This window comes from Chrysemys picta, chromosome 2, assembly GCF_011386835.1.
Source record: "Chrysemys picta bellii isolate R12L10 chromosome 2, ASM1138683v2, whole genome shotgun sequence".
Lineage (NCBI taxonomy): Eukaryota > Metazoa > Chordata > Testudines > Emydidae > Chrysemys > Chrysemys picta.
Genome location: NC_088792.1, coordinates 87,400,836 through 87,522,731, shown reverse-complemented (window position 1 = coordinate 87,522,731; position 121,896 = coordinate 87,400,836). Strand labels below are relative to the sequence as shown.

The window sequence follows — 121,896 nt, the reverse complement described above, 5'->3', positions numbered from 1 at the left end:
TCATTCCTGAGCGGCCCTAGCCCGTTAGTCTGGGCCCTGCATAGCTGGCTGAGGTACTTCTATCTTGATCTGCAGCCCTCACCCCAACCTCCGCTCCAGACCTGGGATTCCACACCGCTCAGCCAATGCACCTGGCTCCTGACCTGCACTCGCCTCTCTGCTCTGCCCTTTCCGTCCTGGGTTCCCACACAATCTAGTCAGTTCACCTCAGCCTGACCTGCAGCATCCCTCCTGCTAGTCCAGCCCTGGGAATCCACACCGTTCAGCCCATGCACTCAGCCCTGACAACTGCACCCCTTGCTATCCCAGATCTGGACCTCTTCTGAGCGGAGACTGCCAAACTACGTGGTGAGGAGTATGTGGTGCGCAGACCACACAATCTCCACACATTCGAACCCAAATCTCCAGAGGTGAAAGGCCCCTCCGTGAACTCACCACTTGCAGCACCACCCTCTATCTAACTCCCCTTCTTTCAGGCAGGGATTTCGCCTTCTTGATGCTTGCAGCTTCCCCCTTTCTCTCCCTCTGGGCTTTTACATTTCTTCCACTCTGACCCATTAGGTATTTACTGACAGCGCAATGTGACTTTTAACACCGGTTCTCCATGTGCACTGCCCTGCAGAATTGGGCCAGATAAAACCGCTTCCCAAACCCAGGGGCTGGACATTTTCCTCCCTCTCTACCCTCTCACTGTAGCAGCCAAGCGAAGGATTCCGCTTTCTTTCTCTCTTTCTTTTTCCATCCCTCCCTCCGTTAGTGCAAGACGCAAGATCCTGCCGAGGGAAAGTGCTCATTGAAATCATCACCACCACCGATCCTGCGCCTGAGGCTCAGAGGAAATAAAACCCCTTTATAGCCAACCTCCTGCGGCTGAGGACTTAATAGCATGGCAATGGCTCCAGGCTCTAAGAGAGTCACACTCACCTTTGTCCAGTACATGGGATCTGTCTGTTTCCTCCTCCAGATCGTCTCTGTTGAGGCTGATGGTGAGTTCAATGCAGTTCGGGCTGAGTTAGTATTAGTGGAATCAGATTTGTATGTTGTTATTGCAAAATAAAAATAAATAAACTTAAATATACGCCCCATTCCGGGTTAAGGAACGCCTGATTCGGAGTTTTTGAAACTCTATAAATATCCTGGGGTTAAACAGAGAAAAGAATTAAGATCTCATAAGGTTGAGATTATGTTATTAGAACAAAATTATGTGACTGGGAACTTGTCCAGGGGAAATAATAACAAAAAGGCAGGATAAGAAGAAGAAAAAGAATTAGTTAAATTTTACAGAGTTTCTCCCACAATCAGTATGTCTCCCCAAATATCGAACCTGACATCTCCTCAGTACAGGTCCCTCTGGTTTTTAAGCATCAGGTACCTGAAAAACAGGAAGACAAAAGTCAAAGACTTTTCCCAGTAACGTCTTCTCGCCGGTACTACACACGCTCAAGACATCTGCCAACGTTACTGCATGAGCGTAAATTTCTTCATTTCACTGCGAGGTGATTTCAATGGAACATGAATTTGGCTGAAAGCACCAGCCACTAGCTACCATGAAATGATCCTTTTTGCTCTCTGACAATAATCTGAATGGACTGTATGCTTTTCCTTCCTAGAAGCCTGTACAGTTTTAACGATTTCACCTTAATTAATGGTGATCAAACTGCCTTAACAAGAACATGATTTATTTTAAAAACAACAGTCTGTTTTCCTGGGAGAGAGCATGCTGAATGGCCACGCTTGTTTCTTCATTCTCACAATCCGGGTAGAGTTATGCCTGATTTCAGTTTTTTAAGTACACTAACCTCATTCCGTTGATGTTTGCTATGTGATTACAGAAGATGGTAAGACAAACACTATTGAATAACAAGAATGTTTTCATTATGCTCCGAGAATATTTCGTCTCAGTTTTTTGTCTTCGATTTTCATTTAATAATTGAAATAAGAGACGGAAGAAAAAACGGAGACAAACTTTCCTTGCATCTGTATGTTTATTGCATGCTGTGTATAATAATGGTTTATGCAGCAGAATCCACTGTCATGAATTTGGTGACAATGAAACTGAGTTAAGAATGAAGACGAAGGAAAGGTCACATCCTTTCAAAGCACTGTAACTTGCAAAACTGCAATTCCAGTTTTAGTGAAGGATCCTCATATAGCAAAACTGCTTTGTGGGGAGAAAAAATACTTCACTATATTTAGAAACAGGGAGACAGAGAAAGGAATAATTATTTTGCTTGGTTAAGAAAGCTTTTCCTTAAGTATCAGTGGTAGCTATCAGAGACCTTACTGCATGTCTGGAATGACTGGCTTCTGGTTCCATCCTAAACTGACCTCCTCTGAGATAGCCAAGAGAAAAGGTGGGTGAGATAATATCTTGTATTGTACCAACTTTTGCTGGTGTGAGAGAGAGAGAAACAAGCTTAGGAAATTTTATACAGAGAGGAAAAAATGTTGTTGAATAGTATTTCAGTGACCATTTTTAGAGGCTTACTTAAGGGAGTTCATGATATATTTTAATGGGCATTCAGTAGTTTGTCACATTCATCTTATACATGAAATATACACAGATATGGTAAAATAATTAAGAATTACAGGAAAGAAGATGTACAGTACAATATAAGTGCAAAGCATTATTATAAAATGATAAATAGTCTCCATTTTTATTTAACTTCTTCTAAGTGACATTCTGGAAAACTTGCTATTAGCTACCATGAAATGATTCTTTTTGCTCTCTGACAATAATCTGAACCTGTTGGTTCATTATTACCAAGCTATTCAATGTGTTTTCTTTATATCGTGATTTAAGCCAACTCCTGTAATGCTGAGAAATCACTTTTTGTGACGTTATGTCAGTATGTAGAATTGCCAGATTTAAACAGATCTGAGAGTATAAACCAGGAACAATATTTCCTTTCATAATAGATTCTGAACTGGCCTGAACAGGAAACCATCTTCTCATTTGTGAAAATTATAGATGAAAATTTAATTTTACAGACAATTTCTGCTCTGTAAGGTCTGGAGATGTGAGTGGTGAAATGACAAGGAACAATTCTGGATAATATATATATTTGTTACTTTTAACAAAAAAGAACAATGTTTTGCAAACTCCTGAGGGGATTTAGAGTATACTTGTAAAAACCTCATGAAACCAAGCCGGGCCTCTATATAGGCAAACCTCAGAAATTGGTTACAATATATTTCCCTAAGGGAGACTCTGGCTTTATTCTCTGACATGCAAGTAATGACATAGTGTAGACAATATAACTAGAGATCATACAAACCTGGTGGAGGTGTAAAGCCTCAAGGATTATTTAATCTCTTTTGACTAATAGTTCACCACAATACACATGGACGTGGTGTAGCTAGAATCCATGAAGATGTAGGTAGAAGCTAAAATAAAATATAGTTTAGAATTGCTGTGTGACTTATATAAGTTAAGGCTATGTCTACACTGGCAATTGAACAACAAAACTTTTGTCTTTCAGAGGTGTTAATCCCTCCGCCTCCCCGCCCCCATAAAGACAAAAAGTTTTGCTGACGACAAGCACCAGTGTGAACAGCTCTTTGTCGGCAGGAGAGCGACAAACAGCTACACTGTGTGCCTTTTAGCAACACGGCTATAGTGACACAGCCCTGTCGCTAAAAGCTGCGTAGTGTAGACATAGCTTAAATGTGTCTGCTAATGGCACCTGGACTGAGGTCAGTCAGATAGAAGCTTCCCTAAGACCCTGTTTCTCCTTTAATTTACACTGGTGTAAATCAGGAGTATTTTAACTCCATTAGAGTCAGTGGAATTACTACAGAATAAAACAAGGGTAAGTAGAGAACTAAGTCCTAAGGCTGTTCATGACAATCACAGGTAGATTCCAGATTTGTACATGGAGGGAATGTATAGTCACAAGGATTTACATGGATAGCTTGAATTAGTACACTACGTGCACATCAAAATAAACTCTAACCCTCACCCTTGTAAAGACGGAGATTTTAGCTATGTCATTATGGTCATGACTGGCCTCAACTATACCAGTGTAAATGTGGAGTAACTGGAGTTTACATTTACACTGGGTTAAATGAATCAGGCCCAGTAAAAGTTGTATAAGAATTTAAACTTTTACCCTCTGTTTTACCTTTTTCACAGCTGCCAAAATATCCATATATACCAACAGTAGTTTTCCATAGAACATTTGGTCAGATGAACAAAATGTTGTAACAGTGTGACAGTAATTAATCAGTATAATATAATATTGAAGTGAACACCAGTAGTTTACTTTTGGCAAAAGCTTGCAAAATTGCTCCAGCAAGAAGTAATTTTATTTTTTAGGTTTTGTGTTACATGCAAAACATTTTGCCTGCTCCACTAATTGGGTCAGTACATAGATTGCAAGTGGAAGAAATTCCAGGAATTCTGAATCCATAAAGTTAGACACAATTAGACACTGGCCTGAGCTACAAAATTCTGACCTCAAACCATATCTAATGTTTCTAAAATTAGGCTGTTGTGGGACTCAAATATGGGGTTTTGGTTCATTTCTCAAATACAATCGAGAGTATTCTCATCTCAATATGTGCTTACAAAAATGCCATTAACGTTCACACACACACACAGAATGCAGGCTAAACCCCCATTATTTCAAATGTGAGGTTTCTTCTTATGGAACCATCAGTAAACAAAAAAGTCAGAGGAACTAATGGACAGATGAAAAACTGATACATTTAAAAGAATAAGGGAAAAGTAATAAGAAGCAACTTCCTGTACTGAAAATGGATTAAGAAAGCTGTGACAAAGTCCCAGTTCCCTCCTGAGCACTTGGTTCCTGTTGCTTTTATGTATTTAGATGGAAGGGAAAATAATTAAAAAAAAAAGTAAAATAAAAAAAAAAAACCATATTATACTGATTCTTTACATTAAGGGTGTAAATCAAACCCAAGAGAATGAATGGGAATTTTCCTTTATCCTATTCTAGATGATTTGGTGGTCTCTTCTGGCCTCAAACTCTATGATTCTATTTTTGTTTTATTATCTCTAGGAATTTGTGCATGAGCAGCAGGTGAAAGCAATTCAGGTTTCCATTTACACAGCGCAGAAAATAAATTTGTCAGCTGCACCAATAAATAAATAAAAATCCAGCCCTTATTATGGTAAAACAGAAGGTAAAACTGAATTTACCTGAGTAAGGAGTGCAGAGTTGGTCTCCCACTTTGCTATTTCTCCGATTATGCAATATTTTAAGCAGTTTCAATTAAATAAGAAGCAATCGTTCCTTTTAGATCCTTACAGAAATAAACTCTCCATTCATGAACAAGCACAGCTGATAATTGCCAAAATCCTGCTGTCTGTAATTGAACACTCCACCCTTGCTATTACAGCCAAGGCCATTGCACTCTATAGCCATAGAAACAGCAATAAAATTGCTTTCTCACTACAGAATGGTATAATGACCCCACAAAATGTACCTCTCCCTATTTCCAAACGGTCACCACCTCTGGTTTGATGTGACTCGTCAGGTTATATAACTTCAGAGGACCAGCCTGCTGGCATCAGGTCATGGGGTCAGTAGACTAGGTGGGCATTTTTGGGGAGTCAGCAGGTCTGTGTTGGATGTGCACAGACTGGGGGTGGGATTGGAGGAATCCATACCATTGGCCTACTGGTTTTTGGAGATTAAGCAGGAAAGGGGCTGTATTATTGTTCAATGGAACTGCTCCATGGTTGGGAACCCCCTATAAAAATGAGCTGCAAATAGGGTGACCAGATGTCCCGATTTTATAGGGACAGTCCCGATTTTTGGGTCTTTTTCTTATATAGGCTCCTATTACCCCCCACCCCCATCCCGATTTTTCACATTTGCTGTCTGGTCACCCTAGCTGCAAACGATTTTTTGAACGCTAAGTTTATGGCTTTTCTTGCTTTGCTTTTCTCTAATGCATAAAGAAAGCCTGAAAAGTGTTGGTCAAAGAAACAGGGTTTTTTATTGTTGTTGTTGTTTTACTTTTGGCTTGCTTTTTATCTTAGAAATGTTTCGAATGTAAAGTCTGTTCTGGCCTTAAGTCATACCCAAAAGAGCTCAATCTTATTAGCTCACCAAAGGGAAGGTAAGGGCAATTTGATTACGTCTATAATCACTGGTTGAGGGAGAAGATGTCTGGAAGTAGAGAGCTCTTTAATCTATCAGACAAAGGCATAAAAAGGTTCAGCGGCTAGAAGTTAAAGTCAGCAAATTTCAAATGGAAATAAGGTACAGTGCATGTAAGGACCATTGAAACAGATTACTAAGGAATGAGGTGTAAATTCTCCATTTCTTGGAGTCTTTGAAACAAGATTGGATGTCTTTCTAGCTGACATATTCTAGTTCAGCCACAAATTATTGGTCTGGAGACAGGAGTCACAATGTGAAATCTAAGGGCTTGGCTACACTTTCGAGTTACAGTGCATTAAAGGAGCCCCGGCAGCACTAGCTCACTACCCGTCCACACTGGCAAGGCACGTAGAGCGCTCTGACTCCGTGGCTAGAGCACTCCTGGTACTCCACCTCAGTGAGTAGAATAATGTTTGATGTGCCCCCATTGGTGGAGAGCCCCAGCGTCAGTGTGAATGAGGTGTTGCATTACTGAGCTCTGATCCGTCTCCGGAAACGTCCCATAATCCCCTTAAGTCAAGTGGCCACTCTTGTCATTGTTTTGGATATGCCCTTTGAAAGCTCCGTTTGACAGCCGGCATGCTTATCGGCTCCAAGACAAAGCAACCATTACTGTGGAATACTGTGTGTGAGAGAGAGAGGCTGGGGGGGAAGGGAAGGGGAGGTCTGCTGCTGTCTGAACTTACAAGACAGCATGCTAACATGCTCTCAGCCCCCCCAAAACCCACTCTCTCTCCCCTCACATACACACAACACACTCCCTGTCACACTCCAGCCCCCTCCCCCCCGCCAATTTGAAAAGCACATTGCAGCCACTTGCATGCTGGGATAGCTACCACAATGCACTGCTCTCTGTGGCCGTTGCAAGAGCTGCTAATGTGGCCCTGCCAGTGCACTGGCAGATGTCAGTGTGGACAGACTACAGCCCTTTCCCTACTGCGCTCTACAAAGGATGGTTTAACTCAAAGTGCTCTACATCTGCAAGTGTAGCCATGCCCTAAGTTTTGTTACACAGGAGGACAAATTAGATGATCATAATGGTCTCTTCTGGCCTTAAAATCTATATATTTCTGGATACTCCAAGGCATCTTGTCTTCTATATATCAGAATGCATTATTTTTAAGGTAAACTATTTAGGGCAGAAACTATCTTTACTTTTGTGTTACAGGGTGTTGAATATATTGTTCATGCTAATCAAATAATAAATAATAACTTTCATAAGAACATACATAAGAATGGCCATACTAGATCAGAACAATGGTCCATCTAGCCCAGTATCCTGTTTTCTGATAGTGGCCAGTGCCAAATGCTTCAGAGGGAATGAACAGGGCAATTTTGAGCGATCCTCCATCCCCCGTCATCCAGTCCCAGCTTCTGGCAAAGCTTTTCTTTTTCCAACAGATCAAAAGCTAAAAACAGAATAGTGTAATAATATCAGTACATTTAGAGGCTAAAAAGCAATGCAGTGATTGTGAAAACCACTCACTGACCTTTGCTTTATAAGATGCAAACTGCAGCAAATTAATCAAGCATCAAGAACACTACAGTACAATTGTCAAAAACAAAGGCCATTTAAAATACTTAATAATGTTGATACATATACTAGTGTTTTTGTGAACTGTGTTGTCTTATGCATTAGGACAGAGAAAACAAAAAATCAGCAGCAGAAATCAACATCTACTACAGTGGAATTTGTTATGATAATGTTTTACATATACAAAGAGAGACATACATCACAGAATCCAACAATACCTGCTATCAGGATAGACCTTTACGTGCTGTGAAATTCTAAAGGTCCTGGACATAACACTTCTTCTTATAAAATGCTCCCAACTATATCTAACTGGCTGCTCTTACTATAGAAAAACATTGCCTGTAAATGGAATGTCATTAAATATTAATGTCTTGCACTGTTTACTAAGGCTAGACTCCTATTGGCTTCAAGAAGTAATCTTGCCTGAGTATTAAAGCATTGAGCCCATTACTATTGATTAGTGATTGGAAGAAGAGACCCAAATTTTTGCCCAAAACTTGAAATGAGCTTTCTGAGGTTAGAAAAAGGTTGGTTTATGTCTCTACTCTTCCTGGTTTCAGCTGGAACCTGAAGAGGAAATACCAAAATACTGCAAGGAAGACTATTCTCACGGTACCTCTGAACTTGCCAGAACCAAGAAGTGCATGAAATCTCTTGAGAAAGTCTCACAAGAATTCCAGATCAATTTCTAGGCCAAAGAGGCGTGACTAGTTTGAACAGGCTAAAAATAAGCATGCAAAATTTAGGGAGGGATTCTGTTTCCACACTAGTCCCCCTGGCCAGCCCTGGTGTGGGAGCATGGTGGGACAGAGATCAGGTGTGAGGAAGCATGTTAGGGGTAAGAGAGAGGGGGGGAATAGCACCAGAGCGTTAAGAGGAGTTCTGGGCTGCTCTGAGTGCAAAGAACACCCTGTGGCTAACTAACTGATGCCAGGCCCCCACTGATGGCTTAAAGCCACCTTTGCCGCCCCAGCCCATGGGCTATGCCTTTTGTGCTGTATCTCCAGGAGGCTATCTAAAGCAGAATGAACCTGAGAACCTCCTGAGGTTATCAATTCAAAAGGATTAACTCCATCTATCTAGTACTTCCGTTACAATATGTTAAGCTCTCAGCCCTAATGTCAGTATATGTGCCCCCAGATCATTAATGTTTTCCTCATTTACATTTTGTGTGCATATGAATTTGCCCCTGATAAAAGTGAAGGGCTCATAAGCCGTTATACACTGGTGTAAAAATCCCCAATGTAGATAAGCCTTTTCAACCAGCAACCTGAAAATCAAAATTTTATTAATTATTTATTATTTATTATTATTATTATTATTATTATTATTACTCTAGTGCCCAGTGGCCAGAGCCCCATGGTGCTAGGTGCTGTATAAACACATAACAAAAAGGCAGGCCATGTCTCAAAGAGCTTGCAATTTCAATAGGCGAAGATGCACTTGAAATTCTATTCGTATATATTTTGCAAGCCTTCCATTAGAAATGTTTCCAGGCCAAATTCTGTCTTGGGATATGTGCACAAAACATCCACTGATTTAAAAGCTGCAACTTTGTATATGAGGGCTGAATTTGACCAAAAGCTACTTTTACCATTTTGATTACTCATTTCAGTTATCAAATGATGAGGCTCCCAAGAATGCCCGCCTATAAATAAAATTATACGTTAATAGCTCCAAAAACTCCTGTAACACCATTATAAGATGTGGAATTCAAAATCAATATTGTAGTTTTGATTTATATAAGGGAACTTACCAAGTAGGTGTACTAGTATATTTTTCCTTTCATTCCCCAAAGCACTGCTTCAATGTGACACTACTGCAAATGACGTAGACACATTGGAAATGCCAACTGTCTTGCAAGTCAAATACCAGAGGATTAAAGTTTATTCGTTTTATTTCATTTTAAATGAGAAAGCAAATAAAACTGAGAACACATGTTACAAACCAGGCAGATAGCCATAATGTTCTTGAAAACTTTAGAAAAAGTATATAGGTCAATCTGGTATCCAGGTCAGTCTTGTTTATTTGTACCTCACCTAACCAAAACTTCCTAGTAACTTTTCCCAACACACTGGATCAGTCTCATGTTCCCCTAAAATCTATTTATCCAAATATTTTGTACATCCACAAAACCTTTCAGACAGGTAGGTCTGTACTATATTTAAAAAACCCCAACTAAATAGGTTGTCGGAATCTTCTGAATTTTCAATAAAGCCTCATTGAAGAGCAGTGCTTGATTTGCCATAATTACCTGCACACTAACAATAAATAAGGAAAGTTGTCCCTTAGCTCTCAGTCGGTTGGCTGGAAAAGGAAACAAGCTTTGGTGCAATCCTGCAAAGCTGCAATTGATATGGACTGCTGGTAAAAAAATTAATGATGAGCTGCACTGCCTCAGATTACATTTTGATGGAGCTTGATCACTTACCAACTTAGTTTTCTCTTACATTCTTTTAATTACAATGTTTGTGGATGAAAGTAGTGCTTAGTAAGGTGAAGGACTAACATATACTGCTCAAGTCAGATGTTGCATATGGTTGCCCCAGACAACTCTGCTGGTGCACCTCAGTCCTGAACAGAGACCTTCAACTGTGCTGACCTGTGTGATGGCTTAGTAATGTAGACAAATTCCCTGCTGGAGAGATCCCAAATGGTGGTGGTGAAAACATGCTCTTCTTTCCTTTGGGGGTCTCACTGGATACATTATCACTCCTAGATTTTTAGGTGGCAGTTGTGGCACCTTTTTTTCAGGCTATAGTTGGTCCCAGGTCTGCCAACATCTCCTCTGATGAAGACCTTGACACAGTCATCTGCATATTTTTGATCATCAGGCTACATTACTGCCATGCATTCTATTTGTTGCCTTTGAAAAGTATTCAGAAGTTTTAGTAGTAGAAAATGTAGAGTCTTGTTGCCTTCTCTGCTCTGCAGTGGCTCCAGCTCATTTCGGATGGGAATTCAAGGTGTATATACAGTGCCTACCACATTAGAGACCTAATCTTTGATTGGGGTCTCTGTGTGTTACCTGAAACATAAGTCAACATTTCTCATTGCAGGAATAGTGATCCTCTTGATTGATCTCATTGTCAATTACTGGGGTTAAAATCTCTGCTGCTGTTGGCAGGATGTTGTCAGTCATAGGGCCACATCTCTGGAAGTTATTCCCTCCAGCAGTCTGCTAGAGCCAAAGTTTAGTTAGATCAAAGGTGGGGGTTATCTGTTTGCTAAAGCCAGAAGTGCTTGAGGAAGGTGATGGGCCTGGCATACAACGTAGGATGGATCGCCTGAAGGGTTTCTGAGCTAGTTTAGTCAGGGCCCATGTAATCTGGGATGAGGGAATTTGCTACCTAATGCCCCAATTGCTGTCGAATTGTGCTGCAGAATCTAAGATTTTATTTAAATAAAATGTTACTTATGATAACAAAGAAGCCCTTCCTGACATAAACTGTTGTAATCTGATGTACTGCTGTCTTCCTGGGTCTGCAGACATCCAAAAACAAATGCTCTGAGACTTGCGTTAGCTCAGTGGGGTGTTAACTTGAAAACCGAATTATGAAAATGTAAATGTCAACATTGTTAATTATTTTGCTGCTTATCATTTTTTGTGGAATCATCTAGCAAATATGCTTATTCTACAAATCAATCATGTCCTAAGCTGCCTTTGATGCAAAATCCTACCTGCCCTCTGCCCAGCTGCTAAAACCTCCAGCTTCTACCCCGATAAAGTCCACAATGCAGGAATGCGTTGTAAGAACAAAAATCTGCAGTGCATTGAAAATTTAAAGTCAGGGTAAAATAAACTGAGTTTAAAACAAAATCAAACAATAAGGAATACTCTGCTGATTCTATTAGTCATTTTCATATTTCATTAAATAAAAGCCTTCCACTTTTTAAAAATTTACTTGAAAGTGCTGCATATTTTCCTGTCTGCAGCTCCAGTATGATATGAAAACCATGGTGATTTGCGGCAGAATTTCGGTCCAGGTTATTGCAAAGTATATGAAGCCTTTCCTTTCCTAGCAGAGACTGGGAATTAATTTGTTGCTGATATGGAAGAGCAAGTTACATTGCTAGCTTTTTAAACTGGTATTTGTTATTTTATAAATTAAATTAAGTGTAAGACATGCATTACCAGTTCCTACGGGATAGATTCTGACTCTCACTATGCACCCATATGAGGGAGTAAGAACCCCTATTTACACTCCAAGACTTTGGATCCAGGCATGTAAGAACCCCTATTTACGCTCCAAGACTTTGGATCCAGGCATGTAGGAGTAAGGGTCAGAAATATATGGAAACTTAGCCCCACTTCTCTAATTACTGACCAAAGGAGCTAAACCACATAGCTAAACATATGTGTATGTGTGTGTGTGCATGCACATGCTTGTATACAGGAGTAGTAATTTACTAGTGGTATAGGTCAGAAGCAAGGACCAGATCCTTAAAGGCGTTTGGATGCTCAATTCCCATTGATTTCAATAGAAATGGCACTTAAATATCTTTGAAGATCGAGGCTTAAGTTACTAGCTCTCAAGGAGCTCAGTTAAAATTAAACTGAGATCATAAAAGAAAATAAGTTTAATTTTTCAGTTGATAGGTTTGTCACAATCCACAATATATTTGTGTATTTATTTAATACAACACTGTGACATGTGACACGTTTTGTTGTGTGTGTCTGTCTTTGGTGCTGCAGGGAAGTTGTTCACAGTTGAATCCAGAAACAGCTCTCAGGATCTGGACCTAACCGCAGCTCAGAAATTGTGTACTGACCTGGGCGCTCGCTTAGCCACTGCAGAGGAATTGAGACGGGCTGTAGTGGACTGTTCTTTTGCCGCATGCACCAGAGGTTGGCTGGCCGACGGTACCATTAGGTAAGGAGAATGGAAACAGCAAAATCCACCCTAACCAGCATGAATGATTGCTCTCAAACAAGCTTTCCCCCTTTGGCTAATATTATTACTGAGGAATACTGGCCACAAAGAAATCCTTATGTAACCAAGTCTCAAGTGTTTCATTCAGATACTCTGTTACCTTGCACAAAATCAGTCATGTACAGCTGATGCTGCAGAGATGTGAGTGTACATAGATCACCTAATACACAGTTCTAAAATATATTTGTCTTCCTTTTAATCTTAGAAATATGTTGTTTCAACCAAATTCCCTCTGGCCCACACAATATCTTGTTTAAATCCAGAAAATATTGAGTAGTTAGCTGTCAATATCTTGGATGTTGTCATTCACTATTATTTGTTGAATACCAACAGTGTATCAAGCCCTAAAGGAATGTAGGCCCAGATCTTCAAATTTAACTCCCATTCTGAGAGTTAAGTTAGGCACCTAAATACTTTAGAGGATATGAGCCTTACACCTTACAGGCCCAATCCTGCGGCCACTGAAGTCAATGGCAAAGCTCTCATTGACTTCAATAGTGTAGGGTTGTGCACTCTGTGGACAAAATAAATAACAAACACAGGGTCTGATCCAAAGCCCATTGAAGTCAATGGGGCCATGCAGCATAAATGTATTAGTTATTATAATTTTTATAGTGCCCAAAGGAGTGCTAGGTTCTTCACAAAAACAAATTGAAAGACGTGCTCCTGTCATAGGGAACTTACACTTAGATCTGACGTGATGAGTGCAGATAACAAACAGGAGGGGATTGGATGAAAAAGGACATTGCTTCAGCTATATGATCACACAATGACTCAGTTTAGGCACGAGCACACCTTGATGGTTAGATAACGCTGACAACTGATGGACTTCTTGTGGGCACTGGGAAGAACTACACAATTTTTGGTCAGTGGACTAAAATGTATAGGTGTAATTTATCTAGATTGTAAAATTGTTGGGGCAAGGGTGCCAAACTATTGGGCCTAACACAACGGGGCCTTTACCTTGCTTGAGGTCTCTAGGTGCTCATGTCTAAATGGAGTCACTGTGTGATCATATTGCTGAAGCAATGTTCTTTCTCATCCTATCCCCTCCTGTTTGTTACCCTCACTGGTCACATGATATCTAACTGTAAGTTCCCTATGACAGGACCATGTCTTTTTATTCGTTTCTGTGAGAAACCTAGTACACCTTTGGGCACTATAAAAATAACAAAACAAATAATAAATATTAAGAAGGGGTATTAGGGAGAGACCCTCAGAAGAATAGTGAACGCTTGGTGGATCAAGTCAGGTAGCTGGTCCCAGACATGGGAAAGCCATATGGAAAAAAAAGCACAAAGACAAAAATGGAAGAAGGGGAAATAATAGATAGTTATGTCAGAGACAGGCAAGCTGATAAGAATAAAATAGAGTTCTTATCTGTCAGATAAGTTTCTTCAGAAAACAAGAGAGCAGTAAGTAACACTTCAACGCCTTTGAATTTCAAGGTGCTTTGCAAACATTCAGGAACCTTCCCAACACATGATGTGAGGTAAGGAAATATAGTTACCCGCATTTTATAGCTATGAAAACTGAGACATAGAGACTTATTTAATGGTACATAGATAGTCATTAGCGACATGGGAACAGAGGCCAGATTTTTTGGCTCCAAGTCATGTGCGTTAACCACAAAGCCATTCTTTCCTCCCCTCATATAGTAAACATTTGGCCTTAATTTCAGAGGTCCTGAGCACGCACAGTTCCCCTGGACTTCAACAGGAGTTTGTAGGTGCTCAGCACTTCTGAAAGCTAGGCCTTGAGTGTTTGCCAACTTCACAACAAGCTAAAAAGTGTATTTTCCTGTATGATGTATGGATTGGGACACTTTAAATTAGGTCTGGTTTAATCTAGATTTTTTACTACAGTTCTATTGTATACAAAAATAACTAAAATTGACACATGGGAACACGGGCTGATGTGCCTGACTGAATAAGACGGGCTAGTGTGCAGGCAAGGTCTGCATGGTGGAGGCTCCCTAACAATCCCTCCATGCCCCAAAATACCCGTGATCCATACTTCTCTCACCTACACCCAACAACTTCCAAGTTCACACCCAGGCTCTTTCCCAGCAATTACGGTACTTCCCTCTCCCTCAGCTCCTCCATGACCCCATCTCCCCTAAGCCTTTGCACTGCTTCTGAGGGGTACTGGAAACATATTTCTGTATTGTAGTTTAAATGAATTATTACTCAAAGTTCTGTATTAATATGCCTAGTACAGAATCTATTTGTCAAAAAAATATTTCCTGAATCTTTTTTGTTGTCTGTATTGTTACAGTCATAGTTGCTGACAGGTATTTTGAAATAAATCACCAAAATAATTGAAACTGGAATAATTATATTGTATTATTTTGGCAGATGAAATATACAGTATTTTAAAATATTGTGCACAGAATTTTTAATGTTTTGGTGCAGAATTCCCCCAGGAGAAGATATAGGTTGGTCTTATCCCTATTGTACAGATGCAGAAACTAAGGACAGCAACATCAACATGATAATCCCACTTAAGAAAATGGAGCAGTGCAAAATTCTGTCCACCTGGACAGAAACATAGCCACATTTATTTTTGCATGTGGCACATATCAGTAGATATGATACTATGGCCAGCAGTGCATTATAACAACATAGGAAAGAAACAGTGGCTTGGTCAAAGTCACACAGCAATTCCACAGCAATTCCATAGCAAATCCAGGAACAGAATCCAGGTTTTGAGAGTTAACCACAAGAACATCTTTCGAACTTGTAAACAACTCTGCCTTCAGCTGGTTTCTCACCTCTTTAACCTTGTTCTACTCGACTGCTTCCTTCAATTTATATTTCCAAAATTCTCCTGAGTAAACTACATTAGCTCATTTACTGTCAGTGTCCAGTGTTGACAAAGTTATGTTTTTCCACAGAATACTGTTCCCAGGTTCTTAAACTTTAGGGAATTATTAGCTTTGGTGACTGTTATTAGTTATTTTAGATAGCATTGGGCTACATGTACTTTTTAATGATAAAATATAGTTTCCAATTATTTTTTCCAATGGGCAGAAAATTTTACTATAAATGAAAAAAACTTCAAATGAAAGCTATTATTTCCGGCATTCTTTTTTAAAAGTGTTTAAAACTAATTTTAAAGTACTTTTGGAATTTAAAAAAAAAATCCAATTAAAAAAAAAAAAGGAATAAGATAGCTTCCTTCACTCAAACTTTTTCTTTTTTTCTCTTACCAACCCAGTCCCTGAAATAGGTTGCAGGCCTGAAAGCCAAGAAAACTATTTTCATCCCTACAATGTACATGGCAGGATTATTAAACAGGTCCTTTTATACAACTTTTCAGTAGTATTAAATGAGGAAGTAGGGTAGGTGGAGTGGGTGAGACAAGAAGTGTCCCCATTCTTCCCTCTCTAAGCACTGCCAGCATTTTAAAGGTGCAAGAAGACAAAAATATTCTCTATTTTCTGAGCCACAATAGGCTGACGGGCCAATCTCAACTGCTCATTGAAGTCAATGGTGCTATGACAATTTACACCAGTTGAGGATTTGCCCTGAGTACCGTGATTATGATGAATGCTAAACTAGTCATAATTAACAGCAGTCTGCTGTAGCACATCCGAATGCAATAGCTCTGTAGGATTGAATACCAGCAGCTCCCATTAAAATTACTAGGAACTGCTGGATTCTCAGCACTTTTGAAAAATTGGGCCACCTGTTTAGATGTTTAAATAATGTAGGTACCAAACCTTGGGCTCACTATGTAAAATATTAAGAAGAATACAAAGAACCCCAAAACAACACAAGTGTGTCTTGAAGCATATGGAATACATGTAATTCTTATTATTTTACGAGGGAAAATAGGACACTAGGGTCATATTGCAAACAATGATAGAAAAGTACAATTAAGATGTGTTCCTTAAGGATTAGTGAATATAAAAGAAAATGCAAGTCCCAATGAAGTAAATGGTCACTCTTAAAACCGTTACTCTGCTGTATACTTGAGGGGGGCTCTCTCTTGGTGGGGACTCCCACTGTGTTAGACACTGTATAAAGACATAGTAAGAGACAGCCCCTACCTCAAAGAGCTGAAAAGAAAGGGGAAAGAGAGATCCAAGCTCACCCAGCTAGTCAGTGGTAGAGCCAAGAACAGAACAGTGGTCTCCTGCATAGGGCTAGGTGGAGTGGAAAGGGTCTCATTCTCTTCAAGAAGACAATGAAAATTAGGGAAGGAGATGACAGCTCTGGTGGAGATGAAAGGCAGCTGTGAAGAGGGGCTGGGAATGGTATATTTGCCCTGAGAACTTCAGTACAGAACACTGAGAATGATTATAGGGTTTTCACTATAAATAATAGCTATTTTATAATATACTGTATGTGAGCCCCCATTACCCTTGATCATGAGAGATTCCAGAAAGACAGAATAATCTGTGGGATGTTCATTTTCCAACTTTCAGAAACCTAATAAACACAAAGAAGAGGCTGGAATGAAAACCTAAAGAACATACTGTACCATGCTGGAGGGCTTCACACAGGGCTTTCAGATTTAATGTTTAAATTAAAAAAGTACCGGTAGTTGCAAAAGACCATCATGTCTTCACAAAGCATTCCACCTCTTTCTTCCTTTCATTCACTGGCAGCTCACTTACTGGTTTTATTGAGTTATTAATCTGACAGGCAAGTATGTCACAAGAGTGTCATTTTGTTGCAAATAGCTATTAGCACTTAGTCCAAGCTGACAAATGAGAATTACAGCAGGCAGGCTGGTAAACTTAATACTACTTCACTGCCTAAAATATAACAATTTATACAACCTTATCTCCAGAAGGTGCTAAATATTTTAGAATTCATTTTAGAAAGGTTTGTGCAGCTTTTCCTTTGAACCCACCAAACACCACTCCAAATCTTCACATGTGAAAAATGGATTTTCAAAAATTAAACTGATAGTAACCTGAAAAGCCATCGTCCTGATCTCTCTTAAAACCAAAGTCCTCTATTTATCCACACAACAGGTAAAAATAAGGCAATGACAGTGCAAGCTCCTCCAGGCTGCCCTACTGATGTGCCCCAGTCCTAAAAAGAGCCAATTTTGCGAGTGAGAGGGTCTCTGTGGACTTTGAGTCCTTTACACATGTCTGCTGAAATTAATACCAACACTGATATCATGGTCAGTTGTGGACATCTATTTACTAGGGACTGGATTGTGACCACCCACTCAGACTGTAGCATTGCTATCAGATGGTAACAACTTTTGCTCACTACAGACCTGGGCTAAAGTTGAAATAGTGATATAGAGATGAAAGGATCCAAATAATATTGCTTGATGTAATGTTCCGGTATGTGTGCGTGTGATAGAAGGAAAGAAGGATGTGTCACGAAATCAGTGACTTTTTTATTTAAAATGAAATCAGTCATTCAGGCTGTTTCTTTTCTGCCCTGGCTGCCAATATCTAATCTAAGTATTTCCCAAAGGAGCACTAAGCACCAAATAAATATGTAAAAATATTTTATTTCCAAAAATAGGACCTAGACTTTTCACTCTGCCCTCACATCATGTTGGTTGTTGTTGTCTAGGAGGCTAAACCATTTTTCTAGCTCCACTACTGGAAGGCTTGACTATACAGAAGGGTCTTACATTGTGTCCTAAAAGTAGTAAGGTTTGGGATCATGCGGATCTTCGTTGGCTGGGAATACTGTAGCTCGCCACCCCCACTCCGCTGAGAACACCCTGCCTCCAGCACTTGAATTTCACCTCTGGGACTCCCAGCCACAGTATCCTTTGTGATCAGAGTTATCCCCTGTGTCACAGAATCAGTGCTGATCTCTGAGACAGATCAGGCCTAGACCCGTCAGGGATTTAAAGATTAGGACAACGCCTTGAATAGAATATTGAACTGGCAGTTAAGCGGGCAGAATGTGTGAAGTAGAAGACCCTCCCGAGGCAGGATTTGACAAAGTTGGCCAGCAATGGACTGAGGTGTTCCCTGCTGGCTTTCACTATCAAGAAGGACATGGCTCTTTTTGACCATGATGGCACAGTTTGTCAGGAAATTCACATCACCCAGGTGCCCTGCTCCCACACCCCACCACCAGGGAATTCAGTCTTCTTTTATTTATTTTTTTAATCTGTGGTGAAGGGATCATGGTTGTTGACACTTCTCTCTAGTTGAATTTCCCAATTTGGAGTGGTCTGTGGGAGAAATGGGACAGTCAATGTGGTGCTCCTTGTCTGACAAATCAAGGAGTGTTCTGTCAAAAGTTTGAACAGGATCAGCCATCACAATTTCTGAGGTCAGGGTCAAGTCAGCAGGTGGTACATGCTGCATCCTCTGACTAGCAAATGAGGATGTCTCCATTCAGATATCCTCCTTCTGTCCCCATCTTGGATGGAGCTATCCTGGATGTCAAGAAATGTATTTCTCAATATAAGAGTGAGCAGGGGGTTGGACTAGATGACCTCCTGAAGTCCCTTCCAACCCTGATATTCTATGATTCTATGAGAGCATAATAGGAACAACTGGCAAATAGGTAGTACTCCATCTGATAACCTGCCTTTCAACATCGTCAAAACTCTTCATGGCATCCTACATATAGAAGTCCTCCTCTTGCAACAGGCTCATGCCTGTTCATGTTAGGGTATGTCTACACTGCAATTAAAAACCCATGGCTGGCCCATGCCAGCTGACTCATATTCACAGGATTCGGGCAAAGGGGCTGGAGCCCGGGCTCTAGGACACTGCAAGATGGGAGAGTCCCAGAGCTAGGGCTGCAGCCCAAGCCCGAACATCTGCACTGCAATTAAACAGCCCCTTAGCTCGAGCCCTGCAAGCTCCTGTCAGATGGCACGGGCCAGTTGCGGCTTTTTAATTGCAGTGTAGACATACCCTTAGAGTCTCAGACCTACCCATTGCTAAACCCTAGCCTCCTCCAGTAAAAACTGCAAGATTAAATGGGCGTTATTTGGCTACAGATAATCTTGTTTCAAGGTTAAACCCACTTCCACAGGCTTCCTTCTACAATCATTGCTATTACAATACTGTATCTTGTATATTACATACAACTTAAAAGATTAGATTTCTTTAAATATATAATAAAACAAAGTTGAAGTAGCATTATACTGAAATATAACATTAAAATAATCACGTTAATCAAACATTCTTAACTATTCTTAGACAAAAAGCTAAGTTAAGACAGAATGAAGCTTGAGGGTAGTTTGAAGGTAAAAAGATCACCACAGGAAGTTTTCAATTATCCCAAAAGCAAGCATTACTAATCCAGTGAATTCAAAGGTAAGGTTAAACTATCAAAGATTCCAAACATGTTAAGGTATGAAAATACAAAGTTAAGGTCCTCAAACAATTTTGATTCTCCCCTATAGTGATACTATGAAGGGAAAATGTTGTGAAAAAAATCTATATTATCTTTAAAAATAAGTTGTGTCTAATTTGAGGCCACAAACACTAAAATGTCTTAATCATAATTGTATGATTATTGAATGGCATCAAAACTTACTAGCATTCCTCTTGGGACATTAATTCCATCAGGTTGATCATTTGATACTTTTATGGTATACACTAAAACACGGACCTCAATAAAGTTAACATTTAACAAGTAAAACAGGAATAGAAAATACATATGTGCAATTTAGCTGAGTTAATACAGCAGAAGCAGCCTTAACTTTTCAATGTCTTGACTTGGGTGTGCTTGATTTCTCAAGCTTAACATTGCAGTATTTTTATATTTAGTTATCTTGTTTCTTTAAAGGAAAAATAAAAAAAGAAATCCGGAGCTATTTGGCATGGGGATATTACAAGCTGCACTTGATTCACTTCAACATTCCTTGAATAGGTCAAGAATTATAGTTGGCACCACTGCCACTAAAAAGCCTTCATCTCATATGCATGTCTCAGCTAAGCTCTCAGTTTAAGGGCACCACTAAAGCTGAAGGGCTGATTTGCAGAACCAACATTTTAAAAGCTCCATGAAAAACCTTAAATAAAAATTCTAATGGCTATGTGCGAATCTGGCATCTCTAAATGCTCGTAACTGTAAAACCACGGAACCATTTTTTCTCTTCAAATTTGGCTTGCTTTTTTTACTTTAATTGAGACGTACAAGACAACCACAGAATGAACCTTCTTCTCGAAACTATTTTGTTATTTATGTAAGTGAATTAATTGTAACATATAGGAAAAGTATATTTTTCACATGCAGGTAACTAAGGAACAATTAAAGCAACTTTCCTTTGCAATCCAAAAAAGAATTTGTTTGAGAGAGTTCTGAGCAATGGAAGAAAGTGGAATGTACATATGGATTCTGGATTTCATCCAATGTGTTATTAGTGCCCTCTATATAATAACTGTATGGGTGTTTTTTTTCTCCTAATCATGATTGGCGGAACAGTTTTCTGTATTCATGGAATTATAAGAGGTTTTCAGAAATAGCTGACATCTAGGTCAGATGTTTACCAGAACACATAATTATTATGACTGATCAGTATTCTGACTCATTCGTTCCTTCTATGTATATCTAAGTGTTGCATAGACCTCTGCAGAAAGAAAAAAAATTGTACCTACTTGTGAAATAACAGTAGGTACAAATCACACACCAGACTGGACTAAGCAATAGACTAAAGGACGTGCTAAAAAGATGTAGAATTCCACATACATCTGGGCTCAAATCAGAACTGAAATCATCCACTCAAATTCAAATCCCACAGGGTATGTCTACGCTGCAATAAAACACCTGTGTCTGGCCTTGGTCAGCTGACTCGGGCTCATGGGGCTCAGGCTGAGAGGCTATAAAATTGCAAGGTAGACTTTCAGGCTTGGGCTGGATGCTGGCCTCTGGGACCCGCCCCCCCCGCACGAGGTCTCAGAACCTGGGCTCCAGTACGAAGCCAGATGTCTACGCTGCAATTTTATAGCCCCCTGCAAGCTGGAGTCAGCTGACCCGGGCCAGCCGGGTTTTATTGCAGTGTAGACATATGCAGAGTGACCCCCCTCTTCCATTCTATTTGGTATTCAGAGTGTGGTATCCTCTTAACCATAGTGACTCCTAAGCAGCAATAGGTCTAGGACTGAGAATGGTAAATAAAAAACATGTGCAGCTTTTGTTAACAGCTCTGCTACATGCTTCATCAATAACAGTTTCTATAGCAGTTGGCACTTTACAGACATGTAGAAAGACATATACCCATCCCAAAGAATTTACAGAAAAGGGCAGTCAACACCTCACAGGAAATGCTCAGCACCTTGCAGGATTGGGCTGTAGGCATGAAGCATACAGACAGAGAATGTGTGGTTGGAAGAATCAAATAGGCTTTTGTTATTTCCCTATTTACATGAGAGAGGATTTCTTCATTCTCAGAGAAATTGTATCTGGATGTTTTCAATTTTAATCAAAACAAATTCACAATTCTAAATTGTATAATATACAGTACCAAGTTAAACTCTTAAGTGCAGTGTCATTTAAAACCTTGTTTGAAGCAGGAATGAATTAATCTACAGGAAGAGCATTTCATTTTTTAAACTTAATGAAGGAACATGGTTTAGCTATAAATCCAACAGTTTGGATCTTTTTGTAAGGGATTCAAAAGGTCAAACACACTGGAGTCTTACTTTGTGTATAATGGTAAAAATTACTTACTTCATAGCCTTTTATTAAGTCTTATTTCTATCAACAGTAACTAATAAATGCTATTCTAAGGATTAACAAGTCAATGTAGTATATTAGATTTCCATCAGCTATATACTTGCAATAGCAAACCACACAGGAACTTTATATGGCATCTGAAAAAAATTAAAAAGCACTTCGTTCTTCAAACACACAATCCTATATATGATTCACAGTATCCTATTTTGGACATGATAGCAAAATTCCAAGGATCCGTCAGCCAAAGATAAATTTTTAGTCTACCCCAGAAATAGCACACTGAGTAGTGGTGCTTTGGGCTGCAGTAGTGGATAATAGCTAGAAAAGAAGACTAAAAGTCAGAAAATGCAGGCTCAAAAGTTCAGAACTGGATGCCGAAGATCAGGCATTGAGTCCTTACTTAGGCACACACAGCGTATGCCTACACTGGAGATGTAAGGTGTAATTTCCAACTGGAGCAGACATATCCGTGCTAACCAGAGTGGTGCAAGTGGTGCTAGCTGCCTGAATATGTATCTAGGGTCTTAGATGAGACTGTATTCCAGACAGTGCCAATCCTGCCACTTGCACCACCACACTTACACTTCTGTTTTTAATGCTCTAGCTTGATCAGAGCCAGCGCAGATATGTCCCCTTGAGCTGGAAATTACACCTTCCAGCTCCAGTGTAGTCATATCCAAAGGGACATGGATTGATTTTCAGAGATCATGACTGACCAAAATTCCCACTGAATTTATTGTGGGGCAAATTTTCACTCTCTGATTCAGAGTGCCTCGGATTTTGGGTACTAAACTTTAGACACATAGATCCAGACTTTTAAAGATTTAGATGTTTCGCTGCTCAGCATTGCAAAGCCTAAGTGATTTAGGCAGTTAAATCTCATTTTCTGAAGTGATTTAGGCTTGTAAGTCTACGTCCCATTGACTTTCAGTGAGACTTTGTTTGCATATAAAATGATGCAAACAAATTGTTACGGTTGAAAGGATTAAACAGCTAGAACGCACTTAGGCACAGACACTGCAAGAATTTATTACCATGAGTAATTCCATTTATTTCAATAGTAAAGTTAAACATGTGCATAAGTCTTGGCAGGACCACATCCTTATGCAGTAGGAGGGAAAATCTAAAGATTTACTTCCTACTCACACATGCATGTGTGAATGAACGTGCATGCACATGAACGCTTTTTATGTGAAATGAGCCCATCAAGTGCAGTGTTGTTTTTCCAGGAGGAAAAAATGCATCAGAGGGGTGCGGTTTGGGAGGGAGGGGTGTTAAGGGGGACTTTCTGATGAGGTTTTCCAAGTTTTCATTTTTTTGAACTTCTGTATCACTGAAATATTTACATGAACATAACTTGTAGTGTGTTTATGGTGCCAGAAATTAGATTCTGGTATCAACTAGTGAATGACATCTTTAACTATTCTAGAAAGTTAAAAAGGAAGTAATGAGACCATCAATTTTTATGATGTAGTATATTTTAATAGTTCATTAATATTGTTTTAACTTTGTAAGCCTTCAAAACAATTTTTAAGAATAACAATATTTTGAACACATATATGTATGATATGAAGAGTTATCAGGTCTCCCCTCAGTCTTCCTTTCTCAAGAATAAATATAACCAGTTTTCTTTTTAATCTATCCTCATAGGTCAGGTTTTCAAAACCTTTTATCATTTTTGTTGCTCTCCTCTGGACTTTCTCTAATTTATCCACATTTTTCTTAAAGTGTTGTGCCTAAAACTGGACACAATATTCCAGCTGAGGCCTTACCAGTGCCAAGTAGAGTGGTACAATTGCGTAGTCCCTGCATCCCTGGGATGGAGCATGCTCAGTGAAGATGGAATCTTGGAAGAATTTAGCTGCCAAAGTCTAACAAGTCTCTGCTAAGCATATGGGAACAGATTTTTCAAAGGCTTTCAACTTGGCAATTCAGAAATTCAAGCAGATTTTCAAAAGAACAGCAAAAAATAAACAAAAATAAAAATAAAAAATACCCCACCCTTGCCATCAAGTGCATCCCTGCCAAAATGTCATGTCCCTGCTCTAAAGCATGGAGGTGCTATAGTTTCTCAATGAAACATTCATAAGAATTTTTTTTTTAGCATGGGCAAAACAGTGTATTTTTCCCTAATCTAATCCTTGGAAATGTCTGAACCATTTTTTGCTGAAACTTTCCCAAAAAAATTCAGCCTAAGGTAGATGCCAGCATGGGAAGTTTCAGCCAGTGTTAATCAAAATTATAAGCAACTCAAAATAGGATCTTATAGTGGTAAGTTTGGGTAGCCATAAGTATAGGCAGTGCTAACAGCTTCATCTATAATATACTACTGTTTGCTCCTCTTAGTTCTGTAGAGACACCATAGCTGAGATGGAGAGAGATAGATTCTATGCCTTTTTTTGTTTAACATCAACAGAATTGTATACTTAGTTCGAATTTGTCACCTGTGTAAAAACTCATTGAATGCAATAGGATGGCATAGGTGTTACTGAGGGCCTAACTAGAAGACGGTGGGATTGCATAAGTGCCAGTGAGAACATAATTTGTTCTACAGAACCTTAATTGTAGGTGAGGAAGATGTATAAGGAAAAAAGAGACTATCTTGACTCCAGGGTCTCGAGCTGAGTTTTCAGGGCTTGCAGGTAGGGAAAAACAAAACACGTATTTTGCTTGTAAATGGAGCATATTTTATCTGAAATCACAGACACAAAAAATGTGGGTGTCAGTTTCAAGAGTCACTTTTCACAGTAGTGTCATCAGACGCTACCGGTGTGATGCTCTGCTCTGTTCAATGTTGATATCAGTTGGCTACGTGCGTATGTTCCCTCTGTGTGCTGCCCCGGCTCTGCGCAGATAGCTGACACAGCAGACCCCGAGAGAACCCCCAAAGACCACAGACTCTGATAAGGTACGAAGGCACCCGGCCAGGTTTATTGTCAAACGAAGCACAGTAATAGTTCCCCGCAGATTCTACAGGACATACTACGAATATCTGCCCCTGACAATGGACCGGCTTAGTCAGTGGCGGGACTCTCCACTACCCCCTAGGCCAGACAAAGACACCACCCCAGGGATGCATTCTTATAAACAGATACAAACAAGTATCACTCCTGACGTATTGAGGTGCAACCCCTCTATGAAGCAAGGTACAACCAGGGCCGGCTCCAGGTTTTTTGCTGCCCCAAGCAAAAAAGGGGCCGGAGTGCTGCCGCCGAAGCAAAAAAACAAAACGGAGTGCTGCCCCTTGAAAATGGCCACCCCAAGCACATGCTTGGAACGCTGGTGCCTAGAGCCGGTCCTGGGTACAACCCATCTAAGCAGTAAGGTGCTTCCTCTCACCTTGTACATGTTGTTTCGAACAAAACAACTCTATCCATCATATTACCCTTTTGACCCTATCGTTAGGATGGGTCAGCCTGTTCCTTGTTATCTGAGTGGAATGCGCCAGTATCAGAGTGTTCTGATACCATATGTTTATATCTGTAGTATCCAATACATTGTAGGTATATGTTTGTGCAACCTCAACCCTTTCCTTGCCAGCTTCTGTGAGCAGGCCCTGCCTCTGGCTCACAGCTTAACTTTGCTTTATATTAGCAAAGTCTTGACCGCTACTTTAGCTCAGGCCTTAGGCCTCATACCAGGCCTCTGATACCAAGGGTTTATGTGTCAGGGCCTCATCTTACTACAAGTAGTAGTGCACTTTGTGCCATTTTTGTGCCTATCCACTCACCCAGTAATGGCCCTAAGCACATCTTGTATCAGTCTTAGAAAGGTTTATATTGTTTACCAGATTCACAGCTGCAGTAGAATAACAACTATTCGGCTTTACTTTTAAGACTCTCCATGGACTATTTCACTCTATTTATCATTTTTCATATTCTATCAGACGTATATTCCCACCTCCACTGTCAGCGATGCCAGACTTCATTGTCTAATTGTCTAATTTTCCATTAAGCAACTTCATGCTCTTCTCCTGTCCCCCATTATGCTTAGAAAGAGCACCCTGTACAAATCTGCAAAACTACCACGTTGCGTCCTTCAGATTGCTTCCTAAAACTCACCTCTGCTTCAACACCTACAGAAAACTCGACACTGGTTAGCTGGTGTGCTCTGACTGCTGCTTATCACACAGATCATAATTTTCTCATTGTTACCTTTTATTCCTCTATTTGTTTGCTTTATCCCCCTACTGTAGGATAGTCCAATAGTTAAAGCATTGCTCTAGGACTCAGGAGATGTGGGTTTAATTCTCTACTCTACCACAGACTTATTGTGTGACCTTGGGCAAGTCACTTAGCCTCTCCGTACTTCAGTTCCTCTTCTATAAAATGGGGATAATGGCACTGCCCTACCTCACAGGGGAGTTGTGAGGCGGTCAGATACTACAGTGAGGAAGGCCAGATCTACTTAAGATAGATTTTGACCATTAGCTTTTTGGGGCAGAGATCACATTTTTGTTATGGAGCTGATGCCTTTTCCACATTACTACCCCAGTGCAAGCTCCTCAGAAGTTCAGTCCTGACAATATAAGACTGATGCAATGCTGTTCCCTGACTGTATGATGGAATAGCCTAATTCTGGCAATTAATTGATCTTTGACTATTAGCGGTAAATATGCCCAATGGCCTATGATGGGACACTAGATAGGCTGGGATCTGAGTTACTACAGAGAATTCTTTCCTGGGTGTCTGGCTGGTGAGTTTTGCCCACATGTTCAGGCCTTAGCTGATCACCATATTTGGGGTCGGGAGGGAATTTTCCTCCAAGGCAGATTGGCAGAGGCCCTGGGGGTTTTTCGCCTTCCTTTGCAGCGTGGGGCACGGGGCACGGGGCACTTGCTGGAGGATTCTCTGCACCTTGAAGTCTTTAAACCACAAGTTGAGGACTTCAATAGCTCAGACATAGGTCAGGGGTTTGTTACAGGAGTGGGTGGGTCAGATTCTGTGGCCTGCATTGTGCAGGAGGTCAGACTAGAAGATCATAATGGTCCCTTCTGACCTCGAAGTCTATGAGTCTATGAAGTGATATAAGGCCAACCAATTTCACCTATATGTGCAGTACAGTTCCTGCAGAACTTCTGATTTTGTTCTCCTTCTTCTCTATTTTAGGACAATGGTGTGCAGTAAGACAGGCAGCAACCAGCAGAGTGTGAAAGCTATCGATGTTAACATTGAAAATGATCCCTCTCCAAGTGGCAGATACAATGCATTTTGTGTAAAAGATGAAGGTCAGCATTGATATGTCATTGAAACAATGTAACATTGTCTTGCCTACAAAAAAGGACTTTTTTCTTACATTTTCCTACTAGTGGGAGCAATGATGGGAAATTTTGCAAAATAAATCCTTACAGTGTGTCTCCATTAAGTGAGGAATCTGTTGCAAGGACATGAGTTGCATGACATGGTGGTCCAACTTATTCTTGCAAGAGTTTAGCAAGTTCACACAGCAACAAGGCTACTGATAGAACCATTTTGGTGTTCACAAAACACATCTTACAACCTGAGCTGGGCTAATTTTTTTTGTCCAAAACTTTTTTCTGCAAAAAAATTCAGATTCAGTAACCAAACACTTCACAAAGTAGTTTGCTAAATTGTTCATGTCAAAAAATAAACAAAAACAAAAAAATCTCAAGAGTCAGAACATTTAATTACATTTGCAAAATTAAATGTTTTGATTTTTTGGTTCCTTTAGAAATTTCCTTCCAACTTATTTTTAAAACACTCAAAATTGAAATAACATGTTTCTTTTCAGAATGAACAAAATCTCTCTCCCCACCCTTTTCTTTCTTTCTTTTTGATTTACTGAAAATTTCAAAAAAAAAAAAAAAAATTCAGTTTGACCCAAAATGATTCCCCCAGACACATTTTTTTGGAATTACCCATGAACAAAAAAAAATCATTATTCACACAGCTCTACTTACAACCATGGTTGTACCAATACATTCTGGGATTTATGAAGCACTGGTAGTGCTCAGCTATGTTGTTGGGAACAGGGGTTTTTGGATAATTTCCCAACACAAAACATTGTATTGTTGGTGAAGTTACTCTAGGAAGAAATCATCTAATACTACACAGCTAAAGACCTCATCTCAGATTAGGGTAACCAGATCACCCAGGTCAAATATCGGGACGCAGGGGAGGCGGAGCAAAAAAAAAAAAAAAAAAAAAAACAGCGGCAGAGCAAAAAAAACCAACTCCCCCCATTCCTCCACAAGCGCTGGAGGGAGGCCCCGGAGACGCAGCGGGAGCGCGGGGCTGGGGTGAGTGAGAGTCCGGCCTGGCCCCGAAAGCAGGCAGGACTCAGTCGGGTGGTACCTGGAGGGAGAGTAGGCTGTTCTCCCCACCTGGGCAGCGGGACTCGGGAGCAGCTACTGCTGCAGCTCCCACTGCCACGGGGGGAGGAAGCGGCCGAGCACGTGGCGCTCGGCGGCTGCGGCTCTGGCACCCGGGCCCGAACCCCCCGAGCCCGGGCCTGCTGCGGGGACCGAGCAGCGAGCACGCTGCGCCCAGGATCGGCTCTAGGCACCAGCAAAGCAAGCAGATGCTTGGGGCAGCACATTTGCAGGGGCAGCATTCGGGCCATGCTTTTTTTTTTGCTTGGGGGCCAGCTGTAGAGCCCCATGACACTCACTCCCTCACCTCTCACAACGCTGCAGAAGCAGAGAACCCACAGGACCCTGGGAGCTGTAGTTCCTTGGCTAGCTCCCTGCCTATAGAGCTAGCTCTGGAGCAGGGAAAGAACTACATTTCCCAGCAATCCCTTGGCAGCTATCAACAGGAAAGGGACGGGGATGGAGTGAGGTAGGTGAGCCATGTTGCAGCTTGCTGTGAGTCGAGAGCTGGCTGCTAGAAGGGGGTGGCACTGTGAACGGGGAACAAGTGTGCCCAAGTAGTAGAAGGCTTTGGCCCAGATATCCCCTTCAGAAGACTTCCCCAGACTGGATTAGGGATACTGGTGTGACCTCACCTTGCAGCCCCCAAAGAAAGAATTGGGTGGATTAAATGGACAGTGCACCTCTCTATCTGAAGCCTAGCAAGGGAGGTACGAGGATCCTACTAGAATTTAAAATGAAAAGTAAGAGAGGGAAGGCTCCGCTGGAGGACCTGGGCAGCTTTAGAGACAGTACCAGGCACTTAGGAGGATTTCCACTTCTGAGCCATGGAAGCAGAAATTGACTCTTCCTTTCCTGATTTAGCTAATATTCAGAAAGGGAATCTAGCACCTGCCTTCCAGATTGGAACATCCTCAAAATTCAGGAGTGCTCAAGCTCATTTTGGGCAGCTGTTACTTCATTTCTCCCAAATCAAATATACTGATCCACTGTAACTTGCTGTAGAAAAAGTAGGATAAAAATTGAGCAAGAAATGCTTCCCAGTGGTTTTTAGGACTGGAATTGCTATTTTCAACAGCCATTGCCTTTTTTTTGTTTTGTTTTATTTGTTTAAAAGGAAGACAGTGATATTGCATTGGCAAATTCCCCATAGAAACAAAGAGTGGAACAAAAGAATAATAAAGGCACCTCAACTTTTCCTCATTTATGTAGGACAGTCTTATAATATGCATCCAGATATCCTCCAATCACACAAGCTGAAAATAGTTCCACTTTACCGCAGTTCTGTAACCATATGGGAACCAATCCTGTCTATGTTCTGTGCACATCTAAAATTCCTGCTGAATGACCCGCCCTGGGAGCAAGTTACCAGTGACTCAAAACTGGGACAGCAGGAGGGTGCAGGTTGGGGGGGGAGAGCCCAGGGCTGGGGCGGCAGGGGGTGTGGGTGGGGGGAGGGCACTGGTGGGGGGAAAAGGGGGAAGCCCAGCACTGAGGTGGCAGTGGGTGCGGGGGGAAGCCCAGAGCTGGGGTGGGGGGCAGCCAAAACATTTTTTGCTTGGGGCAGCAAAAAACCTAGAGCCAGCCCTGGCTGCGCCCAGCTCCTGGCCAGTTGCGTCTGGGCTCCTGCCCAGCTGGTGCAATCCCGCGGGCGGCCCTGGAGTGGGGGCAGCAGGCCCCGGAGTGGGGGCAGCAGGCCCCAGCCCCGCCATCCCACTCGGGTCCCGCAGGGGAACGAACGGGGCTGGGCTGCCGATGCCTCCGCCCCGGGGCTGCCGCGGGATTGCACCAGCTGGGCAGCCAGCCCAGATGCGACTGGCCAGGGGCTGGGCGCAGCGTGTGCGCTGCTGGGTCCCCGCAGCAGGCCCGGGCTCGGGGGGTTCAGGCCCAGGCGCCAGAGCCACAGCCGCCGAGCGCCATGGCCGCTTCCTCCGGCTGCGGCAGTGGGAGCTGCAGCAGCGGCTGCTCCTGAGTCCGGCTGCCCAGGTGGGGAGAACAGTCACTGCCTGGCCCCGCGGGCCGCCCCCCTACTCTCCCTCCAGGTACCGCCCGACTGAGTCCTGCCTGCTCTCGGGGCCAGGCCGGACTCTCACTCACCCCGGCCCCGCACTCCCCCTGCATCTCCGGGGCCTCCCTCCAGCGCTTGTGGAGGGAGGAGGAATGGCGTGCTTGGGGAAGAGGTGGGGATTTGGGGAGGGAGCCAATGGGGGAAGGAAGGGGTGGAGTCGGGGTGGGGGGGCACTAGCCCTTCCGGGCTCCGGAGCCTTTGCTTGTTTGTCCAGTGTCCCGACCTAACATTGGTCGGGACGTGGGACAAACAAGCAAATATCGGGACAGTCCCGATAAAATCGGGACGTCTGGTCACCCTATCTCAGATATTGCAACAAACCAGTGCAACTAATATTTGTGAAACACTTAAGAAGGCTATTATGTGTTGGCATGAGGTGCTGCACGCATATTATGATTACAAGGTATACCAGTCAGTTGGTATAGACCAGGCCTGCTTTGGGGACTCTGGATGTCACGGTTCATCCTGAATGTGAAACTAAAGTACTGTGCTAGAGGTTAACCTCAGTTGTAGATACTCAGATATCATGGCCCACCAGTAAAGATGTATTATGAGAAAAATATTGTTATTGATAGTAAATTTATCATACTTTTAAAAGCCACTTTCCAGTATGGAAATTCAATCTCATTTTCAGCATTATACGGAACTGGCTAAATTTAGGCATTCAAATTCTGTGCAGTTGAGAGTCACACTGGAAGACTTTGGCAGCTAGGGAGTCAGTATTCTGAACTCAGCATGTGGAATTAAATCTAGAATCTGTGTTCCTCATTCAGATAAAAAAACTGAGGGACAAATTGTGCTCTCAGATACACCCTGTACATCCAAACTAACTCCATGAATAGCCGTGGATTTTCTCTAGATACATGTTTGTGTAACAGAATAATTTGGACCTGAGAATTTTTATATAAAATATAGACTGTACAGTTGAGATAATGGAATAGTGGGGATGACCTGTTAAGCCCACAATGTGGTTTTGTGTGCCACTTCAAAGAAGGACAGAGATAGGCAGATGGCATTAACTGACACAGTACTTGAAAAACAGTAAACTCACACAGCACTTAGGGTGTTTTAACAGATCTTTAGTAGGGCTGTTGATTAATTGCAGTTAACTTACACAATTAACTCCAAAAAATTAATTGTGATTAATTGCACTCAAACAATAGAATACCAATTGAAATGTATTAAATATTTTGGATGTTTTTCTACATTTTCAAATATATTGATTTCTATTACAACACAGAATACAAAGTATACAGTGCTCACTTTATATTATTATTTTTATTACAAATATTTGCACTATAAAAATGATAAAAGAAATAGTATTTTTCAATTCACCTCATGCAAATACCATAAGGCAATCTCTATGGTGAAAGTGCAACTTACAAATGTAGATTTTTTTTATTACATAACTGCTCTCAAAAACAAAACAATGTAAAACTTTAGAGCCCACAAGTCCACTCAGTCCTACTTCTTGTTCAGCCAATTGCTAAGACAGACAAGTTTGTTTACATTTATGGGAGATAATGCTGCTTGCTTCTTAATTACAATGTCACCTAAAAGTGAGAACAGGCGTTCACATGGCACTTTTGTAGCTAGCGTTGCAAAGAATTTACGTGCCAGATATGCTAAACATTCATATGCCTCTTCATGCATCGGCCACCATTCCAGAGGACATGCTTCCATGCTGATGATGCTCCTTAAAATTCAATTAAATTTGTGACTGAACTCCTTGTGGAAGAATTGTATGTCTCCTGTTTTGTCTTACCCACATTTCATGTTATAGCAGTCTTGGATGATGACCCAGCACATGTTCGTTTTAAAAACATTTTCAAAGCCGATTTGACAAAATGCAAAGAAGGTACCAATGTGAGATTACAGCACTTGACTCAAGTTTTAAGAATCTGAAGTGCCTTCCAAAATCTGAGAGGGACAAGGTGTGGAGCATGCTTTTAGAAGTCTTAAAAGAGCAACACTCCAATGCGGAAACTACAGAACCCAAACCACCGAAAAAGAAAATCAACCTTTTCTTGGTGGAATCTGACTCAGATGATGAAAATGAACATGCGTTGGTCCGCTCCGCTTTGGATCGTTATTGAGCAGAACCCATCATCAGCATGGACGCATGTCCTCTGAAATGGTGGTAGAAGCATGAAGGGACATATGAATCTTTAGCACATCTGGCATGTAAATATCTTGCGATGCCGGCTACAACAGTGCCATGTGACTGCCCATTCTCACTTTCAGGTGACGTTGTAAACAAGAACCGAGCAGCATTATCTCCTGCAAATTGTAACCAAACTTGTTTGGTTTGACTGAGTGGACTTGTAGGCTCTAAAGTTTTACATTGTTTTGTTTTTGAATGCAGTTTTTTTTGTACATAATTCTACATTTGTAAGTTCAACTTTCATGATAAAGAGATTGTACTACAGTACTTGTATGAGGTGAATTGAAAAATACTATTTTTTTGTTTTTTACAGTGCAAATATTTGTAATAAAAAATAAATATAAAGTGAGCACTTTACTCTTTGTATTCTATGTTGTAATTGAAATAAAAATATTTGAAAATGTAGAAAACATCCAAAAATATTTAAATAAATGGAATTCTATTATTGTTTAACAGCGCGATTAATCACGATTAATTTTTTTAATCGCTTGAGCCCTAATCTTTAGTCAAGCCTGTGAATATAATGACATGACAATATCATGCTGAAGTGACAAAAGGTGTGCAGCATATCTGATCTATTGTTAGACAATCAAATATTGCAACATTTGACTTGAAAAGGTCCAGTTTTCTATCTATTCAATAACTTCTGCAAAGATCATTGTGCTACTTTGTCACTTTGACCATGTCATCCCTGTCTTTGAATCCTTCCACTGGCTCCCCCCTTCTCAATGGCACCAAACACAAACTACATGTCTTCACTTTCAAGGCCCTTCACAGCCTATGCCCAACCTTCCCTATTGTTTGTCATGGATTATCATGTCAACTTTCACCTACTGCTCATTGATGTCATTTTCCTCACCCAATTGTTGCATTTTGAACAAGCACCTTTCTCCCAGGCTGCCTGTCACATGAGAGAAGCTCCCATAAATATCCACCCAACCATCTCATCTTCCTTCTTCAAATCCCTCCATAAAACTCTCCCTTGCTGTGTGGCCTATAAAACCTGGGCAATGGTTAAGTAGTTAGGGTACTTATACCACTGCCTATCATGCTGGCCAGTATTGTCTTACTGTTTCATTGTGCTCTGCCTGCCTGTCTCCACCTGTTGTCCCTTGTCTTATTCTTAAATAGTAAGGTCTGTGGGGCAGGGAGGGACCCTATTTGTTTTGTGTTTGTAGAGTGCCTAGCATAATGGGGCCTGTAACTGGGGCTCCTAGGCCTTTATTGCAATACAAATACATCATAAAAACCATTTTTCAAAACATGGAAGAAATTGTTTTAGGACACTGTGGAATTGCACAATGAAAACTGAGGGAAATGAAATACGGATACAGAAGAGACCATTTCTGAGCAGCTCATTTGTGTGGGGCAGGGAGGCCCCTGATGAGAGAAAAGATGACTATACCAACACACTCATCTAACAGTGTTTAATTCAGCAATATTTCCAGATGACCACAAGGTGCCCTCATGCTTGAATATTCAACAGATATTGGATAAACAGTTTATGTTTTAACAAGAACTCTTAAGTAAAGGTTGGCTGGTCTGAGACCTGCGCCTCTTCATGACAAATTGTTCCACTTGGCTGGCTGCCTGTGAAGATCTTTTCAAAAAGCTGCAGCCTTTTCACACATAATACCCTTTGTGAAGTATATTAATTATCATAAAACATGGCTCACTGTATTTCTGAATGACAGCTGTATTGAGTAATCACTGTTACAGTCTGTGGCTAATTCTCTGGAATGTAATATCAACATTCTAATGCTTATATGATTTTTCCCTCTTTTTGAAAAAAAATGATTTTAATATATGTTTGCTATGGGAAAGTTACAAAAAAATACTAAAAGACAAATCCTGATCCTATTAAATTAGGGCAAAAGCCCATTGACTTCAATGGGTTTAATATTAAGCTCTAACCTGTCGATCTCTCTCTTTAATCTCCTATCCTGAATACACTAGCTACACAGAGTTGCCCATAGCTGGGTTTAGTGTTTGTATAGTTTTTTGTGGATTGACCTCCATTAATCCTCATCCCTGTGCTATTTCGTGTTTTATCTAACCCTAGGCCCAAATGTATATAGTCCGATTCTTTTATCACTTATGCTGGTGTAACTCAGAAGTAACGCCACTGAATTCACTGGAGTTAGAATGGTGTGTAATTGGTGTAAACTGAGAGAAGAATGAAGCCTGTAGGGTACAGGACCTCAGTACTTTCTGTCCTCCCAGGAGGCACTCAGCACTTTGCAGGACTGGACACCTACAGTGTAAGATGGGACTGTATCTTTTATTTGCATGTAAAGCATTATGCACATCTGTGACATTGTATAAATAATAATGATAGTAGTATTAAGTAATTGAATTATTGCTGAAAGAATATCCTAGATTTCAGAAGCAGCAGTTTCACCCCAGGCGAGTAATAACACTATATTAATTACACTGCTCTACAGCCAAAATGCTTCTGAAATAAATGTAGTCAAACTTTACTAATTCTGGGTCACTGAGAACGAAAATGCTGCTTAAAATTGTTGATTGGCTCTAGTTTTCAAGATATGCTATTGGGTCAGTATATACGACCCCTGACTTGGGAATGGCGGAGGATAAGTGAGTTATAAAGGGAAGGGATCTCAATTTAAACCAGAAATGACTAAAATACATCTTTGACTGGATCTATGAATAAATCTATGACTGGGTTTGGACAGTACTTGCTTTTTAGGCAAAACAATAAATGATGCAATCTGAAGTTGGTATTGCGTCATACATGATATGAATTGCATCATGTTATTCCTAGAAGTCATGGATGATGCAATCCTAACAAAGCTTACATCACTCTGCTGAACAAATTGCCCTATATCAGCTCTAGAAATCATACAGTGTCGTGCTTACTGGTCAGTGTTTGATTTTGCAAAGGGACACATTTCTGTTTAGCCAAAGTGAGCAGAGATGCCTCGTACTTGTGTGAATAGTGCAGATAACTTCTGCTATGCTTGTGGTGAAGTGACTTTTGCATCACAAAAGCGCAGTATAAGCACTATGGTTAAGAAAGCCTATCACCTTTATTTTGGCTGCAAAATTGGAGATCAGGACAAGAGGTGGGCCCCACACATATGCTGCAACACTTGTGCAACAAATCTTCGCCAGTAGTTGAACAGGAAAAGGAAATCTATGCCTTTTGCAGTGCCAATGATTTGGAGAGAGCCAACAGATCATACCAGCAATTGTTACTTCTGCATGGTGCCTCCAGTTGGGAAAGGTGTGTCAAAGAAGAAAAAGTGGACTGTGCATTATCCAAACATTTCATCAGCTATACGCCCAGTACCCCACGGAGAAGGACTGCCGGTTCCTGATGCACCAGAATCATTCTCACTTGAGTCAGACGAGGAAGAGGAAGAGGATGAAACTTCTGGTCCTGAACCATCAATGTCACAGGATCCACATTTTCTCCCATCCTCCTCCTCTGAACCACACCTCATAACACAAGGTGAACTGAATGACCTTGTCAGGGATTTGGAACTCCCCAAGAGTAAGGCAGAGCTGTTGGGCTCCAGACTACAGCAGTGGAATCTCCTGGCAGGTGATGTTAGGGTTTCCATGTTCCGTGACCGTCAAAAGGATCTTGTCCCATTCTTCTTCATGGAAGGTGATATTGTAGCCTGCAACAACATCGATGGTGTGATGGCAGCCCTCAACATCGTTCACAATCCAGATGAGTGGAGACTGTTCATTGATTCATCGAAGATGAGTCTTAAAGTTGTTTTACTGCATAATGGCAATGTTTTGCCATCAATTCCAGTTGGTCATGCAGTCCATATGAAGGAAACCTATGACAACATGAAACAACTTTTGAGGTGCATAAACTATGACCAACATCAGTGGCAGCTTTGTGGCGATTTGAAGGTTGTTGCTCTCTTGCTTGGTCTGCAAACTGGATACACAAAGTACTGCTGTTTTCTCTGCGAATGGGATAGTCGTGCAAGAGATTCCCACTACATCAAGAAAGATTGGCCACTCCGACAGTCATTGGAGCCTGGGAGGAAAGGTGTTCAGCATCCACCACTTGTTGAATCAAGGAAGATTTTGTTACCACCCTTACACATCAAGCTGGGTCTGATGAAGAACTTTGTCAAGGCCATTGACAAAACACAAGCAGCTTTCAAGTACCTCCGTGGAAAATTTCCAAGGTTAAGTGAAGCTAAGATAAAGGAAGGTGTCTTTGTTGGTCCTCAGATTCGTGAACTTCTTCGAGATGATGCATTTGACCATGCACTGCGTGGCAAGGAAAAGACGGCATGGAAAGCCTTCCAGTTAGTGGCAATACATTTTCTCGGAAACAACAAGGCAGACAACTACAGGTTGTTGGTGGAAAACCTTCTCAAGGCATACAAAAGCCTTGGTTGCAACATGTCACTAAAGATAAATTTTTTGCACTCTCATCTAGATTTTTTTCCACCGAACTGCGGAGCAGTGAGCGACAAGCACAGCGAGCGATTTCACCAGGACATTGCAACAATGGAGAAACGCTATCAGGGCAAATGGAGCCCATCAATGCTTGCAGACTATTGCTGGACAGTGACAAGAGATGCTCCATTTAATGAATACAAGAGACAAGCCAAGAAGCGCTGAGTAGACACTGAATAGGACTAAACTATGTACATAATTTTGTTTCATAATAAATTTTATTTATATAACCCTGCTGATTTTTAAAGTGTTACATAAACAGGACAGGTGAAATATTATCATGTAAAGCAACCATAAACACATGAAAAGACCTAGGTTTACAATTTATGATTAAAACTCTACTATCTACACAATATACATAGACATAAAATGTAAAAACTTAAATATCTTAGAAACAGTAGCCAATCAGTTGTTTTAATTGTCATATTTGAATTCAGCACATCAAAATACATAATAAATAGCACATTTTATCTCTGAAGCAGACGACTTCTCAAAAATTGTAGACCAGTGTTATTATTATTAAGCGCCTACAAATATGCTAGGTACCTCACAGTAACAACTACAGACATGGCCCAAGACCAATCTGTTTTGCAGTTTTGTCAAAAAGACTAATTACAGGTCTAAATCTTTCAATTAGTTTACTTTTCAATGAAACCAATTAACTCAGGCTTTGTCTACCCTAGCACTTTTGTCGGTAAAACTTCCGTCGGTCAGGGATGTGAAAAAAACCATACCACTGACTGACAAAAGTTTCACCAACAAAAGCACTGGTGTGGATAGCACTATGTCAGTGGGAGACGCTTTCCTGCAGACATAGCTACCGCCCCTCGCTGGGAGTGGTTTAATTATGCTGACAGGAGAGCTCTCTCCTCCTGGCGTAGAGCGGCTACATGGGAGACCTTACAGCGGTGTAGCTGCATCAGTACAACTGTGCTGCTGTAAGGTCTGTAGTATAGACATAGCCTCACTTGTTAGAGAAATATCATCATCACCTTTAATCAACAGGATTTTAACAGTGTTGAGGCAATATAACCATTAATGTTAAATGAATAAATCTGGCAGAATGTTAAGCAGAGCTCAACCTTTATGGAGTAAAATAAAATCTTTAAAAATAAGGCATTTTCCAACCTTTAATGCTATACAAAGTGCATTTGAGAGAGTCACAGCAGATTCCAGTGTAAACTATTCCAAAATTTTCTTCTAAGACCCTGATTCTGCATTCACTTATACATGTGCTTAATTTTAAACACGTGAGTAAGTTCAATAGGACTGCTCACATGCATGCAGTTTGGCCCATGTACAAGTACATATTTGCAGGATTGAGGCCTACGGACCATAATGCTACATTCTTTGCACACTCAAGGCTCTTAATGAACTCAATAGTAACAGTGTTCTCTAAAATCGAAGAGGAGTTTTGAGTGTAGAAGGAATGCAGAATCAGTCACTTAAAGTTAAAATTTTCTGAATCAGCACCTTTCCCTCTGCACTTTAGAATTCAGATCTATTAAATTGCACAAAGTCAGATGGCAGTCTTTGACACTAAAGGTTATGTTTTACCAGTGAGAGATGCAGCTGAAATATTTTAAGAATGCTGGTTTCACAGTACAGAGAGGTATATCTCATCATTGTGGCATTTGCTGTCAAAAAGACCCCTGTATGGAATGAAAAATATGAACGCTGTGATAGTTTGAGATTTACTGCAGCTCTGAACACAAAATATATTTATGTGTATCTGCAGGCAGCCCCAAAAGTAAATTTTAAATAAGTACAAAAAATAGATGTTAGTGCAAGAAAAAATAAGATATTGTAATGGCTGGAATGGGAAAGAAAAGAAAAGCCAAGAAGAGACAGAAGAGGAAAAAATTACCACCCTCATTGTGTTATATTTCTTTACATGTACTTAGGTCTTGTCTTCACTGGCAAGTTTCTGTGCAGTAAAGCAGCTTTCTGTGGTGTAACTCCCGAGGTGTACACACTGCCAAGCCACGTAGTGCACAGAAACTGCGCAGTTGCAGCACTGTAAAAAAAACACCCCAACGAGAGGCGTACAGCTTTCTGCGCTGGGGCTACAGTGCCGCGATGCCAATGTAGACACCCTGGTCGATTACAGTGCTGCAATTGGCCTCTGGGAGGTATCCCACAATGCCTGTTCTCGCCTCTCTGGTCATCAGTTAGAACTCTACTGCTCTGTCCTCAGGTAACCAACCGTGAGCCCCACCCCTTAAATTCTTTGTAAATTTTAAAAGTCCCCTTCCTGTTTGCTCGGTGATGTGTGCAGTGGTCTCAGCGCATCTTTCCAGGTGACCATGCCTGCTCCACACACCAGGTGATCCCCCGCTTGGAGCAATGCCGAGCTGCTGGACCTCATCAGCATTTGGGGAGAGGAGGCAGTGCAGTCCCAGCTGCGCTCCAGCCGTAGGAATTATGATACCTATGGACAGATTTCACGATACACGACAGAAAGGGGCCATGACCAGGGCACATTGCAGTGCAGAGTCAAAGTGAAGGAGCTGCGGAACACCTACCACAAGGCGTGGGAGGCAAACCACCTCTCCGGTGCTGCATCCACGAGCTGCCAGTTCTACTAAGAGCTGGACGCAATATTCGGTGGCAACCCCACCTCCATTGCAAAGGCCACTGTGGATACTTCGGTGGCTCACGGGCCAGTCAAGAGTGGTCCGAGTCAGGAGGAGGAAATCTTGGACAAGGATATGGAGTGGGAGGGGGACCAAGAGGCAGAGGACGACTTAGAGGTCAGAGATGCATGCAACGAGGAGTTCTTCTCTACCCCGAAGGGGTAGCCAGTCACAGCTGTCGGAGTTTGGTGAAGCACAAACAGGAGAGGAGGCCCCTGGTAAGTGGCTTTGATTTTGGGAATCGCTGAACTGAGTTGTTGAGGGCAGGAGGGTTGCAGAAAGCAGGCTTGTGTCTGTATGATGCGTGTACACCACATGCCTAGTCTGAGTGGCGGAACAGGGTGTTGATTGATTCTGTCACTTCATGGGAATCTGCCTCAGAGCTCTCCACGAAACTCTCAAGGAGATACTGGGCAATCCACTGCCACAGGTTCTTTGGCAGAATTGATTTGTTTCTTGCCCCATTAAGGGTAACTTTCCCACACCATTCTGCCGTCACTGTGGGGAGGACCATTGCTGCACATAGGCGAGCCATATAAGGGCCAGGGCAGAAGCCGCAGTCTTGGAGAAGACCCTTCGTTGATTTCCTGCTCATCCTCATAATGAACACAGCCTGTGGAAAATGTGGGGACAGTAATGATTATAAGGCCCCCCCCTACAGTGCTAGCTCTCTCCAAGAGCGAGGTGCCCAGTGTACAGTACGGTCCTAGAACACTGATTTCCCCTGCCCCTGCGTTACTCACCATTTTGGGGATCTTGTGGCTCATGTATGCTTGCCTGGGGTTAGCCAGTTAGTGACAGGTGAGTGAATAATGGCTGTGTTTTAAATCACTGAATCAGTGGCCTGTGTGTTGCAAACAATACTGCTTCTATAAAATGTTGCATTTTGGCTTCACAGATATGACCTTGAGATCCCAGCCTCACTCCTTGTTATCTCCAGCTGAATGGCTACGCAGAATTAGAAAGTGGCCATGAAGAACTAAAGAGGACTTTCTGCATGATGTCATGATGCACTCCGCGGCCGAAAAAACAAGAATTGAAGGAGTGGCAGGACAGTGAGAAGAGGGCCCGAAAGGAGAACGTGGCATGCCAGAATGAAGCCACAGAGCGGCTCTTAAACGTTATGGAGTGCCAAGCGGACATGCTGCAGGTGCTACTAGCACTGCAAACCAAGCAGCTCCGCACCCGCCTTCTCCTGCAGCCGCAAAACTCTTTCCCAGGCAGCCCCCAGAAGCCAACACACTCTTATCAACCTCCTGGATCCAGTCTGAACCATCTGCATTCCGCTCCTGCCCAATCACAGTCCAGCCCTGCGGACTCCCAGTACCCACTGCACTCAATACCCATCCGTCTGCAGTTAGGCCCGGCTGAAGTACAGTACCCGCTGCACTGTACTCCATAGGACAAGGTTGCATATGATACCTGGACATACACAAATCTTTAACCATCCCAGGACTCCACCTCTGCCTGGGACCCTCCCTCCCCCACAGTGCTGATGTGATTTTTTGTTTGTCTCTCTCCTCCGGTTGTTGTTTTTTAATAAAATAATTGTTTTGGTTTGAAAGCAATCTTTATTCCATTAATTGAAAGCAAACAGAGACCTGCAAAACAACAGGCAATTTTCTTAAACCTTCATAGTGCATCGTCTGCACCAATCACAATCACCTCCTAGTATTACAAGCTGTCAAGGCTGTATCCCCACTTTGAACTTTAGGGTACAAATGTGGGGGCCTGCATGAAGACTTCTAAGCTTAACTACCAGCTTAGTTCTGGTCCGCTGCCACCATCCCAAAGCTAATTCCCTTCCCTGGGAAGTCTTGAGAAACCTTTCACCAATTCCCTGGTGAATACAGATCCAAACCCCTTGGATCTTAAAACAAGGAGAAATTAACCATTCCCCTCCTTCCTCCCACCAACTCCTGGTGAATACAGATCCAACCCCCTTGGATCTAAAAACAAGGAAAAATCAATCAGGTTCTTAAAAAGAAGGCTTTTAATTAAAGAAAAAGGTAAAAATCATCTCTGTAAAATCAGTATGGAAAATAACTTTACAGGGTAATCAAACTTAAAGAGCTCAGAGGACCTCCCTCTAGCCTCAGGTTCAAAGTATAGCAAACAAAGATAAACACTTTAGTAAAAGGTACATTTACAAGTTGAGAAAAACAAAGTAAAACTAAGATGCCTTGCCTGGCTTTTTACTTACAAGTTTGAAATATCAGAGACTTGTTTAGAAAGATGGGGAGAACCTGGATTGATGTCTGGTCCCTCTCAGTCCCAAGAGCGAACGAACTCCCAAACAAAGAGCACAAACAAAAGCCCCCCCCCCAAAGATTTGAAAGTATCTTGTCCCCTTATTGGTCCTTTGGGTCAGATGCCAGCCAGGTTACCTGAGCTTCTTAACCCTTTACAGGGAAAAGGATTTTGGAGTCTCTGGCCAGGAGGGATTTTATAGTACTGTACACAGGACAGCTGTTACCCTTCCCTTTATAGTTATGACACAAGCACTTCACTCCTGAGCATAGCAACAAATATTAGTGGCTTTCAGCTTCAAATTGCTGCCTCAAGGCATCCCTGATCCTTATGGCCCTGTGCTGCGCCCCTGTAATAGCCCTGGTCTCTGGCTGCTCAAATTCAGCCTCCAGGCACTGAGCCTCAGTGGTCCAGCCCTGAGTGAAGCTTTAATCCTTCCCTTCACAAATATTATGGAGTGTACAGCATGCGCCTATAAGCATAGGTATATTGTCATCGGCCAGGTCCAGCCTCCCATAAAGACAGCACCAGCGGGCCTTTAAACGGCCAAAAACACATTCAAAAGTCATTCTGCACTTGGCTCAGCCTGTTGTTGAAGCGCTCCTTGCTGCTGTCAAGGTTCCCCGTGTACGGCTTCATAAGCCATGGCATTAAGGGGTAGGCAGGGTCTCCCAGGATCACAATGGGCATTTCAACTTCCCCTATGATGATCTTCTGGTCTGGGAAGAAGTCCCTGCTTGCAGCTTCCTGAACAGGCCAGTGTTCCGAAAGATGCATGCATCATGCACCTTTCTGGACCAGCCTGCGTTAATGTCCATGAAACGCCCATGGTGATTCACAAGCACCTGGAGAACCATAGAGAAATACGCCTTCCGATTAATGTACTCGTGGCTAGGTGGTCTGGCGCCAGAATTGGAATATGCCTCCCATCTATCGCCCCTCCGCAGTTAGGGAAGCCCATTTGTGCAAAGCCATCCACAATGTCACTCACATTGCCCAGAGTCACAGTTTTTTGGAGCAGGATGTGATTAATGGCCCTGCACACTTCCATCAACATGAGTCCAACGGTCGACTTTCCCACTCTAAACTGGTTAGCGACCGATCGGTAGCAGTCTGGAGTAGCCAGCTTCCACAGTGCTATTGCCACGCGCTTCTCCAACGACAGGACAACTCTCATTCTCGTTCCTTGCGCTGTGGGTCTGGGGCGAGCTCATCACAGAGTCCCTTGAATGTGGCTTTCCTTATCCGAAAGTTCTGCAGCCACTGCTCATCATTCCAGACATGCATGACGATATGATCCCACCACTCAGTGCTTTTTTTCCGAGCAGAAAAGCGGAGTTCCACTGTGGTCAGCACCTCCATGAATGCCACAAGCAATCTCGTGTCGTAGCTACTACGTGTGGCGAGATCAATGTCGAACTCCTCCCTTGCCTTTGTAGTTTAAGGAATAACTCCACTGCCACATGTGACGTGTTAGTGAGAGCGAGCAGCATATTGGTCAACAGTGCGGGATCCATTCCTGCAGATCAAAGAGGCAGGGCGCGCAGTACGCAAACCATTGAAAGATGGCGCCAAATGCGGATGGAAGCACAGGGGTTGCTGGGATGCAAAGCAATGCATCACAGGGCATTGGGACAGGACCCAGGATGTCCCACAACTCCCCCTGCCTTCCCACAACTCTTAGCGGTAGAAGAGGAAGAGATGCTCTGTGGGATAGCTGCCCACAGCACCGCTCCAAATACCGCCGCAAGTGCCGCAAGTGTGAACACATTATTGCGCAGGCAGCCGACAGTGTGAACACACAACAGTGGTTTCCCTTCAGCACTCTCTGAGCAGTGATGTAACTGCCAGCGATGTAACTCTGCCAGTGTAGACATACCCTTAGAGTACTATTCAGGTGCTTAGTTTAGTAAGGGTATCTGAATTACATTATTTACATCACTGCAGGTTGCTGGTATTTTTATAGCTTCAAGGGTCAAATCAAGCTCACACTTCAATCACTGTTTCACGCTGTCTGTAGACTCAGGATGGCAGCTCGTTGATTTATATTCAATCCACATTTGAAAGGTTATCTTCTCAACACTTAGGGATAGAAACTTTCTTCATTTTAAAAAAAAGAGATTACATTCTGCAGGTTCCAAATATGCCATATGAGCCTCATGCAGGACAGATCTGGCCCAAAGGCTGTATGTTAACACAATCTGTTTTAAACCATTCCACAGCAAAGTTCACAAGAATACACGTAAAAACAGAAGAAATAAATAAAACAGGAATAATCATCCTAGGGTTCTGCTATCAAGCAGACTTTCCCCCAGGGAAACATAACATACATTTTCAACCTCATATTTAAATACTAGTTTTGGTTCACTCTAATTTTCCTGTGTAATTAAAAACAAACAAACAAACAAACAAACAAACAAACACAATAGAAAAACACCACCATTACCTCCTATCAATAGTTCCTGAGCGTTACTGGTTCCTTCCTTGTTTGAACCATTCATTTTATAGGCAACAAATGAGATCTTTGTAGTGTTCCACTGCAGACATGCAAATCAAATTTTGTTAGGCATAACCTCTGACTCCAAATATTCATCAAAAGTTGATGGATTATGTAGTTATTTCAATTTGCTTTTTCTTTGGCAATAAAGGGAAAATCAAGTTTTGGTTGGAATTTTCTAAGGCAAACATTTTTAAGTTTACTTTAAAAGAGTAAACTATAGATTTCTGTGTGTTTATGCTGTTTCTTTTTATTTGCTATGCTTTACCATGGATATGGAAGTTTTTCAATTTCTGTAGTTTTCTTTTCCAAAGCTTTGCATTTAGCTGCCAGTGAATTTCAAGCTACCTGGTGATGTCATTTAAACTAATAAATGAAGTTATTTTTACCAGCCATTTTCTGATGAGGTATTGGCATCCCAACAGCAGTAGCTTACAAGGAACACTTATATTGGTTGTGTTTTGGTTCTTTGCATTTCATTTCATCTCAGTGTTTATCTGGAAAAAGGAAAATTCTCCATGCTTAAGTATCTCCAAGATCAAAAAGGAAAGTAAAGCAGCTACCCTCATCTTTCAGAGATTTGGCATCAAGAGTGAGCTCATCTAAACTCTTAATGATAGGACTACTCATCACAAACCCCAGAGATCGCTCTGGGAAAATTCTCCTGGCTGACCTTCAAAGAAACTAGAAGGCAGATGTTTCATGGTAACCTCCAGAATCTGGGAGTCAGTGAAACATATGGAATGGTAACTGGAAAGATTACTAATCCTGCCAAAAGGAGATTTACCTGTACGAGGAAACTGAGGTTTGTGTCTTTATTGAGTTATTTGTTTGTTTATTTCAGATTGTCCTTTATTTGCATATTTAAGTTAATTCAAGATATCTCAGAAAACCTTTGCAGATTCAACAGTTGCATCTAATTTAAGTAAAGAAAGTTTCTTTACTGGAAACTGGGGATTTCTTTTCCCCTATAGAGACTTACATCAACGCTACTGAAAAATCACCTGCCACTAACTTTCTTCAGATGGTCATTACTCCTGAAGTCCAAGTCAAGACTGAATATACAGTCTGAAGTGATTCAGGTCTCTTAAATCCCCTTGTAAAGAAAAGGCTACTGAATCTATTGCCGTTCTGTAACCAGAGCTATCACTGGCCTCAACTGATCTGTTGGTGCCAAACAAACACTCTTAGGCCTTGTCTTTGCTGCACAGTTGACTCGAGTTGACACTTGACTGGTGCCTCTGACCCAAGTCCTGTCCATACACAAAAACCTCTTGTTCAAGCATGGTAGTGCTTTTCATTGAATGTCAGCTGGCCCAAGAGGGAGTATAGGCTCTAGTATTGCTAACACTTGAGCTATGAACATAACGACTCTGCAGTGTGAACACGGGCCTAAGGCACTCAAGTGCTGTTAATTCTCCATCTTCTCACAATTCCACCTGAGCTTAGGGTTGCCAATTTTGGTTGGACATATTCCTGGAGATTTAATCACATGACATAATCTTTAATTAAAGATTAATCTTTAATTCCTGGAGACTCCAGACCAATCCTGGAAACTTGGCGACCCTATCTGAGCTGCATTTTCTTGCCAGATATTCACTCCCTACTTGTGCACCAGAAGTCACCTACCAACGTAAATAGCCTGGTTTGGCGTTTGACCCCACGTTCACAGGCAGCTCACTGCACCAGTACCATTGCTTGTACAGGAAATCGTATCTAGGAGGTTGTCTTCCAGCATGCTGCCAGCTGGCCAGATGGTGACATGGCGGTTCTTGTGGATCTCTAGTGGGAGGCCCGCAAAGGCGATGATTTCAGAACCAGTACTTGAAATTCACAGTTTGATTATGTGCTCTCTAGGAAGCTGGCAGAGCAAGGGATCCACTGGACAGGATCTCAGGCAGAAGGGAAAAAAATATCAAGTCCATAAAGATCACATACGGGAAGACCAGGGACTGCAGTGCTCTGTAAGTCACTGAGAACAGGCCAGTTCTATGAGGAGATGGACTAGGTGATCAGCAATGTCCCAAGCACACAGTCCTGTTTCAGAACTGCCAGTCAGCATAGGGAGAGTCATCAGCTATTAAAATCTGCATCAGCTGTCCCCAGTCCTCTATTTCTACATCCATTTAACATGATCTCCTTAGTGAGCCGTATTTCTGCTTTCTCCTGGTGACCCCCATTCTCTCATAGAGACAAGCTGCTGCAGAAACACCCTCCACCAGCTTTCATGCCCTATACCTGCGTCCTCTTCCCAAAATGAAATTTGCATTAATGCCAACATTTGGTACAGACCATTGCTCCAAGTTGGACCCAGGCCTTCCCACCTGCTGGAACAGTGGCCACAGGCAGAAGTCTGAAGCATGCCAAGCTGCAAGTGGTTTACTTTAATGAGTTGCTAGCCAAGACCACTTCTGCACAGATGTCCAGAAAGGACAGATAAGTTCTCTGACAATACAATGAAAGAATTCAGAGAATGCAGCTCAGATTAGTGGAGCTAAGAACCATGGCTATGCCCCCAGAATTCCTGCCACCTCACACAAATGAATGCAGCACCTTTATGGATGCAGTAATTCAAGTTTGGCTTTGCAGCATTGGCTCTCTGACTCAAGCTAGGCGAATTTGAGTGGTCACACTCAGATCCTGTCACTCGAGTGAACTGTGCAGTGAAGGCAAGACCATGGAGAACAGTCTCATGCTAAGGGTTCACATATTACACATCCAGGGTTTGTGCATCAACATCACCAAGATCTTCCCCTTTTCTTTCCATTCCTACAGCCAATTCTTTCATGCAGGCTCTCATTATATTCCACTTTGACTACTGCCACCTCCTTTGAGGTCTGGAAACCTTGCTTTACAATGAGAGATTAAGAAGCTCAATTGATTTAGTTTAACAAAGAGAAGATTAAGAGGTAACTTGATCATGGTCTCTAAGTACCCACACAAGGAGAAAATTTCTTATAGCAGAGGGATCTTTAACTAGCAGACAAAGACATAGCAAGATCCAATGGCTAGAAACTGAAGCTAGACAAATTCAAACTAAAAATAAGGCACAATGTTTCACAGTAAGGGTAATTAACTGTTGGAATTACTAACCTAGGGATGTGCTGGATTCTCCCTCACTTGAAATCTTTAAATCATGATTGATGTCTTTCTAAAACATATGCTCTGACACAAATCAGAAATCATGTACTTGATGCAGGAACTACTTGGTGAAATTCTACGGGTTTTTTTTTATGCCATGGGTCAGACTAGGTAATCATAAGGGTCCCTTCTGACTGTAAGATCTTGAATCTATTAACCTTGATCCCCCGTTCTTAAACAAAGAAAGTGTTTTTGCTGGTGCTAATGTGCTTTAATATCTTGAAAGGCTGGTAGAACTCTCTCTAACTTTACTCTTCAGGAGCAAGGTAAAGTACAGAAAATTTCCCCATAATAAGAGTTACTGAGCTGTATTTAAAAGGGTCTTCTAAAGTTATGAATGATTTCTGGATGCACACTCACTTGCACTATCCTTTTCTTTGGGAGTTGGTTACCAACTGCTGAAGGTAGGATGTAGATGGACATCTCAGTGCATCTATCTTAGGTATTTCTAGGGCACCCATCACTATAGTAATTTACATTTACATAGCATTGTACTTGGACAATATCACAGCTGACTGTGTTCTTCAAGAACCTTGCCCAGGTTCAGTTCTTGAAAATTCTCTCCTCTTTTTTTCCCTTTTAAATTAAGTGTCAGTAATTCTTTGTTTATGGTGGACAGGTTATGGGAAACAGGCAGACTTTGCAGCATGCTCTGAAGAAGGACAGGCTCCATTTTATCTCCTCCATTAGGTTGTTTTGTAGCTAGGGCCCTTCATAGGGTTGCCAACCCTCCAGGATTGGCCTGGAGTCTCCAGGAATTAAATTAAAGATTAATCTTTAATTAAAGATTATGTCATGTGATGAAATTTCCAGGAATACATCCAACCAAAATTGGCAACCCTAGCCCTTCAACTCTGTCTCCTGGAAGGATATAGTGTGCATATCAAATGTGTTAATCATAAGGTATATTTAAAGTTTGGAGATGCTAATTTCCCCCACCATGCCCCATAATTAAGCAGCACGACTGTAGGTTAGGATACCATCAAATAAGTAACTCTATTACTAGAATGCTTTGGGATCAATTCTCTCTTCAGTGCAAACACCTAACTCTTTTCAACATTAATTAATGTAACTACACAAATAGAGTACACCTATTCCAGTGGTCTGTAGCTTTCCCATGTGGCAGCCAAATCTTTTTCATTCCTTTCATCCATGTCAATCTAATCACTCTTATCAATTCACAGGAAACACATTAGCTGCTAATTGCTCCTCACTTACTCAGGTGCCCATGCCAAGCCTAAATGAGACAGAGCATAGACTGAGCCTTGTGTGGCTCAGAGAGGTGTGTTCTCCTATCAATGGATGTATATATCATTCCCACTAACTTCTGAAACTTGGATGCTGTATGTGTGTATTAAAGGGAGAATAAATTCCAAAGCTTTAACATTGCTCATGTCTCCTCTAAATTAGCGGCTGATGGTCTTGCAGCACCCCTGGTTCAGAAACCTTCAGTGAGGGCCATAAAGCATCCCCATACTGAGAGGAAATGCTGACAAAGGAGTATCCCTCCACCAAATGCACCTTCATTTAGCAATAGTATTTTCTGTATGACAATAAGTTCCACAATAAGGCTAATAATTCTCAACATAAAAATCATATATCATTAATAACAATGTATTTCCCTATAGCCTGGATCATAACCTGGATAGCCAGTAGAAATACCCATGGGAGTGGATCTAGGGGCAGGAAAACTCAACGGGGATCTTGTGGGATTTTCCTAGGATTGTTGAGGTGTCTCCTCCTGCAGGATAACCAGTGGTCCTGGCCCCACAAGCTACAGGTCCCATAAGATCTGCAAGAACAGTGCCATCTGCACCAGCTCTTTGACAATGTGGCTTTGTTGAAGCTATGCTGTCAGCAGTATCCCCCAAGCCATCAATGCCTCTGGAGTGAGCGAAGGGAAGTGTGGAAGGGGCTATGAAAGAGTTAATATGTCCTGTGGCTGTATTCACTGTCCATTGTGGTTTTGGTAGGGTGTGGCCCCTGACACCCTTGGCCTTCCAAGGGGGCCTATGGAATCTGAAGCAAGAAGGGATGGGGACATGGTTGTATCTAATCCTTCTCTCACAGGATGTTCATGAGGAGGGGAGAATCTGCAAGGAGAGGACACTCTGTGCTCTTATTACTACCTGAATAGTCTGGCCCTATGCTATTGACACCTCCTTAGATTATTAAAACTGTATAAATTTTTAAAATGAAGTTTGCTTTTCACTATGGCTGTTATTTATTTACTGTTTGCATTTCTCTCAGGTAGAAAAAAGAAATTCAATTAAGTCAATTTCACGTATGTTTATACTGTATTCATTTTCACTTTCAGGTTCTCAGCGCTGCATACACAAGTACTGTCAAATGAGTTATTCAATTAAATGCATTTTATATTTTATTTCCTGACAAACATGTTGATTTAGCATCTCAGTTTTCTCACAGGAGCATTCAGAGCTTTATTTACCCTAACTCTCTTTGTGAATTTGAGAACATGGGTCAGTGCTTCACAGATTAGGTTTCCTCTTTGGAAGCTAATTTGAGATTGTAAGTGAGTTCCCGTTAGGAGAAGGAAAAGGTTAATGAGAATCCTGTAGATTAGATATGCTGTTTGGTAGGGGACTGGATGGCTCAGAGGATTGAAAGTGGCCTAGTGAGCCTGTCATTACAGGTTTTAACTTGTCTCGAGTTAGATCTCACCAACTGACAACTCTTTAGAGGACTCCATAGAACGAGCTGGAAGTCTCCGTCCATTTCCAAGGCTTTGTCTTGACTCAGAAAAAAATGGCTGAGTTTATGTCAGGCTTAGCTAACATGCTATCTAAGCCTGACCAAAATTAGGCATGGATACAGGATAAGACATTGTAACCTTGATTTAGCGAGTTGATTTATAATGTAGGCAAAAGCCCTACTAGATATGGGTCCACACACATCGCCATCCCAACAGGTACTGACACCTCCCCAACAAAGAATCCAAAATTGCATGGGCATGAAGCTCAAACTACTCTTTTAACTCTACCTATGCCTGTCCAGGGCATGACTGAAGCATAATTATGAAGTACTCTGGGGACCGTGTACCGTATGTGGTGAATAGTGTATGTGTTCTGTGGATATACAGGCGATTGTATCTAGACTTACCAGTCTAACACCATGCTTAGCAATATACTTCAACATATTACATTTTCTCCTAACGATTCTTGTTTCTTTTTCTTCTCAGACAAACCATGTGGGGACCCCCCATCCTTCCCTCACACGATCCTGCATGGTCACACTGGGTTTGAAATGGGGGATGAGCTGCTATATGTTTGTGCTCAGGGCTACATCATGGGCAACAAAGAGACTGCTTTTACGCTGCTCTGTGACAGCTGTGGGGAATGGTACGGGCAAGTTCAGGCCTGTGTCAAAGGTAAGCTTATCTAGCCTACACAGCAAGATTCCTACCAACCATAGCTGTCAGGAAGTCCTGATCTGGCTGATAGTGTCCCAATGGTACCAGATATTTTCAGTCCCCAGGACTTGACTGCAACTGTGTACAGTTGAAGGTGTCTATAGCAGTGCTGTGTAACAGTGCTTCTCTAGCCGCTTATGCACCAGATGATCCTCCACAACTTGCTCTCCCAATGGTCCTCAGAGCTCTTAACTATACAATAAAACCTCAGAGTTACAAACACCAGAGTTACAAACTGACCAGTCAACCACACACCTCATTTGGAACCAGACATACACAAATCAGGCAGCAGCAGAGACCAAAAAAGCAAATACAGTACAGTATCGTATTAAATGTAAACTAGTAAAAAATAAAGGGAAAGTTTAAAAAGAAGATTTGACAAGGCAAGGAAACTGTTTCTATGCTTGTTTCAGTTAAATAAAGATGGCTAAAAGCAGCATTTTTCTTCTGCATAGTAAAGTTTCAAAGCTGCATTAAGTCAATGTTCAGTTGTAAACTTTTGAAAGAACAACCATAACATTTTGTTCAGAGTTACAAACATTTCAGAGTTATGAACAACCTCCATTTCCAAGGTGTTTGTAATTTTGAGGTTCTACTGTACCAAGCCAGTCACCTCTTAGATATTTTCAGGGGGAGCTCAAGACAACTGCTTCCACTGAAGCTGTGCAGCATAATGTAGGTGTTGGGCTGGAGTGGGGAATACATTCTCTATACTGGTAACCAGAAGGCTGGGCTGGGAGGATCCTACATTAGGCAGCAATAGGATACTTCTCCAGAGAGGAAACAAGGATGTGGGCTAGAGAGAAAACAAATTGAACACAGAAGGGGTGCTGTGTGGAGGGGAGCACAGAGGAGTGCTGTGAGGGAAAGTATGGGGAAGCATTTGAAATAATCAAGGGACAGTTTGTCAAATAAGCTGGTGGTCTGGAAGGTCACCTGAGCATTCTACAATACATTGGTTGTTTCCTCTGCCACTATCACCCCTATACAAGGAATAATGAGGAAAAACAACATAAAATTCAGCAGGATGCGCACAAAGGTCTACAGCAACTCCCAGACCCTACCTACCTACCTACCTAACTCAAGACCTCCATCGTATCACTTTATCATCAGACCATAATAAAATGCATCATATCAGCAAGATAAATGGAAAAATGGACTAGTGGATGCATTCAAACTTAACAACATAAAGTATAAGCAGTTAAATAACTTCATTTTCCAAGGCAACACTTTAAACACAGAGTTCCATATCATTTTCTAATATGGCAAAAGTTCCAGGGTTACCATGTCTTCCAGTGTTTGTTCAACAGCCAGGCACTGTGGGGCCCCCACTCTTTATTAGGGCCTTTGGGAACTACTGTTACACAATTAATAGATAATAACAGTAACAAGGCAGAGTGATAAATATACTAGTAACAGTATGCTCTGTCCACACCGGCGCTTTTGTCGGTGAAACTTATGTCAGTCAGAGGTGTATTTTTTCACACCTCTGACTGACAAAAGTTTTATTGATAAAAGTGCTAGTGTAGACAAAGCCTTAGTTGGTTCAGACATTCTGTCTTCTTAGCCTACTGACCTATTTATTTACTTTATTTTGCACAAACATTCTGTTTTCAACCTGATGATTTATTTCCTTCCTTAATTCTCTCTTCCAAAAAATGAGGCCTCGCTCCATGTGTTAATTACGCATGTCAAGCCAGGCCATGTCAGGCTATGACAATATGTGCATTCCTTTAATAAACCCAGTATCTTTTGAAAATATCTTTTGTAGTTGGATAGCCAAAGGGAGGGATACAATTATTTGAGCAACTAATTATACTGTTTTATCACTTACGGTTTCCTCATTTTATGGAATCTTAAGCCTTTTACACTGGAATTCAATGTATCAGTAGTCTCTGGCAATGAAAAAGATACCACTAACTGCTGTTAAGGGCATCTTTTAAGGGTTAGTTGCTTCTGATATCCATCATGTCACTTTCTCTGGATATAACTTTGACCCCAAAAACTTGGGCACCAGTTACTGGCTATTTGTTCATGCAGGCATAGCAGCTGAATCTGCTGACTCATAGTGTTCCACCCAAACAACTCTCTGATTAGCACTTTGACAAAAGGTTTACTGTCTCCTATTTTCTTTGTTTCCTCTGGTTTGTGGGGGCTGACCAGCCAGATTTGTCCCAGGAGTCTCTCCCAGTCTCTTTGGGGTCATAGGAGACATGATCATTCTTTCTGGTGAGCCAGATCAGGAAAAAGGCAATTGATTTAGGGGGAGAAGGAAGGGAGTGGCACTGAGAGGAGATGTAAACAACTTGAATGGGGTTGCATGCAAGGAAGGGAGGGCTGGATTTGGTTATTAGTAGGGTTACCATCTGTCCGGGTTTCCCCGGACATGTCCGGCTTTTTCAGTGTTAATTGGCCGTCCGGGGGGGATTTCTAATTAAGTAGAAATGTCCGGGATTTCTCTCTTCCCCTTGTGCGGTGCGGCTGATTGGACGCCTGGCCTGATTGAAAGCTGCTCGCAGCCACTAGGGCCTCTAGCAGCCAGAGTCCCTCCCCCTCCCCCGCTCTCTCCTCCCCCACGGAGCAGCGGGGCTGTGTTTAATTCCACGTGGAGCTTGCAGTTCTCCCTCTGCTGGGTGAGCGGGGGGAGCAGGGCAGGCGGCGGGGTGTGTGTGTGTAGAGGCTGCAGGGGCGGGGGGGTGCAGAGGCTGCAGGGCGAGTGGGGAGCAGGGGGCACAGAGGCTGCAGGGGCGGGGGGGTGCAGAGGCTGCAGGGTGAGTGGGGAGCAGGGCAGGCAAGGGCATAGGGGCTGCGGGGCGAGTGGGGAGCAGGGAAGCACTTAGCAACCCCCAACCAAGATCAGAGCGGGAGGGAGGAGGGGGAATGCAGGGTGCTCAGAGGAGGGGGCAGAGTTTGGGGCAGGGACTTTGGGGAAGGGGTTGGAATGGGGGCGGAGAAGGGGTGGGGTTGGGGCGGGGCCGGGGTTGGGGAAGGGACAGAGTTGGGGCGGGGGCGGGGCCGGGGCCCCGTGGAGTGTCCTCTTTTTTAAATGTTTGAATATGGTAACCCTATTATTAGCATATATAGAAGTGTGGACACCATTCCCAGCATACTAGATTTTCAAGCCCTGGGGCAAAGTGGTACCTGCAATTCAAGTTGTAGACCATCCACTTTTAAAGTGCACCGATGATGGTCATCTCTGTGGATTTATGAGACTTCATCACGTCATGTAGGATGATGTTGCATCATGGTGCCACACTGCTGTTGTGCTTTTGCTGGGAGGGTATTCAATATATTTTACTAGAGTTCATCCTCAGTTTAATAACCCTGCCTTATACTCACTATCTTTCTCCTCATTCTCACAAACCCTCTTTCTGTACAGTATTGGGCACAATTCCCATTTAAGCTCTGGGCATGTGCCTCCAGCTATGATGTTAGAACCAGCCCCTTAGCAGTGATCTGCTGTTTATTATTTTGTATTTGCTAATTCTGATGTGGGGCGTGACTCATAGGTCTTTAACATACCATACTTGTTTTATTTACTTACGGAAGGGAATTAACTGCTGATGTTACAACAAAATTAGAGGTTCATTTTTCAAAGCAGTTCAAGGTAGTTAAGCCCAGAGACTGTTAGTGAGCCAAATACATTGTTTACCAGAGAGAGTGCACAAGATGAATGCAGGTTTTGTATGTCTTGTGCTGTGTTTATTTTCCACACAGCACCAGAGTTGCTACAGCCTGGGCTACTGGAATGAAAAACTGGATTTTGCACTTGCCTTTGGATACTTAAAGGTAGTATACAGTACAGATCTGAAAACCCTGTGTCCTTTCAGAGTAAAGTTGCAAGAGCTGCATATATAAAACATGATTCTTTCAAGTATAGATATCGCTGTGTTATCCATACCATTATTATGTTGTCACTGTTCTAATGTGACTCCATCTTAAAGCCTGTCAGAAACTGAAATTTGTGCAGAATGCACCTGCCTGCTAATTTTTTGGCCCAATCCTGCAAAGTGTTCAGTTTCTTCTATAAAGAGCTGAGTGCCTTAGCTCCCATTAATTTTAGGGAGAGTTGGGGCCTAACCCTGTGAAGTGTTCATTACCTTCTTATTGCTCTCTAGAAAGACCTAGGCAAATTGGAGGGAAATCAGAGATGCTCAGAATTAAATCCCATAGTCTAGGTTTGGAATCATCAAAGTTGAGCAGATTCTGTCTTTGAATACATCCCAAAACCACATCCATCACATTCGTGGTGTTAAATTTACATTGCAAGCTTATTTTAAATTTGTTGTCCACTATCACCTCTAGGTTTCTTTTAGCATTACTGATTTCCAAGTATCAACCTTCTAATAAATCTGTATTCCATATTATTTTTTTCAAGATTAGCTAGGTAATCTTGTTAGCTAAGTTAAATCTCATTTTGTTATTTCTTTCCTGTACTTTTCACTCCTCTGTTACACTTCACATAATTTCTCTGTCCTCATCATCCAAATGAGTCTTCTCTGCAAACCCAATTAACACACTTTACTCCCTCTTCCAGTGCATTAATGAAGATGCTAAATAAGACCAGACCTAAAACTGATGCATATCACCCCTCTTTAGACATCTTTCCTGCAAAAACGAAGAGCTCACAGTTAGACCTGGTCTACACTAGGATATTTTATCTAAAGTTTCTCAGGCTTTGTCTACACTGGCAACTGAACAACAAAACTTTTGTCTTTCAGAGGTGTTAAAAAAAATCCCCCTGAAAGATAAAAGTTTTGCTGACAACAAGCCCGGGTCTGAACAGCACTGTGTCAGCAGGAGCGCTCTCCTGCCGACAAAGCTAATGCCTCTCAGTGGGGGTGGAATTGTTTTGTTGGCAGGAGAGATGACAAACAGCAGCTATACTGTGCACTTTTTAGTGGCATGGCTGTAGCAACACAGCCGTGTCGCTAAAAGCTGTGTAGCGTAGACATAGTCTCAGTTATTCAGCTCCACCAATAGTTATTCAGCTCCACCAATGATAGGAGCACTAGTGTAGACAATGCACCATTGACATCTTAAACATTTTGTCACATATTTCTGCTCCCAGCAGGCTTAGACAACACAGTTCTTAAAATGCTTGCAGCCCTTTCTACTCTAATGCTTTCATTATTGCCATCACCAGTGGGAAATTTTGGGGCAATATACACACCTGTAGACAGCCAACCAAAGCAGGGGAAAATGAAGGAGTGTTTGGGAAGGCTGAGAAAAAAAAAGGGGGTAGGGGGGCAGAGAGAGAGGGACCAGGCATCTTCCACCAATAGATTTTGAATAAAGTTTGCACAATTTTCTGAATTTTAGAAAATTTACAAAAACTTTAAAACTTGGAACCAAAAAAAAGTAAGCATATCTATATCTGTACTTCAATAAATTGTCACATGGCCAAAATTTGTTCCTTTAAAATGCCAATTTTCCTGCACCAAAACTAGCACACCCAAGGGCTCTTAATACTCTCATACATTTCTCATCAGATGCACACAGAAACATAGAAAAATATACTGAAGAAGTCAGGATCATTAACAACAAAACAAAGCATGTTACCCCCATCCAATACGCAGGACACCGGGGCTCTAATACCCATAGAACCAGACCAGCCAAACACCCCTGCTTCTGTACAATCATTTCACGTGAGGGTTCCTGCTATATAAAAATCAAAGTGTTTTCAGGTAATCTTCTGGCACTAAGCTTTCTGTAAACTTAAAGTAATAAATCCAAACAAAATGTCAATTGTATTGGTTTTGGTCACTACTTATTTTCCTTCATTTATACATTGCCTGTGTAGTCTGTAAGGTCTTTAGGGCAGGCACCTTGAATTTATACCAGTCTGTAAAGTGCCTTGCAAGTATTGGTGCTAGCCAGATAAGAATAGTAACTTACTGTGTCTTCCATGATTTATCTTCTATTCCTTGTCAGCTGTCACTCAACATTTTTATTTTCTTCTATCTCTTCATCTGTCTCTCTCTGTTATTTTCAGCATTTGTTTTTCTGATGATTAATTTTTCTGTCCTTCCCTCCATCCCTCCACTCTCCTCTCTCTTGCGGCCCTATTTTCTTTCCTCCCACTAAGTTGCATCACTGTGTCTCGCTCCATCTCTTTCCTCCTGGAATCTCTCTCTTTACTGACACCCTCTTTCACTGGAGTGTCTCCTCTTCTAGGGGTCTGCCCTAAGTCCCCTTCCCCCCACCCACTCGGGTTCATTCCTCTCTCCCTCCTTGGGTACTTTTCACTATTTGATTATCTGCTTCACTGCCTCATCCTTGTGGGTCTCTCCACTTCCCTCTCCTGTTGGGTGGTGGCTCTCACCTCTCTTTTCCCCCTTGGGACTCTTTTTGCCGTTGTTCTCTCCTTCCTTTTGTAAGTGTCTCTCCTAAGGCCTGATTGGAAGCTCCTATCCTTCTCTGGGGTCTCGCTCCACTGTCTTCAGACTTGGCTCTCCTCATGGCATTCCCCATTGGGGGCTGGGGTCTCTCTTTTCTTCAGTGGAATCTTTTCCCACCCCATTCCACACACTTGGGGGTCTCCGTTTCCCTCTCCTGGCCCCCTATTCCCCTTAGAAATTTGTTTCATTTATTAGCAGTCTCGTGACTCATTCACAGGTGGGGGAGGGGCTCTATTCCCCTTTCTTTTGCTCCTGAGAGAGGTGTCTTATTCCCCTTCACTGCCCCCACTTGAGAGGCACTAATGCCCCATCAGAGGGTACCCAGCTTCACCTCCAGCCCATGGGGCATGTTTCTCAGCTGCTCCTTGTTGGAGGAGATGGAGAGAATTTCTGCATTTTTTCTCCCTATTCTCCCTTGCCTCTGGCACTCCCCTACATTTACTGTGGGATAGGGAGCCTCCCTCAGTCCCTTATTGCTGGGGGTGGACTCTCAGGTTTACCCAAGCCTGTCTCTTTTGCTGGGGGTGGGGTCACTAGGTCCCTTCCCCCATTCTTCTCTAGCTGGGAGCGGGTGGTCCCCTTGTGGTGCTGGTTGCCCCTCTTTGCTTTTCACTGACAGGAAGCAGAGGGAAGAGTCCAGGAAGGAGGAGCACCCCCCCCTTGTTGCTAGGAGGCCAGAGGAGCCGCATGCTCAGTGCTATCTGCAGGACCAAGGCAGCTAAGTGGGGTTACAAAGCGAAGCAGCAATGGCAAGACTACACCCCTAGAGCTTCTGTCATAGGCACAACCGTGCACCCACCTCAGTTTTCCCTCTTAGGTAACCCAAGGATTCTACACCAGGCTCTCTTGCCTCCATCCATCACACCAGTCCATGTAGTCATTAAAATCCCAATTTTAGGTTTCAGAGTAGCAGCCGTGTTAGTCTGTATCCGCAAAAAGAACAGGAGTCCTTGTGGCACCTTAGAGACTAACAAATTTATTAGAGCATAAGCTTTCGTGGGCTACAGCCCACTTCTTCAGATGCATATAGAGTGGAACATATATTGAGGAGATATATATACACACCATACAGAGAGCATGAACAGGTGGGAGTTGTCTTACCAACTCTGAGAGGCCAATTAAGTAAGAGAAAAAAACTTTTGAAGTGATAATCAAGATAGCCCAGTACAGACAGTTTGATAAGAAGTGTGAGAATACTTACAAGGGGAGATAGATTCAATGTTTGTAATGGCTCAGCCATTCCCAGTCCTTATTCAATCCTGAGTTGATTGTATCTAGTTTGCATATCAATTCCAGCTCAGCAGTCTCTGGTTGGAGTCTGTTTTTGAAGTTTTTCTGTTGTAAGATAGCCACCTGCACTTCTGTCATTGAATGGCCAGACAGGTTAAAGTGTTCTCCCACTGGTTTTTGAGTATTATGATTCCTGATGTCAGATTTGTGTCCATTAATTCTTTTGTGTAGAGACTGTCCGGTTTGGCCAATGTACATGGCAGAGGGGCATTGCTGGCACATGATGGCATATATCACATTGGTAGATGTGCAGGTGAATGAGCCCCTGATGGTATGGCTGATGTGATTAGGTCCTATGATGATGTCACTTGAATAGATATGTGGACAGAGTTGACATCGGGCTTTGTTACAAGGATAGGTTCCTGGGTCAGTGTTTTTGTTCAGTGATGTGTGGTTGCTGGTGAGTATTTGCTTTAGGTTGGGGGGTTGTCTATAAGCGAGGACAGGTCTGTCTTCCAAGATGTGAGAGTAAAGGATCATCTTTCAGGATAGGTTGTAAATCTCTGATGATGCACTGGAGAGGTTTTAGTTGGGGGCTGAAGGTGACAGCTAGTGGTGTTCTGTTATTTTCTTGGGTGGGCCTGTCTTGTAGGAGGTGACTTCTGGGTACTCGTCTGGCTCTGTCAATCTGTTTTTCACTTCAGCAGGTGGGTATTGTAGTTTTAAGAATGCTTGATAGAGATCTTGTAGGTGCTTGTCTCTATCTGAGGGATTGGAGCAAATGCGGTTATATCTTAGAGCTTGGCTGTAGACAATGGATCGTGTGGTGTGTCCTGGATGGAAGCTGGAGACATTTAGGTAAGTGTAGCGGTCAGTAGGTCTCTGGTATAGGGTGGTATTTATGTGACCATCGCTTATTAGCACAGTAGTGTCCAGGAAATGGACCGCTTGTGTGGATTGATCTAAGCTGAGGTTGATGGTGGGATGGAAATTATTGAAATCATGGTGGAATTCCTCAAGGGCTTCTTTTCCATGGGTCCAGATGATGAAGATGTCATCAATGTAGCATAAGTAGAGTAGGGGCGTTAGGGGATGAGAGCTAAGGAAGCGTTGTTCTAAGTCAGTCATAAAAATGTTGGCATATTGTGGGGCCATGCGGGTACCCATAGCAGTGCCGCTGACTTGAAGGTATATATTGTCCCCAGATGTGAAATAGTTGTGGGTGAGGACAAAATCCCAATACATTTCACCCTTTGATATCTCACATACCACACATCAGTGCCTCCTACAACACCTGGAGTCTCTTTCAGTCCTCTTCTGTCTTTCAGCTAGGGTAGCCTCCCCCCCCCCCCCAGCCCTTCCAAATGGAGCACAACCCCACTCTTCCCAGTGGGAACCACCACAGCCTGTCTGCTGGGAGATCATCCTAACCAGGGGAGCATCCCCCTCTCCTCCAGCCCTCTTACCGTTCCCCTGGGCCCAGCTCTCTGGTGTGAGACATCAGCAGGTAAGCCCCTCCACTGCCCCTCTGCGTTCAGTCCTTTCTGGCCCTCTCCTTCAGTGTTGGTATATACAGTAGCTACGCTTAAAATGCTACAGTGCCACAGCTGTAGCACTTCAGTGTAGGAACTTACTACAGTGACGGGAGGGACTCTCCCATTGTTGAAGGTAATCCTCCTCCTCCTCCCTAAGAAGTGGTAGCTGGGTCAACGGAATGGCTGTACTGGGGGTTAGGTCATCTTAATGATCTCTCTCAGGGGAGTTTCTCAAAATAAATAAGTTTTCAAATAATAATTTGCAATTATTTAGCACCTTAGATTGGAGGAGCTCAAGTATTAGTCATGCTAAATATCCCTGTGGATAGGCTTTATTCCAATTTTACAGGTTGGGAAAGTTAAGGCACAGATAGGTTAAGTTATCTGCGCAGGTCACACGGGAAGTCTGGGGCAGAATCTACAATAAAACCATTCCTATAACACCAGGCCTAAAAAAAAGAGGGGAAAGGGGTGAAGAAACCCTACAGCCACCTCCTCCCAGGCCTGGGAAAGGGGAGAAAAGCACCTGCAGCTCCTTCCCCCTCCCTGGGCTGGGAAGGGGGTGAAGGACCCCAGAACTGGTGTGGGGCCTGGGGGGCGACAGGCAGATGTGGGGACATGTGAGGGCTGGGAGTGTGTAATTAATTGCTGGGGGACAGATGTGGAGATGGGGGGGCCACAGACTTAACTAGAATGTTGGGGTTTGAGGAGAAGCTGGAAGCTCTGCACCATCAGGCAGATAGTGATTGCTCCTGCAGTCAGACCCAAAATCACTTTACTCAATACATTTGGGAGTGGGCAACACTAATTCTCTCTCTCATATATAGTGGGTATGGGTAGGGGGAGTTCAGAAATCAATAGACACCCCCCCAATATAGACAATAAAGTCTTTTTTTTTAAGTCTTGTGATTTTTGGGGTCTGTCTCATGATGTTTTAACTTTTAGAGTTGGCAATGCTGCACTAGTAAAACTCTTGTTGTCTTAAGTGGGAGCAGAATTAGGCCAACACGCATCCCTCTTGGAAATCCCATCCTACACATTCTGGCTCCCAATCTTAGGGTGAAATCCTTACCCCATTAAAGTCATTAGGAGATATGCCATTTACTAGAATGGAGCCAAGATTGCACTGTTGGCTTTTAACCTTTAGAAAATGTATCGTGTCTAGTAACTAATACTTTCAACTAGGTCTACATAGTATCTTACCTCAACTTCTCCACCATTCCAACATGAAGTTAAGTTTGTTAACCTCTCCCCCTCCCCGCAAAAAAATCATGAAACTGGCTTAAAAATCATGGAGTTTTTTTTAATTGGGATTCTTTTTATTTTCCTATTTTTTAAAAAACATTTAGGATAGATTTGGGGCATGTTTTCAAAGCTTTTATCTGCAACCACAAAGGCTAGATATTTCCTTTTTTTTTCCAGAGTGAAAGCTGAGATTCTCACTAAATGACATTACTCCAGGAATTGGTGCTTTAAGAAAACAAACCAAACATTGTAAAACTCATGATAAATTTGTAAGACGTGCCACTGACTTAATTTACACTAGCTGAGGATCTGTCCCTGCAACCAGCTTTATTTCTAATTTAGATAAAAATAACTCAGCCAAAGTGGCCCATTGCATACAGTTTCTAACATAATTTTCAAACGAGTTCCTTTGCTTTTTTCTCTCTCTCTCTTTTTGTACATAATTCCATTCAATAACGAAAGCCCGGGACTGGAACAACATTCAGAATTTCCTTGTCAACATTTCACTGCTTGTTCAGAGAAGTATCAAACCTCTAAGAAGTTATTTCTGGCAGAACTTTCCACTTTTTAAAAAAAGGATTGGGCAGTCATGACACAACTGGGACTGGACAAGTAAAACAGAAAGAGACTCTCAAAATTCCAAATGGAATGAAAATGGTCTACACTGATTGGTGTTACTGTCTCCATTTCAGAATACACATGCCTGGAATGTTTGGGATCTGCTCAGTTATTTCATGTCATGAACAGACACCAGCAGATACTGGGTAGAAAGGAGGAAAAATCAAAGCAGTTCTCAGTAAAAGTGAGTCATCACTAGTACTCCAGCTGTTACATTTTCAAAAGTGCCCAAGACCCTGTTTACATGGGGAAGCTTTCGTGAAATAAATAGGATGTGAATGTAAAGTGCAATAGCTATTCCTCACTAGCTCTGCAGTCTTATTCTGGATTAAGTGCTTTCTTGTGGATTAATTTAATCCACAAAGGCACTTTTACTGTGGAATAAGAGTGTCCACATGAGGAGATAGTGAGGAACAGCTATTGTGCTTTACATTCACATACTGCCTTATTTCACAATAGCTTCCTGTGTAGACAAGCCCTTAGGCTCCTATATGCATAAATCACTTTTGAAATGTGATTTAGGCTCCTGGGAGACCTGTTTTGCAACCTTAGAGTTAACTATGAAAACATTGAGAATGAATCAAAATAATTGAATTAGAATTAAAAGGAAGTTGGGTTATATTTGGTTGTTGATATTTTCTGGTACAGCAGAGAAAAATAATCACTAAATGTTTTGGGGGAAAATGTTCCAGCAGAGGCCCATGAACAGAGCTTTTCAGATGCTTTGATCCTGGAAAGTGATTCTATTTCAGTGAAGGTTTACTTTTGGGAACACGTATCAACTTTTATTGCAGCTGATTCCTGTCAGAAACAAGGGACAACAAAAAAGATACTGTAATGCATATCTAATGCCTGTGTGGAAAAACTGTTACATTAAAATGACATTTCCCAAACAACTGGCTTGATTCTGTAAAAAGCAACAGAGAGTCCTGTGGCACCTTTAAGACTAACAGATGTGTTGGAGCATAAGCTTTCGTGGGTGAATGCCCACTTCGTCGGATGCATTCACCCACGAAAGCTTATGCTCCAATACATCTGTTAGTCTTAAAGGTGCCACAGGACTCTCTGTTGCTTTTTACAGATCCAGACTAACACGCTACCCCTCTGATACTTGGCTTGATTCTGAAACTGCTCTGAGGGAGTAGATACATAATCAGACTCGATGCTTTTACAGATAGAGGCCACATAGACCAATAGGGAGGACACAGGTCTGGGAGTCAAAAAAACAGGTTGCTAGTCCCAAGTCTGCCAATGACTCACTCTGTGAGTTTGGGTAAATGGCTTCACCTCATTGTGCCCTTTTTTGTCTCCATCTGTAAAATGAGAATAATTATTCTCACCCAGCTTTGTAAAACATTTTGAGATTTCTAGATGAAAAGTGCCATGTAAGAGCTACATAATATTATGATTACTCTACAAGCTTTGTTTGTCATATATTACTATTGCCCAGCTTAAAAATAATTCATTAATAAGGGTACAATCTGAAAGATTTTGAAAGAATTAGCATAAGGACATTGAACAAAATAATCTTAAAGTCTGACATTTGGTTGTAGTCAATGGATTGTGAATACAATGAAGTAAATCAAAAATTAATAAAGGAATATGCTGCAAGAGGCCTAAAATGTTTTACACACTTGAGGTAATGCACTATACTTTTTAATCAAGATATTCTTGAGGGAAAAATGGTTCTATATAGTTACTGTTTCTTGCCATTTCCCACTATGAAAGGGCACTGTATTAAAACTGAAAACACAGGGATTTCAACCCAAACAAAGCAACCTTAGGCAGAGAACAGGAAAATACATTTTTGCAGTTTATTATTTTTTCTGCTGCAGTGAAGAGAATGTATTTGTTTCAGAAAATATATCCTGAAGCTTGGGATTGTAATAAGGATCTGAAAGCTAGTATTGTGTGACATACTCTCGCTGTCTTAAAGGGCGAAAAGGAAACTACCACTTGCTAAGTGACAATGTTCCTTTTTTTTGCCCTAAATCACTGGTTCATTATAGACCAATGGTTCTCAAACTGAGAGTCGGGACCCCAAAGTGGGTCAAGACCCTGTTTTAATGGGGTTGCCAGGGTTGGCATTCGACTTGCTGGGGCCCAGGGCCAAAGCCCGAGCCCCAATACTGGGCATCAAAGCCAAAGCCCGAGGGCTTCAGCCCTGGGTGGGAAGGCTTAGGTTACAGGTCCCCTGCTGGAGGCTGAAGCCCCAGGCTTTGGCCACCCACGCCAAGGCAAGTGGGGCTCGGGCTTTGCCCCCCACCCCCCGCCCGGAGCAGCGGGAACTCAGGCGGGCTCAGGCTTTAGTTACTCCCGCTTGGGTCATGTAGTATTTTTTGTTGTCATAAGGGGGTCGCGGTGCAATGAAGTTTGAGAACCCCTGTATATAGACAAAACTAATGCGAGCATTAACATTTACATTGTGAAAGCTCCTAGAGACCTCATTGTATCTGGCAGTGCTCAGACAGAATAAATACCCCCAAAAGCTTATGTTCTAAAAAACAAGTCATAACAGATATATGAGAAATCATATCAATTCCCTGTCCACAAATTTGAACTAAAATGATGCTTGCCAGCCTTTACTTTTATCCTTTTGCTTATATATTTTATTGCTTTCCCCCGGTCTGTTTTTTGTCCTTTTAGATTGTTAGCTCGTGAGAGCTGAGATCACATCACCTCTGCTTGAAAAGGACCCATGCTGGGCACTAAAAGAAACATACAGGGTGGGGTTTTCAAAAGCATTCATCATTGACCTGGCTTTGTTCCCATTGGAGTAAATTTTACCATCGACTTCAGTGGAAGCTGAATGAGGCCAACACTAAGTGTTTTTGAAAATTCCACTCATAATAAATATCTGTAGCACCTTTCATCCCAAAGCACTATGGGCCAAATTCTACAACCTCACCCTTTCTATCATAGTCCCACTACAATCATTTTTAAAAACTGAGATTGTTATCAATTCACATTAAGGCAGAATGGGATGATGAATAAAAGTCATTTTATTTTTTTATTACTATTATTTTGGGACATGTTGGGACAAAAGTCTATTGCTCTGTGTGCGGTGTGTGTGTGTGTGGGGGGGGAACAGGGTGGTATTATCTCACAGGCAAAATATTTCACAGGCCTGTCAAAAAATAATGCTGTCCTTGGTTCCTGTTTTCAGCTCTGCACTGACTCGCTTTCTGACCTTAGACAAATCACTTCACAGCTCTATACCACAGCATGATCACCTGTCAAATAGATATTACTGTACCCATTTCAGAAGGATTGTAAGAGACTTAATTAATTTGTTAATGTTTGGAAAGCAATTTGAGATTTAGATGAAAGGTACAGTATAAAAATGGAAGCTATTAATTATTATGATTTCCATAGGGTGAGATTCTGCTATCCTTACTCACATTAAGTGGTCCCTTACTCTAATTAGTCCCTGAGTCCCCAGCAGTAATGCGGGGTGTGTGTTTGGGACTCTGGACGAATATAGAAAGACTTGGATCTTGGTCCAATGCTTTTCAATATAAGCAGTTTTAAAGCCAAGCCTGCCTAAAAGGAAAGGTACAACCACTTTAAAACCAGCTGGTAATTGGTTTAAATGCATGTAAATAAAGGCTACAGCTGTTTAAATTGGCGATGGATATAGTGACACTTTGGTTGGTAGTCTTCAGTTATGATCCTATAACCTGGGAGGTAGAAAGCTCCAAAAAGTGCTTAGGTAGTGAGCAAAACTGAGTATAAAAAGTCAGCTACCAGTGCCTGGAATATAGGGTCCACAGCTGCTAAAAAGGCTGTCCTCATAACATTAACTTGCTAAATACCAAATGTAGGCCTCATCTGGAGGTCTAAAACCAAGAAGAAAGAATGGGCTACTACTACTACTACGAGAAGCAATCCAGGACTATGTGAAGCCAAAGCTTCAGGGCAATGCTTCCTTTGATGTTTAAAGAGATTAATAGATCCTTTCATTCTGGCATCCCTTAAGCTAACATTAGTTATGTATATAGTCTTCTTTGCTATAAACTGTACAAACAGCAGACATTGCGTATGAGAATATGCTATAGCAGCTTTACAACCTGGACCACAATGATTATCTAAGGGCTTGTCTACACTGGCAATTTATAGCGCTGCAACGTTCTTGCTCAGGGGTGTGAAAAAACACCCCCCGGAGCGCAGCAAGTTTCAGCGCTGTAAAGAGCCAGTGTAGACTGCACCAGCAGTGGGAGCTATAAATTGCTGTGCTCCCAGTGCTGGCAGCTTCGCCCCTCGTGGAGGTGGGTTTTATGTCAAACGTCAAATGTGACCACACAAGCCACATTAAAGCACTGCCGCGGCAGCGCTTTAGCATTGCCAGTGTAGACTAGCTCTAAAGGAATGAGACTTAAGTATGCATGGGCAGTAGATACTGTACAGCAAGGTTAGGAGCTCCTAATAAAAAATAAAAATTTGCTTGTTCTTGTTTCCAGTTAAGTAATTGGTAAAACGCCAATTGATTTTTGAGCAGGATTGGGCCCAAAGAGAACAAATTCTGGGTACTTGATTGGAGACTAACATTTTATCAAGAGCTTTTGCTATTACTTGACTTAGATATTTCAGTAGGAAAATCCTTCTAAACAAAAGAAAATGTATTTCAAGAGAGATTCTGAAAAGAAAGTATTTCACTTTATATAGCAAGGCCATTTATTACTATTATTTAACATTGACAAAGTGATCTGTGCTGTTCAATACAGATGTCTCCCGGGGTGACGCAAACGCAACTTACGCAAATCCGCACTTAAGGAAAAAGTTCCGTAAGCTAGAAATAGGAGTGGTTTTTTTTGTTTTTTTTAGGGGTTTTTTTTTTTTTTTGCTTAATGGTCGGAGATAGTTTCCGACTTACGCAAGACGTTCCGGAATGGAATGGTTGCGTAAGTCGGGGAGCATCTGTACACAAAATAAAGCACCTGGCCTGAAGAACTTCCTATCTGAAAAACAGATAAGGAGGCTACACCACACATAGGGAAAGAGAAGAGAGAAAGAGTTATGGAGGGGTGGCGGAGGGGTTGGCTAAACACCAACGTATAAAATCAATGTTACACCCTCACCTCACCTGGATTAGTGTGGTCACCCTATCTCAAAAAGGATATTTTAGAAGTAGAAGGCTTTCAGAGCCAGGTGTGAAGACTGATTAGAGACATGTAAAAATTTCCATATCAAGAGAGATTGGGACTGTTTAGAGAAGAGATGAGTAAGAGGGAATATAGGCTTACAAAATAATTAATGGCAGACAAGGTAAACTGTGTGCTCCTATTTGCCCTGTTTCATAACACAAGAACAGTCCCTGGAAAAATCATGGAGCAGGTCCTTAAGGAATCAATTTTGAAGTACTTCGAGGAGAGGAAAGTGATCAGGAACAGTCAGCATGGATTCACCAGGGGCAAGTCATGCCTGACTAACCTAATTGCCTTCTATGATGAGATGACTTGTTCTGTGCATGAGGGGAAAGCAGTGGACATGTTATTCCTTGACTTTAGCAAAGCTTTTGATACGGTCTCCCACAGTATTCTTGCCAGCAAGTTAAAGAGGTATGGGCTGGATGAATGGACTATAAGATGGATAGAAAGCTGGCTAGATCGTCGGGCTCAACGGGTAGTGATCAATGGCTCCATGTCTAGTTGGCAACCAGTATCAAGCGGAGTGCCCCAAGGGTCGGTCCTGGGGCCAGTTTTGTTCAATATCTTTATTAATGATCTGGAGGATGGCTTGGATTGCACCCTCAGAAAGTTTGCAGATGACACTAAACTGGGAGGAGTGGTAGATACGCTGGAGGGTAGGGATAGGATACAGAGGGACCTAGACAAATTAGAGGATCGGGCCAAAAGAAATCTGATGAGGTTCAACAAGGACAAGTGCAGAGTCCTGCACTTAAGAAGGAAGAATCCCATGCACTGCTACAAACTAGGGACTGAGTGGCTAGGCAGCAGTTCTGCAGAAAAGGACGTAGGGGTTACTGTGGATGAGAAGCTGGATATGAGTCAACAGTGTGTCCTTGTTGCCAAGAAGGCTAACGGCACTTTGGGCTGTATAAGTAGGAGCATTGCCAGCAGATCGAGGGACATGATCATTCCCCTCTATTTGACATTGGGCCTCATCTGGAGTACTGTGTCCAGTTTTGGGCCCCACACTACAAGAAGGATGTGGAAAAATTGGGAAGAGTCCAGCAGAGAGCAACAAAAACGATTAGGGGGGCTGGAGCATATGACTTATGAGGAGAGGCTGAGGGAACTGGGATTATTTAGTCTGCAGAAGAGAAGAATGAGGTGGGATTTGATAGCTGCTTTCAACTACCTGAAAGGGGGTTCCAAAGAGGATGGATCTAGACCAGGGCCGCCCAGAGGGGGAGGGGGCAAGTGGGGCAATTTGCCCCAGGCCCCGCAGGGGCCCCCACGAGAGTTTTCAGGGCCCCCCACAAGAGTTTTTGGCAGCAATTCGGCAGCGGGTCCTTCACTCGCTCCGGGACCTGCCGCCGAAGACCCCAGGCCCCGTGAATCCTCTGGGCGGCCCTGATCTAGACTGTTCTCAGTGGTACCAGATGATAGAACAAAGAGTAATGTTCTCAAATTGCAGTAGGGGAGGTTTAGATTGGATATTAGGAAAAACTTTTTCACTAGGAGGGTGGTGAAGCACTGGAAGGGGTTACCTAGGGAGGTGGTGGAATCTCCTTCCTTAGAAGTTTTTAAGGTCAGGCCTGACAAAGCCCTGGCTGGGATGATTTAGTTGGGGATTAGGTCCTGCTTTGAGCAAGGGGTTGGACTAGATGACCTCCTGAGGTCCCTTCCAACCCTATGATTCTAACATGAGGACATAAAATGATCAAGCATGCCAGAGGAGCACATTGCAAAAAGAGACAGATTGTGTTGAAGTGCTTCTCTGTGAATCAGAGCCATCCATCTCCATGTGCAAGCAGATTGGGCTGGAAAGAGAGAAAGAAGGCAGGAAGGACTCTGCCTAGCCTGAAACACTGACAAGACCAGCTCTACCTCACAGAATGGGTGAGAGCAGACAGGGGCGGAGCAGGAGCTGCATCTCAGGATTTTTATTTTGCAAAAATCTGTTAATCTCTAGTGCTTTTTATGAGCAGGTTAAGAAATTCCCTTATAAACCCTGTGTTCCTTGCCTTCCTACCACGTTTTCCCCAAAATAATTAAACTAGAAGTCAGAGTGGATCTCTGGGGTGGAGGGGGAGCATGTGTAAGCAAAAAGGAGGATGTCTCTATAACAGCAGTTCGGAGCCCCTGGGAGCAAATCTGAGAACCCACATTGCCAGACTCAGGTGAGTGGGCCTCTAAAAGCAGCTGCATAGACAAAGTTTTGAAGTTTAGTGTTAGGGTGGAGCTTGGGCTCTAAAGCCCACACCCTTCCCTATGCTTTAGGGTTGCCAACCCTCCAGGATTGTCCTGGACTCTCCAGGAATTAAAGATTATGTCATGTGATGAAATCTCCTGGAATACATCCAACCAAAACTGATAACCCTACTAGGCTTCAGAACTCCATCCCGACCTGCAACTTCAAAGCGCTGTCTATGCAACTACTTTTAGAGCACCCAGCATGAGTCTGTTGACCTGGGCTAGGAGGCTCTCTCCCACATGCTCCAAAACGCTGTGAAGACAGGCCTAGGCGGCTCAGAAGGTCTGAGGTCCTGGTTCCAGGGCAGTTGTAGGGTTGCCAACTTTCTGACTGAACAAAACCAAACACCCTTGCCCCGCCCCTTCTCCGAGGCCTCAGCCCACTCACTCCATCTTCCTGCCTCCCTCTGTCACTTGCTGTCCCCCATCCTCATGCGCAGTTGGATTGTGGAGTCCACAGTGGCTTAGAAGCATGTTGGGTCTACTTACAGAGGGTGACTAGGCCAGGTTGTAACAGGCATCACACAGGTATTTTTTAGGAGGGATTTGAATAAGTAGGAGGTGGTGGCTTGCAAGCTGGTGTGAGGCATTCTTTCCAGAGGGCACTGTGGAAAAATTCATGAGTGGGAGAAGGGAATTAAGGTATCGAGGCTGGCATGTTGTAACTGTTTTATGTTTTGTTGACAATTTGTATATGATTTTATTTTACAAACCTGTTGATTTAATATTCTGGTAATCTTCCAAATACCAGTTAGGATATGAAAGACTGCATGAGCACATTTTATGAACCGTTAGAAGAATTTGTGTCCTACCAGAAATGTTTGTGCTTTAAAGGGCTGAATTCTCCCGTCTGCTAAATCCACTCTCCATCGCATGGAAGTTTTCCCATGTTTTTAAACTGACCAGAGAGGGCCAGCGGAGAAGTTTCTCTGTGTGGGGAAAATTCTCTGCTGGTGTATCTGCTTCCTACACCAGACATATCCTAACCCCTTGTTATGAGGGGAAGCAGGGAGTGTGTTGGGGGAAGCGGTTGGGGAGAGTGAAGCTATACATTATCCTTCATAGTGTAAGTCAGCACAAGGGCACAGCTCTCTTACATGCTTTGGGACCAGGGATGGAGAATCTGAGACAGGCCTCAGTCAAGAATCTCACCCTAAATTGTTAGCCTATAACAAGGCAGTAAAAACACGAGACTTTGTACATTATAGACTGATGCATTTATAGTTTCCTGTTATTGATTTCTTTCCTGCCTCTCGCTAGGCTCAGGGTCATTGCTTTACTATCTCCACTGAAGGTTAAACAGTCTTCGGTTTTTCTGATTCAGTTTATTTTCCAGATTCTAGGCATGGTTCTCTAGGCTCGTATGCCAGCACGAACCAGGAGCAATTGCATCAACTTTCAATTGAATAAAACTGGTGTGAGCTCAAAATCAGGCATCCTGCCCAGATAGCAAAATTTTCATTGGACTGTAATTATTTTTCAAATAACAGCAGAAATATTAATAGTAATGCAGTCTTCTATTTTTTGTCTTTAATTGAAACTTTTGTTTAGTGTTGTAAGCCCTGATTATTTCAGGCTGTTGTGAAATGAGTAGTGGGGATGAAAGGGCTGGGGGAGTGTCTCTATATCAAACTCAGACATGATGTTATTTCCCCCATACTGCACTTGATTGTTTTTTAGTAACTGTAGGTGCTGGAACTACGGGTGCTGGGGGTGCTGCAACACCTCCTGGATTGAAGTGGTTTCCATTATATACAAGCTTTACAATCCAATTCAATGGCTCTCAGCACCCCCACAATATAAATTGTTCCAGCAGCCCTGTTGGTAATCTATTTATTGAAATAGATGTGTAGTCCAAATGGTGATGGCCGAGGGCATTATTCTGAAGTCTAGGCATCAGTATTTAAATACCTGGCACTATAGATTTATATCCTAGCGGGCAAGCCTTTCATTCATTTGAGGTACATAAATACAGATCCATATCACATACAGTGAGTGTTTTCCAGATGAGACCTTTCAAAACTGAGGTCCCGTCTGCTCTGCATGGACAAAATCCCATGGCATATATCAGAAGATCAAGGGTTTCCCTGTGTATCCCTAGCCAGAATTTCACCTACTCTGTTATTGTGCAGAATGCAAAGCGCCCCAGGGCTGCTACCCTCCCACTAAAGAGCTGACTGTATTTCAGTGGCAATATCATTCCTCATTTATAGGGCCTAATCTGATAGTCCTTTTTGAGGCAAACTCCCATTGACTTCAATAGTCAAAACTTAGTTTGACCCTTCAGCGTCAAATACATCAAATACTATACCTCTTTGAAAGTAGCTTTTTAGCAATGTATTCTAGAAATTGTTTTGGTCTTTCCTTGAAGAATACCTTGATAAGAGCAGGCTGTTTTTACACAGTCAGCAGCAATGTACTTTTTGTTGCATATGGTGGTCTGGCATTAGAGATTCAAAGTGAAATCCTGGCTCTTTAGAAATCAATGGCAAAACTCCGATGGACTTCAATAGGCCCAGGATTTCAACACCATCCCTTTGTCTTGTAACAGCATCAGGTTTGACTTTTATAAATTTGGCAGTACTAATCATTGGGAAGCAGTTTCTGACAATGGAATATTGTTCCCAGAAAAAAGCTTTAAAGGGGTATTATGGTTGGTAATATTAAACCCCAACACTAAGAAAACATTTAATTGAAATATCAATGTTGATAGTGTAAGGCTGCAAAGTAAAACACTTAGGGATCAGGAAATGCCTGTGAACCTTAACTTTACCTCTTTGCATGTATATATCAGTCAATTACCCGATCACATATGGATGAGAAATTCCTATCAATTCACATATGCACAGGCACAGTGTCAGTGGAACACTGGGACAGCATTTTAAAAAAAAATATGATAAAAATTATGCATAATAGATGACATTATATACACACATACATATATATTTAAACCTTCATAAATTGGGCAAATAAAAATTAATTTTCACCAGACCACTGGAAGGCATGTGTCCCAGGGAATATTTTCCTGTAAATATTTAGGACTATTTTTAAAAATTTGAAACTTTTGAAACAAAAGCAGAACTGTCTTTTTTCCTCCCATTTATTCTCCCGCTTGAAAATAGCTGAACTGTTTTGCTCAAATTTTTAAAAATGTTGCCCTCAGGGAGCAGAGTTGGAAAATAGTCTAAAAGGTGAACACTTGATAAAATTATAAGCAACTGAAAAGGCTCTTTAGAGTGGAAACATGTATACAACTTTAACTGGGGGCATAATAAATTCTATGTGTTTTTTTAAAAGAGCGTTGGAAAGTCAATACATTTAAAGTTAAAATTGTAGCAACATTATCCAAACTGTATATAACTTGCTATAATATATCAGAGTTGTGGTGACCACTTATATTTCAATGAAAGGCAGAACAACATATAAAATATGGTATAAGCCATGTTTTAAGGGACACCACTGCACAACACTTAATTCACAGCATAACAACAAATCTTCATCCCAGGAGCCCAGTGTTTTTTCTACCAAATTAAACTTATTAAAAAACTTTTTCAGATGAGACTGAGGCACACATTGACTATGAAGATAATTTTCCCGATGACAGGTCTATGCCTGTGGCTGAGCACGAGGAAGAGCCTGGCAAAGAGGAAGGCGAGGAGGAACAAGAGCAGGAGTTTTCCCACCCTAAAGAAACAGAGGCAGAAAATGTTGGAAGCAACAAAGATGTTACGCAGGGTATAGATTCTACTGAGAAAGGAAGCAAGGCACCAACTGAATCACCTGTGTCACTGCTGAGCCAAAAACACTTGTTTTGGTTCCCTGCAGAGTCTTTCAGTGAGCCTGAATCTGACAAAGACACAAACGATGCCACTAAAACACAATTTTCTGATGGCAACAACCACATTGGAGTGAAAACCATCTATAATGAACCTGGCAACAAAATGATTTATGACAGCAAGGATTTCCCCATTGGACCTGTTCTTGTGAACAATGATACAAAGGCAATGAAAGATACAGTCACCAATACTGATGAATCCTGGTTAGATGGTTACCCTGTAACTCAGGAAGCAGTGGAGGATGACGAAGAGGAAGATAAGGTTGATGGATCAATGGGAACAGAAGATGACATTATCCTTACAACTGATCAACCAAATCATGTTGAAGTTAGGAAAGCAGACAACAGTAATCCAGCTCCAGACAAGGATTTAACACAGATTGTGGCAGCCCCAACAAGGATGCGTGATTATGGGATCAAAGAAATACCATTAGTACTAACACCAACTAGTGCTCCCGAGAACGTGAGTGCTAGCAAGGGCTCTGAGGATGTGATCAGGTATCACCCAACTACATCTTTGGGATTTGTGACTCAGGAGTCTACTACAACAACTACACAGCATGACCGCTCTAACTTGAAAACTGCTACATTGAAAACCTCTACAACAGTCAGTCCCATTGACCACATTCCATATCCAGAGACAGAAGAAACAACAGCATACTCAACACAAGCAGCAACCACTATACCAACTCGGGAGGTCTTTACTGACTCATTGTCTAATGAATTTCTTGAGCAAGAAAATCTCACTTATGGCACAGGAGAAAAACTTCTCCCCACTTCTGAACCTTGTGTAGGAGAGGATTGTCCTAGCCCAAATAAAGATCCCATGATAGCTATCATTGTGATTGTTCTATGTTTGTTACTGTTTGCATCGATACTGGCGGTGTGGTGTTTCAAAAAACGGCAACAGAAGAGTTCTGTATATAAATTGAACGGAAAAGGTCAGGCTAGACATCCCCAACACCACCAACAGATTGAAATGCAGAAAGTCTAACCTGCTACCTGTTTTTTAGCAGACACTAGGAAAGCAAGAAAAAAAAGTCACATGGATGGTGGACACTGAAACCCATCAGTGCAGGAAGCAGGGGGCAAAAAAACAAACAAACAAAAAACAAAAAACCTGTGTGGGAAAGAAGGAAGTTCAGCTGTTTGAAATCACAACTTAATATATCTTGACATTTCAGTGTTAAAGAATCTGTACATTTTTACCACATGGGTCTTTTTGGAGATCTCAGCAAAAAAGAATGTGTTTGGTAGCGCAACTGGAGATCATCCAGCATTTATATTTTGCTCATATTAATTAATAAAAGCAAATTCTTTGTCTACGACAAGCCAATGGCAGGACTGGTCAGACCTTTCTGCTTTACTCTCAGTGAGCCAGGCAAAGAGATGCGGGGCAAAAGTCTCTCTTTGAGCTACCACATATGTTGGTGTTTGTTATTTCTTTTAGAACTAACCAAATTTGTCAGGGTAGACCAAAACCAATGATTACATGGCATATCATGTGAGGAAAAATATTTGGTACAGCATGTTAATGTAATGGGTGATATTGCATTTGGAGAGATGATCACTAAGGTACTTTTCTTCAATGTTGTGAAATTTTCTTAAAGCACGTTAACCAAACATGTAGGACATTAGGATATTTTGGGGTTAGGGGGTGTTGTTTTAACCTTAGGAAAGAAATGCCTTTTTTGGTATTAATATTTTTTGTGGAAGTAATGCTTTCTCACTGGAATTGAGATAATACAAATACTAGAAAACTCCATTCTTCCTTTAAAAGTAAGCAAGCACTGTGGTAGTCAGTGCATTCCTCCTTTCAGGTGCTATGGGTAGTCCCTTACTCATCAAGGAGCCAGACAGGAATAAAGACCTTGGCAGGAAAATACATCTAAAGTAATTTGTTCTTCTGAGTAATAGTGCTTTAAGACCAACTGATGAAGATGTTGAATTTAAATACACAGCCTATAATGTAAAATATATTTGCCACATTATTCTATGGGATGACTGAAGTACACTTGTATACTCAAATATGTTTAAAAAAAAATAGATGTTGGGGTCAGATGGTTCTCTGAAAAACTTGTGTTCAACGTGCAGCAGCAGTCAAAAAAACCTAACAATGTTAGGAACCATTAGGAAAGGGACAGATAATAAGACAGAAAAATATGTCATGATATAAATCTACTCCATGATAATAGGTACTCCAATACCTAGAATACTGCGTGCAGTTCTGGGTACCCCATCTCAAAAAACAAAAAAACAAAATTAAAATTGGAAAAAGCATGGAGAAGGGCAACAAAAATTATTAGGAGTATGGAACAGTTTCCAGATGAGGAGAGATTAAAAAGACAAGGACTGGTCAGCTTAGAAAAGAGAGGAGTAAGGTGGGAGATGCTAGAGGTCTATAAAAATCATGAATGTTATGGAGAAAGTAAGTGATTTTTACCCCTTTACATAACACGAAAACCAGGGATCTCCCCAATTAAATTAATAGCAGAGTACTTCTTTGCACAATGCAGTCAACCTATGGAACTCATTGCCAGGTGATATTGTGGAGACCAAAAGAATAACTCTGTTCAAAAAAGAATGAGAAGTTCATGGAGAATAGGTCCATCAATGGCTATTAGCCAAGATGGTCAGGGATGCAACCCTGTGCTTTAGGTGTCCCTAAACCCCTGACTGCCAATAGCTAGGACTGGACAATTCAATAATTGCCCTGTTCTGTTCATCCCCTCTGAAACATCCAGCACTGGCCACTGACAGAAGACAGGATGCTGGGCCAGATGGACCACTGGTCTGACCCAGTATGGCCATTCTTATGTTCTTATTCTCTGATGAACTGAAGGGGAGTAGAAAGTGGTCAAAAGATATGTGGAACAGTGGGAGATACATAAGTTCATAAAAACTGCTTATTTTGGTTTGAAGTATAAAAACAAACCTAGGCAAGGAAGACCTTGGAGGCTCTTCCAATATAACATCCTATTTAGAATTGTTAAGAATAAATATGGGAGAGAGATATAGAAGGTGTCTTCTGTTATCCCTGGAATAATTTTGCTTATTTAGGAATGAAAAAAATCTTACTATTTGTTCTTACCTGTCCTAATGACAAAAGTAGTACTCATAATTATGAATAATCTACAGGTCAGAAATGAGCTCGTCTTCTACTCCTTACAGTGCAGTCTCAGCCAAAATACTCAAATTATTCAATAGATCAAAGCATGAAGGGAGAAAAAGGTGAAATATTGAAAGACGAATCAGTGGAGATCATATAGGACCAAATTCTGTCTTCAGTTACAGTGGTGTATATTCTGAGTAACTTTGGCCCCATTTTGCGTAACTCAATCCCCATATACTGCTAACAAAAATTAAAAACAGGATTTTAAAAATATAGCTACACATTTTGTGAAAGAATAGGACTTTATAGTGAGCAAGAGGAGTTGAGTATTGTTGCCTGGATATAGACAGAAAGAATAGAAACAGTGCAGGTTTGTAAATAGTGTGTTTCCTGTTATACTGCATGACTTTAATGTGTTCTAGAATATGAAATAACCTAGGATTACAGTTGTAAAATATTTTTATGAGGTAACTTTTTTTAAACAATGGATTTAGCACTAAGTAACTTTATGGAGTCTGTTAACTCAACTAAAACACTGTTATCTGTGTGGAAATATACTGCAAAATAAATGCAAAAACCATCAATTTTTAAACTTTTTTTATTTTAAAGCACCAAATCAGTGTTACAGTTCTGCATAGTGTTATTTGAATGAAGTACAGCTCAACAAGCTAAGTAAACAAAGTCAGTACTGTTAGTGTCAGGAAACGTACATGATGAAAAAATCATACACAAATAAAGTTACAAATGCAAACTGCATGGGGCTCTTGTGAGACTCACAGATGCTTGTTATTCATGAAAAGGAACAAAATGTACATTAACATAGTACTCTGAGGTATCTACAAAGGCAGGGAGGAGAGGGGTGTTCTTGTTCAAATAACTGACTAAACAAATTTGTTTGTAGAGGAAATACTGGTCTCTCCCTCAGGGATTTCTTGGAGAGATATACTCCCTGTTGTTTTTGTGGATACAGAAACAAGGTGCCACTGGACTCCTTGTTGCTTTTGATATTAGAATTAGTCAAAAAGTGTTAAATCCAGGTCATCAGCCTGATTCTATTCAGCAGAATGTTTTTTCTGCCTGAAATTTACATCCCGAACTAGAATGCTGTTTGCACTTGTGGGCACTTAATAACCAGAGAGACACTGACCAAAATAGTTGAGGGGAAGGGGAGGAGAAGGGGAAATCAAACTCTCCTCTCATGTGTAGCTTGGCTGATCAACTAAGGCAGGGTGTGGAGAGCATGATAAATACAAATACTGGAAGGATGAAAAGGCAAAAGTGAGGGGAGGAATTACTTAAAGAGTAAAAGGGTATAACTAGGGATAGCTCAGTGGTTTGAGCATTGGCCTGTTAAATCCAGGATTGTGAGTTCAATCCTTGAGGGGGCCACTTAGGGATCTGGGGCAAAATCAGTACTTGGTCCTGCTAGTGAAGGCAGGGGTCTGGACTCGACTCAATGACCTTTCAAGGTCCCTTCCAGCTCTAGGAGATAGGATATCTCCATTAGTTAATAGCAGCAATGGGCTGAAATTAAGACAGGGAAAACCCCCTTCTCCCTGACCGCCCCATCCAACCCCTCCTCTCATTCCTGACTGCCTCCCCCCTTCCCCCCCCCCCCCCCCGTGACCCATGTTCCCTGCCCTCTGGCTCTGACTGCCTCCACACCACCACCCTGAACTCCCGTGCCCTCTATTCAACCTCCCTTACCGCGCTGCCTAGAGCGCTGGCGGTGCTACAGCCGTGCCGCCCAGAACACCAGGACAGGCAGCCTTGCCACGCGGCTGGAGCCAGCCATGCCACCGCACAGCACAGAGTCAGGCTGTAGCTCTGCAGCTGCGCTGCCCCAGGAGCTTGCTGCCCAGAGCATTGTGCCGGTGGTGCAGTGAGCTGAGGCTGCAGGGGAAAACCAGGGGAGGGGCTGGGGGGCCGGGCAGGAGGGTCCCGCAGGCCGTAGTTTGCCCACCTCTGTTTTACAGGATTATGCTCCAAAGAGTAAATAAATGTTCCAACACTTTTTGCACATAAATGGGAGCAGGAGAGAGAGATGGACAGGGACACACAGGGACAAAGCTAATTTTAAAACAGTTATATGCAGTTACAGCTCTGACTCCCATAATCCCATTATTTTAAAATGGGTAAAAATTCCATTGCTTTGCAAATGTAAAAATGAATGATATTAACTACTTAATGCCATTTAAACACACCTATCCAAAAACTATATTAAAGGCAGCGGGGAGGGGAGGGGGCAAAGAGGTTAAAAATAATCGAAGAAACTTCTACCCAAAGGTTACCATTTATAAACTTTAAAAACCGAGAACTCAACAGAATTTTGTTTCCATACATCAAACGATCAAACGCTTTTTTTTTTTGGGGGGGGGGGGGGGAGGGGGAGTCTAAGCAACTGATTTTGTAAATCAGGCTATTTCTTACTAATATCTCTTTTTGTATGTAGCTTAAACTCTCCACACTAAGTCATTCACGCATTGAGTCACCAGAAAAAAGAAGTCACTGTTTAAAGGATGGCAGACAACCAAAAGTTCAGACAGCAGCAATGAAGGATTAGTTGTGGGTTTTTCTCACTGCCCTGCTGCAAACTGCATCACAGCTCTATGTTCAAACATTATTAAAGGAGTATGTTTTCTCTGGCATCAGTACTCCTCTCCACAGTTTAAGTATTGAATTTTTTTCTGAACTGAAGTAGTTTTGGTTTACAGCCCACATTAGAACTTAAACATATTTCCATAGTAGCTGGCATATGCAGGCAACTGTTTACCCCCAATTGCAGCCATAATAAACATGAGTACATTTACAATCCAACACATCTTTGTCTATTTGCAACTCAGTATTTAGAGCTGTAAGACGTGCAGGTTACTAAAAATCACTTTTTAAGGGAACCCCTTTAAAGGGGCAGATTTCCTGTGTTTGCCTTTGCTGTCAATATCCACCAATATTAGCTTTCTTGAATGCAGGGATATGCAGTGGAGGTTAGCTACAGCAATGGGGTAAGAAAAAGCCATATAAAGCAGAACGTTCAAATATGGTTTTAGAAGGAATAGTTTGTTTCTGAGGTACGTCTTGAGTTACATTTATGAGCATAGTTCTATACTGTAAAATATGTATGTAAAAATGACACCTTCTTACTCAGAAGTATTTCCCCAGAGATATTCAGAATCACATCTGCTTTAATGATTAATTTAAAAAAAAATGTTTTTTGTCTTGGTAGCATTGCAAAGCAATACAGCTCAAGGGGAAGAGAGAAAGGGAGAGACAACTGGATTCTGTTTTGCCTTATGAATTGGCAACAGAATGATTAATTAAGGTTTCATGGCAAAAATCTTTATTGCTGGCAGTGTGAGAGAAAGAACCCAGCTTAACTTTCAGATTCAAGGTTGAATTTGCAGGAACTGACACTTAGAAAAAGATTTTTTCCTTCTAAACTGAACATATTTAATATAGAAATCGTTGAGACACAGTAAGTATGGAATCTATTATGCCATTGTATAGTAGCTTTTCAGAACATAACTACTCTAATGTTTGAACAATACACGAAAACCCCCCCCCATTATCTATTTTATTTGAATGAATGTTGAAGCTTATGAAAGTGAGTTAGAAGCAAGTGAGGCACTGTAGTAGCTAGAAAGAGTCCATGTTAGAATACTCAATACAGCTCTGCCAAATAAACTCACTCCCAACTTGCAATACTGCTAATAGTCCAGTCCTGATTCACAGTCTACAGCTCAATAGAGATGGTCACTATACCCAACTGTCTGATAGTTTAGACGTGTGGAAAAATACCCATTGGGAATTAGACTTACAGCCAAAGTCTGTGATCCAGTTCAAGCTAAAACTTCCAGGAAATTCACTATCTTACAAAAGGCCTGTGCAAAACCCTCTGTCCAACATAAGATCTTAACATAGAGCTTAAGTGGGGCAGAAGGCCTGGTGCTAACCATACCCTCTGGGATGAATTTCATTCAGTGTTCACCAGTAATGCTGACAACATTCTTATTTGTGTAATCTGCAACAGGTTATTACATAACTGCTTGTGGGCAGCAGGGGGCGGCTCAGAGAGACTAAGAGCAGTTATCCAAATATCTTGCTGGATTATTAGAAAAGTAAGCCATTATAAAAGGCTCAATACTACAGTTCTGTCATAGGCAAGACCACCACTGACCTCAGTTGAGTTATACCCACACATGAGTGGTAGGATGAGGTGCAAGATGGCTATGTGCACCAATGCCACATGTTAAAGTGGTCCGGAACACACTTCTGTCAAAACTGCTACATGTACAAAGTAGCTTGAACGAGATGCAGTACAAGAGAAGGAACGGAGCATAAAATAAGCCTTGAATAAATATTAAAAGAAAATGAAGATGTAACATCAAAATCTCACCAACTAGACAGAAGCTGCTAGGACGAAGGTGTTGCAGGATTTTTTTGGGGGGTGGTGGGGGGAGTGGAGGGAGGGGGCACTGCCCTTCCCACCTCCTGACCCCAAGAATAAATGGCAGAAAGGACACAGATTTATTGCAGTAACACAGTGTTGGCATTTACCAATAGCAGCAGAAAAAAAAAATCACTTGAAAGAACATGAGAATGCTGAAAAAAGCTGCATTAAGTACTAAAGGACTAGAAGAGCAGCTATTTCTCATTAGAAAAGAGCTGGAGCTTGAGAACTCCCTGCACTTGTTAAAATTGAACTGGCTTGGGACCATATGTTGTGGAAATTAGAAAAGTCATAAAAATCCACAAGGCACATGAACAAAATGAAAACAGATCACTGCCATTTTAGAAGGGTACATGGATTTTTACATAGTGTGGTTCTATATTGTAAACTAATAGATAAGGCTCAGATTTAGCATGGATATTTTTAGTAAAAATCAGGGACAGGTCACAGGCTTCCATTAATTTATTTTTTATTGCCTGTGACCTGTCCCTGATTTTTACTAAAAATAACCCTGACAGAATGGGGAGGGAGAGGGTCCAATCCCAGCCCACCGTGCGCAGCTGGGCTGCTGTGGGGTCCGCCCGCCCTCCCCCACCTCCTGCTGCGGAGGAGCTGCTGTGGAGGGGTCCCCCACAGTGGCTGGGCTGCTGCAGGGTTCCCTGCTGCCCGCCACGACTGGGCAGCTGGGTGGGAGAGGGGGACTCCTACCACCTGCCATGGCAGGGCAGCTATAGGGAGCCCAGCCTCCCACAGTGAGTGGGAGCAGCTGGGGGCCTCTGAGAGAGCCGTTGCCCACCGTCAGCAGTCTAGCTCCAGGGCAGAAAATATCACAGAGGTCTCTGGAAGTCACGGATTCCATGACATAATCATAGCCCTACTCATAGATACATCTTTAGTTATACATCAGAAACAAATTGTGGGGAAAGCTAAAGGGAAAAAGACCAAAATGATCACTTAGATGCACATAAACTGGAAAAATCAGTCCCAGTAAGTCAAATTGTAGGCATCCATTCCTGAAGAGGTCTTTAAGGCACTTTATTATTTATTTTTGTATTACAGTAGCACCTACAGACTCCACTCAGAGATTAAGGCTCATTGTGCCAGGCACCGTACAAACAAGTAACAGGAAGACAGTCCATGCGCCACGGACCTCACAATGTAGGTTTACGAAAAGATAACAAGAAGGGGCAGAAGAATTGAAAACATAATTAACAAGAACAAGACAACATGCAAGGAAGCATCTTTCCCAGAACAGTCCCATATCACTCACATGTGATTTCTGAAGGTGAGGCTGAGAATCTCACTGAGGAGAAGACATTTGGGCAGATGACTTAACTTTGGGTGTCAAGTTTCTGATAGGAGAGATTGGAAACTGTCCTTCCATACCTCTTTGAGAGCCAGGGGATAGAGGAGATAACTCCAGAGTAGCAGCCTCAATTCGAGCTCTTGTACTAAGCATACATCAATTCTCTAGGAGATAAGATATCCCAGTAGGGTACAGGCACTCCTATACAATGATGAGGGGTATATTTTAGTATGGAATGAAAACTAGCTTATAATAAGCTGCTACACATTTTAAAAGCAGAGTTAAATTCATGCATAAACATACAATAAACAAACACTATTGTGAAGCACAACAACATGCCACATATGCTAAAGCACCAAGGCAGAGAGTGGGCCAAATTCTGCTCCCATTACAAGGGTAGCTGCACTGAAATTAATGGGGATATTATGCTGGATATACAACTGTGTAACACAAAAGAGAACTTAATCCATTGAAGTCAATGGATTAAATTGGGATTAAGGGATTGTTTACAAGAACATTTAGCAGCCAACTGGGGTATGAATCTACTATGGCAGCCTGCTGTGAACTAACTGTTCCTGTGGACCCTTCTGATCCACATTGATCTAGTCCTCTTTGAAATGAGACTACATCAAAATGCATTAGCTAACTGTTAATGCAGGTCAGCAGGGTCCAAATGACAATTAACCTGCAGCAGGTTAGTATGGGGATTCACTCCCCAGCTTTCAGCAAACTAAATGTTCTGGTAGAAAAGCAAGAGAAACAGCAGACAGAATCTGACCCTGTACATCTTTGGTTATATTTTATTTTAAGGGTTTGGGTTTTTTTTATGACTAGGGATTGCAGGACAATCTAAAAATGAACAGGAGTACTTGTGGCACCTTGGAGACTAACATTTATTTGAGCAAACAAATGTGTTAGTCTCCAAGGTGCCACAAGTACTCCTGTTCTTTTTGCAGATACAGACTAACACGGCTGCTACTCTGAAATCTAAAAATGATTCCTCAACTGTGGATTTCCTTTCTTATTCTCTGATACAGCTTGGAGCTAGCGTATAGCTGGTAAATGTGTAAGCAAAATAGCAGGGTTCGAGTTATTTTTACTGACCATGCTTCTCCAAATTTATTTGCACATACTGGAACTCCATAGCTGAGTTAGGGCTCAGCCATGAAAGGGGCTGAATGCCCTTGCCTCCCATTGAAGTGAGTAGACCTCAAACACTTGCAGGTTCTAGCTCTTAAAGAAAGACCTAATATCCTGGCTTCACTGAAATCAATAGGACTTTTGCCATTGACTTCAATGGGGCCAGGATTTCACCTATTATCTTTAAATACAATATTTTTCATGGTCTTCAAAATACTTGTTTATAGGGCAGGATCATATAACATAACAAGGAAAATACACTAGTGAAAAAGGTAGGAGTTTAATCTCCCAAATAGTCCTCCCACCTATGGTCAAAAGTTGGTATAGATGTATTCTTCATGATTACATCCTATCTACCATCAACAATGGGTACAGAGATTATGATTACATCTCAGGTTTGCTCTTTATTAAGATAAATCGTTCTTCAGAACAGATAGCTTTATCTCTACTTCCTTTTGGGTATGAAAATATGCAGATTGCCCATCAGACTAAAGAGCCTGAAAACCCTTATCTAGATGAGAGAATACACAAACCATACTTTTTACCTGATTAGCTCTTACTCACATAAGTGAAACTACTCACATGGACAAGAACTACTTGTGAGAGAAGAGGTATGCACGATTGGGCCCTAAAGGAGCAAAAATTGAGAGAGAGAGAAATTTAACTACTTATTGCATTAATTCTGACTGATCTCCTGCTTCATGCTATTGAACCTCGTGCAATTTTCAAGACAGATCAAAATTGCTGACAGAAGCAATTTCTCAGAGCAGTTTTTAAAAGGCCATTAGTTAAGTCAGTGTAGTTGTAGCCCTGCCAGTCCCAGGATATTACAGACAAGGTGGGTGAGGTAATATATTTTATTAAAATAAAATGAAAAAAAAAATACTACCTCACCCACCTTGTCTCTCTAACTACCGGTAGCTAAGTCAGTTAAACAAAGCACATTTCAGTTTTTTTTTTTTTTTTTTTTTTTATTATTATTACCATAATGCCTGGGAACGCTAGGTGTGGACCAGGACCCCACTCTACTAGGGATTGTACAAATAGAATAGAAGAGTCTTTGCCCAAAAAGTTTACAATCTAAATTATGGAGCAGTCTGTTTGATGTATTAGCATCTTTTGATGCACTGAAATTTAGTGTAAGTTTGTTACTCATCACGGGGAAAGCCATATACAAAATACCATTACATGCCTCAGAAAATCTGGAGAATTGATATGCCCTATTCAATTACTTGGTCCATATTCTGGCAAAACTTCTTCAGAATTTAGCCAAGCTACTACAATTTAGCTGAGCAGACTGAAGGAGGCTCAGTGACAGGTGAGAGCATCTGAATAGCTTTCTTTTTTTAAAGTACCATTTTAAAGAAATCAAACACAAGATTATACCCCATATGGCTCAACTTTGAGAGCATACAGTGAAAAACCACACTCATGAAAAGTTCAGTGCAGTGTGGCAGTGATCGCACAGGAAAGATTCATGACATTTGACTGAGGTTAAAGGCATAGCTTCGAAGTATCTCTAACTTGAGCTACAAATGATGATATGAAGGCACAACAGTGGGTCTTTATTTAAAAAAAAAAAAAAAAAACCTATGCTTTGTTTTTGTTCATCAGGATTCACTGTTTTCATCCACTTCAAGGAGTTCATCAAGGAATTCCACAACTTCACCCTAAGAGAGATTAAAAGATAGCAGGACACATGTTAATTACTTACAGTGGAATGGATGGAAAAGGCTTTACATTTTATCTTCGAACTAGGTTGTAGCGGAAGTTGTCAAGAACAGACTGATTTTATATAGCACCTTTTGTTTGCTCAAGATAGTGCAAAGAGCCTTCAAAAGTAATGAGATAGCCTATTTAAGTGTAGAGCACATGGCTGCAGCAACGACTCCATAGTTATGTGCCAGATTTTACAAACTGAAGACTCGTCTTCACTACCCGCCGTATTGGCGGGGAGCAATAGATTTATTGGGGATCGATATATCGATCCCCGAACACGCTCGCCGTCGACTCCGGAACTCCACCAGAGCGAGCGGCGGTAGCGCAGTCGACGGGGGAGCTGCGGCCGTTGATCCCACGCCATCTGGACCCCAGGTAATTTGATCCAAGATACTTCAAGTTGCGTATCTTGGATCGATTCCCCCCCTCTTAGTGTAGGCCAGCCCTCAGGACCCTGAGTAGTCCACTGACACATCCAGATTAGTTTACTCATTAAGGTTCTGACTGAGCAAAATACTAAAGCATAAAACTTAATTTTAAGTATGAGTAATTCCACTGACTTCAACAGAACTACTCACATGACTAAAGTTAGGCATATGCTTAATAGTTTTTGGAAAGATAGTAGTTAATTTTACAGTTATATCAATCTTTGGACTTTAGAAAAAAAAACAACTCAGATCTTGGCAGAGGTAACAAATATCAAAAGCCTAGTGGAATTAGAAGCTCTGCCAACCAAACCGCTTGGGTTCAGAAAGGTTACAAACCCCTCCACGCTAAATAATTGATTAGAATACTATACTGTCTTGTTTTTCATTTAACATATGTTGTTTTGACACTTGGTCTATAATTACAGCAAAATATAGACCTTATCAGAAGAAAATATTACAGTTCACAGCAAGTTTTCATACATAGTTTTTTGTAGTGCAACACACCTGGGATATGTCTACACAGCTGCTGAGAGGGTGCTTCCCAGCACAGGCTGACAGTCAGGTGCTAGCTCTGCTCAAGCTAGCATGCTAAAAATAGCAGTGAAAGCAGTGTAACACAGGTGGTGGTTTGGACCAGCTTCCTGAGTGGGTATTCAAGGGGTCCAGGTGAGTTTATACTCAGGTGGCTACTCTAAGCTGCTGCTGGACCGCTATTTTTAGTGCAGTTCCTTGAACAGAGCTAGTCTGTCTGTCTCTACCTGCACTGGAAAGCATCCTCCCAGCAGCAGTGCAGACACACGCTAAGGAAACCCAGATTAAAAATGCAGCAAAATGTACTTTAAGGAATGCAGCAAAATGTACTTTAAGGTTGCATTAAAATATCCATTAAATTAAGACAGATGCATCAAGAATTCTCATATGCTGCTCCTCCTCCCCTACTTCTCTTGCCTAGTTTTCCACCACTGACCTTTGTTCCTGCACTACCTACTCTTCTTTTTACCTACCTTCATTCTAGAGCTGGTCCAAAATTGGAATTTCTGTTAGGTGGGAAATTCCAACTTTTTTCTAGGAAAAAAATAATCCTAATCAGAATGAAAAAGTTGAAATTTCCCATAAAATTAAATTTCCAATAAATAAATAAAAACAATTTGGGACAATTAAAACAATTTGATTTTGACTTATTTAAAATTTTAAATACAAAATCAAAAAATAAAATAACTTTCTAAACAAAAATGTTGTTTTGAAATGAAAAATCCAAACACTTTGTTCTGATCAGGTTGAAACATTTAGTTTCGATTTCCACCCTTTCCCCCCCAAAAATGAAATTTTGTTGAAAGTTACACATTCCTGAAAGGTTTCAGAGTAGCAGCCGTGTTAGTCTGTATCCGCAAAAAGAAGAACAGGAGGACTTGTGGCACCTTAGAGACTAACAAATTTACACATTCCTGTGGAACATGGTGGTTTTGATTAATGACATTTTCCAACAGAAAAACAATGCACTGGAAAAATTCTGACCAGTTGTGCCTTGTTCTCGGTTTTTAAAAATCAGAATTTATAAACTTTGTTTTCAAACACATTTATTTGAATTCTCCTCTCTTTTTTGTACTCCCATTCTTTGTCCACTATGTTCATTTTCTAGTTTGTCACATGTAAACTGCAAACTGTTTGGGGAAGGGACTGTTTTTCCTTCTCTCTGTGAAGTATCATGCTAAATTATGGTACTACAAAATAATAGTTTAAAACTTTAACTAGATTTTAACCAAGTTTCTGTCTGGGAATTTATTCATCGGGCATACAGCACACCCAAGTTTATTTCTGCAGTTTCTGAGCCTGGATATTGCTGCAATCTTCCGTACAGATGGGAAAAGGGTATTATATCCTCTGCGGTCAGTGAAAGGAATTTAAAGCAGAGAGAGGCTCTGTTTATTTTTAATGCAATAGTCACGGTGGCCAGGATTAAAAAAAAATATCGAGTTCTTCAGAAGTGTGAATTGTAAGGACAAAAAACCCTCCAAAAGTGGGATGACAGCTGGCTGGAATAACTGCTGCTCCTATTCCCAAATTCACAGTTCCTTCTTACTGCTTTGTTGGAGTTTAAGCAAACTGTGAAGTGGTTTCAGCAGCTTCTGAAGGATGACTGTTTATTTTGCATTTCGCTCACTTGAAACATAAGTATCCAAGTCAATAAAGGTGCAAGAAACAAACATCACCAGTTCTTTTATAGTCTCTATTTGTCTTTCTGTAGGAAAGCAGTTTGGGGTTATGGAAAAGGGTATTAAAAACCATCTCCGCATAGCAAGGAACTAGTTATTTTGTTAAAAATAATAATTTGCACTTCTGTAGAGCCTACCATTTGTGGACCTCAAGATACTTTATAAATGTGAATGAATAAAGCCCCACAACGCCCTTATGGGGTGAGTATTATCATCCTCGATATGAAAACTGAGGCACAGAGAAGTTAAGGCCCAAATTTTCAAGTATAGGCACCCAAATTTAGAGGCTATCTTGAGGGGCTGATTTTCTGCAGCTCCCATTGACTTTGATTGGGATTTTGGGTATTCAGCACTTCTGAAAATCATGCTCTAGGGGTGTCCCTGATCTAACTGAGACTGCTTTTTCTATGGCTCAATATTACATTTTAATAAAATGCTAAAACAGGATGACAAAAGAAAATTTTTATCTTTTCTGTAAATCTGCAAAGAAAGGGAACCTTTAAAAGGTAGGTTATTTTGGGCGGAAGGAGGTGGGGGGACGGGACATAGAAGTCTGACAGCATTATTTCCAATGAGAGCATAGTTCAGAGTGAAGACACAGTGATCTTCACTACTATGATTTTAACTCAGCCTCCACTACCCCTGAGAAATAAATCCTGACTACATATATTATATTGCATTTCTAGAATTTTGCTCACACACTCGCCATTAATGCAGTACACTCTAAAGACACTGATGGCCCAAACAAAGTTTAGCCCTTGTCCTTTGTACTTGAAAGTCTGCCAATCTCATGTAAAAATGAGTATTACTTAAACCTGAAAAAAGGGATGAAATAAGTTTGACTAAAATCCCAAATTATCTGAAGTTTCTTTTCAGACTCTGAATATCCAAGAAAAAGCAACAATTAAAAACAAAAAACAAACAAGACATTTTATCCCCCCATTATGCTAATACAAATCCATAGGCTCTAACAGAGTTAAAGGGCTGGAATGGAGAACAAGATTTGGCCCAACATGTAAAAATAAATACCCAGAAAAATCTGCTGCAGTGCAACAGAAGACTGGTTTAATTTTTCTTTTGAGAAAGCAGCAACTCTAGATTATGTTTGAAGAAGACTAAAAACTGTACCTAAACTCTGTCTGCCCCACCCTCAAAAATGTAAAACATTTATATGTTGTGCATATTATAGTCTGTGGATTGCATCCACATTAAAAGGCTATCTAGGCTACAATGGTATGTCAGAAGATTTCATTAGATTGTCATGTTAAAGCTATGAATAGGCAGATTACTATCCTTGTCCCATTAGCACCCTCATGACAGGGCATCATCCCTTTGTTAGGAATGCAGAGCGGAAATTAAAAAAGGCATTTTAAATTCTTGAGGTCAGCAAATACTTCACAGGTGTTAATTCCTGGGAAAGTTGCTTGCCAACAGAGCTCTAATAGCTTCCTACTGGCCTGAGTCCAAGGGCCTGGATGCAGCAAAATATTTAATACCTGCAGCAAGATGCTGGATGCCCTCAATTCCCAATGCTCTCTATGCCTTCTGGATACTAATAGAACATAAATAATAAAGTAAGACAATAAATGTAATGATACCCCTAGTCAGGTTGTCTGTGAGCCTCTACTGATTCAGCTAAAAGGATTAAGCCCATTGATGCAGAGGCAACATCAAACTCATAAACCTCTGTCTGTAGTCTACCCACTTCGTAGTGGGGACAAAAATCACACTGTATTAATGTGGGTTACACAAATATGGTTCTTAAATCAACAAACAGGCTATCCAGATTCCTAATCAACTGCTAAATGGTAGAATAAAAGACTGAGGAAATATGGGGCCACACCACATATCTTGACAATACCAAACAGACAAGTTGTCCATGAAATTCTCAAAATGGGAAATGTGAGTAGTTGGATTTTAAACAAACCTCATTGCTTAGTGTCTCTGCACAATCTAATCCAATTTGATGAGACTTACTGGCATGACAAATGTGGCCAGTGTTTAAAACAAAAAAAATAAAATAAAAAAAAAGATACAGATCCCTTTGGTTTCAGAATGGTAGCCGTGTTAGTCTGTAGAAGCAAAAAGAACGAGGAGTACTTGTGGCACCTTAGAGACTAACAAATTTATTTGGGCATAAGTTTTCGTGGGCTAAAACTCAGAATCTGCAAAGGATAGGGTAACACACTGGGTTTGAAGTTTTACCCCATGTCCATGTGTCACTGCTGTCCATTTCCAATACAATAGTATTAAATATTACACATACAACACAAGGAAAGAAAGAAATAAAATACAACCTTTTAGGAGAAACAGCTAGCTATTCAAATTAACAGGATAGAGAAAACAAAACAAAAACAAAAAAAATTGTCAATATGGCTGTCACAGTCCATTTGGGGCTGATGGTCCAGCACTAACTTTTCTTTGGCCAGTATAGTGCACTTAAACATTGTAATAGTGACCATTAGCACTTTTATCCCCCCACCCTCTTGCAGGCCCATTAGGCACACAGGGCAGATGCTTTTCCTTTGGCTGCCAAAAATGAACACCAGCTTCTGCACGGCAAATATTAGTCACCCTTTTATGTTACTGCCTCTAAATATAATCTGCTTTAACATTTCTTATTGTGGACTGGAAAGACTCTGGGGAAAACAACTTTTCTGTAATAACCCATACTTTCCATATAGATCATTGACAGCATTTTGTACAGGAATTTCATACAGACTGTCATGAAGCCTGTTTGGTTGCACAGCAGTATCACAGAATATTAAAATAATGCATTAGTATGATTCGGCAAAATGGCCGATGTTGGTATGGTGGGTCCCACACTTTTCTTGGCGGGCTGGTGGAGTGGGGCTAGGACCCACCCCTTGCCCCTGCTCTTGGGGTGCCAAGGGTCCCGCTAGTGGCCCGGGAAGGTGGTAGAGGAGGGAAGCGGGGAAGGAGTCTGGGTTTGCTCCTTGGGCTGAGGCTCAGCCCCTCTCAACCCCTGTGGGTTTCTTACCCTCTTCCCCCTTGGGTAGGGTTACCCTCGGTCCTTGATGCTGCGGGAGGGAGTCTCCCTGCCCTGCTGGGGCAGGGTCTCCCTTCCTCTAGTTCTCCGGTCTTTCAATTCTCAGCAACACACCTCCCAACTCTAGTCCTCTCTCCTTCCTCGCACCATCCTGTCTGCCTGAAGCAGGGTTTTTTATTAGGTTCCTGACAGGGCCTTAATTGACTACAGGTGCTCCAATTACAGGTGCTCCCACTGGGGTGCGGCCGAGGCCGCTCCAGCCCTCCCGGTCCAGCCCAGCACGGCTGGGGTCCCGCTGGCCCGCCGTGGCCCCACCATTTGGCTGACCTGGCGCAGCCAGCTGTGGGGGTTAATGGTTAAGGCCTGGTTAACGGTAAGCCTAATGCTTACCGGTTAACCTTTTACATCCCTAGTTCAGGGACACTCCCTTGGATATGGCTTACACAGCCCAGAGACAACAAATTAATGCTGCTTTAATCAGTATTAGCTTCCACTGATAAATATAAAAACACAAAAATAATCAACAAAAAAATCCCCAGCACGTTTCTCAATGGAGCAAGCCACAGTTTTTCCTGATGTAACAACGTAGCCTATCTTGATGCAAAATCCTAGTGGAGACCAGGTCAATCCAGGGCAGGAGGTATAGGGTTAACCTTGATTAGCTACATCACAGTAAAAGCAATCTGTATCTTGTCTCCACTAGGATTTTACATTAGGATAGCTCTCAATGTAAACATCCCCCCATCCCACCCACCCCCCTTTTTTTTTGCATTGAAAGCAGTGTTTGTAACACTCCCCCCCACATTACGCAGTGGGAAGGACTAGCATGGTACATCATATCTCTGGCTGAATACTGCAAGAACATTGATTCAAATTCCAAAAGCTTAATCAATTAGACCATGTTCATGCTCATTCTAGTCACTATTTACAAACATTCACAAGTGGGTTTTTTTGTACAAATACCTGGAGAAAGACTGCTCTTCATATGTATTTGCAAACAAGAAATTGCTATTCTTTTTAAAAAATTGTCACCCAAACAGGGAGTAGAAACAATACTATGACTTCCATGACCAACTGCACACCAGTAACAGTGACTAGTACACAGTCAAAGCGAACAGGTGGCATTTAAACACCACATTAGTCTGCACAAACTTTTGAACAACTAGAAATAACAAGTAAGCTTATAAAGCTCAAAAAGTCTGTTTGCTAACAACACTGCTCTACAGCCAAAATGCTTCTGAAATAAATGTAGTCAAACTTTACTAATTCTGGGTCACTGAGAATGAAAATGATGCTTAAAATTGTTGATTGGCTCTAGTTTTCAAGATATGCTATTGGGTCAGTATATACGACCCTTGACTTGGGAATGGCGGAGGATAAGTGAGTTATAAAGGGAAGGGATCTCAATTTAAACCAGAAATGACTAAAATACATCTTTGACTGGATCTATGAATAAATCTGACTGGGTTTGGACAGTACTTGCTTTTTAGGCAAAACAATGAATGATGCAATCTGAAGCTGGTATTGCATCATACATGATATGAACTGCATCATGTTATTCCTAGAAGTCATGGATGATGCAATCATAATGAAGCTTACATCACTCTGCTGAACAAATTGCCCTATATCAGCTCTAGAAATCATACAGTATCGTGCTTACTGGTCAGTGTTTGATTTTGCAAAGGGACGCATTTCTGTTTAGCCAAAGCGAGCAGAGATGCCTCGTACTTGTGTGAACAGTGCAGATAACTTCTGCTATGCTTGTGGTGAAGTGACTTTTGCATCACAAAAGCACAGTATAACCACTATGGTTAAGAAAGCCTATCACCTTTATTTTGGCTGCAAAATTGGAGATCAGGACAAGAGGTGGGCCCCACACATATGCTGCAACACTTGTGCAACAAATCTTTGCCAGTAGTTGAACAGGAAAAGGAAATCTATGCCTTTTGCAGTGCCAATGATTTGGAGAGAGCCAACAGATCATACCAGCAATTGTTACTTCTGCATGGTGCCTCCAGTTGGGAAAGGTGCGTCAAAGAAGAAAAAGTGGACTGTGCATTATCCAAACATTCCATCAGCTATACGCCCAGTACCCCACGGAGAAGGACTGCCGGTTCCTGATGCACCAGAATCATTCTCACTTGAGTCAGACGAGGAAGAGGAAGAGGATGAAACTTCTGGTCCTGAACCATCAATGTCACAGGACCCACATTTTCTCCCATCCTCCTCCTCTGAACCACACCTCATAACACAAGGTGAACTGGATGACCTTGTCAGGGATTTGGAACTACCCAAGAGTAAGGCAGAGCTGTTGGGCTCCAGACTACAGCAGTGGAATCTCCTGGCAGGTGATGTTAGGGTTTCCATGTTCCGTGACTGTCAAAAGGATCTTGCCCCATTCTTCTTCATGGAAGGTGATCTTGTAGCCTGCAACAACATCGATGGTGTGATGGCAGCCCTCAACATCGTTCACGATCCAGATGAGTGGAGACTGTTCATTGATTCATCGAAGATGAATCTTAAAGCTGTTTTACTGCATAATGGCAATGTTTTGCCATCAATTCCAGTTGGTCATGCAATCCATATGAAGGAAACCTATGACAACATGAAACAACTTTTGAGGCGCATAAACTATGACCAACATCAGTGGCAGCCTTGTGGCGATTTGAAGGTTGTTGCTCTCTTGCTTGCTCTGCAGACTGGATACACAAAGTACTGCTGTTTTCTCTCCGAATGGGATAGTCGTGCAAGAGATTCCCACTACATCAAGAAAGACTGGCCACTCCGAAAGTAATTGGAGCCTGGGAGGAAGAGTGTTCAGCATCCACCACTTGTTGAATCAAGGAAGATTTTGTTACCACTCTTACACATCAAGCTGGGTCTGATGAAGAACTTTGTCAAGGCCATTGACAAAACACAAGCAGCTTTCAAGTACCTCCGTGGAAAATTTCCAAGGTTAAGTGAAGCTAAGATAAAGGAAGGTGTCTTTGTTGGTTCTCAGATTCGTGAACTTCGAGATGATGCATTTGACCATGCACTGCCTGGCAAGGAAAAGACGGCATGGAAAGCCTTCCAGTTAGTGGCAATAAATTTTCCTCGGAAAAAACAAGGCAGACAACTACAGGCTGTTGGTGGAAAGCCTCCTCAAGGCATACAAAAGCCTTGGTTACAACATGTCACTAAAGATACATTTTTTTCCACTGAACTGCGGAGCAATGAGCGACAAGCATGGCGAGCGATTTCACCAGGACATTGCAACAATGGAGAAACGCTATCAGGGCAAATGGAGCCCATCAATGCTTGCAGACTATTGCTGGACAGTGACAAGAGATGCTCCATTTAATGAATACAAGGGACAAGCCAAGAAGCGCCGAGTAGACACTGAATAGGACTAAACTATGCACATAATAGTTTGCCTTTTGTTTCATAATAAATTTTATTTATATAACCCTTTTGCTGATTTTTAAAGTGTTACATAAACAGGACAGGTGACATATTATGATGTAAAGCAACCATAAACACATGAAAAGACCTAGGTTTACAATTTATGATTAAAACTCTATCTACACAATATACATAGACATAAAATGTAAAAACTTAAATATCTTAGAAACAGTAGCCAGTTGTTTTAATTGTCATATTTGAATTCAGCACATCAAAATACATAATAAATAGCACATTTTATCTCTGAAGCAGACGACTTGTCAAAAATTGTAGACCAGTGCAATTTGCAAACAGAAACTTGTTTTGGCTAAACTGAGATTATTATTTGCAAATAATAATTTGACCGATGCTGTGCCATCTCTCCTGCACGCAGCAGCCACATTTGGTCAGTATTTGCAATTGTTCTCCTTTGCACCACACACACAGGAAGTTTGTATTTGAACCTCAGCCATTTTATTTATTTATTTTTCTATACAAATAGAAAGAGTGGGACAAAAAAAGTCAAAGCCGCCAACAATTTTTCCATCTACTGATTTGGTACCAAAAAAAAAGATGTTATACGATCATCTCAGCCAAATACTTGTGGATGTTGCACAATTTACAATGGCCAAGTAAAAATATCCCTAGTCCCCCCACCTCCAACAGAACACAGAATTATGGGTCAGATCCTCAGCAGTTGTAAATTAGTGTAGCTCCATTAGCGTCAGAGCTACACCAGATTACCCTTTAGCTGGAATAATGTGCTGTAATGACTATGTAAAGCAACTTTTCACTTTGTTATTTTAAAGCTGTGTAATTTGAATGTTAAGGTTTAGATTTACTTTGTCCTCTAAGGATCCCTCCTGCACAGGATATTCATTACATGTCTGACCACAAATCAAGATACACAGTAATTCATGTGCCAACACTGCTCTTTAGGAATCTCTCTTCAGGAATGACAACACTGCATAATGTATTTGTATCTGTATTGTGGAAAACTCAATAATGATACATAATAAGTAATCTTTTTTAAAGAAAAGAAAGTACTGTGTCGCAAGTTGGTGTTAATATTTTCTGTCACTCCAAGTACATAAAATATTTGAAACAGAGGTTTTCGTTTCCTTGTGGAAAAGCATTAAAAAAAAGTAACAAGAATGAGGCAGTATTTCTTGTAGTGACATATGCAAAAATTATTAGTCAGAATATACATATTCAGGCCTCTAACTATTGCACTATATTGTTGAATGAAACAACACGTTCGCACTTGCTTTACTACTAGGATTTAAAAAGATGTGCTTTGTTTTGGACAGGAGAGCACTGCAGAATCTAAATAAAGAGCTAAACGATTTGAGAGAAAGAGCACCATCCATCTAGGAAGAGACCTACACCCTATTAATCCTTTTGGCTGGGAATCATTCACTCAAGGACTGATGAAGTGGTTTTCTTCTGAGGTTACAGTTTAGGGTTGGTGGCTTATAGCTCACTATAAAGACAGCAAGCTTGGTCCAGTACACTTCAAAGATATGGTCCATGTCATAAGACACTTGCAGTTGAAACAGATGGACAAGAGCAAAAGGAAGGTTCTCTCCCCCGGCTCAATTTTTAATATAACAAATTTTCCTCTAATACATCCCTATTTAATGTGGTCTTCTACTTTACAATGTTTGTATAGAATAAACTGTCCTGTCAATTCTGGGTGAAGTTTTTGAACTTTCCCAGCCTGCTTGTTTCCAAGTTCTCTTTTGTTAGGACTTCCTCACTCCCATCCCAGCCATCCTTAATCAGGTGGGCAAGACATGGAGCACCACAGGCCTTGCATTTGTCCTGACCAGATATTTTCTTTAAAAACAGGCTGTTTGCAAACAAACTCTTTGGCCTGGATCCTCCCAGAGACCTGTGCACAGAGGGGACTCCCCACATGCAAATCAACTTCTCCTGGCATGGAAGGTGGGTTCAGTCACCTGTACTGCACCATCTCTCTTCCTCTAGACCTTGCAAGGGCAGCCTCTGTACCCAGAATCTGTGTAGGGGGAGAAGTGGTGACTGGAGGGGTTGGGAGAAAACATAACCCTCCCCCTGACAAGCAGAAATGCTGTTTTATCTTTTCCATATGATCCCTTCTGGGGACCTCAGAAGCAGCAGTGGCCAGGGAGAGCTCCTGGTATCCAGGGACATAAGGGGTAAACCAGTAGAGGCCAGAACCAATGCAAAGGCACATGGACTCCATGTAGATGGCCTTGGTCCCCTGTAGGTGCCTCAAGATCTGTAAGGGAAAAAACTGCAGAGTTTCCCTGTCAACCTGGAAGGAGGGGAGTGATGCCCCATATTGTACAATGAGGATGTATTTATTTATTTGGGGATAGCAGGGGAAGATATTTTTAAGTGATCTTCAGAGATCATATGGCCCTTGATAGTGCTGCTTTTTACCCAAAATGTAATGCCCGCTCAGAGTTTAAACTAAGATCCTACTGCACCTGCCAACAAAGATTGCCTGACCACGTTCTGCAGAACCCAAATGCAACTAGAAAAAGGTCATTCGCTGGTTTTGGATTCATAGGTGCCAGGGCCGGAAGGGACCATTTTGATCATCTAGTATAGCACAGGCAATAGAACATCCCCAAAGTAAGCTCCTAGAGCAAATCTTTTAGAAAAACATCCAATCTTGATTTAAAAATTGTCAGTGATGAAGAATCCAAGATGACCCTTGATAAGTTGTTCCAATGGTTAATTACCTTACTGTTAAAAATGTACCCATTATTTCCAGTCTGAATTTGTCTAGTTCAACTTCCAGCCACAGAATCATGAAGGTCATCACTTTTTGTTATATCTTTCTCTCCTACATTGACAAGCCCATTATTGACTATTGTTCCCCATGTTGGTACATAGAATCTGATCAAGTCTTAAAGAAAAAGTTAAGATAAATAGATTGAGCTCCTCAAGTCTATCACTATAAGGCATGTTTTATAATTCTTCAATCATTCTCCTGGCTCTTCTCTGAAACCTCTCCAATTTATCAGTGTCCCTCTTGAACTGTGGGCACCAGAACTGTACACAGTGCCAAATACAGAGGGGTAAAATAACCTACCTACTCCTACTCGAGATTCCCCTGTTTATGCACCCTGGGGTCACAATAGCCCTTTTGGCCATAGTGTCACATGTTCAGCTGATTATCCACTATGACCCTCAAATCTTTTTCAGAGTCTGGCTTCCCAGGAGTCCCACATCCTGTAATATGACCTACATTCTTTGTTCCCAAATGTATCCATTTACTGATATCAAAACACCATTTGCTTCTGCCGGCTTCTCAAGAGATCCATATCCCTCTGAATCAATGACCTGTCCTCTACATTATTTACCTCTTCCCCAATTTTTGGGTCACCTGACAAACTTTATCAGTGATTATTTTTATGTTTTCTTCTGGACATTGATAAAAATGTTAAATAGTGTAGGGCTGATCCCTATTGGACCCCACTAGAAATGCACCTGCTTGATGAGGATTCCCTATTTATAATTACATTTTGAAAACTATCAACCAGTAATCCATTTACTGTGTGCCACGTTAATTTTATATTGTTCTAGTTTTTTAATCAAAATGTTGTGCGATAAAAGTCAAATGGCTTTCAGAAGTCTCAGTATATTAAAATCAACACTTGCCTTTATCAACCAAACTTGCAATCTCAGATTTCAAATTAGTTTGACAAGATGCATTTTCCATAAACCCATACTGATGGACATTAATTATATTACCCTTCTTTAATTCTTAATCAATCGATTCCCATATTAGCTGCTCCATTATCCTGCCCAAGATCAATGTCAGACTGACATACCTATAATTACCAGGGTCTACCCTTTTTAAATACTGGCACAACATTAGCATTTTTCCAGTCTTCTGGAACTTCCCCAATGTCAAAGACTTATTGAAAATCAACATTAATGATCCAGCGAGCTCCTCAGTCAGCTCTTTTAAAACCCTTGGATGCAAGTTATATGGACCTGCTGATTTTAAAATGTCTAAATTTATTGGTTGCTGTTCAACATCTTCCTGAATGGAAATAGTGTTACCATCATCAGTCATATGACTGCATCATCTATTTTTTCCCCCAAATAGTAAACAAATATTAATATAACTCGCACAGATACAGACAGACATCATCTTCCTCTCCAAGTGCAAACAGATGGACATCATATCAAATGGACTGAAGGTAAAAAAATCCATTGCATTCGACATACTACACCGACTATGGTGAGAGACTGTGCCACACACTTTTTTTTATAAAAATCTGTTAGTCTTTAAGGTGCCACCGGACTCCTTGTTGGTTTTGTAACTATTTATTGAACTCTTCTGCCTTTTCTTCATTATTATTGATAATTCTACCATTTCCATCTAGCAATGGCCAATACTACTATGTGGATTCTTTTTGTTCCTGATATACTTTAAAAACTCCTCCATATTGTCTTTTACTCTGCGGGCCATAGATTTCTCCTTGTGTCCTTTTGCATCCATTATCAATTTTCTATAATTCCTAGCTTGTTTTATATTCATTACGATCAACTTCCCCTTTCTTCCATTTTTTTAAATAGCTGCCTTCACTTCTCCTCTAAACAAGGCTGGTTTTCTAATATGGCCTTCTTCCTATATTGGTGGTTTTTGAGCATCTAGTAAACTGCTCTTAATCAATTTCCAATTATCACTCACATTTTTCTGCTCATATTCTTCCTCCCAGCTGATTTACCTCACTATTGTTTATCCAGTTTTGTGAAATTGGCCCTTTTAAAGCATGAAGTTTTAGGGGAAAATGTAATGAATATATTACATTACTGAACAAATTCAAGGAATAACATTCAACAGCTATTCACTCCCATTTATTCTATGTACCGTGCCCAACGCTATAGTTTGTCTCTATAATCTCGGTTCTAAAAACACATGTTGAAGGTCATCACGGTGGAATGTTTCCCCACATTCTTCATTACTCTTCCTTTCAGTTATAACAGCAGATGCAAAGTGAGAAAAAAAATTACAAAAGAAATGTATTCTTACGTCTAACATTAAACTTCATGGGCTAATAGTTTACAAGTCAACTGGGGAACATAAAAAGTGCCCAAATGTTTGCAATCTCTGAGAAAACCAAAACACTCTATGGATACATAAACAAACAAACAAAAAAAACCCACACACCATTTCAAAAGGTATTAACCAAGCAAGATCTCTAAACCTTACCTAAACTTAACTCTATAGAGAGCCTTACCAAGTACACATCACAGAGTTAGATCACAAAAGACATCTTCTGGGGATGTGTGTGTGTGCTGTGTGTCTTTTCAACCCTTTCTAGAGTCTAATCTTGGAATGGAGCTTTACTTCTAGTACAGGTTTAGGTCGCTCATGTAGGTGGCATTGCTTCTAAGATGTAAAATATGTATCCGTTCCTTTGTGTCACACACAGTCAAAAATCACAAGGTAACAATTTCATTTTATAAAATGGTACACCTTCCCTCTATTTTCAGTTCTAACTAGGGCACAGCCTAACAGTGGTCATTGCAAGGAATATTTATCCTAGTCCTAGGCCAAATGTTATTTTGATGCCACCAGTGGGCCGTTCCCTAATTTTAACAGAAAATTAAAACAAACAAACCCTTTCTGCCTGAAAAGTATTTTCTTTAAACACATGATTTATACTTTAATTCCAACTGTGGAGAAGAAAAAAATTGGTGTCTCAGCAATTTAGCCATTTTTCCTGCACTGATGAAAATACATAAATAATTTCATACCTCATAGTAATCAATTATGTATCATTTGTTCATGAATTTTAAGCAATTAAGAAATAAGACGCTGACCAAAATTTAATGTTGTAATAAGAAATAGCAAAGATAACAGGACTATCTGCTGAAGAAGAGTTACATTTTTTAAAGTGGTTATTTCTAGACAAAAATTAGAATAGTCTTTTAATCTACTTAAAACTAGATTTAAAAATTTAGAAAATTTCAAGTTTAGATATATAAGCACCACTTTTGTGCCCCCTGGTGCTCCTGTTTTGCAGAGCAGAAGATCTTATAAAGTCATTTTTGTTTGCTGAACACACATAAACTTCTACATTTGTGTCGTCAGTGCTACTGTCCCATATTATTTAAAAAGGCACATATATACACTAGATTTTCTGTTTTTTTTTTTCTATTTTCACTTATCAAAGAACACTGTGATAATCTAGATAATTATTTTCTTTACAAAAGAGCATTTTGTCATATTCTATACATGCAACAGGATTATATTTATGATACCTTATAAATATGTCACATATCACATTTATTTTCGTGTCACTAGTGGTATATATTACTATACCCTCAGCTCTCAAAAACTCACCTCATCATCATCCATTATATGCTGCTTTGCAAATTCATACATTTCCGTCTGAAGTGTGGTTATGTTATAATATCGAACTGCTTCCTATCAGGATAACAAAATTTCCAGATTATTTTTTAGGCCAATAAGACATTGTGAACATATTTCTGAATTTCTCCCAAGGCATCAGATATCACCTGTGACTATTCTAGCAAGCCCAGTTCCAAACTCAGCACTATTCTGGGTCAATTTCAAGATTGCCCCATATTTGCGAAAGGAAGATGGAAGTAACGAATGAACAAATACGCTAAGCAGAATATCTAATATTTTCAGTGAATCCTTCCAATTGTGTCATCCTTTTGAATCTTCTGGATGTCTTAACAATTAGCCAGTTTGAGACTAAATGAACGAGATCCCAAAGTAAGCAGCTATAGGGTCAAACCATAGCTGGCCTTAGTGTACGTGTTCATGAAGAGGCACAAAGTGAGTGGTTAGTGTGCTTGATGGAGCCTAGGTCTCCTTCCACACCATTCTATGGAGTTGGCCAGCCATGGAGTGAGATGCATGCTGACCGTGCTCTGGAGCACTTTTTATAGTGGGTGTGCTGAAAGCCAGCTAATGAAGCTGCAAACCATGTGTGTTCAAAAGCAATGTGAAAAAGCACAATTCCCGCTCATACCACACGGGTGCAGCACAGCTCTGGGATTCTCAAGAATCACAAAATAATGCTAGATTTCAGAGTAGCAGCTGTGTTAGTCTGTATTCGCAAAAAGAACAGGAATACTTGTGGCACCTTAGAGACTAACAAATTTATTTGAGCATAAACTTTCGTGGGCTACTGCCCACTTCTTCAGATGCATAGAATGGAACATATAGTAAGGAGATATATATACACACACACACACAGAGAACATGAAACGGTGGAAGTAGTCATATCAACTCTAGGAGGCTAATTAAGTAAGATAAGCTATAATTGAGAGGAGGAAAAAAAAACAAAACCCACTATCGTAGTGATAATCAAGATGGCCCATTTCAGACAGTTGACAAGAGGTGTGAGGATACTTAACATGGGGAAATAGATTCAATCTGTGTAATGACTCAGCCATTCCCAGTCTCTATTCAAGCCTAAATTAATGGTATCTAGTTTGCATAGAGTTTCAGTTCAGCAGTTTCTCGTTGGAGTCTGTTTTTGAAGCTTTTCTGTTGCAAAATTGCCACCTTTAAGTCTCTGAGTGACCAGAGAGGTTGAAGTGTTCTCCTACTGGTTTTTGAGAGGTTATGCTCAAATAAATTTGTTAGTCTCTAAAGTGCCACAAGTACTCCTGTTTTTTGTTTTGTTTTTTTAAATAATGCTAGCTTTGTTCTGACAGCACCAGTAAACTTTTCACGGTGAAACCTGGGGGTGCGGCAGCATCTGCCGCACCCCTAGTTCCTGTGCCTATGCATGTTGAGATATAGTGCATTGCCCTCTACCCAGAGTGGTGGCTGAACATCACAATTTATCTTATAGTAAACAGTTGCTATGTTTGGTGGTATTACCACCATCTGCAATGTTTGTCCCATATAACTTTCGTGGAGGGTAACAGGAGAAAAGACTCCTCCTCTTTCACAAGAGTGTCCCAAGCATAGCGTACGGTCAAAATGCAGCCCCTGGCCAACTTAACCCTGTGTAACTGCTAGGGGAATGCAAAGCAGGTCAACCGTGGGATTTTCTGCTGGGCAACTCAAACAACAAGCAATTTCCAATCATTTTTGGAGGATCAAAGTATAAGCACAATGTAGTTGTATGCATTTAAAATAGTACATAAACATACAGGTGATGCAGGCTTTGAGCTCCTGGAAAGTAGTCAATGAATCCTACAGTGTCAAAGTATGGGTGTCTGTGCCTCTTTCTCTGCATTCCACATCCCAAATGTATTTGCAGGTGGCTAATTTCTTAGAAATTTTACATTTATGGCCATTACATAAGTCACTCCCTATGGATCTCGCAGCCATGCTGAAGACCACTGTTGAAGTTCACTTCTACTTTGAAAGGGGACTACATAAAAATGGCACCGTCTCACACACCAGATCTGTTCCCTGTGTGAGCTCAGACTCATATCTGCTGGCTGTTGAGACAAAGATTTTACTGCATTTTGCTCCTGTTAGCCCTGCAAAGCCAGCACAGTTCAGGGCTTGTCTTAACTACAAAGTTAAGTCAAAGAATAACTCGCGTGTTGCTCCAATTCAAGTCTCATCCACACACAAAACCCTTAAACTCGAGTAGCCCTGCTTTTAACTTGAGTTTGTTGACCTGAGAGGGGATATAGGCTCAAAGTTCAAGTGAACACAACTTGACAGCTGCTAACATGATCACTCTACAGTGTGGATTCAGGCTAGTGTCATTTGAATGCTGCTTGTCCTCCAATGCCTTCCCACAATTCTCCCCTAAGTGCCCAGAAAGGACAGACAAATTCTCTACAATTCACAGAGCGGTTCAGGTTATTGCAGTATTAAGAATCATAGGACATGCACCTACATGTCTAAGTGCCACACATGAATGAGTGTGGCCCCAGTGTGGATACAGCATCTTGAGTGTTATTTCACAGTGGCTGCTCTCACTCCAGCTAGGCTAACTCAAATTAACTGTGCAATGAAGATAGACCCTAAGTGAGTGTGAGCCAGATTCTATTCTGGATCATGCATCATCAACAGAAATGTTAACTACATTTCAGTCAGTTATACATGTGCAAACCCACTGAAGATGATGGGGTTGTGCATGTGTCACTAATGACATATTTTGCCTGCAGAACCATAGTACTGGCAAGAAGGCACGAGAAAGAACCAAGCTTCATTTCTGGTTCCCAGGCTGAGTTTGCAGAGCAAGCAGTTTACAAGTTTTTTTTACTTGTAAACTAGGAACATTGGATCTGGAAGTCAAGCTGACGTTAACAGCACAGAGCCCCATTATGCCATTTTTAATGAGTCACTTTTCAAAGTATAGCTGCACTTTATCTTGGTTCCTTGCTAAACTGGTTTATAACATGGCTTGGCCGGCCTGTTTGGAAGAAAGCCATGTTAAAAGGTTTTTCAGAAGGCATTCTAAGTTAGGTGGCTAGGTGTAATACAGCTTAGGTATATCCCAGCCACCCTGGCTATAAAACTGCTTTCTCAAAAACCTTTTTAATGTGGTTATTCCTGTCCACAGCAACCAAATGTGTTCTGAAATAATTTGTGGAAAATAGCGTAAATATGGTTATCAAACATAGCTACATTCCAGTGCTTACAGAACTTAGAAAAAAAAACAGGCAGCCTTCATGACCTGGGAGTGATCTGTTGACAAACAGTAAGTGACCAACAAGAGTCCCAATGCTACTGTGGTGCCACTTAGATCTAGAGACTTCCAGACTTCAGTGACTGGTTAGATAGCCCTTGCAGGCAGATAAAATAAACAAGTGTAGATAAGGTGGTAAACAGGCATGTTTGATATCTCAGTGAATTAATGTGTGCATCAGCATGCTCCAGCAGAGAGGGAAGAATTGTAAAATCCCTTCTCTACACATGTACGACAACACACTATACAGATATTTTCCACAACTCTCTGATTCTAGTAAGTGAATTGTGTTTGACAAAAAAACCTTTAAACAATCCTTCTCTGCCATAACTTCCACTCTGTTGGATTCAGGGGTAATATTAGGGGACATCTTGCAAGCAATTTACCCACTCAACTTACTGGTCTAGGCTGGAAATCTTCCTCTGTGAGTCCCCATTTGTCTTTATGGTATTGATAGTAGACCATGTTCTGTTTCATCACTTCATCTTTCTGGTCGAAGAGCATGTAGCTAGCAACACAAGGGGCTGCATTCTTCATGTCATTCACTGAATTAACAAAACAAACATAAGCCTGCAGAGAAGGTAAATGAGCAAACAGCCCACATTTCCCTTTATTATCCAAACTCAGGAAATTCAGGTGACAACAGGCACAGTATTCCTCCTAAATTCTTCCCTCTTAACTGTATAAAATAAATAACCCCCCCAACAAGGACATACTTAAAAAACAAAAACAGATCCCCATCCTGGCCTACTCTGAAAAGCTTGGACAGAACATTACCTAGCTACAATTTTGCTCAAGTAACAGGATGAATGATGTGTACTACTCAGAGGTTATTTCATAAGGTGACAATATGCCAGACATGCTCCAAAGAGTCCACTTCTTAACTGTGGAGATTGTTTGAAAGATCTGCAATTCTCTCACCATAAAAATGCAAGAGATAATCTTATAAAAAACAAAAAACATAACCTAAAACTCTTCCTTGCATTCCAACAACCAGGGCAGTATTGGCCCAGTATCTTCCCCCATTCTGTGACATTTTTTTATGGTAAAACAGTGTTAAGAGAGTGAGGGAAAAGCAAACAGGAGGTAGCTAATCAAATAGCACACACAAGAGGCAAAAAAGACCCCAACTCAAGCCTGAATTTTACCCTCTGATAGGAGCCAGCAAGAGCTAGGCATGCATCCAAAGTTAGAATTTGGCTCTTAAAATGCAGGTCTACACCTAAAAAGAGACTAAAATTCTCAGTGATCTTCTTATCAAATGTGTTCCTTCTAACGGCCAGCCCTTCAACCTCAATGTGGTCTTGGAAAGTCAAGCCAGACTCTTTCCTTTTGTCATGGGGTATGTACCCCCATACAGATAAGGAATGGATTAATATGGACCTGAGAAGCCAATTATACTACCTGGTTGCACCTGAAGATGGGCCTGGCTTAATTAAAGATGAAGCTCAGCTGGGGAAAGAGCTAGTCACAGTGACTATAAAGAGAGGAAGCACATCTTTTAAGGAGACAGTCATCCTTTTCTTGGTATTAGAGAATGGAGAGATCAGCAAGGTCACAGATGAAGGCCAAGGGAAGAGTTGACCCAGCACCTTCTCTCCTGAGTAGCAAAGTCTAGCAAGAGGCCAGGAAAAATACAGAGCAGACATTGGGGTGGCACAAGCTCTGGTGAAGAAACCTGATAATAAGGCAGGATCTGAACTTTCAGAGAGAGCCCTGCAAGGTGTCCCACTGAGGAGCAAAGAGGGATGGAATGTCACACCTGAAGAGGGCAGAAGTTGGTTTAAGTTGGTACTCTTAGCTTCGGGATTTTGTTGGGGGATTCTGGGGTGGGAGAGAGTCTTGGCCCTGAGAGAAGGGTAAATGTGGAGAAGCCTGCTGACAAGCTATGGCAGGAAGAAGTCCAATGAGGGAGCAGCAAGGAATCTGATAGAGCAGACCTTGGTTGCTGGTTACAGGGTCCCTGGAATGAAACTCAGTGTAGTGGGAAGGCCTAGGTTCCTCTACCAGCTTCTGGGGAGGGCAATGAGAGGCCCCTGACCACCCCAAGAGAAAGGTGGTGAGGACTACAGGGGCCCATTGGGGGCAAAGCCCTTTTGTAAGGATGCTAGACTTTTTCCATTGGACTTTGTTTGTTGCTCTGGAAATGGTGGAACTAAAGCATAACCTGGCCGGAGGGCTGTCACAAGAAGAGGTAGACTACTACAAGGCCAGAGTGGCTGTCAGCAATAAGTGCTAGAGGTGGTGTCTGCTGTGCCATGTCCAGCCATGAATGGGTGCACAGTAAGTCAACCCTTCTACACCTTTTCACATATCCACAGCAATAAAAGTTCAACTGGTCAAATTAGGCTTTTGTTACACCTGCCTTCAGAGAGCTGCAAAGCTGTAATTGATTGGAAATTAGTAAACAATTATTTTCTAAACAAGGAACAGAACCTAGCTCTGTCTCTCAGCTGTATTGTCTCTGCAGAAGTTTAAAAAGTTTAGGGAAAAAAGCAGGGAAAATTCTTCTAATCACTGCAGTCAGCAGATGTGATTCTGAATACATGCAAGAAGCAGATCTGCTGAGAAAGCGGGGGCAATGTTTACAAAGTCACTTTTAAGAGTACAACTGCACTTTAATAATTGAGGAGTGTTCACAGAGCCAGACAAAGACACATGAAAAAATATCATAGAAAGTCTGCAAGGAAGCTTCCATACAAAATTGTAGCCATATCAGCAGTTCCCATACCAAGTATACCCTATGCATACCTCGTTTGCCCAAACCCCTTTATAAGAATTATCATTCCTGAGAGAGTTTGCAATAATAGGTTCCCTCTTTATGCATGTCCCCAGTTCTAGTCAGATGAATAAGGTCCTACTATGAAAAGAAACAAATGTATGAAACAGTTTGCAGTCCTTTGTGATGGAAAAAATACTACTTGTAAAATTAATTTTCAATGGTTTGCATTATATTTGATGCACTGCCTCTAGGTCACAATTTCTCTTCTTCCTAGCTGAAATAGTTGGATCTCCTTGTGTAACAAAAAAGTCCCCAGTGGAGACAAGTGCTAAGAAGGACCAGTAGATTGTACCAACAGGAGATAAAGGAACGCAGCAGAATGTGACAAATAAAATCATGCTTATTCTGTAATTGTCTAAGATGCAAGTCTTCATTTCTCTAATAGAAACCTGATTAGAGACCATTAACAGCCAAGCACCTCCTACAACTTCTGTCACTTCAGTGGCAGTTGAGGGGGGCTCAGCACTTGGCAGGATCGGGCCATAAAATACTTTTGTCCCATATCACTTTCATATGGGGGCTATTCACCTCTCCTCACATATGTTTGTCTCCCACAGATACCAACAGCACTTACACATGCCCAGGGAGAAAGGAGACTAGACAGCTCAGACTTTTAGGTCCAAAACAGATTAATTGCAATTTCAAGATGCTATAAATAAAATATTCTAAACCATTGTCACTAGAAGTGAAGGGCACTGAAGGAGGCTTGCCAGCACCATCCCAAGCTTATTTAAAAAACACAACACACTACTTACATTTATAATAGGCAAACTGTAAGTAATGGTACATGGTTGCCACAAACTTCTCCACAACAAAGCCTCCTATGACTGGTGTCAGGTTGATTTCACACTGCAGTTTGCATTCAAGGACTTCAATGTAGTGATCTAAAGGAAAAAAGAGATAGAACTGGATAGAACACAGTTAGCTGTTTCAGAAGTACTCCTGCAGCCAGCCCCGCTATACACTATGGCTCCATACTGCTCCCCTGGGTCGTAGGCACCAAGGTCCTGCCTGATGTTCAGAGATCCTTAGCCCTCACAATTCCAGCTGAAGTCAATGAGAAGTGTTAATGCTCAGCACTTCTGGAAATCAGGCCCCAGTGACTTCAGACCAAAAGTTTCAGTCACAGTAAACAGCTATGTTATGTTTTACAGACACCTAAAGGTAGCCTGTGTTGACACATTTTATATACAGTGATATTTCTATCTATTAAATGATTGAAATGGAGTACTGCTGTATTTCCACCTTAATAGAGATTTTTTTTTAAAGTAGTTGATACCTTTGCAGTCTTACTTAATTGTTTTGTCACAAAATAAAAGCGGATACTGCTGGATATTGTCATGCCAAGGAGAAAGGTAAAAGGTATTCCAAAACAATCTTACACATTGTAGCTTTTTGCCTCTCTCCGGTATTTGGTCTCAAAGAAATAAATGCAAATATAACTTATTCACAGAATGTCTTTCATCCTATAAGATCCTAAATTCAAGTTCACAAACTCATTTACAAACCACCCAACAGCTCAAAACAGGCTAGAACCAGAAGTAATAAATAATTTTGAGATATACTTCTTACGGGCCTTTTAAATGATCTCAAAGTCCTGAACAGTAATAACTCTTTAAAACTCAACACCCAGGTAAAGTAGATATTGGCGCTTCAGTTCCTTTGTCAACAAAATGGAACTGACAGGTAATGCACTGAGTCATCAATAGAGACAGTAAAAGATCAAGAACTCAGCCCCTCCATTCCTTTTCTCTATCTACGAAGCCCCCTTTCCTCCCAGAAGTGAAGACTACTGTATCCATTGAAAATGCAGGGTGAACATGGGAAGGCAGAACGTAATTACCCACATCGGAAATTGATTAGGACATCAGGGCTTATCACTCCTACTTTCACAAGAGATATGGAATCTCTGACCGCAGCAATTAGCAATTTGGTGTTATGTCTTATCTAAATGACATGAGGCAAACAGCGAAAGTATTTCTGGGACTGATATCTGTATACAAGTATTATCAATAATTCAGGACCCTCAAATATAAAAGTGTTACTAATAAAATTAGGAACCCATTTCACCATACTTGCAGTCAATTATAATTCAATTTAAAAAAAGTTATCTTCACTGGTGGTGCTGAGACATTTCAGGATACAAGGTCAAGCTAGCCGTCCTTCAGGCAATTTAGAAATTCTGCTGCATTTCTAGTGCTGTGTTACCAGACACCTACCTTTGAAAAGAAGTGTCTCTGCAACCCCTTTACTGAGGTTGACATAGCTCTGGGGATGATACTTATTGTCATTGTTACTGAGGAGCAAGGAAAACTTACATATGCCATTTTGATAACACAAAAACTGTGGCTTTTCTAATTATATCCTTTGCGATGCAGCATTTAAATTTTTTTAAAAGTTATGTAAGGAAAAATATTCCTCCTCAAACAACAGTGCATATCTCTACTGCAGAGCATGCAACAGAGATTCACAATACAGACTGGAGAAGAGAAATTTGCCAGGTCAAATGTTGAGGCTGTGATGCTGTCTAGCAGGTTGCCAGCTCAAATCAGAGCCAAAGGCCAATTCACTTGTTAGCTGAGTTGAAAGGGAATGTTAATGGCATTGTCTTCACTTATCTATAAACCGGTTGACGCATTACATTATGTATGCCCCTGTAATTAAATAACCCCGGATTAAAGTGTGTGTGTATTCAGGTGTTAGAACTTTATGAATGCTAATGAATGATAGACACTTGTATTGTTTCACGTATCTATCCCTATTATAATGTAATGGCAGGCAACGGCATTGTTATATCACGGTATGGCTTTGTCTACACTTAAAACTTTTGTCAATCAGAGTGGGGAAAAATACACCCCCTGACCAACATAAATTTCACTGACAAAAGTGCTGGTGTGGACAGCACTAATGTTAGCAAGAGAGGCTCTCCTGCCAACATAGTTAATGCCACTCATTGGGGGTGGTTTAATTAAAGAGCAGCTACATGGGAGACCTTACAGTGGCATAGCTTTAGCGGTACAGCTGTGCTGCTGTCAGGTCTGTAGTATAGACATAGCCTAACTAAATTACTTGTGAATGCCAGGAAATAGAATGCTGACTTGAACACAATGACCCTTGCTTTGAATAATGGAAATTCACAGGCTCAATCTGCAATTGCTACTCATCAAAACCCACTTGGGTGAAGAACTGTTCAGATGGTCTTCTCTGAGGAGGATCTATAAATACTGGTTTGAGGGAATGATACTGTATCTCTGGACTGATGGATTCTGACACGGTGGAATACTGAATGACTGGACAGAGACACCCAAAGTTATTTTGGGTGAGCCTGAGAGACGTATAGAAAATTAGCAGATTACTACATCTCTGCTATCGCTTTGAATTTACAAACTTGGATTCACCTATTAATGTATTTTATCGGCTTTAACCTCTCAATAACTCTAATTTCTTTTCCATAGCTAATAAATCTTTAGTTAGTTTACTAGAGAAATTGGCTATCGGTGTTGTCTTTGGTGTGAGATCCAGAGTATCCATTGACCTGAGGTAAGTAACCAACCCCTTGGGGTTGGAAATAACCTAAAGTGAGGTGATTTTATTTCAACACAAAGTCTAGTGGAAAGGGGTCTCTCTGTGGCTCCATGGTAAAACTAATATAGTGATCCATAAGTGCACATTTGTTACTGGCTTGGTAAAATCTAATTATAGAATATACACCTCTACCTCGATATAACGCTACCCAATATAACACGAATTCGGATATAACGCGGTAAAGCAGTGCTCGGGGGGGGGGAGCTGCGCACTCCGGTGGATCAAAGCAAGTTCAGAACAGCGTTATATCGAGGTAGAGGTGTATCACCAGTTTGGGGTGTCTGCCCTGTTTCCTGACAGTCTGACCTGAGACTGGCACTCTGAGTTGTAAGCCGTACCAGACAGTGTGACAGAGGCTCAATAGCAAACAAAGTTACTGGTGAGAAATGGGTCTGGATTAATACTGCTAATTAGACGGAGAAATTCTTACCATTTCCTAGAAGGCTACTCAGATATTTAGAAACACCAACACATTTCACTTTAATAGTTTTCTCTATATGAACACCCTCCATTATGGATTTCCTATAGTACCTATGTTTTCCAAGGACAAGATAGCTATTGGTGAGGCCAACTATAACTCTTCTTTAACATGAGCCCCAATCTGGCATTGATGAAGCATCATGCAAGTCACCATGCGGAATGAGGAGCATGAAAAGCACACACCAACAACACTCATTTAGAAACTAAAATACGTATTCAAGACTCCTTGTCCTAGAGCAGGGGTGGACAAACTATGACCCGCAGGCCAGATCTTGCCTGCCAGCTCCCACTGGGGAGCAGGGTCTGGGGCTTGCCCCGCTCCAGTGCTCCAACTAGGGAGCAGGGTCAGGGGCCGCTCCATGCGGCTCCTGGGAGCAGCGGCATGGCTCCCCCTCCGGTTCCTACACATAGGAGCAGCCAGGAGGCTCTGCTCCACATGCTGCCCCTGCCCCAAGCACCGCTCCCGAAGCTCCCATTGGCTGGGAACCGCGGACAAGGGGAGCTGCAGGGGTGGCGTCTGTGGACGGGGCAGCGTGCAGAGCCACCTGGCCACGCCTCTGCGTAGGAGCCAGATAAGGGACATGCCGCTGCTTCCGGGAGCCGCTTGAGGTAAGTGTAGCCCAGAGCCTGCAACTCTGAGCCTCCCCCCACGCCCCAACTCCCTGCCCCAGCCCTGGTCCCTCCTGCCTTCTAAATCCATTGATCCCAGCCCGGAGGCACTCTCCTGCACCCCAAACCCCTCATCCCCAATCCCACCCCAGAGCCCACACCCCACCTGCCCCCTCCCACATCCTGAACTCCTCATTTCTGGCCCCAGCCAGAGCCCTCACCCCCTCCTGCACCCCAACCCCAATTTTGTGAGTATTCATAGCCTGCCATACAATTTCTATTCCCAGATGTGGCCCTTGGGCCAAAAAGTTTGCCCATCCCTGTCCTAGAGCTAAGGTGCTGCCGAACACCAACCTGCTATTGAAAGATAAAAATCTTTAAAATCTTTGATCTCCCGGGAGCCTTCACAGGCTGCAAGGCAGTCATCATAGGCTTTGAAGAAATCAGGAAGTGCCAGCTCCATATCAGAGATGGAGGTCCTCCAGTTATCCCCATTGTATGCCCTCACAGCCCTGACAAAGAGAGTCTGAAAAACAAGCAGGAGTGAGAAGTAGCAGTTTTTAATCTGTGGAAAAAGTAGTGGCACTATGGGCTCCAGTGAATAAAAATAAAATGTTGAATTATGGGGATTCAAATACAATGAATGCCATTTATTTCTCAATCTTAATACAACCTCATTTACTCAAGTATCACGTGGGAATAAGTAAATTTAGATAATCAAGAGAGATTTCAAGGTATTTACTAGAGAGTGGGGACATGATCCTATTTCAGATAGCTGATAGATAAGTTTGTGGAAGAGAGATTTCAGTGTGACCCTGAGCCACAATCAAATTTTAAAAATATATTTTTTCAACAAGGTCCAAATGACCTAATGAGAGTTCTAGGATATGTCTACACTGCAAAGAAAAACCTGCGTCACTGTGTCTCAGAGCCCAGGTCAACTGACTCCTACTTGCAGGGTTCAGGCTTCAGGGCTAAAAACATCAGTATGGAGTTCCTGCTTGGGCTGGAACTTGGACTCTGAAACCTGGCAAGGGGGGGGAGGGTCTTGGAGCCCCAGCTTCAGCCCAAGCGGGACCATCTACACTGCTGTTTTTAGCCCCGCAACCCATGCCCAAATCAATTGACCTCGGCTCTGAGACTTGGTGCTATGGGTTTCCTTTGCAGCATAGATGTATTTCCTAGTTGTTTTAGGCCTTGATCCTGCACTTACATACCTGAATAACTTTGCATACTTGCCTAGTCCTGTTGATTTCACTATTCGCATGCACAAAATTAAATGGTGGTTAAATCTTAGCAGGATCTGGCCCTCAGCTTGGACACTATTATATAAAGGCTGCTTTGACTTCATTGTTTACTATAAACTAGCTGGATGACATACCTACAGGCATAAAGTTCCAGGTCAAAAGGAGTAAGCTTTCAAATCAGTGTGCTAGTGTTGTAGCTATATTTACTGTAATGAGGAGAGGGTACAAGAGAGCGATCTTGAGATGAGTTTTAAGAAGGGATTTGACAGAGGAGAGAGAAGATTGTTGGCAGATGAAAAAAAAGGAGACTGCCCCAAGCACAAAGGGTAATGTAACAGGATTTGAGAAACAGAAAGTAGCAAACAGGTGATTGAGAAGCTGAGAAGGAATGAGATGGAAAATAGGGATAGAGTTCAGAGCAAGATTATAAGAAGAATGAGAACCTTGAATCTAATGCATTGAGAGAGAAAGTCAATGGAGGTATTCAAGGAGAGCAGACTGCAGGTAGAGAACTTACCTCATATGGCTTTGTCTCCAAGTCTTTAATATGTTCCTCGGCATCAGGCATGCTCTTGTAATAAGCCATATTCCTCTGCATCATCTCGTCATTTGGGTGCTTCAGCAGAAATGTATGAGCTGCTGCAATGGCTTTTGGAAAGTTATCAGCCTAAACAAGGAGAATACACGTAATGGAAAAGCTGCTTTTTTAAGTTATCTGATTTTTGTCAGCAAACTTTCCTTCCATCTCATTGTACACGTTTATTTCCACTTTGCAGAATCAATGAATGACCTCTGGAGACTTTTCACTACAGCTCTAGAATCAGCAAGTTCATATAACTGTCCGGCTATGAGAACCAGAGTGTAGATTTAGTGGTGAACATCAAACGAAAAGATTTATTTATTTAAATAAAGAGAACTGAATTCAACTCTGAAATAAGCAGAATAAAACACACATTAAACATTTTCTTTGCAGGTCTGAAGAGGAATCGTCCCCAATATTCTTTTTCAACAAAACTATGTGGTGTGGAGTTACACTATTAAATAAAAAAAGTGACTGATTCTTGGCATAAACTGCAGGAAAAAAAAAAAGTGTATTTACCATGAATTCACACACTAAGTGTTGCAAGGCACTAGGACATACCATATTGCTCAATTACAATAAATCACTCCACTGTTTGACTGCCTAAAAGCCACGTACTGCAGATCGTTAGATTTCTGGATGCCATTTTGTAATTCAAGTATTACATTTGCTCTGGTGTCTTACTTTTTATTTCTTAACCACTGATAATCTGCTCTACAATCTACTGTACAAGACCCAGAAAAAACACTGTCTGTGAGCTAAGGAGCTTACAATCTAAAAAAACTGCAGTAAGGTGCTATATTTTGGGACATAAAGAATTTTATCAGACACCCACTATGCAGAGAACAAATGATAGTGGCATGAAAGGAGGGCAATTAGTGAGGTCACAGCTCCAGTGGGTCTGTTCTGCTACTCAAAAGCATTCCCAAGCATCAGCAGAGTAAAATTGATTAGTTTAGTTAGTTTTACTGCTACCAACACAGTTCTGAACTGTTCATTTTGTCTTAATGTTTACCACCTATTGTTACAAATAACAGCTATGATTATTATAAATCAAAGAGACCAGCAATTTTTATTTTTTCCCCCTCCCAATTCATATAACGGTCAATGCACAAAATTTACAGTTTCCTTTGCATAGGGCCCAATCCTGCACCACCTTTGTGCATAAATGGCTGATAAATTGGGCTCAGTCTGCCAGCTTTCTCTGCTGTTTATGTAATCATTCACACAGCAACAGGGGACAAATTATATATATATATGAAAACACCTGCAAAAATGCTGTTATAAAATCACAACAATTGGATGGCGGACAGATAGGCCAATACTCTACCTGGTCATTTATTTAATCGACCTGATTTCAAACTGACATTGTCCCTTTGAGCCACATTAGAGATATTTAGCAAAGTATGCATTTGGTACCCAGAACTATTTACATGCCAACTTAGCTGGAGGGGGAGAGGGTAGCAGGGGGGAGGGGAAGGGAACCATCTGACATTTCTGGAAGTGCTAAACCATTTTCTCCCCTTGCTATGATAAGCTAAGATTCTGGCCAACACAATCCAGTGGGCTCTTCACAATGTCTGAAGTAGCTTATGCAAATATACTTATGAACAAAAAACTCAAAACAAACATGCACAAAACCCCAACATTTTTCTTATAGAAGGAAAAATTTCATTCCCACTGGCTAAATCAAGAGGAGAAAGGGCACAAAATTGCCAATCCCACCCTTAAGTATAGCCTGGCTGCTGTGAAGCCATAACTGTCAAAGAGCTGGAATGTTGCCAATAGCATTTACTAGTCTTCTCCACAAATTATATCTGTAATCAGGCCAGACATAGCAAAGGCCAAGAATAACTCAGCTGCACTTTCGTCAAATGTCCAGTTCTGCTTCCTGTCTTGTTCTTTATTCTTCAAACCTGTTTGCTGGTTAGATTGATATTTATTTCTCTTTTGCTTAGTCCATGATTTATTTGTAATCTCAGTGTGTTACATTTAAAAAAAAAAAAGTTGTATACATATTGAAGAAAGTAAACTTGGCAGAAATGAGAAAGACAAACCTGACCCTTCAAAGGAGCAAATGCAGGAATAAGAATATTTGCTCCCAAGATCTGAGACGTGGCAAAGTTTCTCTTCTACACTCACATGAGTAAATACTAAGTCACCTGAAAAATTTCATCCAAAGTTTCCCCTGACAGCGGTGTTATGGAGAAAATAAATGACAAACATTCCTTCCTTAACAAAACCCGTCAGCCAAGAAATGGTTTGTAGGGCCTACAGTGATTTATAGCTGCAAGATACCTAGAATGCAGAAGCCACGTAAAGCTCTTAAATCTGATGATTGAATCAAATTGTAAATTATAATATATTCTGCAAATGATCTCTCATATACTTTTGTTGTTGCTTGAGTTAAGGCACTGCCGTGTTTGCTAGGAATTTTTACTGAATACTTTACGCATAAATATTTTATGTATCAGGCATGCTTGCTATCGTGATCATAAGTACTTTGTAAAGACTGCATGCTCTGTAAAGGGAATAGGTGGTGAAGACAGGTGGTGGGGACGGGAGGATAAATTAGGGCTGGTATGGTCAGGTATATATTGGTTTGGGAATTAGGAGAGTGAATATGAGTTGAGGGTAGAGTTACTGCCCATTCATTTTTAAAGAGATGTATTTGGTACCTCATGTCCTGCAACTTGTATCTAATAAGGAGTTACTGATCTACATGGTAATTTTTGTTTGTTTGCATTAGGTGTGAATTTAAATCAACCTAGTTATGTTGAAATAACTCCCCACCCCTGTGTGAACACTCTTATTCTTGCATAAGAGTTTTTTTTCCAGTTTATTTCATGACAACTGGGAAGATTTCTGGTTTAGATTATGTTACTTCACAAGGGGTTTAGCTTATACTAGAAGAAGCCACTCTTATAATGGAATAAGAGTGTGCACACAGGGTGTTATATTGGTGTAAATCGTAGAAATTTCCCATGCAGAAGAAGGCTAAAAAGCACTTTATCAATAAAGAATATGCTTTCAAGCAGCAACCACAAAAAAAAAAATCATATAATGTAATACAAGTAACCCTGCTGAATAAAACATTATAGGGTGATGTCTCTGAAAAATAAGTTCCTCTTCTTTTTGATATTGTTGTCCCATTTCCTTGAAATAGGAAATGTGAAATGGCCGCATCTTGCCCCGCACAGGGCAGAATGAGAGCTTCCTGGCTCTCACTGTATTCAGCCAAGGGAATGAGAGCTTGGAAAGCCATTCCCCTGCCCCGCTTTGGGGGCCTGGGCCTGCTATGCTGCCTAGCTTGGGTTGAGGAGCGACGGGGACAGGGATGCCCAAGGGGGTGGGAAATCAAAAATTCTGCATGAAAAAAAAAAAATTCTGTGAGGAACATGAATTCTGCGCAAATTCTGCATTGTGCAGTGGTGCAGAATTCCAGCAGGAGTAAGGCAGTTGGTGAGAGAAGAGCTAAATGGTGTAATTCAGGCAAGTAGGTGGGATGATTTGGGGGAAGACTGAGAAAATATGGAGTTGTGATCAGAGCTGCATTATATTATAGGGGCATGAGATGGGAGCATATGGTAGGAGTGGGCTACAGGATTTGGGGGTGAGATGGCACAGGGAAGTCAAGAGTGGGGGCAAGGGGTAGGATGGCCTGGGGGAGCAAGTGGGGAGCTAACATGTAGATGAGGCAGTGAGAAATGGAGCAGGATAATCTGTGGAAGAAAAGAATTGTGGGGATTGGGGTGGGATAATCTGAAATGGCGGGGAGGGGGAATGTATGAGAGAGTAGACTAAGTTATTTGAAGTTCAGTTGGCCTGGGGGAGGCAGTGCAAATTGGAATGGGATGGCCTGGGTGAAGGCAGCGAAGAATGAGATGATGCAGTAGACTGTAGGATGGGATGTCCTGGCAAAGATAGTTGGCTGAGGTTGGGGTGTGATTGGTAGGATAGTTGGTATACATCCTGGGCATGGGGTGTAGAAGAAGCCAGTAGTAGGATATATGAAGGGAGATAATGGGCAGGGGGTGCACTATTATCTTGAAGAAGGTGATTGGGTGAGGGGGACAGGCAATAGGGAGGAAGCAACCCAAGTACAGGGAGGGGTGTGCATGCAGGTGCACATTGAGGTGTGCACTGAGGCGGCTGGACATCTTGGGAGAGGGAACGTATGGGGGGGCGGGTGCAGCATTACACTGAAATACAGAGTGGAAGGGATGTGAGTGCAAGCAGAGAGTATGTGGGTGAAGGAGGGTGTAGAAGACATTACACTGCAAAATGAGACTGTGGTATAGGGATGGGGGAGGTAGTGGGGTGCAGGGCCAGGAAGCACTGGGTGTATGACAGGGTGAGGAGGCAATGGGCACAAAGTAGGGTGGTGAGTGCATGACACAGCAGCGAGCATGGTGTGTGTATTGTGGCAGTATGATAAGGTGGTGAGCAGCACTGAAAATATGATGGGGCAGTGGTCACGGGGGGTAGTGGGTCTGTGAGGGGTGGGGGGACAGTGGAGGCACATTGGTGAGATGGGCACTCAGGTGGGGGCACAGTATGTGTGATGGGGCAGAGGGGACAGTAAGTGTGTCAGGACACTGGGTGTAATGGGACAGTGAAGGGCAGAGGGAACACTGGAGTGTCATGGGGCAGCAGGTGTGGGGGCCATGGAGGTGCAACGGGGATGGTGGGTGTATGATAGGGCAGTGGGCACTACAGAGAATGATGGGATAGTTGGTGCATGATAGAGCAGAGGGCACTCCGGGTGCACAGGGATGTAATGGAGGCAGAAAGTGTGTGGGGCATTGTGTGTATGCTGGGGCATTGGGGTATGGATTGGCAGTGGGGCGCTGGGTTTAAGCTAGGGCAATGGGTGTATGACAGGGCAGTGGGCACTGAGGGCAGTGGGGCACTGGGTATATGACAGGGCAGTGGGGCATTATGGGGTATGGTGTGGCAGTGGGAGGCAGTGCGGCACTGGGTGTATGACAGGGCAGTGAGGCACTGGGGGTGGACGGGGTATGGTAAGGCAGGGCGGCCTCACCTTGTAGTAGGCGTACTGCAGGAACTTGTAGGGCTCTCGCCTCTGGAACTCGTCGAGCACCTCGCGGCTGGGCTGGGACTGGCGGAAGGCGGGCAGCCCCTGCTTGCAGCGCTTGAGGCACTGCGCCCGCTGCAGCACGTCCGCGAAGAGTCGCAGCTCCGGGAAGCCGGCGAAGCGGGCCGGGGAGCCGCGCGGCGGCAGGCGGGCGGCGCTGCAGTTGAGGTGGCAGAAGGCCTCGCTGTCCCGAAGCAGGCGGTGCAGCCGCATGCTCACCTCCAGGTAGCTGACGCTCTCGGGCCAGTTCTCGTTGCTGTACTGGTCCAGGCCGTAGCGATAGGCGGACTCCAGCGGCATCAGCTCGTCCCGGGGAAAGCTCTTGAAGCTGTAGCGCTCGTACTGCGCCCGCGCCCCGGCCAGCAGTAGCAGCAGCCCCAGCCCCAGAGCTCCCGGCCGCTCGCAGCCCATCCTGCCCGCCGCCAGCGCTGCACCCCGACCCGGCACCACGGGACAGTTACCAGCCCGGCGGAAGCACAAAGAGCGGGCAAGGCGGGACCTCGGAAATGGACAATGGGCCGGCCGGCCCCTTTGCACGGGGGGAGGAGACGAGCCCCAAGCCGGCATGCAGCAGGGGAGGGGAAAGAAGCACTGCGCCTGCCCGCCCAGCACATGAGGTGTCAGAGCCAAATGTAGGGGAACTGTCGGGCAGCCTCACTGCTGCTCCTACATACCAAGAGACACCTCAATACAGGACCGGCTCAATGCCGAGTTTACAATGACACCAGTGGCTCCATGGAGCCCAGCCTGTGCTCAGAAAGGGCCCTGGCCTGCTCCACTTGCACTGTGCCCTGAGACCCTGCTGGCTCACCCCCCGGCACTTACTCCTCTCAGTCTGGCCACACACCCCTGCTCCTCTCTGCCCCCTGGCTAGACCCCAGTGAACCTCTGGCTCTGGGCAGTCTCTGCTTCCTACCCACTGTGTGGCACCACCTGCTGTCTTCCCAGAGCTGAGCTGCCTGGGACTGGTGCAGAAGCCTGGCCAGGCTCAGCCAGGTGGGAGTTGGGCTGGAGACAGTAAGGGGGCTTGGCTGGGCCCTTCCAGGCAACTGTGTCTTCAGGGAGCCCAGCCCAGGCAGACCCTGGCTGTCTGATTGGGCCACTCCCAACGGTCTGGATCGATTCCTGGCCCTGGGACCAGCCCTGGCTATGCTGCTGGCTCAAACCCGCAGACACAGTTGCCTCCCAGCAGGGCCGGTGGTTGTGGCTGGTGTTATACCAATAAAAACTAGCAGGATCTTATTAAAGGGGACAAGATAAAGATGCCACATTTATTATGATAATTTGATTTATGACCAATAACTAATATTTTAGTCCCTATACACACACACCCATCAGATGTTCTGCAGCTGCTGCATAGTTACCAGTCCTGCTTGAGTCTGTAGCTTGGGTTCGTAGCTTGTGGCGGCTAACTGGCCAGGAAAGCCGGGCACAAGGACAAGCTGGGTCTCTGTTGGGCATGCACTGATGCCCTTCCATGTTGGCAGCAGAATGTTACCCTCCTCCAAAGTTTTCCATCTCACCCATCCTTTTTGTAAGCTTTAGTTTGAATCCAGAGTCTATAGGTCTTGCTGTGTCATGCTGCCTCCAGGTTTGGTGACTGATCACCCGTCAATTGCAGACATGACTTTCAGACTCGGACCAGGCTTTGATCTTCCTTCTATTGTACCTTTTCTTTTTAGGGTGGATTCTTCTTACTTTGTTAGGGCTCTTGTCTGCATCTTCAGCCATTGGTGTTTGAACTCTATTTAATCAGGACAGGCTGGGGCTGGAGGTTGATTCCATCATCCATACATACCTCATTCACACATCTAAACTAAACTAATAAGATTACAGCAGGGTTTGCAAAAATGAAGGTTGAAGCAAGGCCTTACAAAATGGAGTAAGTGTTGTGAAATGGGGTTTGAATTACAATATGGCAAACAGTGAACAAAAGTTATATTATGGACAAGTATAATGGATGGCAAACAGTGAACAGAAGTTACACTGTAGGCAAGTGTAATAAATGGTGAACAGAAGTTACAATACTGAAACAGTGCAAGTGTCGTACTTAAAGTACTGCACAGGATCTTTTCAGGGGGAATAAGACAAGACGCCACATTTATTAGTAATACATGTATTAATTAACACTGTATTATATGCATATAATATATTACACTTACACTCACACACACACACAAACACACTCCGTCTTGTTGTTACCAATTAGTTGCTCCCCTTAACTTCACTGGCCAGGTGAGTTAGATGGGGGAGAGGGTGGAGCTGGGCTTCTGCCGATCCGGATCGATGCTCCCATGTTGACAAGACGAGACCCGGGGTCCTCTGCAAGACACCTTACTTTTATAGCAGCTTTCCTCTTATGCAAATCTATACCAGATTCAAACTCTGTGTCTGTGTCCATTGGTCCTTTGTGCTGCTTTCTTTTGAGTGTTGTCCCAATGCTGCAAAGAGGATGTTTCCAAAAGAAGGTGCTTGCTTCTAACCCCCGAGGCCGTCGGTATGTCTGCTTGTCTTTAATGAGCCCACTTGACACGTTTTATTGTTCTTGGGTCTGGCTCCCAGCCCCTCTCCAACAGTTGAGGCTGTCTGGAGGTGCTGCCTTCCATGCCTTGTTCATCCACACCTCATTCATTCAACAGGGCAATTGATTAAGAGTGGGGGGGGAGAGCTCTTGTTCTACTGCTAGCAAAAAGAAATTTTTCTTCTATCTTATTCTATCCTGAGGGGCTATAATATTATACCAAGGGCAATGCAAAGTTTCTAAATGAGGCTTTGATACAAAGTTCCATGAAAACAGAGGTCACACGTGGGTAGACCCACCACAAGGTTATATGAAGAGGCACAATGTAAAGTCATATGAAAATTATCAGAGATTGATCTACACAAGTCTCAGTGATTTAAGCAGGAATTGGATTGATAGTGAAATTTAAAAAGGCAGCTGACTGAACAGGTATGGCTCTTAACAAGCATCTTAATTGTTAATTAGCCAGTTATTGGGGTAACCGGTTTCATGAATGAATAGTTTCATTCATAAAACTTTACTTATGAAGTTACATTAATAAAGTGAACAACTAAAAACAATTTAATTCATCAGTTCTATAGGGTCTGAGGATCGTCGTGTGGGGCGGGAGCGTTGGTGTGGCGAGGGAGGGGTGCGAGGCCAGCCGCTTCAGCTCCGCCGTTGGGAGAAAGGAAAGCCGCAAGGCGCAGCCCGGGCCTTTGGGGGTGGCTGCTTTAGGGAAGCCCTTTGGCAGCACGCCTCCTTGGCAGCTGGCCCTTTAAACGTGGGAGGAGGGAGAGGCAGCTGCTGCCCTAAGGTGGCCCTTTTGCCCGGGAAGGCTGCCTGCGGGCCTGGAGCAGTCCCTGCCTCGGCTCGGGGCCAGCAAGTGGGAAGTTGGGTGCTGGTCGCCTCTGGGCTGATCCCCCTGAGGCGGAGGCGGAGGCGGAGGCGGAGGGCCATCCTGCGTCCCCGGGGGCCTTGCGAAGCGGGAGACGGGGCAGGGCGCGGGCGAGGCCTCCGGGCCGGGCATGCGGGGTTTCCCGGAGCGAGCAAAAGTCAGGCCCAGTGCGGGAGAGCGTCCCCAGGGACAGGGCCGGCTTTAGGCCGATTCCACCGATTCCCCTGAA

The 121,896-nt window shown here is 42.0% G+C and overlaps 2 protein-coding genes across 5 annotated transcripts in view; one reads left to right on the top strand and one right to left on the bottom strand.

The window, feature by feature from the left end:
* Positions 1–277: 277 nt before the first annotated feature.
* Positions 278–81,224, top strand: SUSD5 (sushi domain containing 5). 4 transcript variants are annotated; one of them, XM_065587174.1, is made up of 5 exons: positions 285–986; positions 12,365–12,542; positions 27,340–27,458; positions 50,970–51,158; positions 73,164–81,224. In XM_065587174.1, exons 1-5 carry the CDS (start codon positions 887–889, stop codon positions 74,435–74,437), a joined length of 1,860 nt encoding a protein of 619 aa, XP_065443246.1. In that variant the 5' UTR covers positions 285–886; the 3' UTR covers positions 74,438–81,224. The 4 variants fall into 4 exon arrangements, with proteins under 4 accessions (XP_065443247.1, XP_065443249.1, XP_065443246.1 ...); XM_065587176.1 differs by lacking the exon at positions 285–986 and adding an exon at positions 1,162–1,838; XM_065587175.1 differs by lacking the exon at positions 50,970–51,158 and having other exon boundaries at positions 278–986.
* A 3,801-nt stretch (positions 81,225–85,025) lies between these two features.
* Positions 85,026–121,896, bottom strand: part of CRTAP (cartilage associated protein) — a 36,881-nt gene continuing 10 nt past the window's right edge. The window contains exons 1-7 of the mRNA XM_005278563.4: positions 118,216–121,896; positions 113,109–113,258; positions 111,699–111,870; positions 107,426–107,554; positions 104,288–104,433; positions 100,597–100,680; positions 85,026–85,118 (exon numbers count right to left, since the gene is read on the bottom strand). The exon at positions 118,216–121,896 is cut by the window's right edge and continues 10 nt beyond it. Of these exons, the coding sequence (XP_005278620.2) occupies positions 85,059–85,118; positions 100,597–100,680; positions 104,288–104,433; positions 107,426–107,554; positions 111,699–111,870; positions 113,109–113,258; positions 118,216–118,836 (1,362 nt within the window). The 5' untranslated portion in view covers positions 118,837–121,896 and the 3' untranslated portion in view covers positions 85,026–85,058. The remainder of the gene's footprint in view (positions 85,119–100,596; positions 100,681–104,287; positions 104,434–107,425; positions 107,555–111,698; positions 111,871–113,108; positions 113,259–118,215) is intronic.

Excerpts from the sequence above, each read along its gene's own strand:
- SUSD5 (XM_065587174.1), top strand. The coding sequence starts at position 887 with ATGGCAATGGCTCCAGGCTCTAAGAGAGTCACACTCACCTTTGTCCAG. Across the intron at positions 987-12,364 it reads CGTCTCTGTTGAGGCTGATG|GGAAGTTGTTCACAGTTGAA; the intron begins GTGAGTTCAATG and ends TTGGTGCTGCAG. Across the intron at positions 12,543-27,339 it reads CTGGCCGACGGTACCATTAG|GACAATGGTGTGCAGTAAGA; the intron begins GTAAGGAGAATG and ends TCTCTATTTTAG.